At 53.4% G+C, this 138,795-nt stretch overlaps 7 protein-coding genes across 8 annotated transcripts; all 7 read right to left on the bottom strand.

Moving 5' to 3' along the window:
- Positions 1-6,889: 6,889 nt before the first annotated feature.
- Positions 6,890-12,003, bottom strand: KRT1 (keratin 1). The gene is made up of 9 exons (XM_004583295.3): positions 11,422-12,003; positions 10,376-10,590; positions 9,747-9,807; positions 9,317-9,412; positions 9,033-9,197; positions 8,781-8,906; positions 8,229-8,449; positions 7,769-7,803; positions 6,890-7,630 (listed from the first exon to the last, which is right to left on the bottom strand). Exons 1-9 carry the CDS (start codon positions 12,001-12,003, stop codon positions 7,275-7,277), a joined length of 1,857 nt encoding a protein of 618 aa, XP_004583352.3. The 3' UTR covers positions 6,890-7,274.
- Positions 12,004-19,958: 7,955 nt separating this feature from the next.
- KRT77 (keratin 77) lies at positions 19,959-31,235 on the bottom strand. Its single transcript, XM_004583294.2, has 10 exons — positions 30,983-31,235; positions 30,684-30,919; positions 26,275-26,489; positions 25,133-25,193; positions 24,605-24,700; positions 23,266-23,430; positions 21,600-21,725; positions 21,220-21,440; positions 20,765-20,799; positions 19,959-20,266 (listed from the first exon to the last, which is right to left on the bottom strand). The coding sequence occupies exons 1-10, from the start codon at positions 31,233-31,235 to the stop codon at positions 19,959-19,961; spliced, it is 1,716 nt and encodes a 571-aa protein (XP_004583351.2).
- Positions 31,236-50,244: 19,009 nt separating this feature from the next.
- Positions 50,245-59,109, bottom strand: LOC101523923 (keratin, type II cytoskeletal 2 oral). The gene is made up of 9 exons (XM_058673799.1): positions 58,567-59,109; positions 57,353-57,573; positions 55,726-55,786; positions 54,999-55,094; positions 54,239-54,385; positions 54,005-54,130; positions 53,066-53,286; positions 51,086-51,120; positions 50,245-50,669 (listed from the first exon to the last, which is right to left on the bottom strand). The coding sequence occupies exons 1-9, from the start codon at positions 59,107-59,109 to the stop codon at positions 50,245-50,247; spliced, it is 1,875 nt and encodes a 624-aa protein (XP_058529782.1).
- A 12,113-nt stretch (positions 59,110-71,222) lies between these two features.
- KRT3 (keratin 3) lies at positions 71,223-76,494 on the bottom strand. Of its 2 annotated transcripts, none has more exons than XM_004583193.2 (9): positions 75,895-76,494; positions 74,852-75,072; positions 74,274-74,334; positions 73,863-73,958; positions 73,466-73,630; positions 72,982-73,107; positions 72,484-72,704; positions 72,179-72,213; positions 71,223-71,796 (listed from the first exon to the last, which is right to left on the bottom strand). In XM_004583193.2, the coding sequence occupies exons 1-9, from the start codon at positions 76,492-76,494 to the stop codon at positions 71,507-71,509; spliced, it is 1,815 nt and encodes a 604-aa protein (XP_004583250.2). In that variant the 3' UTR covers positions 71,223-71,506. The 2 variants fall into 2 exon arrangements, with proteins under 2 accessions (XP_004583250.2, XP_036348363.2); XM_036492470.2 differs by lacking the exons at positions 71,223-71,796; positions 72,179-72,213 and having other exon boundaries at positions 72,480-72,704; positions 75,895-76,106; positions 76,179-76,355; positions 76,404-76,494.
- Positions 76,495-84,764: 8,270 nt separating this feature from the next.
- Positions 84,765-91,258, bottom strand: KRT4 (keratin 4). Its single transcript, XM_004583292.3, has 9 exons — positions 90,462-91,258; positions 88,569-88,783; positions 87,728-87,788; positions 87,317-87,412; positions 86,647-86,811; positions 86,286-86,411; positions 85,756-85,976; positions 85,529-85,563; positions 84,765-85,414 (listed from the first exon to the last, which is right to left on the bottom strand). The coding sequence occupies exons 1-9, from the start codon at positions 90,957-90,959 to the stop codon at positions 85,227-85,229; spliced, it is 1,605 nt and encodes a 534-aa protein (XP_004583349.1). The 5' UTR covers positions 90,960-91,258; the 3' UTR covers positions 84,765-85,226.
- Positions 91,259-96,992: 5,734 nt separating this feature from the next.
- Positions 96,993-104,906, bottom strand: KRT79 (keratin 79). The gene is made up of 9 exons (XM_058673808.1): positions 104,368-104,906; positions 102,463-102,683; positions 101,345-101,405; positions 101,132-101,227; positions 99,215-99,379; positions 98,904-99,029; positions 98,161-98,381; positions 97,766-97,800; positions 96,993-97,494 (listed from the first exon to the last, which is right to left on the bottom strand). Exons 1-9 carry the CDS (start codon positions 104,851-104,853, stop codon positions 97,289-97,291), a joined length of 1,617 nt encoding a protein of 538 aa, XP_058529791.1. The 5' UTR covers positions 104,854-104,906; the 3' UTR covers positions 96,993-97,288.
- A 4,403-nt stretch (positions 104,907-109,309) lies between these two features.
- Positions 109,310-116,617, bottom strand: KRT78 (keratin 78). Its single transcript, XM_058673807.1, has 10 exons — positions 116,208-116,617; positions 115,040-115,254; positions 114,114-114,174; positions 113,587-113,682; positions 113,177-113,341; positions 112,855-112,980; positions 110,153-110,373; positions 109,935-109,969; positions 109,756-109,839; positions 109,310-109,539 (listed from the first exon to the last, which is right to left on the bottom strand). The coding sequence occupies exons 1-10, from the start codon at positions 116,574-116,576 to the stop codon at positions 109,337-109,339; spliced, it is 1,575 nt and encodes a 524-aa protein (XP_058529790.1). The 5' UTR covers positions 116,577-116,617; the 3' UTR covers positions 109,310-109,336.
- Between the last annotated feature and the right edge of the window lie 22,178 nt (positions 116,618-138,795).

Below are 138,795 nucleotides of genomic sequence, written 5' to 3'. Positions count from 1 at the left end.
CAATTCAGTGAACCAGGACTTCCTGCTGGTTCGCAGTGAGATACATGCGTGGCTTAATCCTTGGGATGAAAACGCAAAGAAGATGCAGTCCTTGCTTTCCTGAGACTCATTGTCAGGCAGATGAGAGGGACTTCCAAGCAAGTATATGCACAACAACACACAGGTGCTGATGGCTCTGTGGCAGGGCAAGTCCTGACCCTGAGTATTTGCCAGTTCCTGTGATGCAAACACACAGACACCTACCAGGATTGAGTCCAAGCTACCACAGTGGACCCTCTCCCCCCTCATCTGACTAGGTACCCATGCCCCCTCAGGATGGTCACTAAGAACCTGCTCCCGGCAAGGTGAACTCACCTATTTAGGGGCTGCCCCATACCCCAGCCCTAGCCCTACTGTGGCAAACAGTGTCCTGGCAGGTAACAGGGAACCTAGGAAAGCTGACAGATGCACGTTCTGCACCCTGCAGTATGCTCTGCTGGGACAAGATGGAGGGAACCCAGCTGAGAACCCCATCTGTTTTAGGGAGGGATTTGGGACACATTTTTGAACAAACTAGGTAGAACTAATATATGTATCTCCCACCTATCTAACCATTTAGGATATCAGAAATCAGAGGACACATGATAACTATACGATATGATAGTACCAATGCTGGGGTATCAGCAGGTGATGAGGGAAGGGACCATAAGAGAATACTGTTTTATTTAGGAAGTGGTGCAAGAGGATGTCACAGGCATCTGGTCTTTAGCTGGCCGTTGAAAAACACGTGGTGATCAGCATTAAAAACATGTGTTGGGCCCAGCGTTGAGCTGTTATGGGTTAGGCCACTTCTCCCAACACCAGCATCTCCTATCTGTTTGCCAGAAATGCAGCTTCCCTTCCAGCCTCTTGTTGAAGCACCTGGAAGGCAGCAGAACATGGTGCAAGTACTTGCGCTCCCGCCACCCACGCAAGACCCTAATGGAGCCTGGTCCAGGTCAGGCTTCTTTCAATCTTTTGGGCACTGAGCCAGCAGATGGAAGCTTGCTCACATGGTCTCTCTCTCTCTCTCCACTCTCATTCTCTCTGCAACTTTTTTTTTTTTTTTGGTGGATGGCTAGCCCATGCCTTCATTAAATGTCCCATAAGGTGACTGGAAGACAAGTTTCCATCGCAGCCTGAAGATATCCTTGGCCAAAGGAGAGGCAACAGCAAGCTGGTGTCCCACCCTCACCCCACCATTACAGACCCCACCTGCCGGCAGTAGGTACACAGCAAGAAGTGAAGCAAAGGTAAACCAAGTCCAGGCTCAAGAACCGCACTCCAACATTGTTTAACTGAACAAAAAATGTTCTCCAAAATATCTATAAGGTCAGCTTACACTTCGACACTTGTTCAAATAGAGTCAACATATCCCTGAGGCCAAATCTGGGAATCTTGGGAATGGAAAGGAGAGGAAGAGAATCTGGAGGACTTGGGAAGAGAATGTCAGTGGAGGCAGCCATGCAGAGCTCATGCTTGGAACTGACCCTAGCTTCCTGAGTTCCTGAGGCTCTGCTCTATGGCACCCCTGCTTGGAGTGAGGCCGGTCTGGCAGAATATCCACAGTACAGAGGAAGGCAACATAGCATCTCCCAGGACAGGTAGCTGGAGCTCTCCAGAGCGACCCCACTGTACCATCCAAAAAAGAGGTTTCACCTTCTTCCACCCACCATTGGTGTGGTTCATCTTGAGTAAAAGTGAGCATTCCCCTCCACCTGCAGTCATGCTCTCTGAGCCTGTTAAAGCCCCCCTGCCTGTTACAGTTCTTACTCTGAACTCAAAGGAGCTTTCCTGAACTTTCAGAATGTTGGGGACTGAGCTGCTTATCCAGAGGATTCCGGTCTCCCACTGCCAGAGCCCCTGGCCCATGAATGCTGCAGCAGCTTCCTTGCATTTATACAATTGATGAACAGAACCTGGAGAAGGCCTCTCTTTGTCTATTACTCCCCTAAAGTTTCCTGAAACACCATCATCCCTTTCTCACTGTCCTCGAGTGCAGCTACCTTGCTGTGACCAGTCCGTTTCGTCGCTGAGTGTAAAGGAATATTTGTACCAGCAGAGGCCACCACACTGCCAGACAGAACAAGCAGGGCTCATTGACAGATTGGAAATGGGGCGTGGGCACTAGTTAGGGCGGGGAGCAGCCCAACGTGAACCTAGAGAGGTCACAAGTTGACTAAGACGGGTGCCATGTTTCCCACAGTGGATTGGCAGGAGTGCCACATCCCCTCCAGCAGGTAAGAGGAGGAGCGAACATGGTGACACAGAGTGGCACCCTGGGAATCCGTTTGTTCAACAAGCAGCTAAAAATCACTGGCACTTCTCATAGGCATCTTGACTCTCCTTTCTTCCCCTGGCAGCCAGTGGCAGCTCCAGGAAGCCACTCATCATAGACAGAGTTTCTGGTCTTCCATGGGGCTGTCCCCTGTTGGCCACACCCTCTTCAGAGGGTGTATGCCCCTGGCGCTCACTCCATCCCTTTTACTTGCTAAATGTTGACCATGATTCTAGAAGCTTCTCGGCTTGCAGTTCCCCTGCTCCTACCTCAAGTGTTCACCTCCCAACATCTCTCCAACCTCAAGTACTGCTTCCTCATGCCCTCCATGGATCTCTCTCTCTCTCTCTCTCTCTGGCAGAGTAGTCTCTGGGCTCCCCTATTGGTGGCCTTCCTGTTTTTAGAAGACTGTTCCTTAGGCAGCAAATCCAACAGAAAGCCAGGGAGACAGCCACCCAGCATGGGAGTCCACATATCACCCTCTCAAGTAGACACAGGGTTTTTCACAAGACTTTTCCCCAACACCCTCCGACACACCACACACAGAGCAAAACACAGTAGAAAATATATAATTCTTTTTCTCTCCCCGAATGTTCTAAGGAAGTCTCCAGCCACAAAATGCCCTAAAGAAGCCATACTGAGGTTGTTGCTGTGACATTAAGGGTTATTTAAGTCAACAACACATGTGGGCACCAGTTCAAGTCCCAACCTCCACTGTCTGCCAATGCACCTGAGAGAGCAGCAGAGAATGGACCCAGGTATTCTGACCCTTATACCCATGTGGACAACCTGAAAAAATCTCCTGACTCCTAGCTTCCACCTGACTGAGCCCCAGCCTTGCAATCATTTGGGGAGTGAACCGATGGGTGTGAGATCTCTCCCTCTCTTCCTCTGTGTAACTTTGCTTGTCAAATAAATAAAATAAATATTATTTAAAGGAGAGAAGTCATACTGTGTCAGTGCTTTTCAAAAGCCTGCAAGTTTTGTTTGTCAGCATGAGAAGAGGGTCTGTCTCTGACATCTAGATCAGACCTACATGGGGTTGGCCTTCCTGCTCATGCTGATGACCAAACACAGAACCCAGCTCCTTATTGCATGCAGACACAAAGCGTTTTTGCAGATTCCAGATCTGCTGAGTTACCAAGGAACATGTCGATTGTGCAAAGAGAAGATGGCACGCTCTTTTCATCAGGGGTTTTGACCTTTTCATGAAAGTGTATCCTTGGCAGCCAGGTTACTTAGCTGTAGACATCCACACTTTAGTGCACATTTGTAGGTGGCTGGACACATGATGATCCTACCTCTGAAAGCAAAACCATAGCTCACCCATCCTAACAAGCCCAATGTCTGATCCAGTCACTGATACTCAGTGCTGGTGGTGGAGCTGTGTTTGTACCAGAACGGAACCCATGCTTTTCCTTTCTTGGCTTTTTAATACAGCTGCATTGGGGTACTTGACCTTCCATGGTCCAGTTCTCTGTTGCATGCTGATTCACACAGGCTTCTCCACTTCACCCCAATGATCCTGGTGTCTACTTCACATCTGACCTGACCAAGGAAACCCCAGTCCAACAAGATGAACAGGAATGGCCCTGACACAGAGGTGAGACTCAACCAACTTGTAACCTGAGACATGATTTGGAAAATATGAGCCAGAATACGAGAATACATCACTGAGTATCCAACCATGCTCTCCTGACAATGGTGCTGCACCTGTTGGCCCTAGAGGTCAGTCCTTCTACAACGGGGGAGAGAGAAAACCACCTCCCTCCAGGTCAGCTAACTGCCATTGCTTTAAACACACTAGTACCCAGCTGCCTTCTGTCACCTGTGTCCTTCATTGTCTGTGACAGCAATACACAGAGCACATCGAGCTTTTGTCCTCCTGATGTCCTACAAGCAAATGTCTTCATCCTCATCTTACCTGTTAGACAACAACTTAAGGCTTTTCCAAGGACCTGCACATCCCATAAGCTGTGGACCATTGTTCACTGCCTGCCGTTTCACTAACACAGCCAAATGGAACCAGATTCTCTGAGTCCATCTTTCTGTTCTTTTCTAGTCCACCACAACACTTTGCAAGTGTTCACATCAGTCCAGGTGGGAGTAGATCAGTGAAAAGGTTTTGTCTGGCTGGAACCCATGGCTGGAGTCACCTGAAAGTGGTAGCAATGGAGGGCCCCAAACTGTCCAGAGAGGGAGGCCAGTTGGAAGTCCAAGCAAGAAAGTACTACGGGCCAAGGTGATCAGTAACAGCCAGTACTAGGGACAGTTGGGTGCAGAGCTAATGCTCCCTAGGGAAGGACCCCAAGACAAAGGTGTCCTATCTGGGTGTACCCACAAGGAGGGGTTGAGTAAGGAGTTAGTTCAAGACAGAGGTTCATTTCCTGGGTTTGGTTAACTTCGCAAGGTTTTGAGGCAATGACCTAAACAGCTTTCTCAGTAGTTGGGAAAGTTCAAGGACCCGGCCCAGTTTCAACCTGCAGGAACAAAGGTGTAATTGATCATAGAGCTTTGTGGTACCCTGTATTCTCCAACTGCATGCAGAAAAAAAATGGAGTAGGAGGTTCTGGGGCCCTAATCAAGGGGGAGAGGACAGAGTGCACCCAGGGGTGCTTACACAAGACTCTTGTCTGATAATCCTGCTTGATCCTTAAGCCAACAAGCCTTTTCCTCACTAGAAGCCAAGAATATTGATCCTCAGAGAAGCTTCCAATAGAGAACATGCTGAAGTCTACCTCTTCCTTTGTCTTCTTCATTTCCTGTCTTTACATTTATAATTACAAAATTTTGTTTGAGGAAACGGTGCTGTGGCATATTGGATAAATCTGCCACCTGTGGCACTGGTATCTCATATAGACACTGATTTGAGTCCTGGCTGCTCTACTTTTGATGCAATTTTTTGCTTATGACCTGGGAAAGCAACAGAGGATGGCCCAAGCCCTTGGATGCCGGCACTTACATGCTGCCGGTAGAAGCTGCTGATTCCTGGTTTCAGACAGGCCCAGCTCTGGCTGTTGTATCCACTTGCGGAGTGAACCAGAGGATGGAAGTGTAACTCTCTCTTTTAAATAAACAAATCCTTTTTTTAAAAGATGCCTTTGAAAGTCAAAGGGAGACTTTCAGAACTCTCATCCATTGGTTCATTCCTCAAATGCTCCCAAACAGCTGGAGTTTGGCCAAAGATAATTCCTGAACTCAATCCCAACTCTCACATGAGTGTCAGGGATCCAACCACTCAAACCCTCATCACTTGCTGCCTATCAGGGTGTGGACTGAATTATCAACAAGCTGGAATTGGTAGAAAATTGGAACTCCAGTGCCGACATTCGCTATGGGATGTGTCATCCCAACAGATGGTCAATGGCCTGCCCCACCTACTCTTTCGCACAGACACATACTGAGCCGACTGCAACACAGAATGACAACAGCCCGATGATCATGATCCTCACCATCACTTTTGAAGAGGTGTTTACTGAATGCCTACTGTGTGCTCAGCCTTGCTCCCTACTGTGTGACACACAGGAATCCCCATGAAGAAAGCATCGCTGTGATGTTATTGTGCCATTTGGAAGATGTGAAAACTGAGGTGCGTGGGGTATGCATTAGGTTCAGCCATTGAGCAGCACTTGGCACTCCTGCACCCCACATTGGCAGGCTGGGTTCAAGGCTTGGCTCTATTCACGATCCAGCTTCCTGCTGTGGAAGATGGGAGGCAACAGGTGATGGCTCAAGGACTTGGGGTCCTGCCACCCTTGGTGGAGAACTGGAGTGAGCTCCAGGAGCTGATTGCTGCAGGTATTTAGGGAATGAACCAATGGATAAAAGATTCTCTCTCGCTTGCACCTGCTCCCTCCTTCTCTCTAGTTCTCTCAATGCTTTTGAATGTGAAGAACTCTAAGGACTGTAATTTGCATGTTATCACATCACTAGGAAAACAGCGAAGGTACAATTCGGGTCCAAGCACAGCAGAGTCCACGCATCCATGCATCCACGCATCTGACCCTCCGCTGCCATCCTGTGTGCCACTTGACAGGTCTTAGAATCAGCGTTGCTCTTGATGGTGGCCTACAGACAGAGGCAAGTGGCATATCCTATCGTCTGCTCCGTCCCTTGGGTCTTACACTGCCCAAGCCTGGCTCTGCCTTCCAGCTGCTGTAGTAGCTGCTGATCCCATGTAACCTGAGTCCCTCCTCATCACCAGCTCATCCACAGTGGCTTTTGACTTTGCCATGCAATACTTTCCCTGCTTCTCGCCTTCCTGCTCACTGCTCTGGTGAGCACAGCCTTGTCCAAAGAATACAGTCTACCACCCGTATTTCTCCCTTCCTCCTGGGACCTGCCCCTTGTCTACCCACTTCGGCTCCACCCTTACTCAGTGTGTCCTGAGCAGCCTCCAGTCTCGCTTTTGCCTTCTTGTACCCCAAATCTCCCATATGCCACGTGGCTCAGGCATCCGCGTTCACTCCCACCCAGTACCTACCCCGGTTAGAAGCACCAGCCACCGACAAAGCAGACAGACTCAGGGTGTAATTTCAAATGCAGTTTATTGCAACGATACGGGGGACGGGGGCGGGGGCGGGCTTGGGGACCTCTCCGCAGAACGCAAACAATTCGCTAGCACCTGATGAAGGGAACCAAAGTAGCGCCGAGGTAGCTGAAGAAGCCAGGAAGCCACGGGGCTCAGGCCGTGCTAAGCAGCCTGGTGCTGGACTTCGCAGTTGCTGAACGCAGGCTCGAGCTGAGAACGAAGTGGGGTGGGCAGGTGCTGCAGCTGGGCCCTGAGACTACCACGGATGGGGGAACCACGTGGGGAAGCGTGCGGGGATTCAGTGAGCTGCGGGGACAGCACGAGAGGCTGGAGCGAGACAAACTCCTTCCTCCAATCAGGCTGGAGCAATCGGCCTGGGTTCCGCCCAGCGAGAGACTGGGGTGGTGGCGGAGAGGGACAGCGGAGAGGGTTGCTGCCCCGGGTTCCTTAGGAGTAACTGGCAGACACGAACTTCACGCTGGAGCTGCCTCCGGAGGTCTTGGTCCCCCCAGAGCTGGACCCCCGGCCTCCAGATGAGCCGAAGCTGCCCCCAGAGCTCCCTCCTCCAGAAACCCGGCCGCCTGAGCTGCCGCCACCGCCTCCAGAGCCGCCTCTGCGGCCTCCACTGCTGCCCCCGGAGCCGGAGCCGTAGCCACCACCGCTGCCGCCTCTGGAGCCGTAGCTGCCACCGCCGCCGCCGGAGCCATAGCCGCCGCCGGAGCCATAGCCGCCACCTCCAGAACTGTAGCTGCCTCCTCCCCGGCTGCTACTTCCGCTGATGCTGGTGTGGCTGGTGCTCACAGCTGCCAAAGAGAGCGGCAGGTGTCTTCAATCCTGCCCCCTCCCCAATACCCGCGCGCAAGCGCACACACACACACACACACCCCAGCACGCGGCGCCCCCCCCCCCCCCGCCCTTCCCCAGGCAACTGCAGTACTTACATACGCTCACGTTGGGCGCGCATTCGCCAGACATCCTGCAAAAGAAGAAAGCAAATCCCGCTGACACCCTGCCTCCACAGAGCTCCCTCTTCTCCCATGCCCTTATGAGCTGTGGGGCGTCCCATGTGCAAACTCCTCCAGTACTCCCCCCACCCCCCGCCACCTCCAGCGTCAGCAGGCGTCCCAGGAGAGAGGAGGGGTCACCATATCGACATTGGCTTTGGGCCAAGTGACACCTGAGCCAGCCTAGGTGAAGTTTCAATTGCTCTATTGCAAATCCCAAACAAGGAAAAATAAATAAATAAATATGAGGAACTTGAATCTCTACCTCATCCTGCTCCAGTTCCTTCCATGCCCCACCCCCAGGACAGGAAGCAACAGAGGGTTGCGTCTCCTGCCATAGCATGCAGAGAAGGAAGCCCCTAAGAGGCAGTCACACTGCCCCAGCCCCTTTCTGCACCTGCTCTCCTCGCCCTCCAGGAGGGTCCTATAGGTGGCGATCTCCATGTCCAGGGCCAGCTTGGTGTTCATGAGGTCCTGGTAGTCACGCAGTAGGCGTGCCAAGTCTTCCTTAGCCTGCTGCAGGGCGTCCTCCAGCTCATTGAGCTTTTTCTGGGCATCCTTGAGGGCATTCTCCCCTCGCTGTTCAGCGTCGGCGATGGACTGTTGCAGGCTGGCGATCTGAGCCAGGAGAATCCAGTACATTGAGCCCTCATGTTTCACCCAGTTCACCTCCTCAGCCCGGTGAGGCTGACCACACACCAGCCCACACACACTCAACCCCCTGTGGACTCCATTAGAGGACCTTGGGGACACTGCGACAGTCCCTTGTGGCTCTTAACCCAGGTTCCTCCAAGTCTGACTCAGGATATCCCAGTAGCTATAGGAAGGAATGCAATCTTGGGCATGTATGGCAAGGTGCAACCGGGAAAGCCCCCTGCCTGCCATTGCCTGAACCTCACCCCACCTGGACACAGAGGGACCCTAGAAGGGAGGAGGCATGGACAGGCACCTGCTTCTTGACGCTGTCGATTTCAGATCGGAGTCTCTGAATCATGCGATTCAGCTCAGCTATCTCCATCTTGGAGTTTTTCACGCTGTCGCCGTGTCTACCAGCCGTCACCTGTAGCTCTTCGTACTAGAGATGGTACATCGTGGCAGTCAGAGGTGGGCACAGCACAGGCACACCAAATATAAAGAGGCATCTCAAAGTAACAGGATACAACACCCCAGGGAAGCTGGCTGGGCACTCAGTCCAGCTCACCTTGGTCTGGTACAGTGCCTCGGCCTCAGTCTTGCTTCTCTGGGCAATGTCCTCATACTGGGCCTTGACCTCGGCGATGATGCTGCCCAGGTCCAGCGAGCGGTTGTTGTCCATGGACAGCACCACATTGGTTTCACTAATGTGGGTCTGCATCTGGGACAGCTCCTGCAAGCGCATGACAGGTGAGCATGTCTCACAGGGCTAGAGCAAGACCCGGCTTAGAGGGAGGCGCATCCATTTAGATTAAAAAGAAAAAGGAAATCAGGGAAAATGGAAAGGATTACCATTTGGTAGAGAGTCGTGAGGAACTCAATCTCCTGCTGTAAGTTGTCAACTTTGGCCTGGAGGTCTACCTTGGCCAGGTAAGCAGCATCCACATCCTAGAGGGGGACCAAGGACATCGGGCAGTTGCCTCTGGCTGGCCATAGGCCAGGTGGAATGTATGATCCCCTCTATACCTTCCCACCCCAAGGAGAGTTCCGCTCCTCTGGCCTGCCCATTGAGAACCCACCTCTTCCCTGTGGAGGGTGCCAAGGCAATGAAGAAGCCCGGTACCCCAAGAGGGAGTGCAGGTCTGTGAGGCTGTCCTCAGCAATCCCACCTCCCCCCAGCCTGGCTCTCCACATCAGGGCCTCTTTTCATTCCATCTCTGTACACATCCCTTCCTTCCTTCCTTATCCCAGAGGTGAGCCCCAGCCTGCAGAATCCACTCACCTTTTTGAGGGTCACAAACTCATTCTCTGCGCTCGTGCGCTTGTTGATCTCATCCTCATACCTGCAGAAAAGCAGACACGGGTAAGAGATGCCTCGAGTCCAGCATTCTAGTCTGAAGGCCACATGGCCTGGCCTGACCTGGTCTCCTTGGGAAAGTATGGCATAGCTCAGGCACCCCTCAACTTCTGAGCCACAAAACCTTCGAAACTATTTCCAACTCTAAGAACATGAAGAGCTCTGAACATGGCTCCTGGATTTGCCTCTAGCCTAAGAAAAGACACAGGTGCACCCTTCTTTGTAGGCTCTGCTCCTTGCTTTCCAGAAATCTCTAAAAGCATGAGTCAGGACAGGAAGTGACAGGAGGGGAAAACAGGGAGGGAGAAAAGGGAGGAATCCCTATACCCACAAGACTGTCGTGGAAAATAAGTTTTAAAAATGGAAATAAGAGGGGGAAGGGAGTGGGCATTATTGGTCATTCTGTTATGTCCTCATAAAATAGATAGTTTGGGATTTTAAAAAAAAAACTAACTCTGCACACCCCCAAATTCTGGATTTGATCACATGTAACCCCGTATTGTCAAGGAAGCGCGGTTTGCTCCCCCTCCCCAATCACCACTAGGCTCCCTTACTTATTCCGATAATCTTCCACTAGGTCCTGCATGTTCTTCATCTCAGAGTCCATCCGAGACTGGTCGCTCTTCAGCTGGTCCACCCTGTTTCGGAGGCTGCTGATGTATGCTTCAAATAGGGGTTCCAAGTTCTGGGATCTGGTGGTGGTATCCACCTGCTGTAGCAGCTCCCACTTTGTTTGCAGCACCTGGTTCTGCTGCTCCAGGAAGCGCACCTAAGAACACGAGACCCCCTCATTCTTGCTGCAGAAATCTAGCCCCATGGCCACTGGACACCAAAGACCACCTTGCAGCCAGGCCACACCTCACCAACGGCCAAGCACATTATTGCAACTATGCTTTGAAATACACATATAGATAGTGAAGAGATGTGCTCCCAATTGGGGGCACAGGGTGTAGGGTACCATCAATATTGGTTTGCATTCCCTCACATGATTTGAAAATATGTGGGGGAAATCCAAAACTTAGATTGGAAATTTGTTGTGGAGAAATCTGGGTTGAGATTGTTAAAGATCTCGTTTTTTAAAAAATGAGATGATTTTGTGTTTTCCCAGAGCTTGGAAATATTCATCTAAGGAAAAAAAAACATGTATAAACTGTAGCCAATGCTAACATGAAGGGCTCCCTTCTGCAAACCCGCAGCATCTGACCCTGCCTCACTGCATCTTGTCTACCACCAAACCCCAGGTCACATTTCACGGGCGATCGTTCCAGGATTCTCCATAGGGAGATCTTTCCAGGATTGTCATGGACTCTCTACAAAGTTCAGAGAGCTCCAGTTCTTTGAGCTTCATTCAGCAACCATGATTCACAATGCAACTCAAGCAGGGACTGAAACGGACTTGAAGGTCAATGGTCCATGCTGACAGACCAGAGAAACCCGGGTTCAGGCCAGGGTGGTCGCTGGCACCACTCCCAAATGCATTTCTGAGTCAGCTCCTGGAAAGCCAGGAGCTGTTACTCATGCAGACACTGAGAACCTGAGCTCGAAGCCACACCTGCTGTGGCTGCCCGGGATGCCAAGAGGCCAGGTGATATTCACTCACCTTGTCGATGAAGGAGGCAAATTGGTTGTTGAGGGTCTTGATTTGCTCCCTCTCACGAGACTTGACTTTTTGGATTTCGGGGTCAATCTCCACATTGAGGGGTTGCAGGAGGCTCTGGTTGATGGTGACTTCCTGGATGCCACCAGGGGGGCAGACGGGCCCAAAGCCACCCCCATAACCACCACCCCCAAAACCACCCCCGCCAAAACCACCACCCCCAAAACCACCTCCACTGCCAAAACCGCCACCACCAAAACCACCACCGCTACCAAAACTGCCACCAAAGCCGCCGCCACCAAAGCCACCGCCACCAAAGCGTCCACCTCCTCTGGCCACACTCATGGAGATGCTTTTACTGCCCCCGAGGCTGACCAGGCTGCGACTCCCGAAGCCACCACTGCCACCCCCGCTGCTACAGAACCCTCCCGTGAATCTTCCACCTCCTCCACCGCCGCCGCCACTGCGGCGCACAGAGCTGCTGGTGGAGGTGGTCCTGCGCTGGCAGCTGAGGACCCCAGCCGAGCCGGAGCTGAAGCCCCCTTTGCTGCGGTACCCAGACCTGCAACTGAACTGCCGGTTCATGGTGCCTGAGAGAGGAGCAGAAGCAAAGCAGACAGAGAACAAGAAGGAGCTCAAGCCCTCCTCTAAGCCCCAAGTGCTGAGGCTCGCCCTTATATAGCGGAGGGCGGCTGGGCTTGGTCCCTCACAGTCAGCACCAACGCGATGCCCGTGCAGGGTTTGGCTCGCCTGCAGCCATACAAGATCTTTACGAGCCTCAGCAATACGATAAACACTACACACCTAGCTCCAGGAGGGGCGCTCAGAATTGCTGTGGCTGCAAGATTGGTAATCGTCTTATCAGAAAGAGATCTCTCCCAAAGCGCTGGTGACTCGTGGAAGGCAGGACCCCACCGTCTGCCACCCCGGCAGAGGATTTCACCACACAAGGATATGTAAATGTTCCTTTCGCCTTGCCCTTTTCAAGCTCCTCAACACGCTCTTTCACGCGGGTAGCAGGTGCAATTCTCCATGCCTTGGATTTCACGTCTCAGGTAAGAGATGACTCCAGGCCAGTTTCTGAGATTTGCCCTCCAAACCCAGAGTTCCCTGAGCTCTAACTTCCAACATAGAGCTGAGAGTTTTTAACAACTGGAAAGTGAAAAGATGTGGCTGCCAATGAAAGTATCAGTGTATGTTGCTGGTATGTACCAGGGACACGGCGCACAGCACCCCAGCAGCAGGAGCAGGTGCCCATGGGCAAAATTGTAACACATGGAGAAGTGAGCTGAGCAGACAGGAGGACATGCAGGTCAGCTGCTAGCTGACATACTGGACTCTAGAGGGAGGCTAGTGTTGGAGTTCTAGAAAGCTCGATCAGAGAGCTCCCATGGTCACTGGAGGCCATGGGAACAATGATACTAGCTCATCTGAGTCAGAGATGGACCGTGGACCTGGCAATGGTCTGCAGAGTTGACCAAGAACCTTGAGCTGCAGACTCATTCTATTTGAGAGAAGGGGAAACTGAGGCCCAGAGCATGAGCAACCTGCCTGAGGCTGCAGAGACAGAAGAGTGGCAGGACTGGGGTTGGATGAGAGCCCTCGCTACACCTTGCCCTGTCCTCCCCCACATGGCGTGAGACACCACGGTCCTCCTGCCTGCCATGTGTAACACCAGGCAGCATGGGAAGCCGAAAGTGCCAAGGCCAGGAGGTTTATCTCCATCCTTGGAGTTGGTGGCTCCTGGCATGTGCTACTGCTAGGGAAGTGTCTCCCACTCATGCAGAGAGGGAAAACTGGAGATGCAGAGTTCAGAGAGGAATGCTTACATCTAGCCACACATATGCCCAGCCAGGACATCTTCAGCTGGTCTTCCTGGAGAGTAGCACTCAATCAGTATTAACGGAGGTAGTGGCATAGCATGGAGATCTGGAAAGACCCAAACTTCACACATGTGCACATACACTCTCACACACACACACACACACATGCCTGACATGTATACAGAAGCCTGACACGCTCTGTGTGCAAAGCCACAAAGGGCCAGAAAGGTGGGGACAAGCCAACTCCCAGTGTAGCCACTTCACTAAGCAGCTCAGCATGGGAGACCAGACACTTGCCCCAAAAGTCTCTGGTGCAGATGGGACATCTGCACTGAAAGGGGGTTAATGAAGAGCGTTTGGGCCCATTGTCTGAATCTGCAGCAAGATGCTATGCCAACACTCCCACCAAGTCTCATCCCTCCTCCCCTCCCACTATGTTAGCCTTCCATCCTCTTCTCAGAGGTGTCCCTACCTCCCCACTGCCCATCTTCCTCCTGTGTGTGTGTGTGTGTGTGTGTGTGTCCTGGCACCACCATCCCCAGACTACTGAACCAATCATCTCTTTAGGGAATGAGTAAGCTGGGACTTGGGAACAATGGGGCCTGGGATGGTCTTGGCGTGGTGATGGCTGTTGCCTCATTCCCTTCTGACAGGCAATCAAAATTCTTTCAGTTCAGCACACTCCCTGTGAGACATTCAGTTGCAAACAATCAATTCCTTCTAGCATTTTGGAGGGGCGTGCATATGTGTTTGAGTGTGTGCATGTGTCCGTGCTGTCCAAACCAGGTGTCACAGAGAAAAAACAGAGACGGATGGTCAGCACAGGTCCCAGAGGCATGACAAGGTGCAGGAAGCAGCCGCAATAGGCACCTGCACAGCTCACCTCCCCCCTCGCCCCCAACACACACGCACCAGAACTTGAGAACCAAGCAGCCGAGCCACTTTCACCTACTTCCCACAAACCGAAAGCTGGAGCTCAGAGAGATCTAGCGACGGGCCTCCTCTGTGCCCTCCAGCAAGGAAAAATGCACACACAGGGCTAAAGCCACCCTGATCTTTCGTGTTTTCAATTCAAGTACACAAGGGAAACCCAGAACATCCCCCTCCCCACCCCATCTACAGGGACTAAGCCCCCCTCCCTCTAACATGTCTGGCAGAAGCAGAAGAGCAGGGGCCTGGAGAAGCGAGACAGCTTTGCCGAGCCCCACAACCCATCCCTGGGAACCCTCCGATTCCGGAATCAAACTCCGCTTCTCTCAGTGCAAGTTCCCTTCGGGGCAATCCAACAGGCTTGGAATGGCAATGGGACTGGCTGACCAAGTTCCACCCATGGATGTTGTGGGATGGCCCCAGCAGTGTTGTGGTGCAAATATGGGCAGGAGGGGCCACTGGTAGGCTGCCCTTGTCTGACCTTCAAACCTCTCCCTCACTGCACACCTTCCCCTGCACACCTCCACCCTAGCCTCACCCCCACGCCCTGCCCTTGTCCGCTCTGCCCCTCTCCATCTCTCCTCTCTCCTCTCTTCTCCAAAAGGCCTTCCAGCTGCCTCCCCCACTCGCTAAAAACATCTGCCCTGCAGGTCAAGCTCAGGGCATGTGAGGTCTCCTCTGAATATGTTCTCAGTCCATCCGACCTTGGGAGCAATTGCTTCCATCTCTGGTTGGTGATTAGAAAGGCCCAGCTCATACCTCTTCCAGGGGCCTTCCTTGACAATCACCACCCAGCTGTCCTATTGATGTATTTTCCTAAGCTCAGTTGCCACTAGATTCAAGTGCATATGGATGGGTTCAAATGGCTCGTGTGTGTGTGTGTGTGTAATGCATAGTTGAATGCCTCCCCAGTTACTTTATGTAAGCCAAGATCTTCTCAGCGGAAAGAAAAGCTAAGCACCCCCTCCATGTCTTTAGGAGTTTGTCCAGTTTTCCACAGGGTCCCAAGTCCCCCATGGGGTATCCCCAGAAGTACTAGAGAGCCAGAACACCTGCCACTCTCACACACATATACACATGCCAGAGCTAATCATGGAAAGAAGGCTGCCACAGGTGAGCCACAAGGCATGGGCAGGGGCAGGTGTGGCGATGTTCTGAGAGATTTTTGAGGGATGGGACTGTGAAAAGAATCAAAGGAAGACATGCAATGACAAGTCACCCAGCCCTGGGGGACTCTCCCGAGACGTGGGAGAAGGAAATTCCAGGAGAGTGGGGGAGATTGAAGCCCGGGAGGAGTGGAGGAGGAGGAGAGAGGCTGCTGTGGAGAGGCAGGCGGGGCAAGGTGTCGAAAGCCCACAGCCCCGCGGAGGAGGCGACAGAGAAGCTTCTCACGGAAGGCACAGGTGCAGGGTGTGGGGCGGCGCCTATTTAAGACACTCAGCTAAAGACAAGACCCCCAGGAGTCCCTTAGTAGCCATGCTGCGAAGAGCAGAGGCTGCGAGTGTGAGGAAGCTATAGATCAAGGCAGGTGGCAGACAGGCTTGCCCTGTACCAGGAGTCCCCAGGCCTGGGGACCATTCCTGCCTCTGTATATGTCTGGCTGTGAGACCTTAGGCAGATTACTGACCCTCTCTGGGCAGGTCCCTTCCTCTGTACAATAGGGGTGGGGGCTGAGTTTATCACTGATAAAGAGGGAGCTGTCCTCCTGACTTTGGTGAGACCAAGAGATTGTAAACTGATCAGGGTACAACTTGGATCAAGCCCGTGGTTTTCTGGGCACAAGGCCAAGTTCAGCAAAGGAAGTTCAAGGTGAAGAGAGAAAAGAGGCAGGTGTAGTGGGGGCTGGAAGGAACTGGTGCTTGGTTTCATTGCTCCCTCCAGCAACAGGGACCAACACCACTCACTGTGAACAGGGACCAGCCCTGAGGACTCACACACGGAGGGGGGTACCTGTGGAAACCAAGAGTGCCCTGAGTTCTCCAGGAGGGTCTTTAGACCCACAGGTTGGGTCCCATGGGCACATCAAACGAGCTGAAGGCATGCAGCTTCCTAGCCCCATTGGCAGGCCACTCCCCACCAGGGCAGCAAGTCCAACAGTATTCTGGGAGTCACCCTGAGCTCACTCAGCTTGTTAATATGAAGCAGCATCCTGGGCCAGAGGGCTGGGTAACTGAGGAGGTGACAGACTCTTTCCTGGACTGGAAAGTTGTCTAGCCCAGAAACACATGCCTCTTCCAAGGTCAAAGTTAGAAGGTACCCAGCCAATGGGTGCTCCTCCTATTCTCCGCAGCCTGAGATTGGAATCTCGGCTGATGAGAAACTGATGGAATTAAATTTAGATTTCTTGTAGCGCCCCGCCCTGCCACAGTCTCTCCAGGGAGAGGAGCAGATGGCAAGCCTACCATGGGACTTTCCAGCTCCTCTTGAATATTATCTACCTTGTGGCAGGTGTGGCAGGGCCAGGATGTGAGCTCCAGGGACCCTGAAAGGACCAGATAACCCCCTCCCCATAGAGTTTCCCCAGCTCCCTCCCAGGGACAGCAAGGACAGACAGGATCATGTGTGGACAGCCATTTGCTGGTGGTTTTAAGAGTTGCTTGTCAATTGTATTGGGATGAGTGGGGGGCAAGAGGCCCTAACTCCCAGAGGGGCCTCCCAGCATCTCTACTAGGCTCACTAGCTACACAGAGAAGTGTCTCCCCAGTGGCTTGGAGCACCAGGCCCCATGGCTTGGGTCTCCAGAGTCATCTGTCCTTATCAGAGCATCAAGCTGGGACTTCCCATGTACACTTCATGAGATCTACACCCAACTCACTCCTCTCCTCTCTGGCATTCAGTTCTCAGTGCCCTTGTCCTGTAGCATCCTGGTGCCTTCCTAGGATTCAGGCCATGGTGCCCTCCTTTCAGCACTATCCCAAGAAGTCCTACGTGCTAGAGATAGTCAAAACTTCCAAAGAGATAAGACAAGGCCAGAGACTGTTTTCTGGGCAATCTCAATTTCCACCTTGGAGAGTGACGAGAAAGAGTACTTTGGCCCAGAACCCAGCTGGCCTGCTTAGAAGCACAACCCATGTGTGTCTGGTCCCAAGAGCACCAGGCGTCATGCTGCACAAGACAGCTGGTGGTGCCAGAACACTGGGCTACAGTGTAGGAGCCCCAGGCTTCTGCACAATGTTCTCCTTCCTGGCTTTTGTCTTTGCCATTTTACACAGAGAACAGCATCCCCTGTAGGTCTCAGCCTCGGCCATCTGAATTCTCAGAGTAGCGTAAAACATGATGTCTACCCACCCTTCACTCCTTCCTCTCTGCCTCCTGCCAAGGGCTCAGCCAAACTCTGCTTAAAAGCTGGTACACCTCCCCAGGAATCCTCTCCCATGACAAGATCACTGCAAAGGGGCAGCTCATCTGGGATCCTCTCTGCTGTAGTTCCCACTTGTGCATCTGGCCTGTTGGCCAGGGTCTACCCCAACCATCCCTCTCATCTCCCCTTGGTGGTAGCTTCCCCACCTTCCCACCTCCTGCCAGGATTCCCAGTTGTCATCTCAGTCACTCTCCTCTGACCAGGCTCCTTAGGTACCCCAGCCCTGAGTGCTCCAGACCCCCAGAGAGACCTGGGTTTCACAGGAGCCTAAACAAGCTGCCTCCCTCGCTCTCCTCTCTTGCAGGTTCCCAGGACCAATTCCAACAGCCGCCGCACCCCACTGACTCACACCTTCTCACTTCATTGTACCTGTGTCCTTGCTACCAGCCTGCCCTTGCCTTTCCTGCCTCCTCCCAATGCCCTTGACTGTCACCTTCCCACGTAGCATGTGGCATCTCTCTTCCCAAGCCCTTTTGTCCACCTTTCCTCTCTTTGGGTCCACTGCTGGGCCAGGGATGACAGAGGCACACCTCTAGCCAAAAGCATAAATAATAGCCATGTGGGCTATGCTTGCATGAGTCCCACATCCAAATTCCACCGTGTTCCTGCTCCCCCATCCCCACCTCTGGGAAATGAGAAAACAGGTCACACTTTTTCTGTGAACCCAGAAACACACGTACAATGGGTGATGGCTCACCACTGCCCATTCTTGCATTTCTGTACCTTTGCTTCACTCGAGACATCAACTACATATGCAGTTGTTCACAAGGCCCACCTGACAGTGAGCTGTGGCCCCTGGGCGCCTCTGCTCAGTTTCTGGGGCCCACCTGCTCCTCCTCACTTACTCATTTCCTCTCATCTCTCTGAGTCCCTAAGCAGACCCTCTCCCTGTCTCAAGGGCCTTCCTTGACCCCAGCACCCACCTGCACCCACTCCCTTTCCTTCCCCTGTCCTATGTTCCAGCTCCACACTGGTTCCAGGGGTATGCTGGCACCAAACTTCCCTTCCGTGCCTCTGGTCCCAGCTCTAGTTCTAGTGGGTGGATGGATGGGTGGGTCTGCCTGTGTCTTCAGAATACATCTTGCCTCCTCCCTCGGGGTAGGCACCCACAGAAGGACACCCTGGGATTCTTCCTCCTTCTGAACCCCTGCTTCCCTGTTAAAGACTAGCCACTTTTAAGATTAACCCATGAGATCCCTCATGTCAAGGCATTGTGTGTGCAATAAAAATCCTTCACCTCCCAAACACAGATAATGACAGAGACCTGCTGAGGCTAAAGAAGTGACACGTTGTGGCCAAGCAGCCATTTGAGATCACAGGAAGCTTTTATTGTAGAAAGACCAGAAAATGCCAAGCCCTTCAGAATAAAGCTTTCGACCAGGAAGCAAGCTCTCCCTACGGGACCCAGATGGAGCCCATCAGACATCCCAAGAAAATTGTGGATTGGAGAGTGGAGGGGCTGCATTGGAACCCAGTCACCACCGGCAGTGACTCCGGGTTTCAGAGCAAAGCCACAGTCCTTCTCTTAAGGCCCGGCAGCTGGGTGACACTTCCTGCCCACTCCAGCCCAGCTCACGTATCTTACACAAAACCCAAAACCAGGTGGCAGTTCTCCTCAGGGTGCTCAAACCATGAGAACAGGAAGAAGCTAGAAGGACTGGAGGGGCCTGGGAAAGGGTGTTCAACCACCTTGCCAAACAGGTAGCCTCCAGACCAGCTCAGGATGGGAGCCATCCCAAGCCAGATCCCAGCCTCGAGCCTTGGACCCCAGGGTCCAAAAACCTGCAGGTGCACACAGCAGGCGGGGCCTAGGAAAGTCAGGCTTCCTAGAAGAGAACTGTCAGGAGTGGCCAGGACAGATCCAGGGCTTGCTGCTTGTCCAGCAACCTCTGTGCCCACTCCTAAGTGCTACCTCCCTTTGAACAAGGACTGGAATCCCATGCTCTCTGACACACTCCCACTTTGGGCTGCTAACCCACGGATCACTGTTTCTTTGAGACAGAGATTCCATATTGGGACACACCTGACTCATGGCAAAGCCGTACTCCTCCCCTTTGCTCAGAGGATCCCCTGACCCAGCCAGCTGGCTTTGTGATCAAAGGGATTATTGGTGAGCCTCTTGGGAGTGGTTCACGGTTCACGGAACACGGGCCTGGTTTGAAGATAACAGCTCTGGGTTATCCACCTTTTTCTCCAGGGAGACAACAGGCTCCAGGCACCCCAGTTTGGGTGAGCAGTTATCTGCCTGCAATTTGGAAGGCCAGCCCGAGCCCCTATGAAAGAGCTGCTGTGTAACAGGGGGCTTACCTGCCCTGCTTCCACACTTCAAATGCAATGCAAAGCTGCCCAGAGCCATCCAGAAAAGCTAGGTGAGGAGGGATCAGAAAGGCACCTGGGAAGGGGTCTGCGGCCGGGAGCAGCGGCCCCTAGCCCACCACCCTCCTGTGTGAGGTGCTGGTGGAGGTCTGAATGATCTGCGTGCGCGAGGAGCCACCGCTGCCACCGCCGCTGCTGAACTTGCTGCTGCTCCGGCTGCTTGCTCCGTAGCTTCCTCCACTGCCCCCTCGGGAGCCTCCGTAACTTCTCCCGCTGCCACCACCGCCGCCTCCACCACCACTGTAACCTCCGGATCCTCTGCCACTGCCGCTGTAGCCTCCTCCACTGCTGTAGCCTCCGCCTCCACCGCTGTAACCTCCACCACTAGCGCCCACGGTCACATGGCTGCTCTGCACCGCTAGAGGCAAGAGAGAAAAAGGGTGGGAGGGAGACTCAGAAGGGCTGAACGGGAGGGTACCCAACTGCACCCAGTCCCGCACCTACAGCCTGCCCCTTCCCCTGGATCGCTGGCAGCGCCTGGCTTGCAAAACATCAGATGCCTTCGATACTCAAAGGGTTCCTTGCCAAAGTTCCTTTTTAAGTGGCCTAGGTGTCAGCGCTCCCTTAAGTGACACATTTTCCTCGTTCATAGAACACAGATTCTACAGAATTCTAGCCACTGCTGTTAGGAGGCCCAGAATTCAGGAAAGCAGGCCCAAACTCTTAACTGCTAATGTCAATGAACTCTTCTGGGCTATGTGGAGGAGATGCGCATTTGCTCAGGCATTTGTGACACAGGACCGGAAGTTACAATGTCACATGTCTGTTTCCAGTTGGCCACCAGGCAGCCAGCCCCCTGCACAACCCTTTCATGCCCAGCACCACCTGGTTTCAGTCCCTGAATTCTGCTACTCACCAATGCTCACTTGGCTCTGCAGCTCTCCGGACATCCTGTAAAACCAAGGCATGTGTGTCAGCCAGACCCAAGCAGCTGGGAGATGTGGCGAAAAGAGTTTCCCCACCCCACCCCAGCCGTAACCCTAAGCTTGGGCAGAAGTGTGGACCTGAGGGTGGGGGAGCCACTAGCATTTCCAGGAAGGCTTGAGCATTGGGGAGTCTCCGCCCGGCTGCAATGGCTTGGGTTGTGGTGTGGTGTGGGGACCTTCTGCTTAGAATTATGCGAGTGCCTGCCCATGTACACACCCTCTGCTTCTAGCTCAAGTACACCTGCTGTCTGGGCTTCCAATATTCCCAGAAACACTGGGATTGTCTTGTCTCTAGAGTCAGTCCAGCTGGTCTCTGGGTGTCTGACAGCTCTGCTTCTCATCCACCTACCCCCCCAGGGATTACAGGTACCACTGCCACACCCACCTGCTCTCCTCGCCTTCCAGCAGCTTGCGGTAGGTGGCGATCTCCACATCCAGGGACAGCTTGACCCCCAGCATGGCCTGGTAGTCTCGCATCAGCCGGGCCAGCTCTTCCCTGGACTGCTGCAGGGCATCATCCAGGTCCTGCAGTTTCTGCTTTGCGTCCTGGAGGGCACGCTCCCCTCGCTCCTCCGCGTCCGCGATGGCCGAGTGCATCTGCTCTATCTGCTTCCCGGAGATGGGGTGGGGGGTGAGGAGGGTTGGGGAAAACAGTTGCAAGAGCATGTAGGTGAGGGGTAGGTTCAGGGAGCCCCATCTGGCTAGGACATGGTGGGAGGTGGCCACAGCACGCAGTCAGCCCACCCCCTAGGGCAGCGGTCCCACCTGCTTCTTGACATTGCTGATCTCAGCCTGCAGCCGCTGGATGGTGCGGTTAAGCTCAGAAATCTCCATCTTGGTGTTCTTCAGGTCATCTCCGTGTCTTCCCGCTGTGATCTGGAGCTCCTGGTACTAAAGATTGGGATGGCACCTGCATCAGTACCTGCTGCCCGCCACCTGCTACCCTCCAAGTGGAAGTGAATCTGGGCAGCCCACCTGGAGGTGACATCCCCCTCTCATCCACAGCCACAGCTACCCCAAACCAGCCCCATCTGTGCAGCAAACACAGGCACAGACACCCCAAAGCAAGCCTCTCTCCTTGCTGCCTATCTGTCTCTGGGCAGGCTCACACCCTGGCCAGACTGACCAGATTCCTGGCACCCTTTCTACCTCCTCTGTCACACATCTAAGCCTTCATACTGGGACCTCTTCACTTTCCCATCGTCCTTCCAAGCCTCTCCCAGGATGATCACCTAGCAGCAAGAACTTCATTTCTCAGAGGCCCTCCGCACACTCCACATTCACTTGCTATTTCTTGCCTAGCTCCCAGTCCATGTCTGCACCAGCCCATCAGCGTAAGGTCACACACCGTCGTGAAGGGGAGGGAAGGGGACAGGAGAAACTGCCTTCTGAGGTTTGCAGAGATGCTCAGCTCCTCTGCATCCCAGAGAAAATCACCTGCAAACTGGCTGAGACTGGAGCTGGCCAGGTGATCCACAAGGCATAGCAGTAGATGCCAGCTGTTGGAAACTTAGTGCCTGGGCTGTCAATCTTTGCCTCTTCAGTTACAGAATCTTAACCCTCTGAAAAGCCTGGATTTATGTATGTTAAAGAAGCAACCAAAGATTTATCTACTGTCTCCTTAGTGAGAGTCTAATCTTATAATGGAATCCTAGGTTATCAAAAATAATAATAATGCAGAGGAGTCAACAAGCCGAGGGTTGGGATGCCTACAATCTGTATCAAAGTGCTTGGGTTCAAGTTCTGGCTCCATTCCTGGTACCAGCTTCCTGCTAATGCATATCCTGAAAGGCAGCAGGTGATGGCTCCAGCAGTTACATCCTTGCCACCCATGTGAGAGATCTTCATCGGGCTCCCTACTTCCAATTCAGCCTGGTCCAACCTTGGCCATTACTAACACTTAAGGCATAAACCGGTGGATAGATTTCTCTGCCTCTGCCTAGCAAATAGTTCATAAAAGTTGCACAAAATTTAGTGTCACAAAAAGGCAATCAACACAAGGGAAAAAGAAAAACACAAAAATATGTTTTATGGGAAAAACATCTAGTGGCCAAAATGGTAGGTTTATAGACCACACCTGAGTTGAATGAAGTTCTTAGGCCACCTGCTAGCTCACAAGACTTGTGCGACTCAGATCGTCTCACACTGCAATATCTATAACCTTTGCCTCATGGGATTGTTGCAAGGATCAAACAGGCAATCCTCCACACAAAGCACTTCCTGTGGGGCCTGGCATGCCTGAGCTAGCAAGAAGTGCCATCTACAAAGAGCTGGCAGAGAATGCACTGACAGTGGAAACAAGATGGGATGAGCTTTACCATCATCTTTCTACTTTCTACAACAGGGTCTGGCTTGAGGAAGATGAGAAAGACAATATAGGTCCTGAAAGCAGTCTTTGCTTTGGCATGTGGGGGCCAGAGGCAGTGCCCACCTTGGTCTGGTACAGCGCCTCGGCCTCATCCTTGCTCTTCTGCGCGATCAACTCGTACTGCATCCGCACAGCATCAATGATGCTATCCAGGTCCAGCGAGCGGTTGTTGTCCATGGACAGGATGACATTGGTGTCGCTGATGTCAGTCTGCATCTGCGACAGCTCCTGGGGGACACATGGATCAGGGGATGACTCCTTCCCTGTGCTTCCTGGGGCCTCCGTTTCCCTCTACTGAACCCTGAGTGCCCATTAGAGGCAACCAGAAGCCAGAGGGTAGCCAGGAGAACGGTTGCAAGAAACAAGAGGTCACACAGCAGAGAGTTCTAATTGCCCCTGCCAGAAGATGACCTGGCTCAAACTTAGCCCCTAGCTGGGAACCTGACACTGCCTCCCCGCCAGGCTCTTCCACACCTCCCACCATGCTGACTGCAGTTTGACATCATCAGGAGCCAAAAGTACTCCCACCTCTTGAAGCCACCTGATTCCCCAATGGGATAGAAAGGATATCCCCTCAGATTTACTCTTGTTCCCAAATTCTGCCGCTGACTCACTGGGTGACTGGGCACAGGGACTACTGCTGGCCAGGTTGGACCTGGGCAACAGGAGGAGTCCATGTAACTTTCAGTCTGCCATCTATCTGTGCTCCCTGTAACAATACACGGGGGGGGGGGGTGGTCTTGCAGTGCAGCAAGTTAAGCTGCCACCTGCAGAGTCAATATCCCTTTAAACATGCTGGAGTTGCCAGTCCCAGCTGCTCCACTTCCGATTCAGTTCCCTGTTAGTGTCCCCGTAAAAACAGTGGACAACAGCCCAAATACTTAGACCCTTGCCAACTCCATGGGAGACCCAGATGGTGTTCAAGGCTCCAGGCTTCAGCCTGACCCAACCCTGGGACCCTTGTGGCCTTTTGGAGAGTGACCCAGCAGATGCAAGATCTCTCTGCTTCTCCTTGCCTCTGTAACTCTGCCTTGCAAATAAATAAAGAAATCTTAAAAACAACAACAAAATCCACATAGATACCTCCTACAGAATTCTCCAGAATTCTCTAGAACCCTGTTGACTCCCAGAATTCAAGAGGATTTCTGTTCCTCCATGGTCTGACACTAACCTCCCTTCTCAATTAGGTCTGAAGCCAACTCCACTGTCTCCCACCTTAGTACTCTCCCCTCTTCCTGATGGCCCCCATCCAGGACCCCAAGGACTGGGGGTTCAGAGGATGGCTGGGGAGAGCAGAACTGAGTCCCTAAGTGGACAGTGCTAGGTCCAGTCCCCTCCTCTTCCTTCAGCCCATGTTGAGATCACACAAGATGGAGGGATTGCTCATATGAGGTAAACTCACCGTTTCAAACAAATATTTCAGGAAGCTGGTCTCCCCTAGCAGGGCGTCCACCTTGGACTGCAGGTCCACTTTGCCCATGTAAGCAGCATCCACATCCTGTACACCAGGCAAGGAAGATCAGTGTGGCCCCCCACTGCCCTGGCATTGCCTGCTCCCAGCTCACCGGGAGCCCATGTGACAGCAATGTCTGAAAATGCCACCCCTAGCTCCCACAGCAGACCCACCAGCACCAGCTCTCCTGGCCTTAAAAGCAGGTGTGACATTAGCCTGCACACTTGACTTACTCACACATAGCAGCCCAGGTCCCCAGGCCAGGAGTACCTGGCACCCAGAAGCCACCTACTCTTTTAATTCCACTGTTAGAACCCTGGAGAGTGGGGTCAGTGTAGGCTCCCACAGCCAGTGTAAGGCCCCCGCCTTTGGACAGCACACATACACACACAAGCTGGCCCGAAGGACATGCCACACAGCCAGTGCCACCCACCCCACCACAGACTCCCACAGCCCCTCAGGACCATTCCCCCTCACCTTCTTCAGAACCACAAAATCATTCTCGGAGTTGGTCCTCTTGTTGATTTCATCCTCGTATCTGGCAAAGAGGCAAGAAACACAGATAGGCTGGAGAGATGGATGGGGAAGGGGACTCCCAGGGGTCACTCCTTGAAGCACGAAGCTGGGCCCCACCCACAGGAAGTGTTGTCCTGGACATGCAACTGGCTCTCTCCAGCCACGTCGGGTAATGGTTCCTGCTGAGCAACAGGAGCTGGCTCCTGGCTCTCCGGGCCAACGGCGGTGACCATGTCCCAAGGACATGGTACAGACAGAGCCAGTGGCTAGCCCTGAGAATGTCCCTGTTGATTTTGAGATTTCACCTTTGCACATGTGGCCAGTCCCACCTGTTTCTTTCTCCATTGGGAACGTAAGTGAACTACTGCTGTTACTAAATGGTTCTTAGCAGGAAAATATTCCACCTGCAATTCCTGCCAGAGCATCTTCTCTGGGATGTCCACTTCTCCCCTGTGAACTGACACACTCAGCTCTCCATGGACACTGCTCAGGGGTGTTCAGCAGAGCACCCTGAACCACAGCCTGGAACGGAGAGGGCGCCAGAGGCAGCCCAACTGCCTGCACAGCCTCTGCCAGCCCTCGCCTGCTCAGCTGTCACAGCTCTGTGAGCCCTGAGTATGTGCAGGCATGGTACTAACAACTTCGCGAAATTGCAGCTACACCAAGCAGCTTTCAAAGTGCACCCCTCCACCTTGCCAGCATTCCCATCTCCTCCTCAAAACTCGTTAGAACCGAAGATATTCTGACCCCACCCCAGCCAGACCCATTACATCGTGAACTCCGGAAGTAGGGACTCAGTGGGTATGCACAGGAGTTGTAGAACCACATCCCCAATCCGATTAGGAAGGGCCTCACTCCTTCCTCATCGCTAATGTGCAAAACTAAAGACTCAGGGAGATGAACCTGTAGGCATTTGGCCAATGGCCAAGCCCACAATGGGTCTCTGGCTACCCTGGCTCCAGTGTGTGCAAAGTGCAACTCGGCACAGCTGACAGTCATCCCCGGGGTGCAGGGCAAGCCCCGCTCCTCACCCTCCAAACACTGAAACAGGAAGCCCAGGGCCCCGCCCCTTCACAGTCGCCATTTCCCACTGGGCGCCTCACTTCTTCTTGAAGTCCTCCACGACATCTTCCATGTTCTTGGCCTCCGTGTTCTGGCGCATGCGCTCGGCATTGAGCGAGTCCACCTGCCTCCGCAGCTCACTGATGTACGTCTCCAGGATGGGCTCCAGGTTGTTGGTCCGGGTGGTGGTGTTCACCTGCTGCAGCAGCTCCCATTTCGTCTGCAGCACCTGATTCTGCTGCTCCAAGAAGCGCACCTGCATGGATGGAGGCCGGTCAGTTCCAGGGAGGGAGCCATTGGTTAGAGCAGCTCTCCCATGGTGAACCCGACATATCCCAGCCTCTGGAGCTGGGCTAGTCCAAAGCCAGGAGCCAAGAGTTTCTTTCGGGTCTCCCAAATGGGTGCAAAGGCCCAAGCACTTGGATCATCATCTACTGACTTCCCTGGCAGGGAGCTGGATGAGAAGCGGCACAGCCAGGAATGGGACCAGTTTTCATGATGGCAGTGCAGGCAGCAGCTTAACTCACTATACCACCACAGTGCCACTCCCTTTGGCTTGGAATATTCCAGTCACTTCCAGAGCAAACATGAGTGCCCCCACCCACCCACCCACCCTCCCACACAGCCACCAGCCCATGTGGTTTCCAAAAGAAAAATTCTGAGATATCTTTGTCATCAGACAGATCTCATTTCTTCAAATGTGCAGGGATGCGTATTTGGGACAGCAGTTCAGACTTCACTTGTAACACCTAACTCCCATATCAGACTGCCTGGGTTCAAGCCCCTACTCTACTTCTCTCCCATCTTCCTGCGCATAGCAGGTGATAGAGCAAGTGCTGGAGTCCCCACCACACACACAGTAGGCCTGGATTAAGCTCTGGCCTGATTCCAGTCATTGTGGGTAATTGGAGAGTGAATTAACAGATCTCTCTGCCTCCCAAATACATAAAATAATGAACATAAAATAGATCAATGTGTAATACATTCAAATGGCCCAAAGCAAAGATCTGGGTTTCTCCAGATGTTTGAGAACCATTGAATGACTGTGGTTTGCACCATGATGCCACGGTGTGGCTGCCCATGCATACCTAGTGTGGTCACTGAGACCTTTACCTGAGAATGACAGACTCTCCCCTCCCCCCGCCCAGCCCCTTACCCACAGATGCGTGCTGGAGTCAACACTATCCTTCCTGCCCTTTGCTCAGACATGCAAATAGGCACACATGCACACAATGTGTGCGCCCACACACCCAGCCCTTGCACTCTGACACCACACATCCCCCTGAAGACACCACCTTGCAGAGCAGCCCAAAGAGGCTGTGCCGCCACCCCCACTCTTTCTGGTATGCAGCCACACAAAACTCTGCTGCTTCCCACGGCTTTATCAGAGCGAAAAGTTAAGCAAGCAGCTCTCTCACAGGCCTGCCAGTACAGCTGGGGACGCCCTGCGGGAGATGCCTGCTGCTGCCTGCTAGCTCTGGGTGCCACTCCCAGGGAGGGCCAAGTTGGTGCTCCAGGCTGGTGGTGGTGGTGCAGGGGCAGCAAACAAGAAACCTGGATGAGGCTAACCCCCTCCACTGGGGGCTGCAGGACCTCCACCTGCAGACTTTCAAGAGAAGACCCCTGTGGCTCTCACCTTGCCACCCACACAGCAAAGACTGGGGCTGCCTTGGGCAGGAAAAGTAGAAGGGATGTGCCAGGCAGTTTGCCTGTGGTCTAACCACTAGGAAAACCATTGAACCCCACTGTATCTTTGTTCCAGTTCTCCCAAAGACACTCCTCAGATGTGTCCACCAGCCAAGCTCAAAGAGCACAGGTGGAATTTAGCATCCTGCAGAGCTTAACTTCTCATTGCAGGGGGTGGGGCATGGGAGGGAGGGTCAAGCACATTCCACTCCCACCGCCCTCCTGCTCAGCCCTCTCCCACCACAGCCCACCTCCAGGTGCACCCCAGCTACCAGACCTCCCCAACCCTTTGCCTGATGAACCCCTGTTCCCATTCAGACCTTTGCTCATCTGGCACCTTCACCTGTCACCCCAGGGAGGGAAGCCTCTCTCAAGGCTGACAGTGTTGGGAGTATTTGACTGTGTCTTTCCTGAAGCAGGCCCATACACCTGCTGTGGCTTCCAAGGGATGAACAGAGACCAGCACAGAGAAGACGACAGATCTCATGGATTCACTAGAAACATAGTGTTTGGGATGGCCTGGACATGTATGCGGGCTGCCCAGCACCCTGACCCAGGTGACTGAAGGCCAATAGAGCAAAACCAGGCCAGAATTCTAGTGGGAAGAACTTAAGTGTGATGCTGAAGTTTGCATTCACTGCCTACTTTATCGAGCATTTATTACGTGCCAGGTGGTATGGTGGGTACTAGGAATCAGTAAAAGACTAAACCACTGCTTGAATGAGGGTGGGGCAACTGAGATGGAGTGAAGGAGGTGATGGAGACGGCTTGGCCTCTCTGTGGGGACACAGCTCCACACCGAGGAAAAGGCAAGTGCAAGGACTCGGATGCTGCAGACTGGCAGGTGTTGGTGCCCCAGGAGCCAATTTCCAACCCTCCCTGCACTCGCTGAGTCTTGCATGTCAAGAGCTGTTCCACCAGGAAGGATGAGGCCGCCCTGGTCTCAACAGGGACAACAAGAGCCTTCCAAGGACCAGCTTACAACCTTTGGAGAACTACATTGGAGAGGCAATGTGACATGTTTTGAAGCTGAGCTCTGGCTGCACAGGGTTAAAGAAGAAGGAAGGGGAAAAAGTCACAGCAAATGAAGCCTCCTCCCCTCCCTGCAAGGAAGCCACAGTCATCATCTCAGGCTTTTGCTTGGAGAAGCACGGGGAGCCAAGGTCTCCTGTACCTTGATTTCTATCCCCAGCCCAGGCCACACAACCAGCAGGCAGGTGCCCAGCTGTTACAGGAAGCAGGAACCAGCCAGAGCCTTGGAGGATAACTCAATAGTAGCCTGCAGCTGTTGGCCAACCCCTCTCCTCCCTGCTCCCCAGGCCCTAAATCCGGGCCTTGTACTCCCAGTGGCATTCCCTGCATCTCCACCTCACTGCTCCAAGCCGGCCTGTGTCCAAGGTGTGGCGATCCAGCTAATCATCCATCCATGGCAGGAAGAAGCACCTGGCCCTGTGAAATCTTTGGGGGGGGGGCCCTTTCCCTGCCTCCACACACCTGCCTCCCTGTCTCTCGCCCCATCCTATCCCTTACATTTAGCCGGGTCTCAGGGGCAAGCCTTGCAGCTGGGTGGCAGCCTCCAGCCTGCTCACCTGCCAGACAGACCACAGGTCCGACCCTGGCTTTGATCATGAGCTCACACTTGAGGACTGAGGAAAAGTCATTGAATGCTCTGGGACACTCCCTCTGTACCCCTAAAGGCAGTCCACTTTCAGGGGAGCCTCCAGAGGCCACTGTGCCTCCACCATTAGACCAAGAAGAGGTTGAGGGGAGCCCTTCCTATGGCTAGTCCACAGCTCCTGTCTGAGAACTTGGACTTGAACCAGACTCAGTCAGGGAGCCAGAGACAGGGGCTTCCACGTCTCCTTTTGTCCCCTTCTTGACCCTACAAGAGCTGAAAGAAGGAACACAGACAGATTCTAACTCCTACAGTACTGAGATCTTCCCTGCTGCTATCCCTCCATCCTGACTCTGCCAGGCTAGTCCTGTCTGCTTTTCCACCCTGCCCCCCATGCCTGGCTCCAGCCCCACACCTCTCCTCTTCCCTGCCCTGCAACTTTCTCCAGGAATCATCAACCCTTTCAAATTCCATGAAGATGTCCCCATGCCCTGCCTCCTGATGGTCTTGCCTAGATAGCCCCTGTCCCCGGAGAGCCGTTCGACTTGTCCTCCATCCTCTGGACTCCGGTCAGTCCTTGAGGATGTCCTCCCAGAACCCAGCCAGAAGAGCTCAGGCTGCTTCCCAAACCTGCCTTGAGGGCTCCATGGCCTAGTGGGTACCACTCTTATCAACACACTTCCCATGCACTGGCAGCTCTTTCTCCCTCTGTAGAAGACACGATCCTTGAGGGCAGAGCCTGTGACTGCATCACCCCCTAGTGCACCTGGCATGGTGTGTGGCTTACAGTAGGTGCCTGGTAGACATTTGCAGGTTGGATGGGTGGAGAGAGGGATGAGTGGGAATGGAGTGGAACGGACACATGTGTGTCAATGGCTATCTGGATGGATGATGGAAAGAGGGTGAACTGATGGGGCATGAAGCGACTGTACCATGTGTCTTCACATCTTCTGGAAGATGGATGATCCATAGAAGGCAGACAGAACTTGAGGAGTGGTCGATGCTCCCTGAGGCTCCAAGACACACACACACACAGCTGGAGGTTACCATCAGCAAGCACCACGTGGTGGGAGGCAACAGAGTGCTCACCTGCTCGGTTGTTTGCTCAGAGACCCAGGGCTCTCCTCTACCTGCACCTAAGAGACTCACCTTGTCAATGAAGGAGGCAAACTTATTGTTGAGGACCATAATCTGCTCCCGCTCCTTGGTCTTCACCCGCTGGATCTCGGGGTCCACCTCCAGATGCAGGGGTTCCAGGAGGCTCGAGTTGATAGTCACCTCTTGGATACCCCCAGGAGGACAAACAGGCCCAAAGCCCCCAAATCCCAAATTTCCAGCACCCCCAAAACCACCTCCTCCATAGCTGCTACCCCCAAAGCCCAAGCCTGTAAAACGGCCAGATAGGAATCGCAAGCCCCCTCCAGAGCCCCCGCCTCCCCAACCCTGACGGAACCCACTGGCGTTCCTGCCTGCTACACTCAAGGAGATGCTTTTACTGCCCCCCAGATTGTAGAGACTCCTTGAGCCAAACCCCCCTCCATGGCTCCAATAGCCACTGCCACCACCACCACACCTCCCTAGGCCTTGGCACACAGACCCCACGACCCGACTCCCACCACCAGAGCCTGCAGAAGACCTAGAGCTGTAGACCCGCCGGCTCCTTGAGCTGAATGCAGACTGAGAACTGAACTGGCGGCTCATGGTTGCTAGAGCAACCAGAGGCACGGCCAATAGCAAGGGCCTGGAGAGCAGGTGGCTGAGAGCAGAGAGGGAAGGAGCTGGGACTCCTTTGAAGGGAAGCTGGCTCTGTCCCTAGATATATACACACACACCTGGCATGAGCCCAGCTCCTAAAGATTCCTGGGAGGGGAGCAGTGGTGTTGCGTCTGATTGCCAGCTACACATGTTTAGAGCTTCACACCTATGTGTTGCCAAAAATGTCACTGCAGAGAAACTTCCCCGACTCGATCAGTTATCTCCCATCTCTTGCCATGGTGAGATGGGCATGCAATCATCTCGCAGAAAGCTCCTAGACAGGGTCGCCTCGAAATTCTGAGTCAATTGCTCACTAGGAAACTCCACTGTTGAGTTGTTTGTTTTGGGGACGTGTCTGGGAGATTTGGGGCAAAGCTCTGGTGTGTCCTGTGACCTCAGGACCACAGCGGGCCGGTGTGAGGGGGAGGGCGGGGAGGGCAGGTGAAGACTCCCCTTGGCACAGTTCCACCGGCTGGGCTGAGTTATTTCTACCGTTTCCATGAAGCTTTGTCGACTGAGCACCTGGCACACTTAAGACAGTCTTTCAGACCAAGAAGCAGATGATCCCGAGCCATCCCTTGTTCTGTTTGCCATCTGCAACTCAGCACAAACAACACCTCCTGTGAAGCCGCATAAGATCAATTAGCTTTAACAGGAGGTTAAACAGCAAAATGTACAAAGCAAGTTCTCGTTTCTTTTCTGTTGAAATTTAGCAAAGGTCGGGCCCGGCGGCATGGCCTAGCGGCTAAAGTCCTTGCCTTGAACACGCCGGGATCCCATATGGGCACCGGTTCTAGTCCTGGCAGCTCCACTTCCCATCCAGCTCCCTGCTTGTGGCCTGGGAAAGCAGTCCAGGATGGCCCAAGGCTTTGGGACCCTGCACCCGCGTGGGAGACCTGGAAGAGGTTCCAGGTTCCGGTTCCTGGCTTCGGATTGGCACAGCACCAGCCATTGCTCTCACTTGGGGAGTGAATCATCGGACAGAAGGTCTTTCTCTCTGTCTCTCCTCCTCTCTGTATATCTGACTTTGTAATAAAAATAAATAAAGCTTAAAAAAAAAGAAAAAGAAATTTAGCAAAGGTCAAATGATCCTCCCACTAAAAAATAACGATTAGATAACAGTAAACAATGACACTCCAATTCTGCTCTTCCACAGTCAGTAGTCAAGCGTTCTTGAACTTGAGCTTTGAGATGCCCTGTCCCAGGCATAGTTCTAGGGGGTATCCCTCGCCAATGTCTGCCTACAAAAATGTGCTTGCCCTCTGGAATTGGATAGCTGGTGGCTCTCATGCAACATGCAATCATAATGATTTTTTTTTTTTTACAAAGAGAAAACTTGGGGAAAAACTAAATGTCTAGCACCGGATAAAGGGCAAAGAATGGCTTGCTTACTCTGACACTATTTGAAGTGGAAAATGCTTATGATGCAATGGTTAATACAGGGAGCAAAAGACACAATGGGGTCAGTGCTGTGAGTGTATGAAAATTAAGAATGCAGTTATGCGAGCTTTAAAAGAGATACAGGAAGCAAGGCGGTACAGTGGGTTAAGTTGCTACCTGCAACACTGGCATCCCATCTGGGAGCAGGAGTTTGAGTCCAGGCTGCTCTGCTTCTTATCCAGTTCCCTGTTAATGCACCTGGCAAGGCAGCAGAGATAGTCCAAGTACCTGGGCCCCTGCCACCCACATAGGGTACCCAGGTGGAGCTCTGGATCCCTGGCTTCCACCTGACCCAGCCGGAGCCTTTGCAGCCATTTGGAGCATAAATCAGAAGATGGAAGATTCTCTCTCTCTCTTTCTCCTTCTTTGTCTCTTTCTCTCTCCCCCCTTTTGATCACTCTATCTTTTAAACAAAGAAAATACTTTTTTCTAACAGTGACACAGAAAATGAATGAAGGAATGTGGGAAGTTCTTTTCCGGGTATTCTAAATGTGCCAAGTGTTCATGCTATGAATATACGTTGGTCCTGAATTTCCAAGAGAGATGAGAAAGCCCAGGAGTCAGGACTAACGAGCAAGGTGTCGAGAGCAATAATGTTCGGGGGGCGCCCTGGGGCTGGAAGGCGGAAGGCGCAGCTGCACACCTGCAAGCCTTCTCCTCACTGGCTTCTGCTTCCTGGACCGGTAGCTGGTGCATGGACCATCCCCAGAGGATGCTGGGGAGAGCAGAGGGTAGGTCTACCTAAACTGTAGAAACTTAAGAACCCATTTCAGCTCCCAGCCCCATTTCTGGCTGGCTCTGTGACTTGGGCCCAACAGCCCAAGCCCAGGTTTCAACTGCCTCACAAGTCAGTTTCTCCATAGGATATGTCCCAAAGGCATGAAGTGCTGTCACTAAGCAAACACACTAAGCCGATAGGATGCCCACTGTCCCACTGTGCGCAGGAGTTTCCTGCCACTTATACTGGAACCCTCTTGGACTGGTCACCTGCCTGTGGGCACTTTCTGTCTGCATAGCCCTGTTCCCAAATCCAGTACTTTTGGTGTGGAGGGGAGGTGTTCTTGGGAGGAGAGGAGAGCCAGGGCTTGGTCCCCTAGACACAGAATTAGCAGAAGGAAAGGGCAGCTGATCTGGGAACGCAGTGGTTGACATGAGAAAAGTCACCTGAAGCCAAGGATTTTCGGTCAGGCAAAGGTGAAAAAGAGGCAGAGAGAACAAGCTGGGGAGACAAGGCAGGGTCCCGTGGAAGCAAACAGGCCCCCCTGTTGCAGAGAAGGGACAATGAGGCCTGACAGGAAGAGGCAGAAAAATCCTGGAGTCTTCCTTCCAACTTAGCTTTGCATCTGACTTTCTCCTTTTCTAGCCTCCTGACTTGGCCACTCAACTCCTTGAACTTTCATTTCCTGGTCTTTGAAATCAACTACCTTCCCAGGTTGACAGAAATGCGCAGTTGAGCTTAAATGCAAAAGGGGCACCTAGTTGGTCCCATGGAGTCAGGCAGGTGGGGCTCCTTCTCTAACTTTGCACAGCCCACTTCTCCCTCACCCACTGCACCTGCCATTCCAACCCTAGGTGTGACCAAGCAGCATAATCAACCTATCCACCCCAGCCACTAAAATAAAGAAATAAAAGTCCTTTGATGTTGAGATTAAACTCCACAGGGCAGGCCAAAGTCAGGGACCAGGAATTCAATCTGGACCTCCCATGTGGGTTGCAGAGACCCAAGGTCCTGCGTCATTGCCTGCTCCCTCCCAGGATACACGTTAGCAGGAAGCTGGAGTCAGCAGCAGGGCAGGGATTGAAATGCAGGGTCTCTGATATGGGATGAGCACAGCCCAGGCAGCAGCTTAGCTCCTGCGCCAAATGCCTGCCCCAGGAGGCCTGTGGATCCCTGGCTGTGACCAGCTGCCAGCACCCTCTCTCGCCTGAATGATCCTGAGAGCTGATGTCACTCCCTGCAAGCTCTACGTGGGGAAGAGGGACACCCAGCAGACCCTGGTATTGCGAGTCCTTTAATGGAGGGGCACAGCTATTCTCTGCAGCCTTGAAACCAGAGAACAAAAATGACTTAACGTGAGGCAAGGGAAGAGTTTAATTATCCCAAGGGAGATATTCAACCTGAGGTCTCCATTAGAGGGTGGGTAATGTTCCTTGGGGAAACTACCATCCCTAAAGGGAACCCAGCAATGGCTGAACAACCCTTTGGCACCATGTAGGGAGCTACAAGTCACTGGTGTAGAGATGAGTGGACTGACTTAATCTGGGCAGGTGGTTTGGATTCGGAGCATTTTGGTTAAAGTCCCAGGTGGTTCCTTCCGACAGACAGACAAGTTTGGGAAACCACTGAGCAGGAAGAAAGAGAAAGACAAGTGGCCACTGGAGATTGCATCCATTCTGAGGACAAGATGCTAATACAGATGCCTTAGTTGTAATAATCCTTTGTAGAATGCCAAGTCCTCATTACAGATGGTCTCATTATAGCTAAGCATCAGAGTGGGCATTTAGCCTGGCAGTTAAGATGCCTGAGTGCCCTAGATCAGAGTGCCTGAGTTCAACACCTGACTCCAGCTCCCTGCTAATGCGGGTTCTGGGAGGCAACAGGTGATGGCTCAGGTCTTTGGGTTCCTGCCACCCACATGGGAGACCTGGAATGAGTTCCTGGTTCCTGGCTGTTGTGGGCATTAATAGAGTAAATCAGTGGACAGAAGCTTGCTCTTGTACACACACACTCTCTCTCTCACCAGCGCCTCTCCAAGATATGAGTAAATAAACAAATAATTGTTTAAAACCTAAATACCAGCAGAGAAGTAAGACATCTCCTTGCTCTTTTGGCTTTGCTGATGGGGAAATGAGACTGGGGAGGTGAGAAACCGAAGTTGTAGAACGGAGGCTTGGACCAGGCATCAGCCCCTCTGGGACCCACACACATGGCAAAAAGATGAAGTGCCCCTTCTTCCTCTTTCCATCTCTTTGTACTTGTCCCCAGTGGGGACAAGTAGGAGAAAGTGGTTTGAAAGGTACCAGCTTGTTCCACCTGTCTCCCAGGAACTGAAACCCAGGGTTGCCAAGAGGGTGAGGCCCAGAGGCATTATCAGCTTCCCAGATCACAGACCCAGAAAGCTGGAGGCCGCACACAAGAGCAGCAGCTGGTGTGACTGGCAAAGGCAGCCCCCACAGATGCACTCCCCGCCTCACCCTGTAGCTCCCAGGACCTGGGACAGATATCACAGAGGTGTGCCAGGGGTGGGGGCCAGAGAAAGCGAGGGAGCAAGGAAACTCTCTCACCAGCACTTGCCCAGATAGAATGGGAGCCATTGTCCTGGACTAGGTGTGGGGGACCTTCACCCTCTGTTACCATCCTCCTCGTTTACAACCCACCATCAGCAGGCGTGAAGCAGTGATGTAAGAGGGCCCAAGAACAGTCACCTCCTGGACAGAGTAAATGGCCTTTGCTCCCCTCCCTGCAGCAGAGTTCAGAAGGTGCAGTGGAGATCATCAGGCCAAAGAGAAGGACTTGGTCAAAGTTACGGAAAAAGTTGATGGTGAGGAGAGAAACTTGAACTTGAAAGACTCCTTCCTAACACACAGAAGAACAGGGAAACCAGTGAGAAACTTCCAGGTCGTTTCTTTGCTACAGGACAACATCGGCCACGCTGCCGATCTCGAGCAGGCCATCAGGCACACAGGGACAGCCCCGATCAAGGTTTCTGCTGAGTTCAGAGTGTCTGGGGCCTCGAGTGCCTCCCTAAACAGCTCCCCAAATCAGCATTGATGAGAATTAATCCCAGCACCTGCCTGGAAATGAAGGATCAGGCCGTGTTCTTTCCTCTCGACACACCTCACAGGTGCTCTTGAACTTGGGTGCTGTCTGGAAGGCCCCACAAGGTCTGTGAGCAGTGCTGTGAGTTCCCATGGCAAAGGCCCAGAGATAATATTGTTCCAGACTCACTGAGATGCTTACAACCAGCATGCCGGAAGTCAATTAGCCATTTGCAAAGCTGGCAGCTCCATCACTCATCCTTAGGGCAAAGCAAGCAGCCGGGGAGGTGTGAACACCTAGGAAAGTAAGGCTGCACGTTAGACTGGGCTGGAGTTCCAAGAGAAACAGGGAGGGTCTGGCAGAGGGAGAGAGGTTGTTCAGAACCCTCTGGACTTCAGGGCAAACAGTGAGTTAGGACAGACGCGTGCTTACCACGGTGGGGTAGGGACTAGCATCTTAAGTCTGTAGGTTAAAGAAGAGACTCACGTTAAGTTCCCAGTTCATCCCTCACCTTGTCCATGGTAGGAGATATGGAACAGCACACATAAGAAATGGACCATTCATCAGTCTTCCCTCCATTTAAACTTGATCATCAATAAGAATGACTTGGTGACAACACACTGGCAGCCAAACATTTGAGCCACACAGTCGTGTTTTATTGACAAACATGGCAGGGAGCAGTTAGGGCATCAAGCAGCCCACCCCATTTGCAGAATTTGTAAATGACAAGCCCAGGACAGGCCCACATAGTCCTTGGCCCCATGCATCTTTACCCTTATGCTGCTCCTCTCCTCTGGGCTACTCAACCTTTATTGGTAGGTTCTTACATCCCTGGAGGCTTTAGACTCCTCATCTGTACAATGAGGTAACTGCACAAAGCTCTTACCACAAGGCCAGGCACACAACAGGAGAGCCTCACTTTCAGCAATTACGCTATTGCCACACAAGGCTAACTTCTATTCACCATAGTACACCTGTCACCCGCCTGACCTCAGCCAACTACAGGCAGGAAAACATGGCTCTGTGATACATTATCAATTACACAAAATAACTTTGCCTTGATGACCTACCTAAAAGAAGATGGTAATTACATGATAGGTTTGGGAAAACTCAAATTCTCTGTCATCAGCCACAGACACCTGGTGGCACTGTGATGGCCACCCAACTTTGACATGTAATTATTAGAGGCTAGTTATTTTCTTCCTTATTTAGAAACTTACATCATGGGCCTGGCACAATAGCCTTGTGGCTAAATCGTCCCCTTGCATGTGCCAGGATCCTATATGGTTCATGTCCTATCTGCTCCCACTTCCCATCCAGCTCGCTGCTTGTGGCCTGGGAAGGCAGTAGAGGATGGCTCAAAACCTTGGAACCCTGCACCCATGTAAGAGACCCATAAGAGGCTCCTGGCTTCAGATTGGCTCAGCTCTGGCCATTGTGGCTACTTGGGGAGTGAACCAGCAGACAATCTTTCTCTGTCTCTCCTTCTCTCTGTATATCTGCCTTTCCAATATAAATAAATAAATCTTAGGAAAAAAAAAAAAAAACACCTCCCCACCCTCCTAGAACCTGACCCTGGCAATCACAATTCCTGGCAACAAACTTTCCCTCTGTATCTGAGAGTTTGACTTTTTTAGATGTCACACAGAGGAACAACCTAACACTCTCCAGGATCGCCCACGTTGTCACAAATGGCAGGTGTCACCTCTTCTGAATGGTTGCATACCTTTCCATCATATAGCCTATTTAGTCCTTTCTCTTTGCCACTCAGCATCAATGGACGCCTGGGTGGATTCCATTGTGCTGCAACGAATGTGAGGGTCCAGCAAATCTCTTCAAGATAGTGGCTCTGTTTCCTCTGGGTTTGAACACAGCAGAAGGGTTGCTGGGTGAGCCAGTACTTCTGTTCCTAAGTGTGTTTTGGGATCCTTCATCCTCTCTACAATGGTTGCCCTGTACCCATCCACATTTTCACAGAATACAAGCGCTCAACATCAATCAGTGTCAACAAAATGCAAATGGAAGACAGGCTGAGTGTTCATGTCACACCTGTTAGAGTAGCAATCATCAAGAAGATAAGAGATAAGCAGCATTGGTGAGAGGGCGGGGACAAAAGGGAAGCCTTGTGCACTGGGCTTGTTTCCAAGGGGTGGGGGTCCATGAAGCATGCTCTGCCTTCCTTCCCAGGATGGAAGTGTGCGCTGTCAGAGCCGTGGTTGTGTTGCTGGTGCAGTCCCAAAGCTCTCTCGCAGCTGTGGGTTGACTTAGTTTTGTCATTGCCATCAGGCGTGTCCCCACACCTCCTGCCAGTCAGTGCCAATCCTAGAGAAGGTAGTCCTGCACATCCTCCTTTGCCTCTGTTATTTTGCCTCCCCCACCTGCCTGCCTGGGGCCTCACTAGCCCAGCACTCATCCTGTGTCCCACCCACTCCCCACACAATAATACTTCTGTTAAAGCTGGACCACATACCCTGCTTGGGTCCATGGGATGGTTGATGAGCTGAAGCTTTCCTATCGAGTGTGAAATCAGAACCAGCATAATGTCATCATGCAATGTATTACTCATCTGTTTATGGTGATGCTGCTGTAAATAAGCCCACTGCCCCGGCAGCTATGTGAAAGTGCAACACATATAATTAACACATGATATACAGTGTGTGTTAGAAAAGATAATAAACTATGATGGGGCCAGTTTACGAATGTTCCATACTTCATCATTGTTTTAGCATAGACACCTGTTTCTTCAAAAACATTTACAGAGAGTGACCATTTGGCACAGGGGATTAAGTCACCTCTTGGAGTCCTTTCATCCCACAAGTCCATGGGATGCAACCAGTGCCTGGTTCGAGACCCAGCTCTGGTGCTTCTGACCCAACTTCCTGCTATTATGTGCCCTGAGAAGCAGCAGATGAGGCCCGTTCAAGTAGCTGGGTCCCAGCCAACTACTGGACTAAGTTCTGGGCTCCTGCCTCCATCAGCCTGGTTCAGCCCCAGCTAACACAGGCATTTGGGGAATGAACCAACAGATTAAAAATTTTTCTATGTGCTTGTGTGTCTCCCTGTGTCTTGCAATTAAGACTAAGAACTTTTTTTTTAAGGTTAAGCATGCCCCATTGGCTGACAGCAGCCTCCTTTGTCCTGTGTTCACTGAAGCCCTCATTCACATCATTTTCTCCTGGGCTTGGTCTGACTCGGGTTGCTTCGTATACAGTGGCCCTCGCAGCTATATACTCTGTGTGCACTGTGCAGCCTAGACCAGCAGTGGGTTATACCAAGTAGGCTTCCACAGGCGCACACTCGGATGTTCACCTAACAGACTCACCTGACAAAGTGCTTTGCAGAATGCATCCCTGGACCGTGATTATACTACGCTTGCCCTGATTGCAAACTCAGCTCTGGGGCGGCATGGGGCCTCCCTGGTACCCAGGTCCTCTGAAGTCCTTCATAGACACTCTCTGTGTTGGAAGGTCCACAGCATATCCCATCAAACAACGCTGACACCACCCTCTGCAGGTGTCTGCTCCTTTGCTCTCAAATATGTGACCTGGAGCCAGTGCATTGGTTCAACTGGCTAACCCTCTACTTACATGCACTGACATCCTATATGGGCACCAGCTTATGTCCCGGCTGCTCCACTGCCCCTCCAGCTCCCTGTTTGTGGTCTGGGAAAAATAGTAGAGGATGGCCCAAAGCCTTGGAACCCTGCACCCACTTGAGAAAAAGCTCCTGGTTCTAAATCAGCTCAGCTCTGGTCATTGTGACCATTTGGGGAGTGAGCCAGCAGATAGAAAATCTTTCTTTATGTCTTTCCTCTACGTAAATTTGCTTTTCCAATAAAAATAATGAAAATAAAACACATGTAACCTCTTATAATTGCCCTTGAAGCTACTTGTCTGCCAGTAGCTAATTCAATTATTATGACCACCTATGTAGCTCTGGAACAATTTTAGGCATATTTGCAATTCTTGGAGAAGCAGGGAAATGTAACCCACAACTTCTTTTAAAGATTTATATATTTTCGTAGAAGGTCAGGTATACAGAGAGAAGGAGAGACAGAGAGGAAGATCTTCGGTCAGATGATGTACTCCCCAAGTGGCCACAATGGCAGAAGTTGTGTTGATCCAAAGCCATGAGTTTCTTTCAGGCCTCCCACATGGGTACAGGGTCCCAAGGCTTTGGGTCATCCTCAACTGCTTTCCCAGGCCACAAGCAGGGAGTTGGATGGGAAGCAGGGCTGCTAGGACTAGAACCGGCAGCCATATGGGCTCCCAGTGTGTGCAAGGGGAGGACTTTAGCTACTAGATTACAGCACCAGGCCCAACCTACAACATAAATTTTTAAAAACGTAAACTTTTTAAATATTTATTTATTTTTATTGGAAAGTCAGATTTTACTGAGAGGAGAGACAGACAGAAGGATCTTCTGTTTGCTGCTTCGCTCCCCAAATGGCCACAATGGCCAGAGCTGAGCCAATCCAAAGCCAAGAGCTTCTTCCGAGTCTCCCATGTGGTTGCAGAGACCCACAACTTAGGAACAACCTCCGCTGCTTTCCCAGGTCATAAGCAGGAAGCTAGATTAAAGTGGAGCAGCAGGGACACAGAATAGTGCCCATATGGGATTCCAGTACTTGAAGGTGGATGGTTAGGCAGTTGAGCCTTCACAGCAGCCCCTGTAACCAGGTTTTCACAAACTCCTCATCTGACCTATCAAGAAGGTACCATGGCTTCCTCTCCCAGGAGGATCTGTGTGGGAATGGGGCCCTGTGAGCATAGAACCTATGGCCACCAGAAGGACACAATGGCTGCAGAAGGGCCACCCCACACCATGTCTGGACCACAAGGCTTTTTAGTGAAGATATGGGACACAGAGTCCAAAAAGAAGAAGAAGAAGAAAGACACAGACAAGAACGGCTCACTGGAAGCTGGAGCAGCAGCAGGAAGGGGAGACAGGGGTCAGATGGGGGATTACAGGGGGTTGCTTGGCACAGCCAGCCCCTGACCACAGGATAACAAAAGACCAGCTAGGGCCTGTTCCTTAGACAGCGGCTAGGGCTCGGCCCCTGATGGATGGAGACACCAACAAAGCCAGCCAAGTCCTGGGCACTGCCTCCTGAGCCTCAGAAGGGATGAGTGGCTTCCAACCCTGGCAACTTGGCAGGTCCTGGGCACAGGTACGAAGCTAAGAGAGAGAGGGCTCTGGCAGAGGGCACTGGAGAGCGCAGAGCTGGGGTATCCAGGTGCCAGGCCAGCTATGATGGGCATGGGACCCTTCCGGTGCCACATTCCCAACGTGCCCTGGTGCTACTGACTTATAGAGGAGCAGCTGACCAGGACCAGGGCGTGGCTGGAGCTGTGGTTGTGAACTACCCGCACCTGGAGCATGTGGGGTCAGCAGTCCTCTGAGAAGGCAGCACCTTGCAGATTCCGCCTAGGGTAGGGAGCACAGACTTCTGGAAGGGGCTACAGGCTGGCACAGCATGACCCACAGTATGAGAAACATTCCAAATCATCCGGTCACTTCCCAAGAAAAAGCCAACACCCGCAGCCAACCTCTGATGACGTTTGGTCCCACCCACCTCCCTTTGTCTAAAACGCGCCTTACTCTGCTGCAAAGCCAGGATTGACCCTGGGTGGAAGATGTAGGTAGACAGCTGCTCAGGGTAGCACCATTGCGTTGAGACCTCAAGTATTAGCCTTGCTACCTTCAATGCTCCCTGAGAGGAATACCCAGGTCTCTTTCCTGGGCTTCCTTTATTATTTCAGGATGCTCTTTTAAAAAAAAAATGAGTTTTCATTTGAAAGGTAGAGCACAATGGCTGGAGCTGGGCTTGTCTGAAACCAGGAGCTTCTTCTGTGCTTCCCTTATGGGTGCAAGGGCTGTTAGCAGAGAGCTGGATCAGAAATGGAACAACTGGGACTCAAACCAGCGTCCATATGAGAGCACTGCAGACAGAGGTTTAACCTACTACACCATGGTGTCAGTCTCCAGGATGCTCTTTGGTCAATATTCTCTGGGCCAGCGCTTAGGCTCCCTCTCTGCAAGCACCTGCAATCCAGGTACCGCTGGAGAAATGTCCTGGATGTTCATTTCCTAGCTAGAGCTTGGACGTGAGGTTGGGGAAGCATGCCCCAGCCAAGGCTCTGTCAGGGTTCAGTGCTGCACAGGAAACACAGCGCCCTGGATGGAAGAAGGCTGCACCAGCCAAGGGCCCCCACCACCTCCAACAGCAAGCACATCCAGTGCTTCACAGCAGGCTCAGGCAGGAAGCCCCACCACCACCACCACCACCACCACCACCACCACCACCACCACTGCCACCCACCCTGGGCCTGTGCTTGCGGAGAAGGGGGCAGACTCATACCTGCACTCTCACCCTCCAGGGGGGTCTCTTGCAGGCAGCAACCTCCAAGTCTAAGCCCAGTTGGACATTCACGAGCTCCTGGCATCCGTGTTCTTGATGGCCACCTTCCCTTGCTGCTCCGTATCAGCCATGGTGGGCTGCAGGTTGCCTGGCATTCTGAATGTGCAGGAACCAGAAGCACTATTCAGGTGGTTCGAAACAAATCTGGTGTGTTTAATGTTTGCACCTGCTTTTTTTGACATGGGCAAATGATGGCACCGAAATGTTACTCTGCTGATCAGTAGGGTAGCAGCCAGGTCCTACTAGCACACCATGAAGTGAGACCAGCTCTGCCTGGCCTCAGCCCAGAGAAGCCTAGCCCTGAACCTCTCACTATTAAACACTGGCCTCCTCCAGGAAGTTCTCCTGATTTGCCCCCACCCACCTAGATGAAGGCTTCTGTCTCCCAGTTCAATCTTCACACACCCTATCCTCCCTAATCACATCTATACTCAGTGCTTCTAGTCCACACCAGCTTTCAGGTCCACATGGGGGCAGGAACCCCCACAACATCCTTTGTTCACAGCCTAGCCTAGAACTGCACCTTGTAAATTTTAGTCTGCATGGGTCTAGGACACAAGGTCTCTTTGAACAGCTGGTAAGCCTGAGGTTGGTTTGGAAGCACGAACCGAGTGACTCAGACCTGGGCCTTTCCTCCTCATCCCATCCTCCACAGCTCTACACCTGTGGTCTTTGCAATGTCCTGGGGAACTGAGATTCAGCTCTTAGCGCCCCTCAGGCCATTCCTGTGCCCACCAGCCAGGGTCTTGCAGCTCCCCAACCGTGTCCAGAAAAGGGTTGTACCTTCAGAGAGCTCTTGAGAGCTTTATGGGTCACCTAGTCCAACCCCATTGGTACCACAAGTTGGGGAAACCAAACCATGGACTCGTACAAGGTACCCCACAGGGAGGGACCCAGGACTGCAGCTCTGCACTAGGGGAGCTGTGTGTGGCACCGTAACTGCTGTTCACTGGCAGCCCCTTTGCTCCAAGCCCTCTGCTTCATCGTGTTGGTCCTCTCGTCTCCTTGATGAGAATGGCATAATCATCATCCTCATTGTGAGTATGACCAGCCAAGTCACCCAGTCGCAGAGCCTGGTGCTGGAACTTGGATACTGATGGCTCAGCTGCGGCAGCTGCCCCTGCAACCAGCAGACTGGACACTGGATGAAGAGGGCTATGGAAGGGCCCAGTGCAGTAACCTAGTGGCTAAAGTCCTCGCCATAAGGGTGCTGGGTAGCCCTGCTTCCCATCTAGCTCCCTATTTGTGACCTGGGAAAGCAGTCGAGGATGGCCCAAACTGTTGGGACCCTGCACCTGCATGGGAGAATCTGAGTGGGATCAGAGCTCTGGCTTCGAATTGATGCAGCTCTGGTCTGGTGAACCTACTGAACCCTAGAACTCAAAGGAAGTACACCTAGGTCTCCCCGATCCAACCAGCCTTGTGCCTCTCTGGGAGTTTGGCTCCCCCAAAACAGCCAAACTGCATCCCCATGAGCATGCTTACACGCGCCAACACTTGGCAATCACCAGTATCCACAGGGTGTCTTCAACTTTTCAAAGCCCTTTTTCTTATTTAACTTGACAGGCAAATGGACAAACACACACTCTTTCATGACTCACACAGAAAGCTCGTACACACCCCATGACCCCCAAATGGAAATGACAAAAGCATTAAACACAAACTAGTTTTGGAGACTATGCAGTCAGAAAGTAGATTGCCATCCCAACTTACCCAAGAGGCCAAAGGCATGAAGATTAAAGCAGGGAGTGAAGCTAAGGCGCAAAGTGCATCCACACCCTGATGAAGGAATGCAGGCCAGAGCACCCAGCCCTCGTTTCCCCAGGACTTCACTCCTTCCAACAGATCTGACTCTGGCTAATATGCACCAGGCATCTCTCCAAACCCTCATTGATTCACTCAGTGCTCACACATCAACCATCTGCTACATCAGGTACCAGGCTTCTCAACAGAGCACAATGACAGATGACAAGATCCATGATCTGGACGATCCTTCAGGTTTTTTAAAAGAGGTGCCAGGTCTCTAAACAGCTCCAACCGGCAAGCTGGGACCAATGGCATGGACAGCAGATCAAAGTGCAATGGGCATGCAAGGAAGAGAAGCTGCAGAAGGTATCTTAGAGGGCATTTGGAGGGAGCTTATGGCGATGAAGTAAGTCCAGTAGGTGGGGGAGGGGATCCAGAAAGGCACCTATGTTGGAAAGCGGTATGTTTTTCAAATATGGTGGGGGAAGCATGCTGGCGAGGGATGTCGTGTGTATTCAGAGCAGGGAAGGAGAGGAGGGGCAGGGATGCTAAGGAGGAAGTAGACAGTACAGGTTGTGAGGCTGCCTCTCGGCCATGTGGGGGCCAGGGGTGTCACTCTGCACAGGCAGTAGCCTTCAGCACTAACTATACATCACAATCACCGGGCATAGAGGCCAGCATTGTGTCACAGTGAGTTAGGCTGCTGCTTATAATGCCAGCATCCTATATTGGGGAGCTGCTTTGAGTCTTGGCTGCTCCACTTCCAGTTCAGCTCCCTGGACAGGATGGTGAATGATGATGGGCCAAACCCTTGGGCCCCTGTCACCTACATGGTCTACATGGAGCTCCGGACTATTGGCTTTGGCCTGGCCCAGTCCCATCTTGCTTTCTTGCTCATTCTCTCACTATCTCCCTCCCTTCTTTTCCAACAAATGAAAATAAATCTTAGGAAAAGCAATATTATAGGGCAGGGAAGAAGGGATACTAATTCGGTAGCATACTAACTATGCAAGACTAATGACCAACTTTCTCCAAAAAATACAAGGAACAAAGACAAGAGGTAGGTGGCTACTTAGGTTAACCATCTACCAGGGCATGGATGTTTGCTGATGAGAACAAGCAATTTACATAAAACATCCAAAAGACACGGGGGAAATATGAGCACTGAGTCAGCATGTAAATAACTAATGCTGGTGGGGGAGGTGTTACCATCATGGTTACACTATTTAAAGAGCCAAACCCTTCTAGAGAAACTTGCAAGAACCCTATGAGTGAAGTGACATGAAATCTTGAATTTGTTCCAGTGTATCCTGGAAGGGGAGAGGAGTAGAGGGGAAACAGAGCTAGAAGGAGACTGTTGACCAAGGAGATGATTACAGAGGTACAGTTCTTACTGCTCTCTCCACTTTCATGTTTTATCTGACAATTTCCATGCTAAGAATGTTTTTAGAGGGCCACTTGCACTGAAATGATTGGTGACACCTTTCCTCCTCATTATGCATAAATGGACTTTGCTTTTAATGCAGTTCCTCTCTCCAGGACACCCAAGCAAGAGCATTCTATGCCAAGGTCAAGTGGGTTACTGGCCAGAACCTAGTGATGAGTAAGCTGGATGGCAGAATCAGCTTCTGAACATATTTTGACAGTTTGTATCTTGAGCCACAGCTGACAAGAAAGATTTAACAGAGATTAACATGAAAACCCTACACGTGTGTTCAAACAAAGCTGCCATATAAATGACTTGACATGAAGAGACACATTTCACAATGGCTCACGAGAAATGGCGCCAGCTCAGCATGAGTCAGCAGCAAGGAGAAGCCATGGAAAGCACCTTGCAAGGTCAGGGAGTGCTCAGAGAGAAGCCCTGTGTCCCCTCTTTCCTAGGCTAGTGTAGGGTTGGGTTCTAGAAACCCAGGCCAGTAAGGCCACACCTGTACATTCTGCTTAAAGTAGAGGGAACATGGAGGCATTCGAACAGAAAGAATCTGGTCAAGAAAAGTCACCCTCAAACCCTGAAGACATTCAGGTACAAGGGGATTCAGAGTTGTCGTCCCCTGTGGTCACAGAGCAGAAAGCCTGAGCCAATGCATGGCATTCACAAGGTAGGACTCAGTGGAGGAGTGGAGCTTAAGGGCTCCCAGAGGGTAGCTTGCCACTGTGGATCATGCCTTAGATAGAGGCCATGAATGTCAAACCAGGAGCTCTTCTCGAGGGCCTCTGAAGGTATATCTAGTCTTAAGGATCTGATTTTCCCCAGAAATACTTGAACAATGGTATCGAAAAAAAATAGGGACTGTGTCTCCCTTGCATGACATTTTTATTAGGAGCTTTGCCAAGCTCCAACATAGGTTATGTCACTGAATGAGTCCATCCATGAACAGGTGCTGATTGAGGGCACTATGGCATGACTTACAACACCACATGCCATAGTCTGTTTCTTTTAAGACTTCATGTTAGAGTTACTCATCAAAATCAGCATACAGAAAGTACAATATTGTGAACATCGTTCATTTTAGAAAATGCTTTGTTTTTTACATTCACTACCCAGATACTCCTTGAAAACACCCCTGAAAGGAAGGTACTATGTTTCTTACAATAATCATGAATACTAAGTAGCGCTAATATTTTAAGTCTCTATCTCCTTCTAGAACTGCCCAGTTTCTCATGTCACTCACATGAACTTACTCTCAATCAAGAGGAGACTAACTTTCTAATTTTCGGTTCCCTTCATCCTAGTAAACTAAAAATAACCATCCATATTAAAAGAAGAAAATATTCTAATCACATAAGTCAAATACTCTCCAGAAAGAGAAATATAAAGAACATTCTTGAGGCTGGTGTAATGGCTTAATTGACTAAATCCTCCCTTTGCATGGGTGGGGATCCCATATGGGTGTGAGTTCCTGTCCTGGCTTCTTCACTTCCCATCCAGTTCCATTCTTGTGGCCTGGAAAAGTGGCGGAGGATGACCCAAAGACTTGGGACCCTGCATTCAGGTAGGAGAACCCTGGAGAGGACTCCTGACTCCAAATCGGCTCAGCTCCAGGCATTGCAACCATTTGGGGAGTGAACCAGCGGATAGAAGATCCTTCTCGCTGTCTCTCCTTCTTTCTGTAAGTCTGCCTTTCCAATAAAATTAAACCTTTTTTAAGAAAAAGAAAACATCTACAAGTCAATGCATTTTATTAGCCATAAAGACTCTGAGAAAGAAAATCTTACAGTTTTAGTTTTACAGAGAACACAACAAAGTGAACCAAATATTTACTTGACCTTGGACAGGAAGAGTACAATCAAATGCAAGTAATCGGCACAAAAGAGGGACTGGGAGAAGTTGAGTTGAGAGGGAATGATGGTGGTGCAGCCTCCTGAAAGCACTATAGGCATAAAACCAGTTTCAGCACCAAGGACAGGGCAGAGCTCCTCAACCTGGGGTCTAAATACCCAAAGGCCTGAGTCAAGTGGCTTCTGCCTTCAAAGATAGGAGACTACCCTCCTCTCCAGCACACCAGAGTGATAGCTTAGCTTGGAAGTCCCAGACATGGGTGCTGTAGCCCTACTACCCATGCTCAATGCCCTGGCTCTCCCTGTGACAAAATGTGACCTTGGTGAATCAAGATGGCAGAATGGGTAAGGACACATTGAAACAGACAGAGAAACATTACCAAGTGTGAAGCAAAGAGGGCACATTTCAGGAAATAGAAGACAGAACAATAGCAGAGGGGCACCTGAAGACTGACAGATACAGGAAAGCACCGGACACAACGGTGTGGCAATGCGGTGACCAACAATGTGACCTTGACCTCTCTGGACTTGCTTTCCCCCACATGGGTAAAATGACAATAATGTTGATTTAAATAATCATTTACGTTTCACCATGATTCCAGAAGACCCTTGTGAAATGAGAATAAGCCGCATGCAAAGTTTTCAAGACAACTGCATATTCATCTTTGATTATATTTGCTGGTTTTTCCATAACCTTAGATCTCAAGTCGTGGCAGGATATGGATAGGAGTGTGGAGTGTTGTAGTCAAAACCTTGCTGGGCTCACAGGTAACTACTCTTGAGTTGGCAGGAAGGAAGTCACACTGGCAGCTTTGCCCACATTCCCTCACCATCCCAGCCCAAAAGTACCACCCAAGAGGAGAGGTGAGGAAGGTTCAAGGGTAACCCAGGCTGGGCACTGCAGCTGTCCAGTTGGAATAGTTCAAGATCAAGGTGCCATCTTTCCCTCTCCTAGCTTGGAGGATGAGCCCTTGTGGGTGGGGAGGCCTATCACACGGCTGTCACCTGTGGCCCAGCTGCTACGAATTCCACCCTCAGGTGGGTGCCAATCTCTCCCTTGACCAGTCAACTTCTCATACATGTCCCAAACTTCCACCTCTCTCCTCCAGCCTCTTCTCAGATATCAGCCCCTTGTATCGAAAGAGGACATGGTTTTCTACTTCCACAGGAACATGGAAGCTGTTGGAATGGGTCTTGCCTCAGTATCCTCTCCATGTCTCCATTTTTACCTGCTTCCACCGCTTACTTCTGTTTCTTCTTGGACAAAGCTGAAGATGTCCACCCCTATGTCATCCCATCTAATTCTCTGCTCCATCAGTTCACCCTCCTCCTTCTGCCATTCCCAACCCCTCCTCCCTTTAATCCTTGTCTCTTCTGCTTTTCAACTAGATATATTAAAAGGGTAATGCACATGCATCTTGTCCATACACTCATTTCCCACAAACTCATAAAAGCCACAAAATCTAGAACTGAGGATCTGGTGTACAGAGGGAAAATTTGTTCTGTGTCTGGCAGTGCAGGGATGAAACAAATGAGCCTAAGTAGCCATGGATCTGCTTCATGGAGAATGGTACCACCGTCCCTCCAGAGATAGGTCAGGGAGGTCTGCGCAGAGGCTGCAGGATGGGTGGGAGATAACTTGGGGCTTAGAATAACAAAAACACCCTGGGACAGCCTTGACACCAGGGCCCAATCAAGTGGGCTAATGGCCTTTATATCCACTACTGAGTTTTGAGGAGGCCATCCCTCACACACCAGACTCCTCTCCATGCTTGATGTATGTTGTGATCCCATACATGAAAATCAAACACCAGGATGTGCAATACAATGCAGTTTATTGAGAGACTAAAAATGTGACACACCCATCACCAGAGGAGCCACAGCTCAGGGAATTAAGGGGACAGAAGTAAACTAGGCTAGAAGGTCAGAGGGCACTCTAGGAACCAAGAGTCCAGAGATATTGACCTTCCACATTCACCTACCAGCCCTAAGCCCATGACATTGACTTCCTTGAGCGGTGTTGGGATATGCTCATGACAGACCATTGCACCACAGGGACAGAGAGGGGTCAGCTAGATCAGGAATAAGAGACAGATGTGGGCTCAGGTGTAGCCATCCAGAGTCAGGGCATCTTCATTCCAGACTGGCAGCTGGACCTCAGTGGCCTAGGAGAGGGCTTGGAGGCAGAGAGGATAGGGGCTCAGGCTGGAAAGCATGGCTGATACATCACTCAGTGCCAGGCAGAGACGTGTTGGTTACAGGCTGAGAGGGCAGCAGGTACATGTTTGGAGCCTTGGACCATAGCATCACTTGGAGCATTGCTGCCTTGAGCTGGAGGTCTGGGAGAAGCGGATGCTGGTGCTGCCTTCACCAGCAGGCCTGTAGCCACTGCCACCAGAGGTCTGCACACTGCCAGAGCCAGAGCCCCTTCCACTCTGGCTCTCAGAGTGGCTGCCACTCAGATAGCCCTCGCTGCTGTCCATGCGCCCGCTGCTGCTGCCGCCACCGCTGACTCCTCTGTAACCACTGCTGTTGGTGGTGCTGCTGCTGCTGCCCCCGTAGCCACCACTGCTGTTACTGCTGACTCCTCTGTAGCCGCTGCTGCTGCTGTTGCTGCTGCCACTGCCGCTACCGCCCCTGTAGCCGCCACTGCTGCTGTCACCAGCCCCTCTGAAACCTCCACGGCTTCCACCAGAGCCACTGCTTACGCTGGTGACATGGTTGACCACTGCTGCAGGAGAACAGCAGGGGTTCAATTTGAGCAAAAGGCTTAGAAGGACAGCGGCCCGGTTCTACGTCACTACCCCAGCCCTTGTCGCACCAGCCACGGGCCTCAAAGAAAGATGCTCAACTGCTCTTGGACTTCAGCCTGCAGAGTAAGAGTGAATCTGACCCTTAGGTGGCCTTTCCTGAGTACAGGAACTAGAAGCAAACTCAAGGTCATTTCCCAACAAGCAAGGGCACTCCTTAAGACCACAGGGATGGCTGACACCAGAGATAGAGTGTGTAGAAATGGTCTGACAGCCTCCTACTCTCATCTGAGCTCTTTGGCCAGGCCAGACCCTCTTGTCTGAAGATCAGGCAGAGGGGACATTCCTAGTGGACTTTAGGACAACACAGAGGGAAGGTGTTGAATGTGCTACTTACAGATGCTCACTGCGTCCTGGCACTCTCCAGACATTCTGAAAGGGGTGAAAAGGAGGTGAAATCATTTCTCTGATGAGCCCATGGCTGAGGAGCTAAGGGCAAAGGGTGCCTAAGACTCCACCTGAGATGCCCCCACCCAACATCAGAGTGCCTGGGCCCAAGTCCTGGCTCTGCTTCGGATTCCAGCTCCCTGCTGATTCGCACCTGGGAGAGAGTAGAGGATGGTTCAAGTACTTGGATCTCTGTCACCTATGTAGGAGAATCAGATGGAGTTCCAGGCTATTGCCTTGGGCCTAACCAAGTCCCACTTGTTACAGGTATTTTGGTAGTGAACCACTAGGTATAACATATCTCTCTCTCTCTCTCTTTCTCTCTCTCTCTCTCTCTCTCTCTCTGTTGCATAATTTTTTTTTAGAAAAAGAACTAAGGGTTCATAACCTTGGGAGCCACACTTTCCAAATGATGCTACAAAACGTCAAACTCCTAGAACAGATAAGACTTTCCAAGCCTATTACAAGGCCAGCCACATCTCTCTAGAAAAAGAGAGCTGCTTTGAGGATGAAACTTCTGGGCTCTCCACCCACCACACTCTGTCTCGTCCACAACCCTAAATATTGTGTGCTCTGGACAAACCACCAGCCTCCACTTGCCAACCTGCTTAGCCAGTCCTCAAGGATCATCCCCCACAGATACCCTCACCCATGTGGGCCTATCTTTCTTCTCCACCAGTCCTGAAGTGTTTATTATAAACTTCCTATTCCAGGGAGCCTGCCTCAGTGAGCCTTCTCACAGTGTTGGTGGTTCAAGGTTAAAAAAAAAAGTATGGGGAGAAGAGGGAAACCAGTACTGTGGCATAGTAGGTTTTTGGTCTATAGAGCTGACACACCATCTGAGTGCCAGCTCAAGTTCCAGCTACTCCACTTCCCATCCAACTCCATATTAATGGAATGGGAAAGCTGTGGAGACTAGCCCAAGTCCTTGGGCCTCTACACCCACATGGGAGATCCTGAAGATGCTCCTGGCTCCTGGTTTCAGACTGGCCCAGCTCTAGCTATTGTAGCCATTTGGGGAGTGAACCAGTGGATGGAAGATCTCTTTCTGTCTCTCCTTTTCCATGTAAATCTTTCAGAAAACACAAGAGGAACATAATGATGGTTTTGAGAAAACCCTATTCCCGCCGTCCACCTACTTCACTCCTGTCCACAAAGGCATCTTTCCATGTCTGGACCCCTTGCCCACATGTGCCCTCTGACCTCACCACATAACTATCAACACACTTAACTCCATCTTAACCCTTTCCCTTTTCAACATCTCCTTTCCCTCTCGTGCATGGGTTCAGCTTCCTCCCTCAGATTGGGAGCCTTCTGGAGACAGAGGCTCAGAGCACAGGTTGCACAGGGCAGGGTAGAAGAGAGATGGCTTGATACTGCACACTCTGAGCAACAGGGAGTCACTTGCTAAGCGCTAAGCCCTTATATGACACTTGTTCAAGCACCTCCTGAGATAGACAGCCTCAGCAGTTGGGAGTTACAAGACTGGTACTCAGCAAGCAAGTATGGGAACCTCTAGCCATACGGGGTTATTTGAGTTAATGGAATTAAATGCAAAAACTGGCTTTTCAGTGGCTCTCAAGATCCACACTACAAATGTCTATTGGCTCCTGCACTGCATAGCACCCATGTAGGTCACTTTGTCATCCCCAAGAGTTCCAGAGCACAACACTGGGCTATAACTGCTATTGTAACTGCCCAGGGACTTTTCCTGGTGCCTCGCTCACGTGGAAATAGATGCATGCAGTGTAATGCTGACCTTCCCAAAGAATCAGAGATGTGAATGAGCTTGACTGAAAAAACATAGAAGGACTTCAATCCTTCACTCAGGAAACTCCTGGTCCATTATCTGGAGTGCCCCCTCTTTGTCTTTATGCCTGCTTTCTTCATAACCAAAGGTCAATCTAAAATCCCACCCATGGCCCCGCACCTGCTCTCCTCGCCCTCCAGCAGCTTGCAGTAGGTGGCGATCTCTACGTCCAGGGCCAGCTTCACAGTCATGAGCTCCTGGTAGTCGCGTAGCAGCCGGGCCAGGTCATCCTTGGCCTTCTGCAGTGCGGCCTGCAGCTCGGCCAGCTTGGCATTAGCATCCTGGAGGGCCAGCTCCCCACGCTGCTCGGCGTCAGTGATGGCTGATTGCAGGCTGGCATTCTGGGGGCAGGGGATGGTAGAAAATCTGTTAGCATGGGCAACAGGAAACAGACACTCTGCTAACCAGAGAGGAGATCTCCATGTGCCATCTCACAACCCTCCCTGTCCTCCATAGAAAGCTCAGTAGGCCGCCTAGTAAAAAAGAGAGAAAGAGAGAAAGAGAGAAAAAAGAAAGAAAGAAAGAAAGAAAGAAAGAAAGAAAGAAAGAAAGAAAGAAAGAAAGAAAGAAAGAAAGAAAGAAAGAGAAAAGAAGTTAATTTTACAACATGTTGATGTGCTCTTATGTCCGCAAGTAGAGCAACATGGTGTGTTTTCCTGAGCTGGTATGTATAGAATTCCTGACATTTATCTGGGCTTTTTTGCAAAGTCTGAAAACCTCCCTCGCCTGAGCATGTCCCGCCAGAGAGGCATGGCAGCCATGAAGGTCCTGAGAAGAACATGCTAGACATCTCCTCTGGGGCCGCCATCCTGGTGTGGGCTGTGTCCCACAGGCCAGCCCTGTGGCTGGGAGATTTGCTGGGCAAACCAGACCAGGTAGTCTCTTCCCTGAGAGATGGCTGTGAGAAGCCCAGCCTGCAAGAGGAGCATCTGGGAGAACAGGAGTTCCAGGAGAGGATGCCCTCCCATACTGAACACCCCAAAGGGACAGGGAGGCACACCCTTCTCCCTGGGAAGGGCCAGGAGAGCTCCACAGGGCCCTGGGTGAAGTGGAACCCACCTGCTTCTTGATGCTCTCAATCTCGGCCCGCAACCTCTGGATCAGCCTGTTGAGCTCCGTGATCTCGCTCTTGGTGCTCTTCAGGTCATCGCCTTGCCTGCCAGCCGTGGTCTGCAGCTCCCCAAGCTGGCAGATGAGAAATCAACCCCCAGAGCTTGGCAAAGTGAGAGCAGCCACCTGAGGAAGGCCCTTAGGACTCAACACTCGAGCTACAGGACAAGGCAAAGCTCCTACCTTGGTCTGGTACAGTGCCTCGGCCTCCGCCTTACTCCTTTGGGCGATCTCCTCATACTGGGCCTTGACCTCGGCGATGATGCTATCCAGGTCCAGCGAGCGGTTGTTGTCCATGGACAGCACCACAGATGTGTCGGAGACATGGCTCTGCATCTGGGACAGCTCCTGCGATAAATACAGACATTTCTCTCCCCAGCTCCTCATCCTAGGGCACGCTGAGGATCCTGTACCAGGAAAGATACCCCAAAGCCAAGGCTAGGAGTGGGACAGTTAGAAAAAAGAAATTTGCAGGGCAGGCAGGTGTTGTGTTGCAGTAGCTTGAGCTACAGCCTGCATTGCTGGCATCCCACATGGGTACCAGTTCATGTCCTGGCTGCTCCACTTCCAATTCAGTTCCCTACTAATGGCCTTGGAAAAGCAGCTGACGGTGACGCAAATGTTTGGGTCCCTACCACTCATGTGGAAAACCTGATAGAAGGTCCTGGCTCCTGGCTTTGCCCCGACCCAGCCCCAGCCATCACAGACATCTGGGAAGCAAACCAGTGGAGAGAAGATCTCTTTCCCTCTTTCTCTTTAACTATGGCTTTCAAATAATTAAATTAATTATTCTGCAAAACAAAGGAAGGAATGAAAAGCCAGCTTACACTTCAGGCCTGGCTCCAGCCTGAAGAATACTAGACCTTGAGGCTGCACCCAGAACCTAGCCTATGGAAGCAGACTTGGAAGGAGGCAGGCAGTGAGGCTGGAGCCTGAAAGTTACCATGTTGAAGAGGGTCCTCAGGAAGCCGATCTCATCTGTCAGGCTGTGCGCCTTGGCCTGTAGCTCTGCCGTGCTCGCGTGAGCCGTGTCCACATCCTGCAGCAGGGCGGGGGAGGGAGAAAGGGGCAGAAGACCAAGAGTCACCCCCTGCTCCCCAGCCCTTTCTTACCCCTCAACTCTCCTCATTGGCCCTCCCCAGCTCCCTTTTCCAATGGCAATTTCTCACCTTTCCTTTTAGAGCAAAAAAAGAAATGATCATCTAAGTAGTTCTCCTCTTTCCATTATTTTGACCAAGCAAACCTCACAGCTTTAGCAAAATGAAAGCCATGTTAGCCAGGAGTGGCTGTCTTATCGACACACAAGTCACTCCAGCTACGCGAGTGAGACACCAAAAACGCCACCTCGCAACTAGATGCAAGGCCGCCTCTCTACCTGTTTTTGATAAAAGTTGGTTCCAATAAGCTACCACTGTGGGCCGAAGGTCTCCACGGACACCACACATACAACACTCACCACCTTATGAATCTCTTCACCCACCATGTTTGCACTGGAAGATCCCTTCCCCACTAACCCTCCCTTAAGACACTCACTTCCAAAGGAGTAAGGGAACCATGAGCCCCCACCCACAGCCTGCGCCTCAGCCAGCTCTGCGCTCATGCTCACTTGCTCTCTCTCACACACACTCTCTCTCTCCCCGCACCAGTAGAGGCTCAATCTGCTGCCCCACCTTCTTGAGCGCCACGAACTCATTCTCAGCTGTCGTGCGTTTGTTGATCTCATCCTCGTACCTGGGACACAAGGGGACGTACCTTAGGACAATGTCATTGCAGGAGTGAAGGAATACTAGGAGGCTTACAAACCCTGGCGCTGCATCTCCAACAGGTAGACAGGACAAGCTGCCTGGGCGTGCGACCTGAGCCACAGCTGCAAGAATCCTGAGCTCACTTGGAAAGGCTTCGGAGCCACTGGATGCTTGACCACAGGCACAAGCTAGCTTGACATTCCCAGTGACTTTCTAACAGGGTCCTGCATTGTCATGTTGCCTTGAACCCTGAAAATCCCATGGCCCTTGTGCCCCAGACCTCTCCCAGCTTGGCTGCAGTGAGGAGCAGAGGTGCTGGGGGGGAGATCTCAAGGACCCCAACTCCTTGTCCAGGATCTTGGATCCGCTTCACAAAGTGCAAGGTGCCCAAAGCAGGGAGCCAGAGATTAGTGCTCTCATAAGGCATTTCTGCTTTCCTGGATGACTTGCAGGAATTGGAATCAGAATGAACTTGGACCAAGGCTGTGGGATCCCTGCCTGTGAAGGACTAAACTCTCCTACCAAGAATTTGGATTTGGAGGCCAATGTTGTGGTATAGTGAGTCAAGTGCCGACTGCAGCACCAGCATCCCTTATAGGCGCTGGTTAGAGTCCCAGCTGCTCCACCTCTGATCCTGCTAATAGCCTGGGAAAGCAGCAGAAGACAGCCCAAACCCTTGGACCCTGATGCCCATGTGGGAGACCTGAAAGAAGCTCCTGTCTCGCAGCTTCAGATGGGTCCAGCTCTAGCCACGGTGGTCATTTAGGAAGTTAACCAACAGATGGAAGAGCTCTCTGTCCCTCTCTATGTAACTCTTTTGGGCAAAATAAACAGATCTTTTAAAATTCTTAAAAAGAGTTTGGCTTTTACAAAGATGGAATACTGGATAATTCAGGAGCAAAGTTTCTGAGCAAGGTGACCCAAAATTGCCACTGAACACCCAATGCCCAGTGTGGAACCAGCCAGAGTGGGTACTGGCAGGGCCTGGGCAGCTGAATGGGAATGGGACCTCTTTAGAGCAGGTACAACTTGCCCTGTAGTCTGAGTCCTGGGAACATGTGGATCTCCTCCACTCTGAGCAGCCCAGGGCCCCAGAAGAAGTGGGAACTACAGCTTAGAAGACTCAGGAGGAAGATGGCTAAAGGTACAGAAAAGGGGGCTCAATGGGGCCCACTGAGAGAGTATGAAGTGCAGCCTCGGTCCATCTGCTTAGGACCCCAGGGGTGGGGAACACCCAGACTGACTCAGGACCTCAGAGACTGGAATAGAGAGCAGTGCACACCCGGACAAGTTCCCAAGGTGATTCCCATGGACTGGAAAGCGTGGAGGTCTCCCTGTCCTGGAGAGCTTTAACTCAGCACAGAATAAGCTCAGACGAGCTTTGGTCCTATTACCAGAGCCGTTCTGCTTGGCCTTGCTTCTCTCATGTAATCCCCCACAGCACTGACTAAAGGCAGCATCAGGAGCAATGGAAATCCCAGGTGAGAAGCTTGCACCACCCGCCTCCATGGATGCCCCCAAGAGGGGTGACTGCCCCGGGAGGGGCCCTCACTTCTTCTTGAAGTCCTCCAGCATGCCCTGCACACTTCTCAGCTCCCCTTCTCGGCCCCCCTTCTCTCCGAGGAGTGAATCTAGCTGCTGGCGCAGAAAACTGATGTAGGACTCAAACAGGGGCTCCAGGTTGGAGGGGCTGGCACCAGAGCTCGTGGTCTGCTGCTGCAACAGCGCCCACTTGGTCTCCAGGACTTTGTTCTGCTGCTCCAAGAAGCGCACCTGCAAGGGAGAGAGAGATAAGGAGTGGGTCTCCTGGTGGGACAGGTAAGGCCACCCACCCCAAAGGTGGAGATGCAGGAAGGGAACCCAGGTCTTCCATCTCTGCTCTGTGTTTTGGGACTTGGAAAGGATGCAGATTCAGAAAAGGGAGAACACATTGCTGACACTGTGGCAGAGCAGGCAAAGCCACCTCTTGCTGTACCAGCATCCCATTCGGGTCCCAGTTCAAGTCCCACCTGCTCCACTTTGGATCCAACCTCCTGCTAATGACCTGAGATGCACTGAAAGGTGACCAGCAAGGCATTGGGCCCCTGCACCCACGTGGGAGATTTAGAAGAGGCTCCTGGCTCCTGGCTCCTGGCTTCATATCTTCTCAGTTGTGGCCATTGTGGCCATTTGGGGAATGAATCAGCAGTTGGAAAATCTCCCTGTCAGATGCAAGCTTGACCCACTCCCATGAAGTCAACACAAAGCGAGCACGAGGCCCAACCCTCCTCAGACGTGGCACACTTGGAGAGCTCTTGGTTGAGAGCATGGGGTGCAGGGGGTTTCTTGGCTTACAGCTGCCGGGACTTCCCAGCCCCAAAAGGCCTGTCTCTATACCATGCATTCAGAGGCTCTGCCACTGGCTAGCAGTCCCAGGGCTTGCACTAACGCAAGCTTGCAGTGCCCTGAGCAGGTGTCTCTCAAGAGGAGTGGAAAGGCAGTTGTGCAAATACCGTGGTTCCAGCCCATTCTTCCACAAAGCTGATGGCACATTGGGGTTCCCACCCTACTGGTCCTCACCTTACCACTAGAAGGAAATCAGGACCCAGGAATTCTTCCCCCATTTCCCAACTGGAGAAAAACAGATCAAGAGAATCCAGCTCCTGTGCTGGATGAACCTGAGCAGGCCAGGACAAGAGCAGGGTCTCTCCCCATTCCCCACAGAGCCTGGCCAGGCCCCACCAGCATCCTCCCACCCCGCCCAGCGCCTAAGAGTTTGATCCTCACCTTGTCAATGAAAGAAGCAAACTTGTTGTTGAGGGTCTTGATCTGCTCCCGCTCCTGGGCCCTCACTTGCCCAATCTGCGGGTCAATCTCCACATTGAGGGGCTGCAGCAGGCTTTGATTGACAGTCACTTCCTGGATGCCTCTGCAAGGACTACCAAAGCCACCTGCTCCCCCAAAACCACCTGCTCCCCCAAAATCACCTCCCATTCCACTGCCACCACCAAAGCCACCTCCATAGCCTCCACCAAAACCACTGCCACAGATGCTCCGCCCTCCACCAAAGCCAACAGCCCGGGAGCCACCAGCTGCCACACTCATGGAGATGCTCTTGTGGCCACCCAGGTTATAGAGGCTGCGACTGCCAAAGCCACCTGCTACCCCTCGGATCCCAGAGGTCCCTGAGCCAGCTGCTGCCGAACGGGCCACACAGCTCATCCTGGTGCTGCTGCTGCTGCTGCTGCTTCGGCCAGGAACCACGGCGGAACAGCCAGAGAAGCTGCGGCTCCCACTGCTGAAAGACTTCTTGCAGACTTGGCTGGCCATGGTGAGATGCTTGAAAGTGAGTAGGTGGTCCCTTAAGCAAGAGCTGAGTGGGGTGAAGGCAGAGGCTGGGAACAGCAGAGGACACCAGCCTTTATATTCTGAAAGTCTGGCTTGGCAGAGGAGAGGCAGGCAATTAGCTGGGAGGCGCCTTGGGCTTGGTTTGCCTCGCAGGCGGTAAGTTGCTTCTTGGTTCCCAACACACCTCAAAGCTAATCCTCTGGGCCCAAATGGTTTTTTTGCTCTCTTGACTTAATCACCCAAATTTGCCCCAGCTGATGAAAGAGGGCTCTCTGTTCCCTCCCTTCCTCGTGTGGTTCTCCCAAGGGTCTTAGGGAAACAGCAGGAGGACTTGACTTTAAACACAGTGTGGGGGCTTAGCCTATCTCTCCCACTACCACCTCTGCTCCACACCATGGGGTGTGGTCCTCTGTTTACCTGTGCCCATCTCTTCCAAGAGGCCAAGTCGTGGGGGCCGGAAGGAGAAGCATTCTGACCCTGTGGGTACCACTTAGCCAACACCCCAGCTAGGAGAAGGCCGCCATCCACACAGGTCTGGAGTGTGGGCTACCAGAGTGGGAAGGAAATAAATCCCTGGGGAAGGAGAGGCTCATGAGACCGCAGTGCCTGCACATGCAAAGCTTGGGGAGAGGAGAGGAGAGGACCACACAGGGGTCAGGTTCACCCCAATATTGCACCCACCATCCTTAACCTGGATCCAAAAGGAAACAGAGTCAGCATGAGAATCCTATTCGTCCTGGAAGAAGACAGTGTGCTCTGTCGGACATCCAGTTCACACCCAGGACCTCTCCCCACACTGCCCCCACTGCCTGGTCTAACTTCGTACCCTCCCACCACTCTCTGCTCCCCAGCCTCCCACTCCTGCCTATCCTCCCACTCCCCTGACCTATCCCACACTTCCCTGCTGACTTCTCAGTGCCCCCCACCAAGGGAGGGGCAGGTAACTTGCTCTGCAAGTTCAGCTCCTAACATCAGACAGACATCACACAAATGGACTCCTGATCCAGGAGTATAGTCTGAGGACAGAAACATCTAGACCTGACTCTTACCTCAGGCCTATGAAGGCAAATCTTCAGGGAGAAAACATGAGGGTCTGTGTTTTCAGCAAGCCTCTCCAGGTAAGCCTTGGGCATCTGCCCGGACAGGTAGGCCTTGTCAGGTCGAGAGCTCTCCCTCCAAGCCAACACAGGATGAGTGAAGGACCCTTGCTGGCCAGTGGGTCATTGTTCTCAAGCACTCAGCCATTTCCACACCAGCCACAGCACCCATGGGAGAGAGACTCTTCAGGATGTGACCGACCCATGAGACTCACGTGGAATGACAGGGACAAGAGAGACAACTGCTAGACTCAGCAAGAAGTGATAGTTGATATATTTCATTGGCATTGAATTCTCTCTCTCTCTCTCTTTCTCTCTAGACAAGCTAGTCTAGGGAAGGGGAATTACCTGAGGTGAGCAATTGCCAGGCTATACCACGCATTTTCAATCCTTTCCTCTGTAGCTAGCCTGCATGCAGCCAGTGCACCTGCTTGGGCCCCAGCTCCCACCACTCACTGGCTCTTTGACTTTGCACACATGGCTTTTGTGTGCCTGGTTATCAACTGTCAAGTGGGGCTAATAACAATAGGTACTCCATTGGGTTGCTGTGAATACTCAACGACTAAATAAATACGGAATGCTTAGTGCAGTGCAACATGATAAACACAGCTACAGCTAGGACTGGATCTGATAGGGAAAAGGAATAACTTGTGTGTTGGGCAATGAACATCCTCAATGATTTTGTGCCCCCAAAGAATGGTAAGTGACGGAATCAGAATAGAAATGATGGGTAAGAAAGCCAAGCTGGATGGTAGCGAGCAAGATTCACCCGAGGCTGGAGTTGGATGGGGTGAACTTGGCCCACAGTTTAGTACACAAGCCTGCATTCCCATTTGTCTCCAGGGTCAATAGTGAACCTTGGGAGGTCTGCTGCCCTCAGGAGTATTTTTCAAACACAGAAAGATGGCCATGGGGCCCAGCAGCGTGGCCTAGCAGCTAAAGTCCTCGCCTTGAATGCCCTGGGATCCCATATGGGCGCCGGTTCTAATCCCGGCAGCTCCACTTCCCATCCAGCTCTCTGCTTGTGGCCTGGGAAAGCAGTCGAGGACGGCCCAAAGCCTTGGGACCCTGCACCCGCGTGGGAGACCCGGAAGAGGTTCCTGGTTCCCGGCATCGGATCTGCGCAGCACCGGCCCGTTGCGGCTCACTTGGGGAGTGAATCATCGGACGGAGGATCTTCCTCTCTGTCTCTCCTCCTCTCTGTATATCTGGCTTTCCAATAATAATAAAAATCTCAAAAAAAAAAAAAGAAAAGAAAAGAAAAGAAAGAAAGGTGGCCATGGAATTTTGGAGACCTGGGTTCAAATCCCACTCCAAATGATGCCCCTAGTGAGATCCTCAACTTCTTCTCCTTCTCCTTTTTGATGGAAGGAACATCCAACCTACTGGCATGGCCACACAGACATGATGTTTGGACACTTGGGTCAACATTACTATCATGAAGGGGCATTGGTGAGAGTTCTTCGAGATACCTGCCCTACTCATTCCCTAAACACCAGTCCCTCCTGGGGAACCCTGGAAGTAAACTGAGGCAGATCCTACCCACCCACCCCCAAAGTCTCAGTGAGAGAGCCCAAAGCACACCTGTGTCTCTGGTGGCCCTTCCCCCACCCCCTGGCCATGCTGAGGCAACAGGAGGTGACCTCCAAAGTGAGGCTCCTCTCTGCATCCCAGAAGCATGATATGTGAGAGGTAAGAGGTCATGGGGGCACACTGAGCTCTGTTCCCTGTTGCCAGAGCCTGCCCACATGTCACCTTTGACCCTGGCCATTGCTGTCTCAGCAGGTAAATGAGGTCACCGGGAACACCCAGGAGCGCCCAGCTCAGCCTCCCAGCATCTGCCCAGCTACCTGGCTACCCGTTGTCTACCCGGCTGTCTGTTGCCAGCAGTCTGGGCTCTCTAATCCCCCCTGCTCCACAAAGACGGCCAGGTGAGCTGAACCCTCCAGGCTCTGCCCTCCCCACCCAAAATTCAGGTGCCTGAGTTTGTCACCAGGTGGAATGACTTCCTCTACCCAAATTGCCGGCTGATATTCAACTGCAGCCAGAGGGATTAAGAGGTGCCCGAAATAATTGTGGGTGCCGGAGTGACTCATGACCCCTAGGTCAAAGGGAGTCACTACCCTCTCCCCAAGGGCAGAGTTACTCCCTTCCCAGGCCTCCACATGGAGACGCACAACCCCTACCATCACACAGCCATGGAACTGTTCCCAAAAAACAACATCCTTTTGTTACTGAGCCTTAATTGTTAACCATCATAATTTATCCTGCTCTGTTCTGATGGCTACACTGGATCAGAATACACACTTCAAATCACTTCCAAATCTTCATTTCATGGTGGCTGCTGAGCAAAGCAGTTAAGACGCTGTTGGGATAGCCACATTCCAGATCTCTCGGTGCTGGGTTCGAATCCCGGCTCTGCTGCCTTCATACTACCTTCACTCTGCACACTCCAGGAAGCAGCCAAGGATGACTCAAGTGGCTGGGTCCCTGTCACCCACATGGGGTCACAGATGGAGTGTAGAGTTCCTGGTCCCCGTCACCCACACGGGGTCACAGATGGAGTGTAGAGTTCCTGGTCCCCGTCACCCACATGGGGTCACAGATGGAGTGTAGAGTTCCTGGTCCCCATCACCCACATGGGGTCATGGATGGAGTGTAGAGTTCCTGGTCCCCATCACCCACATGGGTCACAGATGGAGTGTAGAGTTCCTGGTCCCCATCACCCACATGGGGTCATGGATGGAGTGTAGAGTTCCTGGTCCCCGTCACCCACATGGGGTCATGGATAGAGAATAGAGTTCCTGGTTTGGGTGATTGCAGGAAAAATTTTGTAGGCCCAGCCTTGGTTATTGGCTATTGTAGGTATTTGGGGAAAGAACCAGCAAATGGAATTTCTCTCTCTCTCCTTGACTCTGTAAATCTGCCCTTCAAATAAAAGCAAATAAGTCCATCAATAAATAAAGGCCACTTGGGATACCTGCATCTCATATTGTAGTGCCTTGGTCCTGGATCAGTTCCCAGTTTCAGCTTCCTATTAATGTGGACTCTGGGGAGGCAGCAAATGATGGTTCAAATACTTGGGTCCCTACCGTCCATGTGCAAGACCTAGATAGAACTCCCAGCTGATGCTCCAGCCTGGCTCCGCTCTGGGGAATAAACCAGCACATGGGAGATTCATTCTCTCCCTCCCTTTCAAATAAATTAAATAACATTTCAGAAAAAAAAAACTGTATCTGGCACTTGGATGTACCTCAGGGCTAGTCTAGGAATCCTATCCTATCCCCTCAAGAGGACCTTAATTAAAAGGTTCTAAATCAAGTGCTTCCACAGCTCTTTCTCACAACTCAGTAAACCTCATTGGTATATCAAAAAGCCTTACAAAACCTTACAGAAATCACCCTCTTACCTATTTTTAACCAGGGCTTCCCAAGCACACTTGACCACATACTGCCTGTATCTTAATAAGCCCTATTCACATGCTGTTGAATGCAACTTGGGGACACAGCGGGAAGACCACTATAGGGATTTCGGAGGTCAAGGGCACTTGTCCATCTTTGGAGAGAGAGCACCTGCCCCAAGCAAGAGTGCAGGAGGCTGGGAGTCAATGGAGGCCGGGGCTTGAAGACACAGCAAGATGGGCACTGGAGACTGGTAGAAAATGGGCAGGGTCTCCGAGAATCTTCCCTCCTGTCCGCATGCATTTCTCACTGACCATGGGTCTTGCTGGAAGCAATGCTGGATTTTTCTGGAACACCCAGGCTGTGTCTCCTCCCTCTCCTCCCTTGCAGATTGAAGGAATGGAACACAAAGGGGTCCTTGAGTTGGTCCAAGCCTCCTGATTATCCAATTGTACATCACTGCACCCTGCAGTCCTCCGTTTCCGTGCTACAGACTGGAGCCAACACAGCCTCCTGATCGAATTGCAGTGAGCATTGAAGGTGGGTCCTGGCAGCTCCGGGTGATAACCAAAAGCCCTCCTGGAAGGTGTCAGGTTGCAGGCCAAAGGAGGAGGGCTGATGCCACCTTTAGATCTGTGATAGCTCCTGTGAGAGTGGCAGGGGATCGCAGCGTCCGTACTGTGGGTTCCGTAGAGCCCTCCTGTCCCTGCCTCACCGAGCCAGCTTCCCACTGCAGCACTCATCATCAACACATGCAGTGAGTCATCCAACACTTGGTGAGCTGCTTCATCCTGCCCACAAGTGTGAAAGTAGCTCCTTCCTCAAACACACCCTCCAGATCACTGTTGGTAGAAAGATTAGAAATAGCTGATGTCAAACTACTTGTTTTTATAAGATAAAACTTGTCAAGGATATTTTGCTTCTTATTATATGCTATTTTTTGAACAAGAAAAATAAAGAAGAAGAAAAAAATAGAAACAGTTGGCATGAGGCCAGTGCAGTGGCCAGTTCAAGTCCTGGCTGCTCCACTTCCCATCCAGCTCCCTGCTTGTGGCCTGGGAAAGCAATGAAGGACAGCCCAAAGCCTTGGGACCCTGCACCCATGTGGGAGACCTAGAAGAAGATCCTGGCTCTTGGCTTCAGATCAGCTAAATTCTGGCCATTGCGGCCATTTAGGGAGTGAACCAGCAGGTGGAAAATCTTTCTCTCTGTATCTCCTCCTTTATAAATCTAATAAATGCTTTAAAAAGAAAAAGCTGGTGAGCAGACACTGATTCCAGCTCCGTTCTCGCATGGCATTAAAACTCTGTAAGAGCAGAATCTTCATTCACATGTACAGAGCTCCATTAACTTGCCCAAATCAGTTTGCTCATCAGGCAGGGATCTATTTAAGTTTTTTTTTTTTTATTATTTAAAGGAAGATCTACAGAGAAAAGGAGAAACAAAGATCTTCCTTCTGCTGGTTCTCTCTCCAAGTGGCCACAGCAGCCGTAGTTGAGCCAGTCCAAAGCCAGAAGCCTGGAGCTTCTTCCAGGTGTCTCACATGGGTACAGGATCCCAAGGGCTTGAGCCATCCTTTGCCACTTTCCCAGGGCACAGGCAGAGAACTGGATCAAAAGTGGAGTTGCCAGGACTCAAACTGGGCCCCTATGGGATGCCAGTGCCACAGGGAGATTAGCATACTATGCCATCAAACTGGCCTCCATGCAGGGATTTTTTTTTAATTAATTTATTTTTATTACAAAGTCAGATATACAGAGAGGAGGAGAGACAGAGAGGAAGATCCTCCGTCCGATGATTCACTCCCCAAGTGACCGCAACAGCCGGTGCTGCGGCAATCCAAAGTCGGGAACCTGGAGCCTCTTCCGCGGTCTCCCAAGCGGGTGCAGGGTCCCAAGGCTTTTGGCCATCCTCCACTGCTTTCCCAGGCCACAGGCAGGGAGCTGGGTGGAAAGTGGAGCTGCCGGGATTAGAACCGGCGCCCACATGGGATCCTGGCGCGTTCTAGGTGCGCCAGGCCACGCCCTGGGCCCATGCAGGGATCTTAATCAGAAAACCCAACTCCAGAGCTGGGTGCACACTCACGGGAGCTTCCAACTTCTGAGTGACAAAACCCAGCTTTGTCATCCCAGAGTGGGCAGTGCCCTTTCACACTGAAAGAGCCCATTCATGCCCGTGGGGTCCAGCACCTGCTCTCCCTTTCAGAGTGCCTGGGCCCCATGCCCAGCACAGGCTCCTGACTGCAGCTTCCTGCTAATGCGCACTGTAGGAGACAGTAGGGATGGCTCAAGGCATCAGGTTCCTGCCGCCCAGGTAGCTCCCAGATGGAGTTCCTGGTTTCCAGTTCTGGCTGTGGCAAGCATTTGGGCAGTGAAGCAGTGCAAGGAACTCTGTCTCTCTGTCTCTCTCTCACACACACACAAAAACATTTTTGGAAGTGCATAAAAGAGAATGTGATGGATGGATCTGTCTCAAAGCCTCAACATGTGTGAATGAGGGCAGTTTTCCACCTTCTGAATTCCTCTCTGGCTGCAAAGAGAAACACCTGCCATAACTACAGTGCTCCCTGCCATAAGCCTCTCCGGCTGCTCCAGGGGGAGAGCAGACCCTCCAGAGTGGGAGCTAGATCCAGCCACATGGGCCTCCATGTGGGAGGAGGGGGACATCTCTTCTGCTGCTGGGAGGACTTCTGGTTGGTTTCTGGAACCCCAAGGCTCCACAGAAGGAATTAGTACCACACACCAGAGCCAGAAAATCCACATGAAAGGATGTTCAAGGGACAGAAAGAGACCAGCCGGCTCTGCTAGAGAGCACAGCAGAGTTATTAGTGTCCTGGGTTTCATCCCAGGCAGATCCAAATCTGCCCCTCCCCAGAAGGGATGGCATGTGTCTCTGCAAGTACCCACATACTCCTACTCCAGGGACCTGCCTGACAGCACCAGGATTAAGCAAATGACATGTGCAGAATGCCCATAGTCACTGGCACCAGGAACAAGAGCTGTGTTGGACCTTGTTGCCTTTGTCAGGTATTCAGGACAGTGACTGCGTTCGGAGCCCATGCCACCCTCCTCCAGTGCGCATTGCTCATTAGCTCAGTGGCACCCATGTGGCCTGCTGTGTGCCAGGCATCATGCTGGCCACAGAAGGCAGGTGAGGGGAGCAAGACATGCCCAGCCATTCAATGGGAGATCCTCTCTCTGGCACGGAGAGCCACCCCTGGAAGAAATCATTGTAGGGGGAAGAAATTAATTTGTTGCTGGGTGCAAAAGCAATCCAAGGAAGAGAGAGAGAGAGAGAGAGAGCTCTTCTATCTATTGGTCCACTTCTCCAAACACCCACAACAGACGGCTGGCCCAGACCAAAGACCAGAGCCAGGAGCTTCCTCTCCATCTTTCACATGAGTGGCAGGGACCGAGACACTTGGGCCATCTTCCTCTGCTCTCCCAGGCATGTTACCAGGGAGCTGGAGCCAAAAGTCCAGCCCAGTATTTCACTTTTTTTTAAGAAGTTTCTTTGAAAGAAAATGACAGATTTAATGAGAGAAGAGAGATTTTTCCATCCACTGACTCACTCTCCAAATAGCCATAATGGTCAGACCTGCTCCAGTCCAAAGCCAGCAGCCTGCTCTGGATCTCCTACGTGGGTACATGTTCCCAAGCACTTGAGCTATCTTCTGCCGCTCTTCCAAGCTACCAGCAGAGAGCTGGGTTGGAAGTGGAACAGCCAAGACTCGAATCAGTGCCTGTATGGGATATCAGCCCAAAAGGCAGAGGCCTAATCTACTATGCCACAATGCTGGCCCCGGAATGTGGTCCTCTGAACTGCCTGACCAAACGCCTGCCCCACGACACTGGCCATGACTGGATGCTTGGTACTGTTCCAGGTCTCTCTATACCTTCCAGGTACAAGTAGCCCTGCTCTAGTTGCGACAACCACAAATGTCACCAGAAATGTCCATCTGTTCCCTGAGAACCACGCCATTCCTTCTGGTCCCCTGTCCTCTCCCAGAGTTGGGATACTGATGGAGTTGTCAGCACCATGTGGTAATGCTGCCTTAGATGCCAGCAATACTGGATTACTCCCACTGCATCTCCCTTGGTTTTCTGGGGAAACTGCTCCCTGCCCCATTCAACCTTCAACCTGGGCTGCAAGTGTTGGGGTGGTTAGCAGAGCGGAGACATGCATTGAACAGCTGGCAAGCCAAAGGGCCTATGCTAGGGTGGGGGCCAAGGATGAGCAGTGTTTCCAAAACACCCATGTAATTTCTCAGTGACCCCAGCATGACTGCTAGCAGCCATTCTCCTTGACTGTCAGCAGTAAGAATGCACATGGGCTAAAGTGCTGAGAAGGCAGGGAAATGATCAGCCCAGACCCCAGATTGTCTGAGATTTCTGGCAATGGGCTGATCCAAAAAAAAAAAAAAAAATCCCACCGACTTCAGGAATAACAGACAAGAATCTTGCAGAGAATTTATTGAGAGACGATCTGACACTTGGCACTCCGAATGTCTTCCAAAGTAGTCACGACTGGATAATCCACTGACGGGGGCTGAACTGATTCTTGCAAGGAAACAATACCAATTTCCATAGCTGAGTCTTGGGTGGATGTGTCACCATCACTGTTGATGCTTGCTCTGGCCTGTAGCTTTTGTATCCCAGAAGAAAATCTACCAGCACATCTTGTTTTCCTTTAAGGTCAAGGGCAGTGTGATCCCATGAGTCAACACACTCTTGAAATAGGACAGAGCTCTCCTGAGCATTCCAGGGAGGGGAGCAGGACAGGGCGGGAGAGGGCAGAATTTGGTTCCCCTGTATGTACCATGCATGCTACACCCAAGGAAGAGAGGTGTGGTCTGAAGCAGAGCAAGCAAAAGAAAATTCTTCAGTCCATTAGAGACCCAGAAGAAGCTCCTGGCTCCTGGCTTCAATCTGCTCAGCTTTGGCAGTTGCAGCCATTTGAGGAGTGAACCAGCAAATGGAAGATCTTTCTATCTCTCCTTCTCTCTGTAAATCTACCTTTCCAATGAAAATAATAAAAATCCCATTTATTTGAAAAGTAGGGCTACAGAGATAAAATGACACAAACTTCCCAAATGAAAACAATGGAAGGCAAAGCCAGGCTCCTGGAATGTCTTCTGGGTCTTCCACATGGGTGTCAGGAGTCCAAGCACTCAAGCCATTCTGCACAGCTTTCCCAGGTCCATAGCAGGAACTGCACTGGAAATGCAGCAGCCAGGACTCAAACCAGTGCCCCTAGGCTGGGACACTTGCATTGCAGGCGGTGACTTAACCCAAAGCACCACAACATCAGGTCCAAAACATTCTTGACCATTAACCAAGGACCCCCCAAATCCCATTCCAGCATCCAAGTATTCAACAATCACTGTAAATTCTCCCTGTGCCTTAGAGGACAGAAAGAACATGAACAACACAGCGAACACTGACTCCAGACTCCAGCAATAGAAGGTCTCACCAAGGGCCTGGCACAATAGTTCAATGGTTCAATGGTTAAACCCTCACCTTTCAAGCACTGGGATCCCACATGAGCACCAGTTCATGTCCTGAATGTTCCACTTCCCAACCAGCTCCCTACTAATGGCCTAGGAAAGCAGTGGAGGATGGCCCAGGTGCTTGGGACCCTGCATGTGAAGACCCAGAAGAAGCTCTGGGCTCCTGGCTCCTGGCTATGGTCTGGCCTAGCCATAGCCATTGTGATCATTTGGGGAATGAACTAGCAGATGGAAGATCTTTCTCTCTCTCCCTTTGTCGTGTGTGTGTGTGTGTGTGCGTGTGTGTCCCTCTGTCTCTCTCTGTCACTGTGCTCTCCAAATAAATAAAAAAAGAAATCTTGAAATAAAAAGAAAAGAAAAATCAGCATAGAATTGCACAAGGGAATTATGTAAATGCCAAGGGGGAAGGAAGAGAAGGAGTACTTGGGATTGAATCAGGTAATGTGTTGGTGTCTTCAGTCTCAGGCCCTGCCTGCCACAAGGCCCCCTGTTATGGCCACACCTCTGGGACAACATATCTGCAAGAAATAGTCCTCTCCACCTCTGCATGCCTCCCAGGTCAAGCTCCCTCTAAGAAGTTGCCAGGATCCCCTCCCACCATTTGGGGGCTACTCAGGTCACAGGGTCTCCCATAAACCCATGCTGAGCAAGGGCAGCAGGCACAGAGTTGAGCAGCAGGCACAGAGTTGGGCAGCAGGCACAGAGTTGGGCAGCAGGCACAGAGTTGAGCAGCAGGCACAGAGTTGGGCAGCAGGCACAGAGTTGAGCAGCAGGCACAGAGTTGGGCAGCAGGCACAGAGTTGGGCAGCAGGCACAGAGTTGAGCAGCAGGCACAGAGTTGGGCAGCAGGCACAGAGTTGGGCAGAAGCAGAGGCTGCTATTCGAGTGTCACTTGAGGTCTGTGGATAGTGGAACTAACTGAGAAGCCCTCTGACTTCTGTGACACACACCAGCTGGAAAACGTGGACCAAGCTCTCCTGGCTGGCTAGCTAGTTGGCTGGTTGGCTGCCTCTAAATGCCCAGCTCTCCCCAGATCCATGCCCATGACTTTCAAACCATCCTAACTACCTGCATCCTGGTGCTGGGTGCCGCAAATGCTCAGCCCTGCTGGAAACCCACTCCCACATTCCCAGTTACAGTCAGGCCAGCTTCCTCAGGGTCTCGAGTGCAGCTCCCACAAGGTCTCCCTGCAGATCTCCCCATCTCCACAAATGACACCACCTGTGTAAATGGTGCCAGTCACACGCTGGGCCATGACGCCATAGCAGAATTCCTGATCCCTGTTCCCACCCAACCCATTCACGGCCTTGTTTCTTCTCAGTCTGACATCACCTGTATTTCTCCACATGCCTTCTCCATCACAAATTGTTCCATTCATTCCTTCATGCAACTACTATTCTATTTTAAATAGATGCATTTGCTTGTTTGAAAGGCAGAAGTAACACAAAGAGAGAGGCCTTCCATCTGCTGGTTTAGTCCCCAAAAGGCCGTGACAGCCAAGTCCTGGCCAGACTGACGCCAAGAACCCCATCCGGGTCTCCCATGTCAGCAGCAGGGGCCCAAGGACCTGGCTCTTCCTCTATCGCTTTTCCAGGTGCATTAGCAAGGAGCTGGATAGGAAGCAGAGGAGCTGGGATTCAAACCAGCTCTCCAATATTGCCCGAGCAGCAGCTTAACAGGATGTGCCACAACAGTAGCCCGAATGTCTGACTTTGGCACTGCAGTTCACCTCAGCGAAAGCTTACGGGCTGTAGTAGAAACCAGCACCTCTGTTCCTGAGGCCTTGTGGGTTGCCCCAAGCCAGAGAAGACAGGAGGTGAGGGGGCCCTGCCCTCAAGAACCACAAAGTCACACAGTCCCCAGTGTGGCCCTCATCCAGGCCACAGTGCTCAAGGTACAAGAGCTGGATCTTAGCTATTTCAATGTCATCCACTAGAGGCGTCATTCTGTGGGTTGGATGGCAGAGCCCACACAAGAGAGGACAGAGGCAGAGGGACGGGGAAGTGGCTGGAGAGGCCAGTACAATGAGAAAACATGCTAAAAACACTCACAGAATGAAGGACAATGCAATTTATTAGCAACAGAACAGGTAGGAGGAGAGGACAGTGCGTTATATACATCACAACCGGGGTGCATCCCACCCCAGTGCAGGAGAAGGAGACCCCACTTGGATAGCTGTGGGCACAGGCTGCAGCCAGAGAGACAAGGCCCAGGTGGGTCAGGCCAGGGATCTGAACGTGCCTTGCAGCTACTCCCCCACGCGCAGCTCGCTGGGGGTGGGAGGGATGGTGCTGGAGGGCTCACTGATGCTGGGAGAGGAGGAGGAGCTGTTGGGAAAGGGACGCTGGGGTGGCTGCACAGCTGGGTTTTCTTCATCTGGAGTAGCGCTGGGAGGACTGGGAGAATTTGACACTGCTGCCCCGGGTGCTGCCCGAGCTGAAGCCTCCTCCACTGACGGCGCTGCGACCCCCAGAGCTGGAGCCGAAACCGCCGCCGCTGCCCACCCTGAATCCGCTGCTGCTGCTGCTGCTGCCGCCACCGAATCCACTGCTAAATCCGCTGCCACCTCCGCGGCCTAAGCCACCTGCACCACCTCCCATGCCGAAGCCGCCTCCATAGCCACCTGCTGCGGCTGAGGTGGTGGTGCTGCTGTTGACCACCGCTGGAAAGGGAGAGAAAGGATGGCCATGAGCACCCAGCACCCACATCGCTACGTGAGAATTAGCTGATGATCCACCCTCGGAGGCCAGAGTGTGACTGAGAGGGGTCACAGCCAGCTGCCCTCATGTCACACACTCAGCCCACCACCGTTGTTTTCTGGATGACCTCCGAGGAGTTTCTCTGCCCTATTCTCAGGGCTCCCGCTGGATACACCCCTTTCCAGCAGCCAGCCACACTCATCTTGGAAGTGTCAATCACAGGTGCCAATCAGCCCCTCCACTCCCAGAAAGTCCTCCCTCCACCTCCCTGGGAAACAGGGTTCACAATCAGCATGAACATTTGAGAAGCAGCTTCCGGCTGCCCCGGTCGCTGGGAAAACTTACAGATGCTGACAGCACTCTGGCACTCTCCGGACATTCTGTTTGAAAAAGCAAGCAGACAACCCCATCACCAAGAGGCCACGGGCCAAGGTGACCAGCATCCAGAACGGAACTTGGAAGCTTTCTCCCACCCTCCTATAGGCACAGAAAGTTGCATCCATGCTTTTATTAACTGTTGGGCTCATGAAAGCAAGTGCTCCTCTACAAGGCCCAGGGAAGGTGGGGCCTGTCTGCACATGCCTCCATGCCAGGCACCTGGCTGGCACAGTGTGCCTTGGGGCAGGGAGCTAAGATGCCTGCACATTCACCTGCACTCCTCGCCCTCCAGCAGCTTGCGGTAGGTGGCGATCTCTACGTCCAGGGCCAGCTTCACGTTCATCAGCTCCTGGTAGTCGCGCAGCAGCCGGGCCAGGTCATCCTTGGCCTTCTGCAGTGCGGCCTCCAGACCGTCCAGCTTGGCCCGAGCATCCTTGAGGGCCAGCTCCCCGCGCTGCTCAGCATCAGCGATGGCTGATTGCAGGCTGGCATTCTGAGGGCAGGGGCAGGGGATGGTACACAGAGTGAGCCCAGGAAGAAGGCCACAGAACCTCTGCTTTGTCCGGTGTGAAAATCAGTGAACATCGCTCCTTTGGCACCTCCATCCACGGAGATGGTTCCCTGCAGCTTAGCCAGCACATCTAGATCAGCCTGGCTTTTTAACTCCATGAAGGTCAGTGCTGCCCAGGCTGCCCTCTGGAGCCTATTCCAAGCCAGGAGTCCTGAGTTCCTGAGTCCCACACCCAAAGTACCCACACCCACCACCACACCTGCTTCTTGACGTTCTCAATCTCGGCCCGCAGCCTCTGGATCAGCCTGTTGAGCTCTGCGATCTCACTCTTGGTGCTCCTCAGGTCATCGCCGTGCCTGCCAGCCGTGGTCTGCAGCTCCCCAAGCTGGAGGACAAAGGGGAAGACAAGGGAGTGTTCATGTAGCTTCGCCTAACTTGTTTCAGGACCCCCCCACCAAATATATATATCTTGAGATACTTCGTAAGTACTGGTGGACTGTGTTGCAGCAGGGGTACCTCAAAGGGAGCTGGGGAGGTAGGATTGAAAGTTCTACCTCCCTCTAGTTCCTAAGCAAGCTGAAGTGGACTCCACATGGCCCAACAGTGCAGGGCACAGCCACTACCCCCAAAAGGTGAGAAGTTCTGCAAGGGAGTGTCCATCACAGGGATGCCTCCTCCACTCAGCAGGGCCACAGCTTCCTGGAGACCCCCAAGGGATCCTCCGAGAAGTGCCTGGCCCCCACCTTGGTCTGGTACAGCGCCTCGGCCTCCGCCTTGCTTCTCTGGGCGATGTCCTCGTACTGGGCGCGGACCTCGGCGATGATGCTGTCCAGGTCCAGGTTGCGGTTGTTGTCCATGGACAGCACCACAGATGTGTCAGAGACATGGCTCTGCATCTGGGACAGCTCCTGCCAATGCGGAGGGAGCCTGTTCACTTTCAGAGTCTGTGTTACAGGCACACTGAGGCAGATGGAGACCCCAACAGACAGTTCAGTGCTGGGCTAAGAATGTGCATCAGCCCCACCCTGCTCGGAGAAGCTAAGGTCCGAAGTCCATCCTGCAGACCCCCATGGTCTTTGGGCCTCACCTCTGACAGCCTCAGCCCTGACACCACCTCACCCTCCCCCTCCACATTCTTACAGCATCGTACAGGGTCCTCAGGAAATTGATCTCATCCATCAAGGCATCCACCTTGGCCTGGAGCTCCACCTTGTTCATGTAGGAGGCATCCACGTCCTAGGGAAGACAAAAACTTAAGGGATTTGTGCCCCACCCCCCATTTACCCCAAGGAGAGTCAGGCAATCACCAGCAAGTGTCATAAGTTAGGACACGGACAGATGTTCCTGGCTACCATCAGCCTCTATATGAGGGGAAGTTCTCATCTTGGTGGCAGCATCCATTCTGTTCCATCCCACCCTAACACAAAGGTGTACCTGGCTTCCTTTTGAATTTGGCAGCTCAGTGGCTATGAAGGGAAAAGGCTCCTCCACTTCTTTCCCACTCAAACACCTGCAATTCTGCAGCTCCCACATCCTTCAAGCAGCCCTCACCTTTTTCAGGGTCACAAATTCGTTCTCGGCAGCTGTGCGCTTGTTGATTTCATCCTCATATCTGCAGGAAACAGAAGGGGCTTGGCAGTCATCCTCCACCCTACCGTTCTAGAAAAACCTGACAGCTCCCCTCCCAGAGCCCCTCAGTCCCTCTCCTGCCCCTGTGGGGACCACATCCTCCCTACCAGCTCCATATTGGTTAGGGACACCAACCAGACCAAACAACCCAAATAACTCCTGCTTTGGAGGACAGCCCTTGGTCTCATAAAATATTGAGGGAACATCTGGTCACCCTCAATTCTGTGAGTCCCAGGATCTCTTCAGACCCAGCTCATAGACAAAGTGCTTGTTCGACTCCACACTCATCCCTTGCCACACAGTCTCCTTTGAAAAAGCCTCTGCTTGAAGCAGGAAAGTAAAGGGAGCCCTGTGATCCAAGCTACACCCCCTCCCCACACCGTGAAATTAAGGAGAGACTGAGCACCGGCTCAGTCAGGCAGGGGTCAGGAGGACTCGGAGCAGGGTGGCCCACAATGATGTCTTCCCATCCCTGCTCCTCCTCCCCCCTGGTCACTCACTTCTTCTTGAAGTCCTCCACCAGGTCCTGCATGTTTCTTAGCTCTGAGTCCAGGCGGCCTCTCTCACTGATGATGCCATCCAAGTAACTGCGCAGGTAATTGATGTGGTTCTCAAAGAGGGGCTCAAGGTTGTTGGTGCCTGTGATGGAGTTGGTGCCCTGCTGCTGCAGCAGTGTCCACTTGGTCTCCAGGACCTTGTTCTGCTGCTCCAGGAAGCGCACCTGCAGCACATGGAGCCAAGCATCTCAGGCAGCCAGCAGTGAGAGCCGGAGGGCCGGGAAGCAGGTTAGGGGAACACTTTAACTCAACTAGGAGCAGGTGTCTCTGCTGGTCTCCCAGGGCACAAAGGCTACTACTGCGGCTGGAAAGAATGCTGAGAGAGGTGCTGGGTCGGAATGGTGCATTTGGAAAAAATTAGATGGAAGATGCCCCTCCCCATGGCCAAACCTGTAGCAGGAAAAATTTAACAATGACTCTTTGGTCAGGGAGACTTTGTGTCTCCATCTCAACTTCAATACAATGCACAAAAACCTTCAGCAGGGTTGGCAGAGCTGGGAAGCACTGGGAACTGATGCTGGCTGCCCTGTGCTTGAGTCTGAAGTGGACACAGCACTGTGAAGTTTGGCCTGGACTGGAGAAGGTCTTTCACAGTCCCTTGGAACCAAGGCTCCACTGCCAGCCTCCTTCACCCCTTCCCCAGGCATTGGCTCTACTCCCTGGCACAGAGACGGGAGGGAAAGAGCCAGAAAGCATCCTTGTGAAGAGCCCACAGCTCTAAATTGAACCCAACCCTACCAGTGGCTTTGGGCTGCCAGCTCTGCCAGCCCAGGCCTAGAGAAGGCAAAGGTGGAACACTTGAGTAGAGGCTCAAACAGGCAGTGGCCATGTTGGGGTCCAAACAGGGTCCGTTGTCTTTCTACATCTCCTCCTCAACTGACCATGGCCAGTTCATCATTTATCCCCTTTGACCAAGCCCACCCAGCCCACCCAGGACCCATTGAAACACCATGTCAAATACAAAATCCCCGCCTAAGTTCCATCACCTTGTCAATGAAAGAAGCAAACTTGTTGTTGAGGGTCTTGATCTGCTCCCGCTCCTGGGCCCTCACTTGCCCAATCTGCGGGTCAATCTCCACATTGAGGGGCTGCAGCAGGCTTTGATTGACAGTCACTTCCTGGATGCCTCCAGGGAAACCACCAGGGCCACCAAAACCACCAGGACCACCAAAGCCACCAGCTCCCCCAAAGCCACCAGCTCCCCCAAAGGCACCTGCTCCCCCAAAGGCACCTGCTCCCCCAAAACCACCTCCCATTCCACTGCCACCACCAAAGCCACCTCCATAGCCTCCCCCAAAGCCACTGCCACAAATGCTCCGCCCTCCACCAAAGCCACCGGCCTGGGAGCCACCAGCTGCCACACTCATGGAGATGCTCTTGTGGCCACCCAAGTTGTAGAGGCTGCGACTGCCAAAGCCACCTGCTACCCCTCGGATCCCAGAGGTCCCTGAGCCAGCTGCTGCTGAACGGGCCACACAGCTCATCCTGGTGCTGCTGCTGCTGCTGCTTCGGCCAGGAACCACGGCAGAACGGCCAGAGAAGCTGCGGCTCCCGCCGCCGGATGTCTTATACACTTGTCTGCTCATGGTGAGGATCTTGGCAAAGAGGCGAGCAGGGAGACTGGACGTCTGGTGAAGAGGAAGGCGACTGAATGCCTGGGCAGAGAGCAGTTCTTTATATACATCTGGGGAGGCTGCAAGCACAAATGAGGGAGACATAATCCCAGCTCCTCATGGGCTGGGCTTGCCTCCAGGGCAGTAAGTTTGTTCCAGGCGACCAAACACACCTGGAAAATAAGCTGAAATGGTAAAAGTGCTAAGGTGGCAGGCTTATCCTGCTGGGGTGGGGGGGGGTGGTGCCTGGCGTGGCCCCATTGCTGGGATACAGCCACCTCCCAGCTTTGTCTGGGAGGCCCCAGGAGGCATACAGACCCATGTCAGGGGATTACGCAGGTCTGTCTACCCATCAGCTGCCCATAGACCCTGCTAGAAGGAGACTCTAGCAGGGGAATTGGAGGGGGCTCTGTATGTGAATGACATCTCTCCTTCCACTGAACTGTGAGCAGAGACCCCCAATCAAGGAGTGATGCCCGTTTTCCCACGGTCAGGACCAGTGTGTTCATCATGTGCCAGCCAGACTCCATGCTGGGCTCAATGACAAAGCAATGGCCTGTCTTGCTCTCCACCCAAAAACCATGCCTCCCCAGCGTCAGTTCTGATGGTGGTGGCTCTTTGGCTTCTGCCTGTCCTGAGCCAAGGTAGACTCGCCAGTGAGGTGCAATGCTGAGACACCAGCAGAATCTGTAACTGAGCATCAGCTCAGAAAATCTGCAGCACCATCACACATCTGAAGGTTTCTCTTCCTACCATTTGTCTGACCCCAGCCCAAGTCCCAAGGGGCAGGAAGGTCAAGTGTCAGCCCAGCCATGAAAGCAACCAGCATTCAGGCTGGTGGCCCCATGCGGCGTGTTGAAGCCTCAGGCAAAAAACAAGGCACCCTCCTTTCAAGATCCCCTCACTGTGGTGAGACCCATGCTCTGGCTAAGGGGTCTGAACCTGGCACCCCGCACCCCTCATCCCCGGGAGGCCGGATACAGCAAAGCACATGACATCACTGGACACGTCTAACTCTAGAGCGCGGTTAGGTTGAGGGAGGAAAGGCGTCCTGAACAGTGCTGGAACGGCCACATGCACTGGCTCTCTCTCCAAACGAGATCTCACAGGGCTCTGCCTGGGGTGAGGCTCAGCAGCCCAGGGGGAATCCACCCCAGCCTCAAAGGAAAGGAGATGGGACAGTACATGCTAGGGAGGTCCAGGTCCAAAGAGCCAGTGCAAATGGTCTCCCCTATCTGGCTGTCCCATTTCTGTCCCTCTCCCCTCCCCCCAAGGGCTGTAGCATTTGCAGGCGCTCACTGGTTAGAACTGGTAACCAGGATCCCTAAGTTCCTAGCCCAGTGCTTTGTCAATAACAGAGACTCACAAAGTTTGGCTGAATTCTTAACGAGGCAGTCATTCAACGGAGAATGAATTAATGGATTAATTATGCTCAAAACTGGTTAAATGATGATTCAGCTCCCATGTTCACTGAGTGCATCTCAACTTGAAGAGGAGGCGAACTACAGATTTCGATGAGCCGATTTAGGGAAATACACATGTTAAATTTCCTCTCCAGCAAAAAATCACAAGAATCCCGTGTCAGTCGGGAGGCGCTGGTGTTGTAGTCCGTGCAGATAAACTGCCACTTCGGACACCAGCACCCTAGATGCAAGGGCCTGCCTCCACTCCCCACCCAGCTTCCTGCAACTGAAACTGGGAGACAGCAGGGAATGGCCCAAGTAGTTGGAGCCATGCCACTCACCTGGGAGACCCAGAGGAAGTTTCAGTCTGGCTGAGCCCTGACTATTGCAGCCACTGGGAAGAGTGAACCAGTAAATGGAAGATTTATCTCTCCCTCCCTCACTCTCTCATCCCAACCCTGGTCCGGTTGCCTTTCAAACAAATAAACACATAAAATGTTTTTAAAAATCAATCAGGGAGAGAGGGGGAAAAAAGTCAAGTTCAGCAAAATTATGCTTTAACGCTATATAATGCTAAATACTATAATGAAAATAGGCACGAGACAGCTGAATAGTAATCTATAGCCATGTTAAGGTGTCTAGAACCCGGTCGTGAATAAACTAAAATTGAAATGTCGACGAAAGAGTCACAGGATGTGGTAAAGAACTTGCATTTTTTTAACATGTTGGTCACTCAATACTGTGTCAATTAATTCCATAACATTGTAAATTGTTGCTGATGTTATGTCAGGGCTTTTAATTGATTGGGATGATACTCTGCCGCCTCTACCTTCAGACCAGAGATGGTCTCCCCAACAAGCGTTGAATTTGTCTGGACAATAAGATGCTGGACTCTCTGCTTGGTATATGCTCACAATGAAAGAATCTCAACTGACCTTGAACTGTGGTAATACAACAAGGTAGAGGAATCCGCCATGAGGGGAGGGTTTGGGGAGGAGTGGGGGGAATCCAGTACCTATAAAACTGTGTCACATAATGCAATGTAATTAATTAAAAAAAAACATTAAAAAATCAATCAGGGCACTGACAGTGTGACATAGCAAGCTAAGCCTCTGCCATCCCACAGGAGTGCTGGTTTAAACCCCGGCTGCTCCACTTCTCATCCAGCTCCCTGGGAAAGAAGAAGATGACCTAAGTGCTTAGAGCCCCTGTACCCACATGGCAAACCCAGAAAATAAATAAATCCAGAAGGAGAAGATGCTTGGCCTACCTAACATGCTCGCTAACATCTGTACCACTTTCTGAGTCTCTAGTTCAAACTTTAGCCCTGACCCTGATGCCCCTTTTTGCTAACACACACCCTGGGAGACAGCAGCTGATGGCCTGCAGACATGGCACTGACAAGACTCAAATTCACAGTGAATCAGAGTCCACAGGTTCTGAGCCAGGATTGTCACTGCTTTAATTGTTTTTCTTTGAAAGAAAAAGACAAGAGATTTTCTCTCCAGATGCCCACAACAGCCAGGCCTCAGCCAGGCACAAGCAGGAGGTGGGCACACCCAGAGGTGAGCCACTGCCTGTTGCCTCCCAGGAAGGGGAACCAGGAGTGCAGCTGGGACTTGAACCCAGGCACTCAGAGATGCAATATAGGCAACCAAGCAGCATCTTCTTTTTTTTTTTTTTTTTTTTAGATTTTTTTGTTGGAAAGTCAGATATACAGAGAGGAGGAGAGACTGAGAGGAAGATCTTCCGTCTGATGGTTCACTCCCCAAGCGGCCGCAAAGGCTGGAGCTGAGCCAATCCAAAGCCAGGAGCCAGGAGCTTCATCCGGATCTCCCACGTGGGTGCAGGATCCCAAGGTTTTGGGCTGACCTTGACTGCTTTCTCAGGTCACAGGCAGGGAGCTGGATGGGAAGTGGGGCTGCTGGGATTAGAACCGGCGCCCATATGGGATCCCAGTGTGTTCAAGGCGAGGACTTTAGCCACTACACCATCATGCCGGGTCCCCAAGCAGCATCTTAACCATTATACCAGATGCCTGCCCTGCTGTTTCTTAGGAGGAAATTAACCTGAAGAAGACTATTGGAGAAACATGATCAATGCCAACATGGTAGCTGGCCAGTCCCAGCAGGTGAGGAAGAAGTGACAGGAGTATTAACAGTACTGTGCCTGAGAACCAGGGTAGCAGAGAAGACATGGCCTTGGCCATGGCCTGGGGATGCAGAGAGAACTAAGACAAAGCTTGGTGGGGCTGGGGGGTGGTGGTACGCATTCACAGGGTTGGGGTGTGTAGAAGGGGAGGAGGCCAGCTGGAGTCGAAACTGCGAGGGCTAGGGCCCAGCCCTCTAAACAGGAGCCACCTGAGAAAAGCAGAGTTGGCTTATTTGCCCTCACCCAACGCCCGGATTATCTGAGGGTATTAACCGGGTGCTTCTCTGCTTTCCTTCTGCAGAAAGGCCTGAGTCAGAGCTTGCATGGCCTCAAATCAGAGATGCACACACAGTCATGGCCAGCGGGCCAGTACAGCCGCCCTCCTTCTCCTCCTCCTCACCACCTACAGGCAGCCCACACACCTAAGCTGTCCTCACCTCCAAGCTCTACGGGGATAGCAATTCATCTCATCTCCTGGCATGCCCGGGCCAGCCAGGCACCACCCTGGCCCCGAAAAGTGTTCTGGCCTGAGCATCCTCCCGTTCCCCCAAGCCCGGCTCTGCCCATCAAGTGATTGGTTGACTTCTCTCTCCTGGGATCAGGGAAGTTGGGGTGCTAGGGGCCTCCCAGGCCTGTGTACCACCCCCAACTCTGAGTCTGAAGTTTTTTCCCTTAAGGATTCATTATTTTAAAGTCAAAGAGAGAAAGGGAGAGACAGAGAGAAAGCGATCTTCCATCCACTGGTTCATTCCCCAAATAGCCACAATGGCCAGGGTAGGGCCAGGCCAGAGTCCGGAGCCAGGAGCTTTGTCTAGGTCTCATGTGGCTGCAGGGGCCCAAGCACTTGGGCCATCCTTTGCTGCTTTCCCAGGTGCATTTGCAAGCATCTGAATCAGAAGAAGAGCAGGTGGGACTCAAACCCGTGACATATGGGACGCTGGCACCACCACCACTCCCTGAAGTCTTTTAACTCATACAAAACTGCATTGACCTTCACACATGTCAGAACTCATGTCTTTGGGGATCCTCCCATATCCTTTCAGATCATAGCCATTTACTGTGAATTCAGCAAAACTTTTAAATAACACTGCATTTTAAAATCACCCACATTTGGAAATGATTATACCCGTGTGGACAGAGAGAGGTCCTCTGAAAGTTCATAGATACTGTATATTTTAGGAAAAAAAAACTATGAATTTCAAATATATTTGGCCCCAAAGTAAGTTCATCTTTTAATTCCATTTTTCTGTGGACTTTTTGTTGAAATCCCACCCTACCCACACCTTGTGCTATTGGATTGGGAGTGAAACAGCTGCAACTCGAACTGGTATCCATATGGAATGCCATCCACTGACATGGCGTGCCCCAGCAGGAACACAGTGGCTATCCTAATTTCGGGCCTCCATTCCCCAACTGCTGTCAGCTGGCCTCTGCCAAGCCTGCAAGTTCCCGAAGGCCTCTGACGCAGCAGAGACGCCCAACGGGCTGTGCCCTCCAAGTGTTGTCACCGCCTGCCTCCCTCACCTCGCTGCCCGGAGGACACGAACCAAATCTGTTCCTGCCTGGCCTCCCATAGGATCCCTTGGGAACTTCTCTGCCTTCTCCATGGCAACCTCCCAGTATGAAACAATGCAACTAGGACAGGTGCTTGCACAGCACCTTGTTATCTGTCGGGATGCCCGCATCCCATACATATAAGAATGGTCGGGCCCGGCGGCATGGCCTAGTGGCTAAAGTCCTCGCCTTGAAAGCCCCGGGGTCCCATATGGGCGCCGGTTCTAATCCCGGCAGCTCCACTTCCCATCCAGCTCCCTGCTTGTGGCCTGGGGAAAGCGGTCGAGGACGACCCAATGCATTGGGACCCTGCACCCGCGTGGGAGACCCGGAAGAGGTTCCAGGTTCCCGGAATCGGATCGGCGCGCATCGGCCCGTTGCGGCTCACTTGGGGAGTGAATCATCGGACGGAGGATCTTCCTCTCTGTCTCTCCTCCTCTGTGTATATCTGGCTGTAATAAAATGAATAAATCTTTAAAAAAAAAAAAAAAAAAGAAGGGTCAGAGTTCTAGTCCCAGCTCCCTTCTCAATTCCACACTTCATATGTCCGTTTCCCAGGCAGTTCCCATTGTTGGGTCCACGCTGACATGAAACTAAGCCCTCCTCATACTACAATGCAGAATGATTTTATCTGCCCTCAAGGTCACCCAGGAAGCATCAGACAGCAATGAGCCCAGGGCCCAGGGCTCCCACCGTCCCTAAGATCTTTCTCGGCCACAACTCTGCGTCTTCACGCTTCTCTTCAGGGGACAAAGAGACAAGCTATCAATCCTGACCTCCAACATGGAGGAGGAGGACAGAACCGGAACAGGTGTACAAATGACTCAATCCACTCTGTCCGTACCTCTCCTTTGTCCCTGGGCTAGTAACAGAAAGGCACAGTGACTGGTGTCCCTGAGTGACTACCACTCTATACCCTGAACATCACCCCATACCTGGTCTTAATCATCCATGCCTTCCTCTGAGGTCCCCCACAGTTACACCCCAAAACCTGTGTCAACCATGAGATAAGCCAAACTCCCATCATGGTGTGGAGCAGGGGCTCCAGAGAGACCAGCAGTATTGGCAAGAGTCTTCTGGGACCAAGTGGGTTGGATCAGAGTGGGGAGGAGGGCTGTGCAAAAGTGGCCAGTGTTTGGGAGCTGGGGAGCCCCTGAGCGTACCTAACAGTGTGACTGTATCCAGGTCCTGCCAGCACCCACAACCCTAGATCTTGCTGGAAATAAACCAACAAATACAGTTGCCTCCTCTATGGTAAACAAGCATCTCCTTAAAAAAACACACAATTGCAGTCATTCTGAGATGCACGTATTTGTATGTCACCTGTGGTCCATCTGTCGCTGGTTAAACGCACCTGCTGCAGCGCCTAGCCGTGCTCCAGGGGCATGAGCAAGGGACCCTCACCCCCGGCCTTGAGGTGTGGCATCTGGTGGACGGCCCAAGGGGAAGCCGCACTTCTGCTTCCAACTCAAAAAAACTCACTGAGGAGGCAAGTCAGCATTTTCCCAGGGGAGGGGTGCAGCAATGGGAAGCCATCAAAACCTAACTTGGCTGCACCTGCTGCAAAGACTTCCTGTTCTCACACCCGGGGGGCATTGGGGCAGCAAGCCCAGTCAGACAATAAGGAGATCAGGGCTGGGCTTGTTCAGGACAAGGACAAAGCCACCAGACCCAAGGCAAGGCTGCTCCCTGCAAGAGAAGGTCCCTGCCCAGGGAGCCTGAGCCTTAGGGATTAACCCTTTGCTGCTCTGCCCCTGCTCCCCTGCTCCCCCTCCTCCCACCTCTCCAAGATAGGGGAGCCCTGGGTTTGGCCTCAAGGTCACTGTGGGCAGGCGCTGGCCTCCAGCAAGCCAGGCACCTTCTGTGTCTACTCCCAGGGAGGCCCTTGCAGATGCTGTCATAGACAGATTAAAATCTCCCTGAACTCCCTGGCAGTCAAAGAGTCAGAGACAAGGGTGGGGGGAGAAAAGAGGGGGTGGGTCAAGAGCCACAATGGCTTCTGCATCTACCTTGGAGAGTTCCCAGGTCAGACTACAGCCAGCCAGCCAGCTGTGGAGTCTGTTTCCAGGAAAGAGATGGCACCGCTCTGAGCGTCTTGGAATCGGTTTAGTGTGTGTAGGAATAAAGCGTCTCTGCGCAGCAGCCAGCATGCCCAGATGCACACAGGGAACACGACAGCCAGCTCATGGAGGCCAGCAGAGGACATCAAGTACCAAATCAGAGGGCAGAGGGCAGAACAAATTGAACAGCTCTCCTGGCTAAGTTTTGACAAGTATCTAGGTGGGTGGAAACTCTAAGGCAGACTATAGTGACCTTGGAAAGATTTACTTGACCTTGGAGCAACAAAACCAACAGCACCTCAGAACTATCAAAACCACTTAAGCAGTACCCTCGGAACATTGGAAATCCTAGGATGAATGCAAATGGCCATCCCCCATTCCCAGGGACTGATATGGTTTGGCTACTGGGAGCGGCTTCCTCCCTTTTCTCCCCTGACCCTCCCAGATACAGGAGGGGAAAAGTTGGGGGAAAAGGAGAGAAAAAAGAAAATTCACTCTCTAATCACGATAAAAAGAATGCAAGCATCCTCAACAGTTACAGTAGATCCTGACTCTCACTACCCTCGCCCCTTCCACATGGTGCCAACCACCACCTCCAGCGCTGGCCCCAACCAGGTAGCACCTCCATCAATGCCCCCCATAAAGCCTGGCTCACCTCCACCATTCCTCCCACCCCAGATTAGCAACAGTCACAACAGGCACCTCAGGAGGTGAGGAAGGGAGTCGAATGCAAAGCCACTGGGGAACAGCCAGTGGCCATGGCTCTTCCCAACAGCCAGCACCAAGCTAAAACCTGGGTTTCATGTCAGTAAGAAGGCTCTGGGCAGCCCTAGAGTCCTTCCTCCAAGGCCACTCCTCAACTGTGACTTCGTGTGATTGTGGAGGGTCTGGCGAATCCACACACCCACCTTGGAAGCAGACTCCATGTTCCTACTCTGCGCTTAGCCCACCACCCAGGAACCTAAGCAATGAGACCTGAAAAATCAGGAGATGACCTTGACCTGCATAGGTCAACCATCTGATCTTCTGGGATAGGAAATATGGCTCCAAAGAAAACAAATACAGTGGCTCAAAATGAATGACAAAAGCTTTTTATTGCAGATTTGCCTGGAGGTAGGGAGAGAGGAGAAGAGCTGCAGAAGTGGGGACACCAAGTGGTTCTGGTCCCAACCTTGCCTGGGCCCAGGGCCAGCTGCACCAGATGATGGAGAAGGAATTCGGCTCTGATGTAGATGGGAGACAGGCGTCTGCAGTGGGAAGGGCCATACAGGACCCTGACAGTTCTGGAGATGTTCATCTTCCATGGGAGGTCAAAGGTCAGCCAACACCCTGCACATTGCAGGTGGGCGGGGCTCCAAGAGGGACAGAGTCCATGGTGCAGCAGCAAAGGTCAAGATTGTGGTGGAGAAGACAGAGCCAGGTTGGGGAGAGAGGATGGGAAAGCCTCCTGCCAACCCCAAGGGGCAGGGGGAGGCCAGATGAAGGAAGCACGGATACCCCAGGGGCCGGCTCTGGGGCTGCAGGGCCCTCATCAACCCTATCGCTGGGACCTCTTGGTCAGGGTGGTCGTTGAGATGATCTTGCTGCTGGAACCACCGCCAATGCCGCCACTGATGCCACCACTGATGCCACCTCCGACGCCAAACCCAAAGCCAGAACCAAAGCCACTGCCCAGGCCGAATCCTCCGCCAATGGCTCCAGAGCTGGCGCCACCACCAACCACGGCTGCAGGAGAAAGGCAGGAAACACAGTCAGTTATCCCAACGGCACCAGCACCCAAGAGCCCTGCCCAGACACACAGGAAGGAAACAGCCAATGGCAGGGTTAGGGACTACTTACAGATGCTCACGGTGTTCTGGTATTCTCCAGACATTCTGTGTGGGAGAGAACAAAAGCCATGAGCCAGTAGCTCAGGGCCACACTTCATCTCCCACATCCACCCCATGCAATAGCAGTCAGATTTGGCTGAGGGTTCAAGGCTGAGCCCATTATCTACACCAGCCCTGAAGGGCAGCCTTGAAGCCAGCAGCTCACAGAGACCATGCCCATCGCACCCCACCCCGCACCTGCACTCCTCGCCCTCCAGCAGCTTGCGGTAGGTGGCAATCTCGATATCCAGGGCCAACTTCACGCTCATGAGTTCCTGGTATTCACGCAGCATGCGGGCCAGCTCCTCCTTGGCCTTCTGCAGGGCAGTCTCCAGTTCCGTGCGCTTGTTGTAGGCGTCTGTGAGGGCCAGCTCCCCTCGCTGCTCTGCATCAGCCACAGATGCCTGCAGAGTCTGGCACTGTGGATCAAGGGCATGGGACACAGGGACATCAGAGCCTGGAAAGTAAGGTCTCTACACCTGTGCCCTCTCCTGCTTCAGTCCCCCAGCAACACTGATGAGTGAACATAAACACCATGCAGGAAGCCTGCCTCCTGGGATGCCATGCCGGGCTACCCAGCATGTGCCTTAGAGACACCCTAGGACAAAGACAACCATGTGAGCTCTGCGGACAGGGCCAGGCTTTCCCAGCCAGAGGCGGCTCTCTCTTGCTTGTTCACAGTTGGAAGCATCTTTCTCAGGACCTTGCACTTGTGCCTTGGTACACACCTGCTTCTTGACGTTCTCAATCTCGGCCCGCAGCCTCTGGATCATCCTGTTGAGCTCTGCAATCTCGCTCTTGGTGCTCTTCAAGTTGTCACCATACTGGTCAACTGAAGTCTGGAGCTGCTGGACCTGACACCAGGAGCCACAGGGAAGCAAGGGTCAAAGGGGGTGTGGGGGCCAGATCCCCAATTAGCCCTGGTGACAGGGGATGACACAAAATAGCAGCGCATCCTCAATCAAACTGGGACCCACTGCATCTGGGAGAATCCCAGTCATCTCCAATCACACGCAACCCCCCAAGCTGATGAGAACAATGTCAAGAGCGGAGCCACCCTCGTCTCTTGAGAGAGTCCTCATCCCCCACCTTGGTCTGGTACAGCGCCTCGGCCTCAGCCTTGCTCTTCTGGGCGATGTCCTCATACTGGGCACGGACCTCGGCGATGATGCTGTCCAGGTCCAGGTTGCGGTTGTTGTCCATGGACAGCACCACGGATGTGTCGGAAACATGGGTCTGCATCTGGGACAGCTCCTGTCAGGGAAAATATCTCACATCAGCCTCCTCATCCCTAGAGAGTCTTCCCTGACCTCTGATCCCAGGTCTCCATTGTCATGGACACAGCCATGATGGCAGACTCCAAGGGAAGCTAGAACAGCAATCCCAAACATACAGAGGAGGATAAGGTGAAAGTTCCAGTGGAAAGCTCGGGAGAGAAAAGGCAGATGCTTCTGGTCTTGCTGCTCCCCAAAAACCATGAATTCTTCCACATCAACAAAGGAGGTGCATGAGATGTTGGGTGAAGGCACTGGAATACATCCTGACTCCTGGTCACTTCTTCTAAGACAACACCTGGCTTTGGAACATTGCCAGTTGACCCTTGCTCACTGCAACCCTTTCTTGTCCAGGACCTGGTTGAGCTCTCCCTGCCCAGAATTAATGGAACACAAGTCCTTTGCGAGAGCTGTATGTTCCAACCAGCTTCAAAGAAACTGGTTTTCCCAGAATGGGGAGTGATGGGGGCAGAGGGAGTCCTCACCGCTTCGTACAGGACCCTCAGGAAGTTGATCTCATCATTGAGGGCATCCACCTTGGCCTCCAGCTCCACCTTGGTCATGTAGGCGGCATCCACATCCTATAGGAAAGGGAGGGGGATAAGGGCCATGCATTACAACAGGACCCAGATGCAGGGTGAGGACAGACCCTTAAAGGCATTCTCAGCAACATCTAGAAGACCTCACAGCACCAGGGGAGATGATGAGGGACGAGCCACCAGAATACATGACAGGCTTTTCCAGATCACGTTCTTCTCCCACCATGTTGATGTGGCCACCCACTGCCTGGGACAGCAGCAGGTAGGATGGAGGTAACGCTGAGCTGGACTAAACTATGACCAAGGCCAAGGCCAGGGTCAACAGGAAGCACCACCTTCCCGCCCTTCGCTTCTCACCTTCTTGAGGACAACAAAGTCGTTCTCAGCCGTCGTGCGCTTGTTGATCTCTTCCTCATACCTGGAGCAAGGAGCAGAGGCCAAGGCCCACGGGTCAGCGAGCCAGCATTCCCCAGGGCTCTGCTGCTTCTTTTCAAACAGCCCACGATTTGGAAACTTCAGGGCAATTAACAACCTTTCCCCTGCTCATGCAATTCAACCCTGCCACTGTGTTTCTTAGTGGCCATGTGGGCAGCCAGAGGCTAGACTCTGAGGGACAGAGGCTTGCATTTTCAAAAGCCCAAGGGTGACCAGCAGCACCAGCCAGGGCTTGGCTGATTTTTTAATTTCCACAGAAGTGTATCCTCTTGATCATGTCGGCAGATGGAATTTTCTAGAAAGTTGTTGCTCTCCTCTGGCTGCCTTTGGTTTTGAGTGCACTGAGAGTGACAGTTGGTATTCACTCAGTGCCATCCCTGCACTTAGCTACATGCTTTTTTCCTGCCTCATTCAAATTCCTTTTATTCCCACAACCTGAAAGGTAGAATATTACCGTCATCTTACTGGATTCCACTGAACCTCAGAGACATGCAACAACTTGGCAGGCAGCTGGTAGGTGACAGTTCAGCATTCCATCTAACTCTCCACCACCTTCATTCTTCCAAACACACACTACCCTGCTTTTCATCTGTCTACCTTCTGATCTTATCTGCCAATGGCAATCCCAGCCCCCCTGAATCTGTCACTGACTCCCCTTTTGAAAACATAAAAAAACAGAGGAAAGGAGCTGCCTGGACCCTCGGTATGTCCCAGAGCCGAGTCACAGGTGCCAGGCCACTGCCCCTTCCTTTCTCCCACGTACTTGGTCTTGAAGTCCTCCACGCTGTCCTGCATGGCCTTCAGCTCAGACTGCAGGCGGCCCTTGTCATTGCCCAAGGTGTCCAGCTGCTTCCTGAGGGCACTGAGGTAGGTCTCAAAGAAGGGCTCGAGGTTCTTAGGGGATGTGGTGGTGGTCTGCTGCTGCAGGAGGTTCCACTTGGTCTCCAAGACTTTGTTCTGCTGTTCCAGGAAGCGCACCTGTGTTCATAGAGACACAGCCGAGAACTGAGTGCTGGGAGTGTCAGCAGGCAGGCCAGCCACAGCTGCTACCAAGCCAATCTACCTCAGAGCAACCAGGAAGCCCCCCGATGGACACGCAAGGAGGGCCACCAAGTTACAAACTCCCTGGCACTATTCCCTGAGGTCAGTCAGGTGACCCTGTGCCTGAACCCATCCAAGAGAACTAGCCACATGGGTGGTAATGGACAAAGCACACAGTAGGACGCACCTGGCAATGCAGCAACACAATCAAACCACAGCAAACCAAAGCCCTGAGTTCCTAGAGAATAATATTGAACTTCCCCAGACTAGCAAACAAGAGAGACCCAAGCATCGTCTGGAGGCTTTTCCATTCAAAGTGAATCCGATCCAAAGCAAAGGAAAGATGAATTCACCAAGGAGGTTTTTGTTATGATGATGATGATTATTATTATTATTACTATTTAAAAGGCAAAGAGACAGAGAGTTTTTCTTCCACTCATTTGCTTCTCCCTCAAGTGTCTGCAAGAGCCAGGATTGGGCCAGGCCAAAACCAGGAGCCAGGAACTCCATCCAGGTTTCCCATGTGGATGGCACTTGAGCCATCAGCTCTGCCTCCCAGGATACACCTTGGCAGGCACCTGGAACCCCAGGCCTTCACATGTGGGATATAGGTGTCCCAAGCAGTGTCTTAAATGCTTTGTCCAAGGCCTTTTTTTTTTTCAAAATAAGATTCCTACTGGGCAGGCCTGGTGAGTCCCTGTAGATCTGGGCACCCCTGAAGACAGCCATGTAGGACCAAGGCCCCATTCACTAGACCTCATTCTACTCCAGGTTTTCCCTGAATTTGCCCTTCTCTACGAACAAGAAGCCGAGGTAGCGGCTTCATACACCTGTGCACCTGCATGCACCTGTGCACCTGCCATCCCAGCTTGGATGCTGAGAGCTGAAAGCCAAGCCAGGGAAGGGAGACAGGGTAAGACAAGGATGAACTTTTAGTCCTGCTGTCAACCCTATGTATCCTGGTGTCACAGGTGAGCCTCCCTAAGCTCTGGTGACTTAGGCAAACCAGCAAGAAGAGCAGATCCACTCAGGGTGGGTCCCCCTGATCTCAAGAGATCCAAGAAATAGAGGATCAGTGATCCTGGCCGGCCTGGACCACAAAGTGCTGTACTAGTCCGCCCGGTTATCAGTCTCTACATGAATCAGCTCTCTGGAACCAGACAAGCTTGCTGTCATTCCTCCCTCTTGGCTGTGTGTCAGCTCAAACCCAAGTCAGCTCTAAAGCTAGGAGGAAGTCAAGCTAGCAGCAGGATCAGGGCCCAGTTCATGGGCAAAACCCATGAAATTTGCTGCTGCTGTCCGTTCGCAAGTGCCTACCCCGAGTTTACCCCCTGAGTGAACTGTGCCATGGCCCAAACCAAAACCTGAGAACAAAGCAAGGAAAGAATCTGTTTGACAGCTGGAAAGATGAAGGCCAGAGAAGCCAGTGAGAGACCCGGGGTCACACAGCGTCCCCTGGGAACTGCTGATGCTTAACCAATCACTCCAGGAAGAGGAAGAATTGGAGCAATGTCTCTCCTCCGGCAGCCGGGAACTAAACAGGGGTTTTTGTGGTTTCCTGGCGCCTGAGGTAGTCTCCAGTCAGAGATCCCCAGTGACCATCAGCCCAGCTCACCTTGTCAATGAAGGAGGCGAACTTGTTGTTGAGGGTCTTGATCTGCTCGCGCTCCTCCGTCCGGACCTTCTGGATCTCAGGGTCGATCTCCACATTCAGGGGGGTCAGCAGGCTCTGGTTGATGGTGACCTCCTGGATCCCCCCAGCAGGGCACACAGGAAAGCCAGAACCACCTCGGCCGCCGAAGGAGCTCCCGAATCCACTGCTAAAGCCGCCAGCGCTAAAGCCACCGCCAGCGCCAAAGCCACCAGCACCAAAGCCGCCAGCACCTCCAAAGCCAGCGCCCTGGCGGGACCCAGCGACACTCATGGAGATGCTCTTGTTGCCCCCGAGATTGTAGAGGCTCCTGCTGCCGAAGCCCCCAGAGGAGGAGCAGCGCCCTGCACCCCCGGCCACGGAGACTGAGCTGAAGGCGGCCCTCTTGCCCCCGCCTACGATGGCAGAGGCACCGCTGAAGCCCCGGGACCCGCCTCGGACACACTGCTGTCTGGCAATCATGGTTGGAGAGAGGAGTACAAGCTGGGAGCTGTCAGACCAGAGGCTCGAGGGACCAGGTGAGTGAATGCTGAAACCCTGAACCTGGGTCTCTTATATGTACTGGAGCGGCAGGGCTTGGTGGCAGGGGCATCAAGAGAAAAATCTGAAAAATCTCTGGGCTTGGCCTTTGGCACCGGCCCATCCTTCTTGCACCCGCTGAGCGTGTCACTAAACACACCTACCAGGAGTCATTCGGAGGGCACAGGTGACTGGCTCCCGTCCCACTCCCCTCCAGAAGCTGAGCCAATTGCCCCAGGGCCTCCGAGATCAGAGGCCCAAACTCCCACCCGGCTACACCAGCCTCCCTGCAGCTCCTTGCCCAGCACACAGGATGTTCCATCCCTGAGCCACAGGGCTGAGGTTCAAGTGCACACAGCCTGCCACCCACCAGCTGAAACAAGTCCTCTCCTGAGATTCAGTCATTTTGCCTATAACTCAGGAATCATGCAAGCAGGTTTCATCCCCAACCCCTCAATGAGGGCAGTGGTGAGCAGCCTGCCTTAGACTCAGCCTTTGCTGTTCTGATTTTCATTCCTGTATGTGCCCTGGACCCCAGGGAGACACACACAAGGGGAAGTCTGTCCTATCGCAGCCTTGATGCCCTTCCAAAGCCAACTCCAGTCTCCCTGAGACCTAAGCTGCTGAGAACCTGCCAGCCCTGGAGCAAGGTGTGGAATAGGGGGAGATGAGGGGGAAGCAAAATGCTTTGCAAAAGTTAACACGTTTGTGTCCCATGTGGAAGGCTTCCTGGGCTTAATTCCTTGCTCCCGCTCATAGCTCCAGCTTCCTGCTAATGCAGACCCTGCAATGCTGGGGACAGCTCAAAGTGTTGGGTCCCTGTGGCCCACGTGGGGGCCCTGGATTGCATGTGGCCCTTGGGAAGGATGAACCAGCACACCAAGTTCTCTCTCTCATCTTCCCCCCCATCCCATTTTTCTTCCTCATTGTCAATTTTTTTAAAACCTTCCCTCTAGATCCCTGACCTCAGGCTCTTGAGAGCCCTGTCATTCCAGAAGCCTCCACTCATGTCTGCATTTGCGCAGTTCGGCACCTGCTGCTCCTGCTGTTTGCTGCCCAGCTGTTTGCGTGGCTCCACAGAGTCCCTTCCACTTCTCTGTAATGGTCCCAGTGCCTGTGGAAGGTCTCATCATGTTCCTCGTGCCAGATATCCCTATTGGTGAACCTGAACTTTAATGCTTCCCCCAAGCTAAGTGCGGCACATCTGTGTTCAACCCCACCACCAGTTGCCATGAACCAGCTGTACAAGCTGGAGCATGTGACCTAACCTCTCTGAACCCCATCCAACCCCTCTTCCCTTGTATGACTGAAACACCTGCTAGTAGATACACACAAGAGGTGTATCTTGCCCAGGTGCACTTGCCCAGCACGCCCCCCACCACCACCAGACTGCCACCAGGCAGTCTCATTGTCCCTGACCAGGAGAAATTCCACAAATCTGTGTTCCTTGTCTCGACTTGGTCCCAGGGAAGGAATGGCCCCAAATCTCAGGCAGAACTCTGTCCAGTGCCTCGATGATCTCCCAGGCCCCAAACTGAATGGAAACTGGAACCCTTAGCCATCAGTGCTCAAGTGATCCACACTCACTCATGGTCTCTGCCTGTACCATAGGCCTGGTATGAGGTCAGATACTCAGTCTTGGGAAAAAGCCAGGCAGAAACAGGTGTGTAGCCCATTGAAGCCTCAGCTCAGGACAGAGGGGACTCAGAGGGAACTGGTACCCTACAATACACTAGTTTCCACCCTAGCCCCTGGGATGATGGGTGTGGAGGCACTGGGGTGGAAAGGAGGCAGGGCACTCCAGGATCCCGGGGGCTTCAGGGGCAGCCACAGAGGAAACACTTGTGCCACTGCCATGGGGCGCTCGGATCTCCCAGTCAGGCTTCAAGCCCTCAGCGGAGGCCTGGGTAGATGGCCAAGATCTCGGCACGGTGCGGTCTGGAGCTCAGAGCCCCTGCATGCCTCTTTCAGCTTTGTCTATGCACCTGCCTGCACACAGCTGTTTCCCACGGGCTGGGATGGAGAGATCAGGTTAGCAGAGCTGCATTCCCCAAGGCAACTGGTGGCAATAAGGTGGGTTAGAACTGCGTGACAAAGTGGGATAAGGCAGGTGCCTTGTGCCTAGAGCCATGTGCAGTGCCCAAAGCACAGAGCGCTGGTGGTAGGTGGAGTTCAGGAAAGCTGTTTATGCCCTATGTGCTTCTCGGGGAGAGAGCAGGAAGTACCTCCCAGCCCTCAGATCCAAAGGAATCCCAGGGGCAGTTGCTTCTCAGGAACAGGGAAATGGACTCTCACCTAGCATTGGCACTGTGCGCTGACTGCCACACGTTTCTTTTAGGCAACAGTTCCAATCCTCATCACAACCCTGTTAGGTGCAGTTTAGGGGTGCAGACTTTGGGGTTCAGAGAGATTAAGTCAGTTGTCTGAGATCACACAGCAAGGATGTGGTGGAGGTAGGAAGCCAGTTCTATCTATCTGGCTTCAAAGCTCATAACCTTAACCTCTACACCACAATGTTTCCCGTGGGTTACTCTGCCCACCCAGAACCTGTAGGGGAGAAAGACACGTCCAGTCACTGAGGACCCCAGAACTGTGTGCCCTGTAGATATAGGTCAGAAACTTCACATCCTTCCTCTGTCCACATCATCCTTCTGGGATTTCTTTGACCCTGTCCTTAAAGGCACTTGTTGAACGTATGACACTATCCCAAGGGGCCACTTCTCTGCCCTCCAATTAACTAAATCCAAATTAATTTCACGGGAAATCCTCTGCTAAACCCAAACCAAACAGGAAGAAAGTTGTAATCGAGAGCCATTCCTGTGCACCTGCTATTAAATCGGAAGTTCACAAAATTCTACGAATGCAGCATGCATGACCTAGGGTGAGGGCTGAAGGTGGGGAAGAGCTTTCTAGACAAGAGACTCTTACCTCTCCAGAGAGACACAGGTAAGAGAGGAAACCCAGGGGGCAGAGGCAGCAAGCAGACGGACCAGGTGGCTCTCCTGGGCTGGGCCCACCCCCTCCCAGGCCCCACGGGGTTTCTCTCCCTAATGCCCTTGTGACCTCTGCATGTCCCAGGGAGAGAAGGGCAGCTTGACAGGGGCGTGGCTCGGGTGGCAGGGTGTGTCTGCTCGGGGCTTTCTGGGCGAGGGAGGCGGGCCAGCCTTGGTTCAGCCCTGGGATTAGCATCCTGAGGAGTTCTGTCACTGGCAGCCCCAGAGCTGGTGTGCATGGTGTGGGAAAGCACCCTTACCTGCCCATGCCTTGGTCACCCAACCTTGACCGCCCCAGTGTGGGCTTGAGTCACTCTCGGGGAGCGAGAGCCAAGCAGGAGTTTGGCTCTGCCGTGAAGGGGTGTCAGCACTTCAGGAAGGGACTGGAGAACCCCCAGGCTGGGGGGAGTGGCAGAGCAAGGGGGAGTGGGGAAAGGGACAGCTGTCTGTGTTCAGGGAACCTCCCGGCTCCCAGAGGTCAAGAGCAAGCAGGGGCTTCCCAACACATCCTAGCAGCACAACCATTCTTGCAGTTAAAGGCAAGTGCATGGCCCCATGTGTAGAATAAAGCAAGGGAGAGATTTCCCCCAGTGGAGAACACCTGTACATCTGCTGACCTCCCACTTGGGCCCCTGGACATAGCGTCCTACCCTACCCCACCCCACGCCCCGGACCAGCCCTTTCCCAGCCTTCAGCAAGCCTAAGTCAGGCCTCCTGGGCTGTACTGTGAGCTCCGAGTTGTGCTCCTCCACGGTCATTGAAATGGAATGTGCTTGTCAGTTGCTAAGCCCTGCAGATAATGTTCATAAAGCCAGGTGTTGCTGGAATCCTACAGTCGCTTTTAGACCACTCCCTCCCCTCTCTCAGCCCATCTTCTTACTTGCAAAGTGACAGGTTGGGGCTAATACAGCCAACCTCCCTTTTAGCTCCACTTTTTCCTGTTTCTCTAATACTTTTAAAAAATTTTTTTTTAATTCTTCTTATTTATTTCAGAGAGAACAAGAGCTTGTGCATGCATTCCCATCAGCTGGTTCACACTGCAAATGCCTGAAACTTGGGGGTTGAAATTGAGACCCAAATTGTAATCCGGATCTCCCAGGCAGGTGTGCTGAAGCCAAGTACTTGAGGCATCACTCTCGCCTCCCAGGGAAGGTAGGAAGCTGGGGTCAGGAGTGGAACTGGGTAGCAAACCCAGGCTCACTGATATGGGTTAGTTTATAAATTCATGAGTAAGGAAGAACTTGATCTTCCATCTGCTGATTCACTCCCCAAATGCCTTCCACAGCCAGGGCATGATCAGGCCAAGCCAGGAGCCCCCAGAATGCCTCCCAGGTCACACAGCAACAGAAAACTGGGTGTGAAGTGGAGGAGACCAGGCTGCAGCCAGCCCCCCGCTCCCCAAAGTGCGGCGGGCATGTCCCAAGTGCTGCTCCCAGGGATGTAGGCTTCTCAACCGCTGAGCCATCTTCGATTCTTTTCCACTCCGACAGCTGAACATGACCTCTGGAACTAGAGTGCTTGGATCCCACGTCCAGCTATCCTACCTACTAGCAAGTTATGAAGCCACTCTGTGCTTCATCTTTCTGACAACGAGAAGGAGCCCAAGATGGGGAGGGGAAGCAGGGTGGGCGGAGTTGGAAGGGCTCCCATCCAGGGCAGAGCAGCCTGGTTCTGGCACCCCAGGCCGCAGCAGCCACCCAGGCTGGGCAGAGCTGGTATTGCTAAGAACTAACCCTTTGTTTCCCTAAGCTGTGGTTCAGGGTTTGGCTACCAGCATCCCTGAAGGGCCCTGGGAGGAGCTTTCCTGGGCTTTTCTGAGTGACAAAGCAGGAAGAGGCAGGTCAAGTGCCAGCCAGGCCAGGATCCCTCAGGAGCTGGCACAGTGGCAGAGGCATGTACATTTGCGGGTAGGTGGAACTGGCAGCGGGGCTGGGGCCAAGTCACGTGGGTGGGGATGGCATGGGCGTCAGTGGAGACAAGAGCTCCCGGCTCAGGGCAGAGAACCTTGGGGATGGATAGGAAAGGAGGTGATTCTGCATGTCACGATGTAGACACGTAGGACACACACAGGCGAGGGTGCAGGGAGCTTCCACAGAGAAAGGACGGGGTTCAGAATGGCACCTCTGGACCTCACCAGCCCAGTAGGACCAGCGGGGCAGCCCCATGCACAGCAGTTGACTGGCATCCTGGAGCCTCAATGGCCTCACCTGTGAAATGGGCTGTCCTCTGCCTTTGCTTGCACTCTGAAGACCACAGGTGAAATCATGTGCTTGTAAGACCACAGAATCCAATCTGTGTGTGGGTTGGAGGTGAGGGGTAATGTACAGAGCCCGAAGTCGGTGGGGAGGAAGGAAAGGGATCTACTCCTGGTGACGGTCCCCTGACCCTCCCCCTCCCAACCCCCCAGCCATGAGCTCGAGGCTTTACACATGTTCTCACACAGCTCTGTGTATGCAGAGCAGGCAGTACCTAGGACTCAGAGAAGTGGAGCAACTTTCCCAAGGTCACACAGTGAGTAAGCGGGCCGAATGGTGGAGGGGGTTCAACCCAGGTCTGCCCAGTTCTGAAACCCAAAATCTCACCCCAAGTCAGGGAAAGACTAGTGAGGCTCTGGGGCTGGGCTGGATCACAGGTCTTCAGCAAGGTGCCAGATCCCCGTGTCCCCCTCCTCCTCCCTGTTTTTGCCTAGACTCTGTATACAAGTCCTGGCAAGGGTGCTCTCCTGCGTTGGCACAGTGCCTGGGACGCAGTGAGTGTGTGATTGTCACTGCCCCTGTCCCCAGTGTTCATTAGACAGCCCAGTGCAGTTTCCCGGGGCCCAAACAGAGAGCTATGGCCAGATTGCTGTAGATGTAATTTATTAAGTCACAGGCACAGGGAGGGAATGGGGTCTAGAGAGACTCATGGTGGGGGGCACCTACTGGGAGGTGGAAGGGTCTTGGGGGACCACTCTGGACTTCCCTCTCTGCTCCCCATCCCCATCACCCCACAGAGCAGATGAGCAGGAGGTGGAAGTAGTAGTGATGGCCTGAGCAACGAACGAGTAGTCACAAGGAAACCCTACATGCAGGCATGCACAGTTCAAGCTAGAGACTCTAATGGTCCCTCCCTTCCCATCAGGAAACCCTGGGTGGATCTGAGCCCTTCCCCAGCTGCCAACCACATGGTTCTGTCATCCTCCAACGGTCGTTCCTGCTCCTAAGAAGTTGGGAGAGTGGATGGGGGTGTGCAGCCAGAGGGTGGGGGAGAGCAGGGGCCCCAGCCTGCATAGCTCAGGAGCTAATACCTCCGGCTGGATGTCTTCACCGTGGTGGTCCTGCGCAGGATGGAGGAGCCCCCCGAGGCAGGCCCCCCCTTGACAGTGCTGAAGCCACCCTTGTTGGCCCCTCCACCCCCACAACCACCACCCAGGGAGAAGCCGCCTCCAAAGCCAGCTGCGCCACTGCTTCCGCCACCGCATGTGGTGGTAGAGGTGCCAGTCACAGCTGTAAGGCAAGGAAGGGGCTGGGTCAGGCAAGGGCAGCCCAGCCAAGGGATGGGGGTGGGAAGAGGGTGGAATCAGGCAGCAGAGGAGTGGGAACTGCGTAGACATACCCAGGATCACCCACACCCCTGTTCACTGGGCCCCCTGCACATATCTCCAGGTCAAAGGAGCATGGCTGAAGCCAAGGACAGGTGGAAAGAGCTTTGGGGTGGAGCCAGGGGTGAGGCAGGGCCCAGGGCACAGGAGGGCAGGTCCTGGGAGTGTATACTTACAAATGCTGACTGCACTGGGACATTCTCCAGACATCCTGAGGGGAACACAGAGAGAGGGTTCAGGGGTACTCCATAGCCCAGGTGAAACCCTCTCCCTCCCTGCAGCCTTGGCATTGAACCAGCCTTGGATGCCAGGGCCCAGAGGACAAGCCCAGTAGATGTAGTGGGAGGAACCAGCAGGTGTCCGTACCCAACCCACAGCCCTACCCCAAATCCTCAAGGCAGCCTTTGACAGGGTCAGTGCAGCCAGCGCTGAACCACGCTCCCTCCCTCTCCCTGCACTGGTCCTGGGAACAGCATCCCTGCTACCATGGAAACACAGGCCCCAAGACTGCACAGGCTTCTCCCATCTGCCAGGACCCCTCTCAGGGCGGACCCCTCCACAGTGGCTGCACCTGCTCTCCTCGCTCTCCAGCAACTTGCGGTAGGTAGCGATCTCCACATCCAGGGCCAGCTTCACATTCAAGAGGGCCTGGTAGTCGCGCAGCAGCCGGGCCAGGTCCTCCTTGGCCTGGTGCAGGGCCACGTCCAGATCTCCCAGCTTCTTCTGCGCATCCTTGAGGGCCAGCTCCCCACGCTGCTCGGCCTCCGCAATGGCCGTCTGCAGCTGCTGGCACTACCCCAGGGAGATATGGGAAAGAGAGGAGAGAGATGATCGGCAGGCTCCACTGGGAAAGTCCTTGCTCAAGTCTAACCCAGCCACTCCTGCTGCCACTCAACACAGTGCTTCAGAAGAGATGCAGTAATACTACAATCTCGCTAGTTACCAAATGCTGACTCTGGAGCTGGAGGCCAAGCCATGGTTTTTCATTGCTGCTTGGAAGAAGTCAGCATTTACAACCTGGAACCCTTGAGCCCTCAGCCTCCTGCTCTGACCTCCTGGATCCAGCTCCAGCTCCCCAAAGGAGGCTGCCCCTGCCCCTGCTGCCCCTGCCCCTGACCCTCTCTGAGCCTCCCCTGCCCCTCTCTGAGCCTCATCTCTATCCCTATAAAGGCAGCATGCTGCTCATGACGATCAAGCATTTGAGTTTGGTCCACCGGAAACAAAGCAGGTGCCACACACACACACACACACACACACATACCCAAGGAGGACCCCCAGCCCTGCTGACACCCAGGCCCTGGGCCCCAGTCATACCTGTTTCTTGGCTGCATCCGCCTCACCCTGCAGCCTCTGGATGGTGCGCGTGAGCTCAGCAATCTCATTCTTGGTGTCCCTCAGGCTGTCCCCATGCTTGCCAGCCGTCACCTGCAGCTCCTCGTACTGTAAGCCAAAGAAGTGGCTACAAGCTGGGACCCAGTCCTGGAAGATCCCCTCTGGCCCCAAGCCAAGCATATTTGGTCCCTGAGAGGCTTCAAGGCACCCCCTCTCTCTCCCCAAGGCATGGGGAGATCTGTGGACAAGCCCAGCCCAGCCCACCCACCAGAGCCAGCAGAATCCCTTCCCACCTTGGTCTGGTACCAGGCCTCGGCCTCAGCACGGCTCCTCTGGGCGATCAGCTCATACTGGGCCTTGACCTCAGCAATGATGCTGTCCAGGTCCAGGTGTCGATTGTTGTCCATGGACAGCACCACGGATGTGTCAGAGACATGGGTCTGCACCTGGGACAGCTCCTGAGGAAGCAGAAAGAGCTGTCACCAGTGCCCTCCCCTGCAAGGGGACAAGGGCCTCCCCCTACTCCCAGGAGCAAGGAGAGGCCTCAGGTTTCCCAGCTGTATAATGGACTGCTATCTTTAGACATCCTGGTTCCTTGTAGATTTGCAGACTTCCAAGAAATTAAAGGGGAAAAGGGAGTGTGTTCCATGCGGATGCTGCAGCCTGAAGTTCCCCTTGCACACCCACCAACACTCTAATAGTGCTCAGAGCACCCCTGAGACAGCAGGCAGGCCACCAGCTGCTTCGTTACATGTTGTGAAAGGCCAGCTCCAGGAGGAAGCAGCCTGCCCTGGGGCCAGCCAGTTAACATCGCAGGACACTGTCTTCTCTTTAAAAACACTGCACAGCCTGGGAACCATAAGGACAGGCATTAAGTTATAAGCTACGATGCCTGTGTCTATACCAGAATGTGTGCATTGGTGCTCTGGCTCCATTCTTGATGCCAGCCAACACATACCCCCTGGGAGCCACCAGTGACAGTTCAAGGGCTTGGGCCCCTGCCACCCATGTGGGAAGCCCAGATGCAATCCCAGGCTCCTGGCTTCAGCCTGGCCTAGCCCCAGCTGTTATGGCCATTTGGACAGTGAATCCACGGGTGCAATTTCTCTCTCTCCTCTAGCTCTCTCTTTCAGATATATAAATTAACTTTTTTTAAAACATATTTCAGGGTCCAGCATGGTAGCCTAATAGCTAAACTCTTTGCCTTGCAACTGCCGGGATCCCATATAGGCGCCAGATCATGTCCCAGCTGCTCCATTTCCCTTCCAAGTTCCTGCCTGTGGCCTGGGAAAGCAGTAGAGGATGGTCCAATGCCTTGGGGTCCTGTACCCGTGTGGGAGATCCAGAAGAAGCTCCTGGCTTCAGATCAGCTCAGCTGCGGCCATTATGGCCACTTGAGGAGCGAACCAGCGGATGGAAGATCTTTCTGTCTCTCCTTCAGTCTAAATCTGACTTTCCAATAAAAATAAATAAATTACTAAAAAAAAGTAGATTTTATCAAATGAGCCTCTCAAACACTAAAAAATTACTACATTCAGTCCTAGTCTGGCATTCACCAAGGGACCTGAGGCTGCCACAAACCCCGCATCACCTATGTGCCTTCCCATGCGTTAGGCTCTCGTAACGCCTGTCTCAGGCCACTGTTGTAAGGCTCTGGCCCACACGGGGGTGGGGGCACAGGAAAATAACAGGGTCCACAGTGGCCTGGAACATCCTTCATAACAGCACTGCCAACACCGCCAGCATGGCTGGCCACCACCTGCCTGCCCTAGTCAGGTCCCTCTACAGCCAGCCCCAAGCCAGGTGTGGCCCTGAGGAAAATCCACCCAGGTCTTCAAACTGAAATGAAATGAGTTCCCCAACAGCACCGAGAGCAGGTGACGTGAAGGGCTCACTAGCACCAGGGGTCTCTCAAAAAAATTATTTTAAGATGTTAATACATGAAAGGCAGTACTAATAGAAGAACCACAGGCCTGTCTCCAACCAGTCAGGAATTCAGATCCCAGTACTGTATGTACCGTATATGTATATAGTACTGGCAATTCCAGCACTACATGTAAATGCATGCAGATGTCTCTGCCTATTGGCCAACAGAGTGACAGCCTCAGTGTTTTATGTATGCAGATTATAGCCACCCATTGATCATGGTGTAGCCATCCCAGTACTGTGTGTAAATGCTTGTATATTGTCCCCACGTGTCTCCATCTCACCATGTCATAGAGGTGCCGCAGGAAGTCTGTCTCCTGGGTCAAGGTGCTCACTTGGCCATGCAGGTCCATCTGCCCCATGTAGGCAGCATCCACATCCTATATGTGAAGGAGCAAGCAAAGTGGTTGACTCAGCACCCCCCCAAAGGGTCTCACCTCTTCATGAGCATGTCAGCAAGCCCAGGACCACCTGCTCCCCCACTCGCCCCGCCTTACCTTCTTGAGCACGACAAACTCGTTCTCTGCAGCCGTGCGCTTGTTGATCTCCTCCTCGTACCTGTCCCACAGGGAAGGTGCCAGGCCAGGCTCAGTCCAGTTCTGCCTCTAGAAACTTGGACCCACTCTACTTTACGGAAGCCCCCAAGCATCTCCCATTGGCCAGCAACATCTTTGGGGAACAGTTCTTTCATGCAGCTAGCCGCTGCAAAAACCTGGGGTCCTGCCTCCATTTAAACATCCTCTCCTGTGCATACAGAGGAGCTGAGGAACATTCGAGAAAGGGGCGTAGAACATTCGAGAAAGGGGCGTAGAACATTCGAGAAAGGGGCATAGAACATTCGAGAAAGGGGCGTAGAACATTCGAGAAAGGGGCATAGAATTTGGGCAGCCACCTGTTTGGATCACAGCCCTTAGGCAGCTTTGTGGGAACAGGTGCAGATGTGCAGATGTGTCAATGGTGGCCAACCTTTGCCCACACTTTCAGCAACAGGTCACTGCTGAAAACAACCACCTCCTCCCTGAGCAGTCTGGCTGAGGTGTTAAGGTTTTGCAATTGCCCAGAATCGAGTCATGAGAAAGTTACCCCCCAAAAAAAGTGTGCTGCCAAGAAATAGATGTGCATATCCACCCAGCCTAATGTGTGAATCTTACTTAGAGCTTCAAATCAAACAGGCTGTATTTCTGAAACATCTGACATTTGTGCCCTCACAAATGGAGCTGGATATTTGGCGAGATGGAGGAATTTCTGTTTTCAATTTTGTGGGTGTGATTGTGGCGTGATGTGGTCTGATGGAATGTGAATGAAGTGGCCTAGTGGCTGGGACTTGCTTCAAATCCATAAGGAGATGAAGGGAGATTGGCGGGAATTGCAGCTGGGGGATGAGAGCACAGGGCTCATTACAACCACCCTTCTTCCCACCTGGAAGCATTGATATCCTTACATGATAACCAGTGTATGAGTAATTATGCCAAGGCTCCAGGTAGCAGCAGACCCACATCTGAGCATCCCGCAGGTGGGTCCCAGGACCCTGGGAAGGGGCAGGCCCTCCCCGGTGAGATGTCCCATGCCACTCAATCCCCTTTCCTTATGACCCAGCCTGCCTGGTTTCCCTCACTTGTTCTTGAAGTCTTCCACTAGGTCTTGCACATTCCTCAGCTCTGAATCCAGACGGCCTCGTTCTCCCTGGAGGGTGTCCAGCTGCCTGCGCAGGTTGCACACATAGGCCTCGAAGACAGGCTCCAGGCTGTTCTTGCCAGCGCCTGAGTTCTGGCCCTGCTCCTGCAGCAGTGCCCACTTGGTCTCCAACACCTTATTCTGTTGCTCCAGGAAGCGCACCTGAGCCAGAACAAGAAGCAAGGAGAGGCTGGTGTCATTCCTCAGCCACAGCAAGGACCAAGGACGCCAGCCCTCCTGTCCCCAGCCAGGCTCCTAGACACCAGAAATCCCCGGGCCCCAAGCTATGAACCTGAGCAATGTGTTTGCCTGTCTGGGATCATGCCACAGATGAGCCATAAGTCACCAGGGGAGAGGCCAAGGAGGTTGTAGAATGGCTTGCTTCACCAAGCCACTCAGCCTCTCCAGGTCCCACTTCTGCTTCACCCTGAGCCTCAGGCATGCAGTCAGGCAGTGCCACACAGCAAGTATATCCCCATCAGGTGACAAGGTGCTCTTGTCCCAAGTGACACCTCTTGTGCCAGGATCCATAGGAGTCAAGGAACCTGGTCAACCCCAGTCCTGAACAATCCTGAACAATCCTGGACAAACACTTAACTTCCCTCAGTCTCCATGTCTCGTTTCAAAAAAGGACACAGGGTCGACAGTGTTGTGGCATAGTAGGTAAAGCTCTGCCTGTCGCACTGGTATCCCATATGGGTCCCGGTTCAAATCCCAGCTGCTCCACTTTCGATCCAGTTTCCCATTAATGTATATGCGAAAATAGCTCCTGGCTTTGGCCTGGTCTAACCTTGGCTACAGAGGCCAATTTGGAATAAAGCAGTGGATGGAAGAGCTCTCTGTCACTTCCTCTCTGTAACTCTACCTTTCAAATAAATCTTTTTATTGTTTGTTTAAAGATTTACTTGTTTTTATTGGAAAGGCAGGTTTACAGAGAAAAGAAGAGACAGAAGGATCTTCCATCTGCTGGTTCACTCCCCAAGAGGCCACAACATCCAGAGCTGGACCCAATTAAAGCCAGGAGCTCCCACACAGGTGCAGGGTCCCAAGGCTTTGGGCCATCCTCTACTACTTTCCTAGGCCATAAACAGGGAACTGGAAAGGAAATGGAGAGCTGGGGGGATCAGTGCCCATATGGGATCCTGGCACTTGAAGAACGAGGATTAACCCATTGAGCAATCGCTCCAGGCCCTAAATTAAAAAAAAAAAAAAAAAATTTAAATGAACACAATATCACTTATTCTAACTCCTCCTAAAACACTACAGTATCACATGAGAAAAAAAGCACGCGTGCACTTGGGCAAATGGACTGGGCCGCAGGGTAGCTGCCTGCTCCATCCTCTGCCTCTGTGCATGGTAGAGGTGGACCATGCCAGCCAAGGAGACCACAGCAGGCCAGACAGCAGTGCTGAACCGCCCCAGGGGAGCCCACAAAAGGAGTCAGGGCACTCCCAGTCTTCTGCAGGGCAAATTAACTGTGCATCCCTTGAGGGGTGCAGTACCACCCTCATCATCCTCCCCAAGCTGAATGACTTGGCCGAAAGAGGAAAATGACAAGAAGCTGCAGGGCCATGTCCCTAACAGGAGCCTTGAGGACAGCCCCCTTTGGAGTAGCAAGCTAAGACTGCTGTGTAAGTGTGTCACCAACAGCCATAGCAAGAGGCTCCAAGCAAGTGGGCTTGGCCAAGAGGCCTTGTGAGCAGGCCGAAGGTGACCTGAGCCAATCCAAGAAAGACCCTGAATGCCATCTGTGGCCACTAAGGGGGACCAGCTTACCCCCACCCTTGGGGCAACTCAGCAGTTACCCAGCCCACCCTCTCCAGGGGACCCTGCTCCAATGACCCACCTTGTCAATGAAGGAGGCGAACTTGTTGTTGAGACACTTGATCTGCTCCTTCTCCTGGGTGCGTACCCGCTGGATCTCGGGGTCAATTTCCACATGCAGGGGGGTCAGCAGACTCTGGTTGACCGTGACCTCCTGGATCCCCCCTGGAGGACAGGCAGGCCCAAACGTCTGCCGGCTTGCCCCCAGACCCCCATAGATCCCACTGCCAAGGCCAAAACCTCCCAGGGTCCGGCCTGAGCAGGCACCCCCAGCCATGCTGACCGAGATGCCTTTGCTGCCCCCCAAATTGTAAAGGCTCCGGCTGCCAAAACTGCCCCTGCTGGGGCCACAGCGGGGCACCCCGCTTCCAACGCCACCACTGCTACTCCGGGACATGGTCATGGAGCTAAAGCTGGTGCGGGCCCGGGCCCCGGCCCCTCCGCTGGCCGAGCAGGAGCTGAAGCCCCCCTTGGTGGAGGACATATGTCGAGACATGGAAGACCGCATGGCTGGGTGGGGTGCAGAGCAGGCTGAGAGAAAGCTGAGAGAAAGGGCACGGAGATGCTCCCAGGCCACGGATGGCCAGGCTTCTTATCTTTCTCAGACAGGGCTGGCTCCTAGACACCACGCAAGAGGGAGGGGCCTCGTGGGCCGGTGGTGGGGAGGCCCCCTTCCCCAGCGGAAGGGAACGAGGGAGGGAGGGGCCTCTCCCTGCCACCCCTCCCCCAGTCACCTGCATTGTGAGACTGGCGGGGGCAGCAGGCCACCTTCTGCCCCCTCAGGCACTGCTCACTTGGAACAGGATGACACCAGCTCCCACAACCACCTCCCTCTCCTCTCCAAAAGGCTGACTTGCTCCCCGCCCACCCAGCCCCAATGGTCTGGTCCTAGTCAATGGGGCTCTGTTCTGTGGGGTTTCTCCCAAGCCCCTGTTGTAAGCCAAGGCCCCGGGGGCCCCAGGCACGCTATGCAGGTGTAAGCGAAGAAGAAGGAGCATTGGGCAATGGGGCTGCTGGGGAGGTTGCCCAGGCCCACAGCCTCCTGGAGGGGTGGGGCAGCCGGGCTGAGGGGCACAGAAGAAGGCCAGGAGTGGGAGCAACCTAGCTGGTCCTCAGTCATACCCTGAACAGATGCAGCTGGGAGATGGCTGGGGGATCTCTGTGCACTTAAGGAAGAAGTCAGATGGCTGGGGTCTTCCCGACAGGTGGTGGGCTTTCAAGCATCACCTGGGACTCTTGACCTTCGACCCACAAACAGCCACCTTGGAGGAAGCTGGGGATGGGTAGGAGACCCCCCCACTCTGGCTGGAGATCCTGTAACAGCCCTGAGCGCCCTGTATGCCACAACCCTCATCCCCAGCTCCACTCCCCTCTTGGACCCCAAATCCAGGACTCCAAAGCAGGCAGGAGGATGGGGGCTCCCTTCACACCCCATTCCCTACCCACCTCAGGCTGCTGGGAGCAAATGTGGGGGACTCAGAATGTTAGGCCAAGGGTGACAGACAGATGGATACAGTGACTTCAGATACCAGCCCCCCTTCCCCCTTTGCATCCTGGCCGGGAAGAGTGTGGGAAAGACGGAGGCCTGCTCTAGGAGAAAAAGCTGAGGTGTCCTAAGGAACCCCGAGAAGAGGATATGGCTGCATGGCAACGGGGGAAGAGGAGGGGAGCACCAGCATCATTCCAGTCCCCACAAACTCCTGCAGGCCCCAAGAGGGTCACACATCTCTCCCTTGGGATGCCGGAGGCGGCTTAGGGCTCTAAAACCTTTGGAGAAGATGAGCCCAGCTTCCCTGGGGCGGGGGTGGGGAGCACACCCATGACCCCTTAGAGCCAGAGAAAAGGGCAAGCTTTCTTCCCTCTCAGCATTTAGGATTGTCAGTCACCTATGCAGTGAGTCAGAGTGATGAAGCTCCACCATGTTGTGTGTCCTTGGGCAACCTTCAGCCTCTTGGGAGTCACCTCCAGGGAGGCCTCAGGCAAAAGCGAGGGCTGCCATCCCCACACTGAGCCATCACGCGTCCCTGACCTTGGCCTTCTTTCCCCAGGCTGGGATCACTTTCTCAGCAGTCCTTATCTCTCCCTGTGAGCGCGGGAGGGGGTGATGTCACCAAGTGACTGGGGAGGTGGGAGCAAGAGGCCAGCTGTAAACACACACTTCACCCCAGCCCCGGGGCTAGCCCCACGCACACGCTCATTGGCATATTTGCCAAGTGTCAGGCCTGGTGCCAGAAATCAGCGGCAGGTGCACAGGCAGTCCGGGGGTGGGCGTTGGGGGCAGTGATGGAGACACCACTTGTAAAATCTGGCTCCCACATGGATTGAGTGTCTACGCTTAAGTCCAAGCTTACTTCCAATCCCAGCTTCCTGTTAAGGCACATCCTGGGAGTCAGCAGGCGATGGCTCACGTGATAGGGTCCCTGCTACTCACATGGGAAACTCTCATATAGTGCCGGTTCTAATCCCAGCAGCCCTGCTTCCCATCCAACTCCCTGCTTGTGGCCTGGGAAAGCAATCAAAGACAGCCCAAAGCTTTGGGACCCTGCACCCGCGTGGGAGACCTAGAAGAAGCTCCTGGTTCCTGGCTTCAGATTGGCTCAGCTCCAATCATTGTGGCCACTTGGGGAGCAAATCAGTAGATGGAAGATCTTTCTCTCTTTCTCTCCTCTATAAATCTGAGTTTCCAATAAAAATAAATAACTCTTTTTTGGAAAGAAAGAAAGAGAGAAGGAGGGAGGAAGGGAGGAAGAAAGGAAGGAAGGAAGGAAGGAAAATATTAAAAGAGGCGCAGTGGATTAAGTCATCGCCTGTAATGTCACATCCCATATAAACACTGGTTCACGTCCCATCCAAGTCCTGCAACCCCCTGCCCTGACTAGCAAGCCTGTATCAGGCAGTCCCCAGACCAAAGCAAGCCCAGAGAACTCCAACCAATGACATTATTTGACAGTGTTTGTAGGAAACAGGAGTGAGGCGTGGATAACTTCATGGGTTAACTGGTTGTAGAGCTTCCTGCAATCTATTGGAGCGCAGCTGCTTGAGTTAAACCAGGGATTGCTCTCGGTTCTTGGCACTTTGTGGCTTTTTTACGGGAGCCTCACCCAAGGCAATAGCCCTGCACAGATGTAGCTCAAGACACTCCAGCACTGCAGTTCCCTCCAGTAGGAGACAGTCAGCTGCCCCCTGCCGCTGCTCCCTGACCCAAAGGCTGGGCTCCAAACCCGCCTCACAGGCTCCGCAACTGGAGCTGAGGAGGATTGCATGGCAATGCCAGGAAGGGATGGGGTGAGATGGCTGATGAGCAGGGAGGGTGAGCCAAGTCAGTGCTGACCAGGGAGAAGCAGGGCTTCTTAACCCAACAGCGACTATTTATTGAGCACTTACTATATGACAATTCTGCAGAATTACACATTAAATCTGCTGCCCTACACAGCCACATTCCACATGCCCACCCTAGCCCTGTGAATGCCCCCGCCTTGATCTCTGGCCTCCAGCTGGGTGGGCTGAAGCAGGAGGAGAACAAGAAACTAGAGGGAGGGAGGGAGGGAGGGAGGTGAGGTGTCTTCTGCCGGCTCCTTCCCTTCTGCAGACCCTGTCCCTGTGGAATGTCACCTCCCCAGTTGGGCAACTACTGTGAGCTCACTCGACTTCTTTCTTTCTGTATTTTCACCTCCACACAGGGCAACCGACTCCTCCTTCTCTTCCCAGGCCTGTCCCAGGTCCAATGCTGGAAGTTCCCTCAGCCTTGCGTGACCGCCTTGGCTCTGGCTGCCAGGATCTGGCCAGCTCCTTCTTGTTGGTTCAATCCCTTGGCCCACCCCCACTCTTTCCAGCTCTCTTGGGCGGTTCTCACTGCCAAGATGTCAAAGAATGAAGGTCCACAGGGCTGTGGCCACATGCCATCTGTGTGTTGCACAAACTGCTCCAGATGTGTGGTCAAGGTCAGAGCCATTAAGAAGTCCATCATTCAGGGAGCTGACATTTAGCCTAGCAGTCAGGACACCCACACCTCACATCGGAATGTCTGGGTTTGCTTCCCAATGCCAGCTCCTGACTCCAGCTTCAAGCTTCTGTGGCCTTGAGCAGGCAGCCATGGTGACTCAAGCAACAGGGTCCTGCCAGCCACGCAGAAGACCTAAATTGAGTTATCAGTTTCCGGTTTTTACTCAGGTGTGTGTGTGTATGTGTGTATGAATTATGTATATAAGTCCATCATTCAAGCAACTCCAGTATCCTATATGGGCACTGGTTTGAGTCCCAGCTGCTCTACTTCCTACCCAGTTCTCTGTTTATGGCCTGGGTAAACAGCAAAGAATGGCCCAAGTTTTTGGGACCCTGCACCCATGTGGGAGACCCAGAGGAAGCTCTTGGCTTCTGGTTTCAAACTGGCCCAGCTCCAGCCATTGTGGCCTTGTGGGAAATGAACCAGCAGGTGGAAGATTCTCTGTGTCTCCTTCGCTCTGTATACTTCTGTCTTTCAAATAAAAACGAACATATCTCTTTTTTTAAAAAAGCCATTTCTTAAAAGCATGTCAGAGACATTTCCAAAGCAAGTGTCTCCATTGGCACTGGGCTTTCCACCCTCCAAAGCTGCTGGACCAGCGTAAACCATGCAATTAACAGCAGAGTGATCAGGAATCCACCCACAGCCCAGTTCGGACTGTGAGGCTCCCCCTCAGCCCCCAGCAAATCCCTTACAAGGAGCTGAGCCCTGAAAAAGCCAACCCCTAGCAGGAAAAAAACAAAACTTTTTGGAAAATGCACATGCTTAAAATGACTTTAATAGAACTGCTGGCTGCTTTCTGCAGAGCAAGGACCAATGGGAGAGCAGTCAGAACAGTGGGTGGGTGGAGTTTTAATGACTGATAGAATCGGCTGCTGGCTGACTTGGGCCATGGGCAGGAGATACAGAGCTAGTGTGACACAGAGCCAGGTAGGGAATAAGAAGTGCAGTGCCGAGGGACTCGGGGAGGAGGTGGCTGCCAGGTCATTCAGTAAGTGACAGATGTCTTCAGACTTGACTCGACCGTCTTCTTTATGATGGTATGGCTGCCAGAGCCGGAGCTGAAGCCAGAGCCGGAGCTGAAGCCAGAGCCAGACACAGAACAGGAACCCACTGCAGGGCTCTGCCCGGAGCCCAAGGTGACACTGGAGCCTCCTGTCACAACGCTTGAGCATCCAGCCCCGGAGCTGCCTTGTCTGCCTCCGAATCCACACGTGCCTGTCAGGCTTCTGTCAACTCCTCCAGGAACCACCATGGAGCTGCCCTGTCCACCTGCAAATCCACACGTGCCTGCCAGGCCTCCACCAACTCCTCCAGGAACCACCATGGAGCTGCCCTGTCCACCTGCAAATCCACACGTGCCGGCCAGGCCTCCGCCAACTCCTCCAGGAACCACCATGGAGCTGCCCTGTCCACCTGCAAATCCACACGTGCCGGCCAGGCCTCCGCCAATTCCTCCAGGCACTGCCACAGCGCTGCCTTCCACCACGGCTGCCAAGGGAGAGATCTCAGGGTCACAGCAGTGCTCTTGGCTGTCTGTGGGGGTCCCCACTGTCAAAGTCCCCGCCCCAAGCCTCGATACTCACAAACTGTGACCTGGCTGGTGCACTCCCCTGACAACCTGAGGAAGAAAGCACAAAAGAATGTGACCCAAACTCCACAGCCCCAATTCCAATCCCACCCCGACCAACCAGCACAGTTGGGCACCCTTAGTGACTGGCAGGTGTGGTAAACTCTCAGCATCCCCTTGGGCACTGCAGGCCTACACCATTCTGCCCCACTCATCCCTCCAAGCTCCCTGCACCTGCTCTCCTCGCCCTCCAGCAGCCTGCGGTAGGTGGCGATCTCCACGTCCAGGGCCAGCTTCACGCTCATCAGTTCCTGGTAGTCACGCAGCAGCCGGGCCAACTCCTGCTTGGTCGACCTCAGAGCCCCTTCCAGCCCGTCCAGCTTGGCCTGGGCATCCTTAAGGGCCAGCTCACCACGCTGCTCCGCGTCAGCAATGGCCGTTTGCAGGTTGTTATTCTGGAAGGGAAGCAGGTGGAAATGAGTGAGAAGAGGGCTGTAGGTATGGTACCCCCTCTCCCAAGGCACTCGTGTCGGTATAGCTTGGAGCACTACCCCCCTGCACCTAAAGGATAACCCCCCACTGTTCCCTGCCTTCCTGTGGTGGACCCCAGAATCTTCACACCCGCTCCCAGAAATTCAGAATGCTACCTCATAGGGAAGGGTATTACAGATGCCATTCATCAGGTGTCTGCTGTGACAGCCTGCGGTATTTAGGGGCAGCCCTAATGCCAGTGACTGCTGGCCTTGCAGGAAGTGGAGGGGTCACAGAGAGAAACCCCCTCCCCCAGCTGCAGGTGGAAGTGGAGAGGAGAGTGACTGAGTCATAGACAAGGCACCCCTGGAGCCACCAGAAGCCAGGGAGAAGAAAGGGAGGGGACCCCAGCACCTTCCAGACACCTCCGTTACAGACTGGGAGAGAACACATGTGGTCAGCTATGGGCGCCGTGCATGCTTGGGATGTCATGCTGGGAAGCCACCTCCCCCCACACACACAACCTAATCACTGATCTTTTTTTTTTTTCCATTTCATTTAAAAGTCAGAGAGATGCACAACAGACTGAGAGGGAGTTCCCACCTGCAGTTTACTCCTGAAATGCCCACAAAGAGCCAGGGCTGGGCTGGGTTACAACCAGGAGCCAGGAGCTCAATCTAGGTCTCTCTTATGGGTAGCAGACACACCAAGGACTTGAACCCTCACTGCTGCTTCTCAGGGTGCTCATGGGCAGGCAGTTGGATCAGAAGCAGAGGAGCCAAGGCACAAGCCAAGTAACTGGATATGGGGCATGGGCGTCCAGAGGAGTGATCTCACCATTGTGCTAAATGCCTGTCTCCATCGAGTAATTCTACCCAATCGCTTTGTAAGCCCAACACTCAGCCCTACCCTACCCTCTTCCCTAAGATGCTTAAAGCTCTTGCTGTCCCATATCAAATAGTATGTGCAAGTCTTTCTGGAGGACCACCATGGTCCTTGCACTTTTCAAGACAATTCCATTACAAATGCTTTGTACTGGGGAAAGCCTGGGTTGAGTCCCGGTTCTGACTCCAGCTTCCTGCAGAGGTGAGGGCTCAGGAGCCTGGGTGCCTGCCACCTTCCAAGGAGACCTGAATGGAGTTCTGGGCTTCTTGCTTCTTCCTGGCCCAGTTCTGGTGGTTAGGGAATTTGGGGAGTGAACGAGCAGACAGCCACTCGTCTGTTTTCTGGACCTGCCCCTTATAGATTCTCATTCTGGAGAGATGGGCCTGTAACCTACATCTTAACAGACACCCTGCAGGCTAATCCTCCACCTGTGATGTCAGCATCCCACATGGACACTGGTTCATTGGCTGCTCCACTTCAGGTCCAGTTGCCTGCTAATGGACTGGGAAGGCCACAAAGGATCTCACAAATGCTTGAGCCCCTGCACCCACATGGGAGACCCAGAAGAAGCTTCTGGCTCCCAGCTTTAGATTGGTCCAGCTTTGGCCATTGCAGCCACTTGGGGAGTAAGCAAGAGGATATATCTCTGTGTGTGTGTGTGTGTGTGTGTGTGTGTGTGTGTGTGTGTGTGTAAAACTCTGCCTTTCAAGCAAAATAAATAAATCTTTTTAAAAGACACCCTTATAGATTCCACAGCAAGGGTCTAAATTGATGGAGGACACATTGGCCGCAATTGAGTGACAGTACAAGGTCACACCCACACAGGTTCCGCATCTCACCCCTAAGGCCAGCCACTGAAGATGGTTTAGGAGGAAGCATGGGATCCTGGAGTGGTCCCACAGCCTGTCATGTAGGGTTCCATAGGAGCAGGTGGGTGGAACTGCCCTTGGCACCACACACCTTCCGTGACCCCAAGATCCACTCTTCAGGACTGGGGAACAGGAGTGCAGATTTGATCATCTAAAAGGTCATAACCGCTCACAGATGGTGGTCCAGGAAAAGCAGGAAACTACCTCCCTCTCCTACTATACCCTCTCGCCTGCACAGCCATGCACCCTCAGAAGGCACCTGGCTAAGGATTGCCCTGCCTGCACCCACCACCCCTCTTGCCAGCTGTCTGAGGTCCTAGCTTTCACATTTCCCACCAGGGGACGACCTTACTCAGTGCTGGGCTTAGAAGACAGCATGGAGAGAGGAAACAAGGAAAGAAGAGGCTTTGCCCGGTCCCCAAGGAGCCACAGATAAGATGCACACCGGACATGGATTGGAAGGTGACCAGAGCTCCCCACCACAGGAGGGGTTGATGACAAGCCAACAAGCAGGTGCAAATAGACAGGCGATGGCTCAAGCCACCATGCCTGAGGTGGTCCAAAGCTCCAGCCAGTTTCCAAGGCTTTTAACAAAAGGTCACCTGCAGCAAGGAAGCTCAGGGAGTGAATTTGAGACTGGAGCAGGGAAGGGAGTAGGAGGAGCAGACAGAGAGGATGGGGAGGGCTGGGCAGAGCCCAAGGCCCCCTCACCTGCTTTTTGAGGTTCTCGATCTGACTCTGCAGCCCCTGAATGGCACGATGCAGCTGCGAGATCTGGGCCTTGACCGCCTTCATGTCATCCCCACGAAGCTGGACGGATGTCTGGAGCTCCTGGTACTGAGGGTGAGCCAGGGGACATCATGAGCTGAAGGACCTTGGATCCCAACACCAGGGCAGCTGGTGATGCCACCACCCACTCTCACGGGGAGGACCACCCTGGGGCATGGGCTTGGAGACCACCCACCCTGCTTTCCCAAACAGCACAGCGCGCTGCTCGCTGCCTACCCCACCCCACCCCGCTGACCCCCAGCACCTTGCTCTGGTACAGGGCCTGGGCCTCAGCTTTGCTGGTCTGGGCGATGTCCTCGTAGCGGGCACGGACCTCAGCAATGACACCGCTCAAGTCCAGGCTGCGACTGTTGTCCATGGACAGCACCACGGACATGTCATTGCCCTGCGTCTGGAGCTGGCCCAGCTCCTGCAGGGAGTACAAAGGATGGAGTGACCATCCATGTGACATAACCCGATTGCCTGCCCTCTCCCCACACAGTCACTTCCTTCTAATACACCATGAGTTTTGATTGTCATCTATCCATGCATCCCTAGGGCCTGATTACTTACACAGTGGGTTTTCAGGGGCCAATCACCAAAAAGACAGAACCCCCAGGCACCCCAGCAGCCCTGTCTCTCCCTCTGTTCCCACTGCCCCTGGCCAAATCTCACCTGTTCATACAAACGCTTCAGGAAGGAGACATGCACACGCAGAGCCTCCACTTGGCCATCCAGTTCCATCTTGCTTAGGAAAACCCCATCCACATCCTGCAAACAAGGACACAGAAGCTAGGCACCCCCTACCTCCTCCTGATGGGCCCTTCGGCCACCTACTCCTCTACCCGCCCCTTCCCCTCCAAGGCCTTCTCCTTCCTCCAGCAGACCAACCCTGCCCTGCTCCTTTCCCTTCCCTTTGACTTTGACCCACACACACCACCTTCAGAAAGCCTTCCTTGATTGATCTCAACCAGTTCTGCTTCCTGCCCACTCTCTCTCCTGCAGAGACACCCTGCAATGGCTCAGCTGGGTTTTGACTCAGGGTTACTCTGTTCAAGTAGCTGTCCTAGATGTCCCCCAACTCCCTAGCACCACAGTGACAAGTGTTCTGGATCCAGATCTGCCTCCCACTTTACCCTCCTAATCTAGGACGAGGCTCCCTGCCCTGTGAGATTGGCCTCCATGTGCAGTCCCCACCTCACCTTCTTGAGGAGCACAAAGTCGTTCTCGGCCGTGGCGTGCAGGCGGGCCTCCTCCTGGTACCTACCCAGAGGAAGGATAGACTCTGGGTGCCAGGGAAGGGCTGATCCTGCCTCTGAGCTCCACCCACCCGGAAAGAGACCCTCGCCCTTGGGTGCCCCAGAGCCAGCATATGGCTCCCTGCCACTTCCCCTCTCTCTTAGCATCCCAATTATGACCCTGACCCACTCTCTCAGCCCTCCCCCAACTCTCCTCTGTGACTATCACTGCCTCACTTTCCAGATGATATGTACATTCAGCCCCCTCCCCTGCTCTACCTCCTGCTTCCTTCAGGTTTTCTAGAAGATTCCCAGACTTGGTCAAGGTACCAAACCCAAGTGTCCTGACCCCATTCCTGGGCTCCTTCAGGGCCTCCCCCTATAGCCATGGGAGTGTTGAATGGCTGTCCCCATGTCTCTCCTTGGACAAATGGGGACAATGAGGCAATGAGACATGCCCAGGGCCACCCAGCTCCTCCTTGCTAACTGCCACCCCAACCCAAGGACCTGGTGACCAACGTGGGGAACCCAAAAACCTCAGGACTGTGAATCATGCCACAGGCTTGTAGGTAGCCCCATGACATTGACAGCCTTCCACCCCTGTGACCGGAGAGCAACTGAGTCACTTTAACCCAAAGCTTGAAGAGCAGGTTATTTCTCAAGAAAAAAAAAAAAAAAGCCCGCTGGGGCTTGGTTAAAATGAGCCCTTCCCAGCACTGGCCAGAAGCATGGACCTTCGCAGGAAATGAGCCACAACCCATGAGCAGAGACAGGTGCCTCAGGGGGTGGTCAGTCTTGCCTGGGCCCTTGGCAGGTGCAGACCCTCTGATAGCCTACCCCCATCCACACCCATTCAAGCCACTTCCGTGGGGAAAGCTAAGTTTGCCTACTTGGCCTTGTACTCCTCCTCCTGATCCTGGCAGTTCTTCAGTTCAGCATCCAGGGCACCTCGCTCTCTCTGCACCTGCTCCAGCTGCCTTCTGAGCTGGGCCAGGTAGGCCTCAAAGACGGGCCCCAGGTCCCGGGGACCATCACTCTCCCCAAGCTGCTGCAGCAGGTCCCACTTGGTCTCCAGCACCTGGTTCTGTTGCTCCAAGAAGCACACCTACAACCACAAGCACAGATCCCTGAACCCACCGTGGGAGCCCCCTGGCAAGCCTCAGAGACCACCCTCAGTCACCCAACCTTTCCCCTACCTCCCAACCTAGTCTGGACTCTGAGAGCCTCGAATGTTGTGGGTACTCAAAGGGAAGAGTCATCCCATTCCTGAGCCCCAATCTCAGCACTACAAGCCTTGACAGAACAAGAGGCTCTCCAGTTAGACTACAGGAGGGACAGCCTCACTACAAAAATGATTAGAAAAATGGCAGCTGGGGGCCTAGTGGCTAAAGCCCTCACCTTGCATGCCACAGGATCCCATATGGGTACTGGTTCCAACCCCAGTGGCCCTGCTTCCCATCTAGCTCCCTGCTTGTGGTCTGGGAAAGCAGTCGAGGACAGCCCAAAGCCTTGGGATCCTGAACCCATATGGGAGACCTAGAAGTTCATGGCTTCGGATCAGCTCAGCTCTGGCCATTGCAGCCACTTGGGGAGTAAATAATCGGATTGAAGATGTTTCTTTCTCTCTTCTTCTCTGTATATCTGCCTTTCCAATAAAATAAATAAATCATAAAAAAAAATGGTAGCTGGAGCTGGCATTGTGGCACGTCAGGTGAAACTAATGCTTTCAATGCTGGCATCCCATAGGAACACAAGTCCCAGCTGCTCCACTTCCAATCCAGCTCCCTGCTACTGCGTCTGGAAAGGCAGAGGAAGACGGCCTGAATGTTTGGGCCCCTGTCACCCATGAAAAAGACCTAGATGGACTCTAGGCTCCTGGCTTCTGCCTAGCCCAACCGCAGACATTATGGCTATTTGGAGTGTGAACCAGTGAATGAAAGATTCCCTCTGCACTGTCTCCTTCTGTAACTGTCTTTCAAATAAATCTTAAAGAAAAAAAAAGTGGGAGCCAGAGGGCCAACCTCCAGGGATACAGACATGGCGTGGCTCCGCCCTCACCTTGTCAATGAAGGAAGCGAACTGATTGTTGAGGGCTCGGATCTCCTGCGTTTCCTGCGTTCGCACAGCCTGGAACTGGGGGTCAATGTCCACTTTCACGGGAGCCAGCAGATTCTGGTTGACGGTCACTTCTCGGATGCCCCCCGGAGGGCACGGGGAAAGCCCAGCTCCACCGTTCCCCTGGCCAAACCGCAGCCCCAGCCTCGCTCGTGACGCCCAGGCCCTGCCACGGGAGCCTCCTCTGCACCCCCCAAAGGAGCCGACGCTCCTGCTGCTGAAGCCGCTGCCCCTGCCATAGCCCCGGGAAGGGGCAGGAGAGACTGAGCGCGTGCTGAAGCCCCTCGGGGGCCTACACAGCGAGAGAGACATGGTGGGGACGAATGGATGGATGGGCAGCTGTAAACAGGCAGGCCGCTGGCAGATGTGTGTGACTTCCTGCCCTGGGGCCCCAGCACGAGACTTTTATCCCCTCCCGGACCTGGGCTGGGCCTTGGAGAGCACATGCCCTTGGTCTGACTGTGTTTGTCACTCTGCTCCAACTGACTTCCTCTGACGCACTTGCAGCAGAGGTGTTCCGGCACATGCAAGGGCACAGGAAAAGGGGACCCAGGGAAGCTGCCCAGCTAGTCGGGGGAGACGGCCTGCAGTCAGGTGCAGCGGATGGGACAGCCCTGAGTGGGTCCTGGGGGCTGGTCAAGGAGGGCTTCCCAGAGGTGGAGAGAGGCAAGGAGGAGAAAGAGGAGCGCAGAGGACACATCAGAGCACCCCGGATAGTGGGAACAAAGGACAGGAGGCTTTTCCAAGAGAGCTAAGGAGCTGGTGGTGCCCGGCTAAAAGACACTCCAGGATTTGGAAATGCAATACAAAACAGGATAGCCAAGTCCCTCCTCTTGCCCAACCCAACAATCAACCACAAGGCACCACCCGCTGGAAGCAAGCATCACCCCCCTCCCCGCCCCGACCAAGGCTGGCTGGCTGGCAGGCAACAGAGCCCAGCCCCTGGCCCTGTGCCTCTGCCAAAGCCAGGCTGACCCACAGGGTCAAGTTCTCTGAGCATCAAGTGGGCAATCAGAGGCTCCCTGCTCCAAAGTGAAATGTCCCTGGCCATAGGGATTGGGGAAGGAAGGGACAGGATTGGCAGTGTGGCTTCCTCCTGGGCCACATGCTGACTGTGGCCCAGAAGTCATACTAGGGGAAGATCCCTCTAGGGTTCACCTGCTAATGGCCTTGGTGCAACCGCACACCGCAGGCAGGATTCCTGGCAGGAAGTCTTCCAGAAGCTTCCATGGATGTCCCTGCACTGCCAGTCAGATGTAAGAATTTCTAGCACTCTCTGGAACATTCTTTTTTTTCCCATAGCAGGAGGGCTATCCCTTCCTCACCACCCCTCTGACTTCCTTAGAGTCTGCTACAGTTGGAATCTGGGGTACTGGGGCTCCAGAGCTGTGGAAAACACTTGTTGGTGCCTGGTAAACACTCAACAGAGATGCTATGAGGAAGTCAGTCTTGGTAGCTGGGACAGTCCCAAAAATACTCCACCCAGGACCAGACCTCAAAGAGCTGGGGCATCCCCCTCTCTCCAGGGGATTCAAACCCCTCCTCCCCGGGCCCCACATGCCAGCACCCTCCAGGGCCTTCCTTCCTCAGAAAAGGAGGGGATAGGTGGGGAAAAGTGAAAGGAGAGCAGGTGCGGCAGGGATACGGGGGTGAAGGGAGGAGCTTATATCCATTAAGGCCACACACCCCTAGCCCTGCTCCCTTCCCCATCGTTGGTAGAGACCATCCTGTAGAGACCAGTTTCTATGCCTTCCTTGTGGACCCCTGGGACATGCTTGACAAAGGTCTCCATGGTCCATTGTCTCAGCACCCTTGAAGTGAGCCAGCTCCACCTCCGTGAACTTCCCCATAGCTGTAATGTTACAGCCACAAGGAGTTTCATGGTCAGCAACACTTCTGATTAACAAGGGAGGACTCGGGGGCCCGGCGGCATGGCCTAGCGACTAAAGTCCTCGCCTTGAACGCCCCGGGATCCCATATGGGCGCCGGTTCTAGTCCCAGCAGCTCCACTTCCCATCCAGCTCCCTGCTTGTGGTCTGGGAAAGCAGTCGAGGATGGCCCAATGCATTGGGACCCTGCACCCGCGTGGGAGACCTGGAAGAGGTTCCTGGTTCCCGGCATCGGATTGGCGCGCACCGGCCCGTTGCGGCTCACTTGGGGAGTGAATCATTGGACGGAAGATCTTCCTGTCTGTCTCTCCTCCTCTCTCTGTATATCTGACTTTGTAATAATAATAAATAAATCTTTATTAAAAAAAAAAAAAAAACAAGGGAGGACTCGAGGAAGTATAGAGCCAGTGTGCAGCCTTGGGTAACCCAAGAGGTGGCTGCAAGCAGCCCCCACATCTCTGCCCTATCACTCTGGGGCCTGAGAGACCTGCTCAAGGCCACCCACGTAGCTGCTCAGCCCCGTCCCACCCAACTCAGACCACCATCCTTCAGAGTAGCCCACAACGAGCCCACCAGGTATACCCTCCAAACTGCTCAGCCAACTGCCACCAAGCACTTGATCATGACTTATAGCGCCGATCTCACCCACTGTTCTGTCCAGCTCTGCATCTGGCAGAGGTTAGACCTCAGGAAGTATCTATTTTAAGAGACAATTTTTTTTTTATCCAGGACAATGGCAATCCCCAAATTCGTAAATGCTGCTGTAAAAGGTGCTAGTCCTACTTACAATGTTTAAAAGACCACTGCGGTGCTGTTGGTATGCCACTGCTTGGGATGTCGACATCCTAGATCCAAGTGCTGGTTCGAGTCCTGGCTGTGCAGCTTCCACCCAGCTCCCTGTTAACATAGAGGGAGGTCTGAGTGCTTGGGCACCTTCCAGCCACATGGGAGACCTGGCTCCCCACTGTGGTCATTTGGTAAGTGAAGAAGAAGATGAAAGAGGTGAGTGTGTGTTTCTCTCGCTCGCTCTTTCAAATAAATTAATACATCTCTTTTTTAAAAACATACTGGTTCGTATGCCTGTCTCGTCTTCTTGTACCTGGTTTCTATTTTCAGCTCCAGCTTCCTGCTAATGTGGACCCTGGAAGGTGGCAATGATGTCACAGACATGGATGGGACATCTGGATTGAGTTTCTGGCTCCTGGCTCTGGCCCCAGCCCAGGCCTGGCCATCATGGACATTTGGAGAAGGAGCAAGAAGGTTAGTTCTCTCTCTCTCTCTCTCTCTCTCTCTCTCTCTCTCTCTCTCTCTCTCATGTTAAGTCAATCAGTCAATTCCCAAAAACACATATTGATTGAGGAAAACTTTGCTGGGTCGCATCTCCCTGGCTCTCCCCAGCTCCAGGTCAACCACCCCACTCCCAGCCCTGGTCCCACCCCTGAGGAAGCTGTGGCCAGCATGACTCCCCCGGGGCTGTCTCTCCAGCAGGCCCAAAAACTCGAGAGTCTAATGACACAACAGACAGCAGGCAGGTCATCAGATAGATCTTCAATGGCAATTATTACCAGGGGAAATAAGTTCAAGGCATGAAAGAGCCTTAACCTACTTTAGCCTTAATTTGTTCGGGAACACACCAGGGACACACCTGCCTTAGGCCCTTGCACTCAATGCCTCTTCTTCCAGGAACACCCCACCTCCCAACCTCCTCCCAGCCTTCATCCCACAGCCACCTCTCCTGTATGCCCTGGACTCCATGGCTGGTCAGGCAGCACCCTTCCCTCCCTGCTAGCCTGCTGTGCACTTAGCACGAGCCCGTGTCACGCCCCAGGGTGGCCTCACTGTGCGCCACACCAGGTCTAAGATGACAGAGACTTTGTCCCCTTGGTCCTATGCCTGGAAGGAGGCCTGGTCCCCAGCAGGGGCTGGGGGCTGAAGGCGAGAGCCCTCTGGCTTCCTTCCATCTTGCAGCCTCCAGAAAGATCCTCTGCTCTAATGTATGAGGCTACCCCTCCATCCTCGCACGCTAGGGGCTGCCATGCCTTTGAGAACTGTGGTTCAATTACTGAGTCTGTGTGTGTGTGTGCACGCACACGCACGTGCGTGCCCCTGTGTGTGTCTGTGTTTGTGTATATATACGTGTTAATGTGCATATCCACGTGTGTGCACCTAACATGTGTATTACCTGTGTGTGCCTGTGTTCCTGTATGTGTCTTCATGTGGTTCTGTATGTACCTGTGACTGTGGATGCTGGTGTATTTGTTGTGTCTCCGTGTGTATCTATATAGGTGTCAGTGACCATCAATGTGTCTCTATATTTCTAAATGTGCTCATGTATGTTAACGTGTGTCAATGTGCTTGCCCATATGTCTGTGTGTGTTTGTGTAACTATGTGTGTATCCATGTGCGTGTATGACTATGTGTGATTGTATGTCTTCGTGTGTTTGTGTGTGTGTCCACGTGTTTGTGTGTGCCTGTGTGTGTTTGTGTATGTATCTATCTGTGTATCCATGTGTGTCTGTCTGTATGACTATGTGTGATTGTGTCTCTATGTGTGTTTGTGTGTGTCTGTGAGTCCACGTGTTTGTCCGTGTGTGCTTGTGTGTGTTTGTGTGTGTATCCCTGAGTGTATGTCTGTATGACTGTGTGTGATTGTGTGTTTGTGTGCATGTCTGCGCGTTTGTATGACGTAGATGTGTCCGTGTGTGTCTACATGCTGTGTGCATCTGTGTGGTTCATGTGTGAGTGCCTGTGTGTTTCTCTGTGCAGCCACGTCCGTGTATGTTACTGAGCATCTACAATTGGCAGAACCCTGGGCTAAATGACACAGGAAATACCAGGTGGATGAGACCCCCAACACTAAAAGAGAATCTAGCCCCTTGAAGGAAACACACAAGAACAGTGACCATCAATCACAGGGAGAGCTGAGCACCTCACAGGTTGGCATGCCAGGGCGACGCTGTGCGGGGGTGTCCCGCTTCACGCTGGCCCAAGGACATGGACATGCAGGAAGGCAAGTATGGAGCCCTACGGCTCTGGCAATCTACCCAGATGCCATTTCACACTGGTCCCATCTCCAAGCCCACCTGCTGCAGGGGACCGTGCAGTAGGTGTAGATGGCATGAAGGTGTGAAGAGAACAGCTCCCCTGCTTGGCAGGGCCCAGGGGAGCTTCCAGCTGTTTGGCAGGGCCCAGCGGATTTCTCTCTGACCACCTTGATGCAGTCTCACCACCCTTTTGCATGGACACTCAAGCACCCCACTAAGAATCCTGTAATCTATTGAGGCATTGTTTGCCCCTGTGAGATGGCTTTGGCAAGTAATATGAGCTTGAGAGTTAATGTTACTGATAATGTCTTGGTGAGTGGGCCTTTAACTGCGCACAGGAGTACAATTAAACCCATGCCATTTCTGGACATCTTGTTGTGTACCTACCCATTGTCCTGAAATCTGGCCCAGACATATAGCATGCCTTCTGGGAAATGGCTTAATAAGAATTTTACAAACTAACAGAATTGATGGGAGTATGAGTGGAAACTGCTATGGCAAAAAATATATAGTTACTGTGACCTTAAAGGTTAGCCTGTCTTTGCAACTTTTAGAGCATAGAAAATGCAGCTGTTTTAGCCGTTTTTATAATTTTTTAACTAGAGGAAATATAGGGCAATTCTACTAGCATCACAGAGATATACTTTTGATTATTGTTTAATTGTTTATGGGGTTGTAGGGTTTGCAGTTGTAGGGGGATTTAATGTTTGAAATTTTTTGCCTTAGATCCTTATGTTCTTTTTCTTTTGATGTATTTTTCCCATTATGTGATAGATAAGTTGTGAAAATAAAATGTAGTAGGTAGGAATGTTTTACCGATTAGTAGGTAACCATCTGTGCCTCGGCCTTGGACTTCTGGCTGTCACCTAATGGCTACTTCTGAAGAATGAATAATGGTTTGCTTTAAAGAAACTGATTATAGTAACTTACAGAATTATCTTTAAGAGCACCTGGTTGACCATGAAGTAAAAATGAATTGAACATCTGTGTATGCTGTCTTAGTTCTAAAGTTAAAGATAAAAAATCAAACGTTTGTGCAGAGGCTAGTGATGTGTCTAAGTAAATAAAAAGGACAGCTTCTTTTGGAGAATAAAGCATATAGCAAGAACGCACCAAGTGTCAGTGTCTGTGTCTTTCTTTATCGTCAACTCCACGCACCCTTCCCGAGCTCTGAACTCTCGGCTGGAGCTGGACTCCGGCAACCTGCCACAGCAGCACCCAGCCAAAGAAGTGTGTCCTAGAGTCCCAGATCCACAGTAGTAATTAAACAAGCCATTGTGCCGTTGTCCCCAGCAACGAGTTCTTAGGCAATGGGACAGGCCCTGTCTTAAGAACACCATGTATCTGAGAATATCACGAATGCTAGGCATGGAAGACCTGGGTTGCACACACCCTCACAGATACTAAGCATGACATCTGAATGACCCCTTGGGGCCCAGCACGGTAGCCTAGTGGGTAAAGTCCTCTCCTTACACACACCAGGATCTCATATGGGTACCAGTTCTAATCCCAGCTCCACTTCCCATCCAGCTCCCTGCCTGTGGCCTGGAAAAGCAGTAGAGGATGGCTCAAGTCCCTGGGACCCTGCACTTGGGACTCCTGACTCTTGGCTCCTGGCTCTTGGCTTCAATCGGCCATTGCAGTCACTTGGGGAGTGAACCAGCGGATGGAAGATCTTCCTCTCTGTATCCCTTCTCTTTGTATATCTGAATATTCCCATGACATGGGAGTGGGGGGGACTCGTGCTATGACTCTGCTATCACAAAGTCCCCCACCACAACAGGGAGCACTCACAGAAAAGAGCCACAGAGAGTCAAGCAGTCCAAGGTCCTCCCAGCTGCTGGGCAGCAGAGCCAGGATTCCAGGACAGGTGTGTGGGCTCCTGAGCCTGTGCACTTAACACCCTCACAGACCTGGCCACATCCATACTGAGGGACACCTTAGCCAACATCCAGAGAGGTGGAGCAACGTATCCGAGGCCACGTAGCAGACCCAGAGCCAAAACTCACTCCTCGGCAGTCACCCATCCACTCAACTTGTACTGAATCCTGCAGAACACCAGCATCATGCCAACCCTGGGTCAAAGTAAAACCTTGAGGGATTGCCAAGGGGTGGGAGGGGGCACAGAATCTACCAGAAAACCAGTAAGAGCAAGTACTGAGGGCACCTCAGCAGAGGTGTTTATTTACAAGGCATTAGGGAGAACATGGGGGCCTCCCAGAAGCAACAGGTGTTCAGTAAAACGAGTCTGGAGGGAGTAAACAGAAGGTTGGGGTGGGGCCAGACCTGCCAGGAAGAGGCTGGCTACTGTGCTGGTGTTTGAAGGAGGCTGGGCTGGGAGCAAAACAGCTCCCGGAACCTCCCCTGCCTTCAGCCACCAGGGACAGCGATGACATCCCCTGACCCAGGTGCCCCAGGAACCTACCCTTGGTCTGGCTCATACAACTGAAAAATACATGCCAAAGCTTAATCCAGAACATTCTCATTCTCCCAAACATCAGTCATGGGCATTGAACCTTTGCTGCCGTGTCATGGGGCCTTATAGACCTTGGATTGTCTCTTCCTCCTGTTTTAACCTGGTGAGCAAGTAGCAAAGCTCGGTGAAGGACACGTGACAGACCAGCTGGGCATCTTAGCAAAGGGACCAGCACACTGTCCACTTCAGGCTGGAGGTTTTCAAGGTTTCGTTTTGTTTGTTTATGGCTGTGAGTACAGGTTTCCTCTGGAAACATTTCTGCCAACAGAATTCGCTTTTTTTTCTGGTTCTGACCCTAAACAAAAACCATGGCTTCTGTGGCTACCTCTAAGGTCCCTAACTCCTAGTCACCTAAAACAAGATTAGGAAAATGCACCATAGCTGTCTACACCACTCAAGTCTATCACCTGTCCCCTCCCGCCACTATGGTCTACCCAGCACCTGCAGGCTAACACCATGTACCCCACTCAAACCCCAGGCCCAGAGCTGCCCCCAAAGCCACCCAGAGGCTCCTGTTTGCCTTGTTTCCAGTGGGTCCCATAGTCACACTTCTCTTGGCCTGTAGGGCAGGGGGCAGCAGGCAGCCACTCTGCCCACTGGGCCAGGGGCAGGCAACCCCTGCCCTCCTCACCACACTGGCAAGAAAGGAAGGTGCACCACCCAGAAAGTAGACTAATTGCAACAAGGAAGCTGTGCCCCACGGGTGACTCATGCTGCTGCCTTCCTCAGCTCTTCTATGCCCAGGGAGCGAGGCCCCAGAATCCACACGCTAGCCACTCTAACCACCAAGACCTAGAGAAGTAAGGATCTGAAAAATTTTGCCTCAGGGTGCTGAATTGTGTTCCAGCTGCTCTATTTCCCATCCTGCTCCCTGCTTGTGGTCTGGGAAAGCAGTGGGGGATGAGACCCTGCACCTGTGTATGGGAGACCAGGACAAAAATCCTGGCTTCCTACTTTGGCCTAACCTAAGCTGGTTGTTGCGGTCATCGGGGGAGTGAACCAGGGGATGGAAGATCTTTCTATCCTCTCTCTCTTAGTGACTCTTCCAAGTAAATAAATAAATGTTTAAGAGAAGAGTTTTCAGACCCGGCGTGGAAGCCTAACAGCCAAAGTCCTCGCTTTGCACAAGCCAGAATCCCATATAGGAGCCAGTTCGTTTCCCAGTGGCCCCACTTCCCATCCAGCCCCCTGCTTGTGGCCTGGGAAAGCAGTAGAGGACGGCCCAAAGCCTTGGGATCCTGCACCAGCATGGCAGACCCAGAGGAGGCTCCTGGCTTCAACTCAGCTCCTGCCATTGCAGCCACTTGGGGAGTGAATCATCGGACAGAAGATCTTCCTCTCTGTCTCTCTACCTCTCTGTATATCTGACTTTCCAATTAAAAAATAAATAAATCTTTTTTTTAAACAAGAAGAATTTTCCCCCAAAGAGTTCAGAGTTCAAGTGTCAACAAGTTCCAAATGTGCATGCTTGAATGATGCTTGACAAAGCACTCTTAAAAATTCTTCTCCAGGAATAGCAAGGCATAGTAGGCCATGTGGGCATCAGTTTGAATCCTGTCGCTCCACTTCGGATCCACTGCCTTGAGGATGACCCAAGGTCTCTGCACCCTCATAGGAAACCCACAAGAGGCTTCTGGTTTCAAAGTGAGCCAGCGGATACAAGATTCTGTTTCTCTTTCTTTTTGGAAAGAGGGTGAGGGGGTCTTTCAGCACAGCAATAAGACACCAGTTAGGGCGCCCACATCCTGGGTTCGAGTTCTGGTTCTGTTCCTGATCCCAGCTTCCTGCTAATGAGCACCCTGACAGGCAGCAGGTGTCGGGTCCCTGCCATCCGCCTGGGAAACTTGGATTGAGTTCTGCACCCCTGGCTTCAACCTGGCCCAGTCCCAGCTCTTGGGGGGAGCGGCATTTGGGGAAAGTTACAGCAGATGAAAGCTCATTCCTTGCTTTGTGTGTGTGTGCGCACACGCGTGCGTGTATATCTGCTTTCCTAACAAACAGATGCCACCGTGAGTTCAGCCAGGTGGGACTGGCGAGAGAGGGGAGAGTGTGGAGGTACAGACCCCGGCACCCCTGAGTTGAGAGCATAGACGTGCTGCCCCAGGCTCAGGCCCAGCCACTATCAGCAGAAAGGATCAGGCCAGCCAGCTGGGCATGCTGTGGCTAGCAACGGCTCCCAACCCAGCAAATATTATGGGGCCAGTTGCCAAGAACAATCTCTCACTCTCAGCACCCCAGGGCGAAAGACGGCATCTAGGGGCAAGTCCCCAGCATCCCTGCACCCTGAGAATGTGCTTGTGTCAAGGCTCTGGCAGGACCTCCTAGATGGGGAGCTGGAATGGGGGTGCTACACACAGGCTCTGCAACACGCCCCATCCCCAGCCACCAGCTACAAGACCAGCTTCTGTCCCAAGGTCATCTGGAGACCAGAGTGTGAGATCTGTTCCCAGTTCCAGGGAATTGAATCAGGAAGAAGAACAGGGTTTTCAAAACTGCAAGTCACAGCTCACGGGGGGCATTGTGAACTCTGTGCAATGGGTCCCAATGAGCACATGACAAAGGTGGTACTGCGCATGGTAATTCGGGGTGTGTGTGTGTGTGTGTGTGTGTGTGTGTGTCTGTGTGTGTGAACAAATGTGGTATAAGGTCCCAACATGCTGGCATACTGACTCAATTTTCTAATCCTCCCCCTTCAAGTGCCAGCATCCTCTAGAGGTGCTGGTTTGAGTACCAGCTGCTCCACTATCAAAATCAGCTCCCTGCTTGTGGTCTGGGAAAGCAGCATAGGATAGCGCAAAGCCTTGGGACTTCGCACCTGCATGGGAGACGTGGAAGAGGCTCCTGGCTCCTGGCTTCAGATCAGCTCAGATCTGGCAGTTGCAGCTATTCAGGAAATGAACCAGCAGATGAAAGATCTTTCTCTCTGCCTCACCTTCTCTGTGTAAATCTGCCTTTCCAATAAACATAAAGAATCTTTTTTGTAAGATTTTTTTATTTTTATTGGAAAGTCAGATATACAGAGAGGAGGAAAGACAGAGAGGAAGATGTTCCATCTGATGATTCACTCCCCAAGTGAGCTGCAACAGGCCGGTGCTGCGCTGATCCGAAACTGGGAACCTGGAACCTCTTCCAGGTCTCCCACGCGGGTGCAGGGCCCCAAGGCTTTGGGACGTCCTCCACTGCTTTCCCAGGCCACAAGCAGGGATCTGGATGAGAAGTGGAGCAGCCAGGATTAGAACCGGCGCCCATATGGGATCCCGGGACGTTCAAAGCGAGGACCCTAGCCGCTAGGCCACGCCGCCGGGCCCAACATAAAGAATCTTTAAAAAAAAAAAAATGAATGCTTTACCGGGGACAACTGTCCAAAAGCAGTTTAGGAAACTCTAATGAGTTTCCTACATACAAATACAGAAAAAATATGCACCAGGGCCAGCCACAGGGTAAGCAGTCACCTGTGCCACTGGTCCCCTGTATCAAAGTGCACAAGCTTGAGTCCCAGCTGCCCTGCTTTGGCTGTAGCTCTCCCTGCTAACAGGCCTGGGAAAGCAGCAGCGGACAGCTCAGGTGCTTGGGCCTCCGCTGCCCATGTGAGAGGCCAGGCTCCAGCCTGGCCCAGCCCCAACTGTTGCAGCCATTTGGGAAGCAAACCAGCAGGTGGAAGATTTGGGAGCTGGCAGGGGGCCTGGGGTAGGGAATGTTATGCTTTTCAAAAAATAAAATAAATATTTTAAAAAGAAATTCTAGAAAGAATAGCATGGTAGCAACATTAGATGCTATGACAGCAGAGAGGGAAGGGCAGGCAGCGCGGGAGGCCCTGCCGGAGGAGAGGCGTGGAACCAATGTCAGAAAGGATTAGCACGAGCTGAGGAATCTCCCCTCATCGGTGTCACCTCTAAGATGACTCCAGACCCTGCTGTGTGCTCCATCTTGAGTCACCCACCCCCCCCAGTCCATCTCCAAAGGAAAGCCCAGCCCCGTCTTTCCTGGAACACAATGGCGCGAGCTCAAATGAGCGGCAGCCGGGTGGGCCCAGGGACCTGAAGTCTACTGTTTGAGTATGGATCAAACAGCAGCAAGTCAGGCAGGAGGGCCTGGCCCAGGGTGTGCCATAGGTCAGCCGGCTGTATGGTGGTGACACAGGCCAGGTGAGACCCCATGTCTGTTCTTGGGGAAGACAGACTCTAATCCAGGAAACGTAAGATGGCACACAAATGGAGATACCTGGGGAGAAAGGATATTAGGATGGACTTAACACTTGCAGTAGCAGAAGGCAGAACAGGGAGAACTAACAGCTGCCCACGCACTTGTTCCCCTACTGAGGCCCAGAGACAGACAGAAGCCTGCCAATGACACACAGCAAGCATGGGACTAACCCCCACCAAGCCAGGACTCATTCTGCCCTGTGACGCGGACAACCTGGCACAAATCCTGGACCTAGAACGAAGACACGCAGAAAGGGTGCCCAGTACCCACTTCCAATGAGCTCATGAATGCCATCCATGGATCCATCACCGAGGCAGTCCTCAGTGGTCCCTTGCCTAGGGAACCCCCTTAGGCAAGAACAAAGTGCACCTGCCACCCACCAGGGAAGGAGACAGCTCTGCAATCTCGCGGACCCCCAGCAGCCTCCTTGGCGGTCATGAAGCTATGGAAGCCTATCTCACTCCCTCCTGGACCAACAGCAGCCCTGACCCTCTTGGCCCAGAGGCACCTGCTGGCTGGCCTGGCCAGGCCTGGCCTGGCTTGGCAGATGGAAAGGGTGCTATACTCTCTCGCGGCCCCAGAGTCAGCCCAGCCCACTTCCCACAACTCTGCCTGCTAAGTGTCATGAGAGGCCAGGAAGTCAGGCCAGCTGCAGCTTGTGAATGAACAGGGACAGATAGAAGAGGAAGTTGGGCCAGGAGCATGTTGGGTGGGGAGAGGAAGGGGAGCCAGCAGTCAAATCCCACCCCTGGCCTACCTTCTTGTCTACACCTGTTGTCCCACAACTATGGAGGAAACAAGCCCCTAAGCCTGCTGGCACCTCCCGGTCTTTACAAAAACAACACAAAGTTGTTGTGGAAGACTTTAAAACAACGACAGATAATAAAAAATAAGATTGCAGGTGCCAGCACCATAGCTCGGCCTGCAGCCTGTGACACCACCATCCAGCTGATCATTGGTTCAAGTCCCAGCTGCTACACTACTGATCCAGCAGAAGGTGATCCGAGGGCTTAGGCCCCTGTCTCCATGTGGGAGACCCAGAAGAAGTTTTGATTTTGCCTTGTTTTGTTTTGTTAAGATCTATTTATTTTTATTGAAAAGACAAATTTATAGAAAGAAGGAGAGATAGAGAGAAAGATCTTCCATCCACTGGTTCAGTCCCCAAATGGAGGCAACAGCCTATCTGAAGCCAGGATCCAGGTACTTCCTTGGGGTCTCCCACAAGCGTGCAGGGTGCCAAGGCTCTGAGCCATACTCCGTTGCTTTTCTAGGCCACAAGCATGAAAATGGATGGGAAGTGAGACAGCAGGGACACAAACCAGCGCCCATATGCAATCCGGCACTTGCAAGGGGAAGATTATCCAATTGAACCATCTCACCAGGGCTCCCAGCCCCATCCCAGTTGGAGTTCCTGTCTTCAGACTGGCCCATCCCAGCCCAGACATTGTAGGCCATTTGGGAGGGAATTCGCAGATGGAAGATCCCTATTCCTCTCACTCTGTCTATCTCTCTGCACTCTCCTTCTCTCTGTAACCTGGTTTGTCCAATAAACAAATATCAATATTTTAAAAATAAATAGATAAAATCAGGAAAAGAATCAAGGGCTTGCCAAGTGGACAAACAGCTGCTGATATGCTGGCGGGCAGCCCCGCCAACTTTGGGACAGGAAGCTGTGTCTCCTGCTGTGTGCCAGGCAATGAATGTCTCAGCACCAGGAACAGGGCAGCAAACAAAATGGTGAAAACCCACATTCCCATGGGGTCGGCCTCTTGTGACCGCTGACATGCCTGCCCGGGCAGACACGCGCATCTCATCTGCCCTGTAGTGTACTACAGCATTGGCGTCCATTGTCCAGGGTGGTATGCGTTGCCCAGAAGTGGGATCCTTAGACACAGATGGATTTAAGCAGGTCCTCCTCGTCTGTCAATCACTTTACCTTGTGGTTTCTGAGAGTAGCTTTAGAATCGCCCTAGGAACAGAAGCTACAAGCCAGAGTGAACTTGGATGACCCTCAGCTTCCGAGGCAGAGTGCCCTGAGGCCAATCCTGAGCCGGGACACCTCCCCAGGAGTTCCCAGGACACACACCCACAGCCAAGAATTCCCTTGGGAGCCTAAGGAGCAGGAGCCGGGTTTTCCCACTCACGACTCCCCCTACAGGCGGCCCTGGTTCTTGCAGCCAGGTAGGAGCAGGTGTCTGCCAGTTCCCTGCCAGCCGGAAAGTAGCTCTCCTCTGCACCCAGCTTCCCTGGTGTCCCAGGTGGGATGAGCCCAGAGACTTCGCACAGCAGTCTCAGAGCCCCCCGGAACTCACCAGAAGAAGTCCCAGGAGACCCTGGGGAATTCCCAGCACACATGCCCCACCACCCTGGAAGCTGACTGCAGGGGTCCTGGATGTGCCTTGGGGAAAGCACAAAAGTGATGTTAAGCATGCTATGTTGGACCTGGCAGGTAGGACTCAAACTCGCATTCCAGCTGCTCTGCTTCCTGTCTAACCATTTGGAAAGTGAGGGTGGAAGATATCTCTCCCCACCCCCTTAACGCTTTCAAATAAATAAATAATTTTTTAGATGTGTTGATTTTTATTGAAAAGGCAGAAGTATAGAGAGAGGAGAGACAGAGAGATCTTCCATCCGTTGATTTACTCCACATATGGCCACAAGAGCCAGAACTGGGCTGGTCTGAAGCCAGGAGCTGGGAGCTTCTTCCAGGTCCCCCATGTGGGTGCGTAGATCCAAGCACCCAGGTCATCCTCCACTGATTTCCCAGGCACATTAGCAGGGAGCTAGATAGGAAGTAGAGCACTCGGGACTCAAACTGGTGCCCATCCCAGGGGCAGTTGGCAGAGGCTTAGCCTGGTACTCCACCACACCGATCCCAGTGACAAATCTTGATAAATAAATAAGCAGAACAAGGATGCCCAGCAGCAAAGAAGCTTTTCTTACTGTGTCCCCAACTCTCCCACCAGGCCTGGCCTGCTGGGAGCTGACTTTGCTGTCCCCATTCTCTGATGACAAAGATCCTTCTAGCCCCCTGAGGAGGGAGAGGCAGGGCAGGTGTGTGTCCGGGCAGGGACACTAACCAGTGGGAATGGACCGAGAGGCCCCTGGGATCTCGCAGGCCTGAGAGTGTCTTTGCGCATGTCAGAGGGCATGGCCCAGCATGAAGGTGTGGCATGCAAGGGCGGAGTGAGACTGCCCCAGTCCCCCCCATCCACCCACAGGGGGCACACGCAGCTCTGGGCTAGGACTTCCAGCCCAGGGGCCAAGGTCCCTAACTCCCATATTTCCCTTTCCAAGCCTTCAGGCTTCTGGAAAAGAAAGCTGCTGATTCAACCCAAGCCAGCCTTAGATCGAAGCTCCGGAAGGAAGCCAGGAGCCGCAGTCCCCGCCCGGTTCCCAGGCCACAAGACCCACAGTGCTCCTCCCACCACCTGCCCCCCACCGCAGGCACCCATGGCCAGTCCTGGGCTCTGCCCCAGCAGGCCCTATCCCCACCGCAGGTCCCTCCCTGCCACAGGGCACGGGGCTGGGGGCCAAGCCCTCCCACGCCCTCGGACATGGTGAGGACACAGAGGGGGCCTTTCATTTTGGGATTCCCTGATGGCCCTCTCCCCAGGAAGTCGTTCAAGGCTCTTACAAGTGCTAAGAATCATAATCCCTTTGTGCACACCTGCTGCGTGCCAGGTGCCGCACCTGTCTGACCGCTGATGAAAGCATTGATGGGTGGGGAAACCGAGGCACAGGTGAACCAACCTGTCCTGCTCACACAGCCAATGGCGGCAGAGCCAGAACTTGAACTCAGGTCTGGCTGCAAACCCTTCCATGCCCATGTCTGTCTGTCTGTCCCCCAGCTGGGCTGGCCCTCCTTGTTTTTCACTCTCCAGGAGGGGAGGAGGGAAACCCAGAAGGAGAAAGACTCAGGTCAGACGGAGCCACCGGAGAATGGGGAAGAAAAGACAGACTGCGAAGTGGGAGGAGGAGCTTGTGGGCACATGGCTACAGGCAGCATGGCCAAGGGGCTTCTGTTCCCACGTGGAGGTTGTGTCTGGGTCCCCAGCACTTGGCCCCAAGTGGCTCAGACTCTTGGCCTCATGGACTCCTCTGAGGGACCAAGTAGGGCTCTCAGACCCCAAGGAGCCCAAGTGCTGGGTAGCCTCCCAGGCCAAGCAGATGCCCCCAGACTTCAGAATGTACTCGGGCTACATTCCCTGGACTCAAGTCCTGAGGTTTCCAGAAGGGCTCAATGAGACACCAGGAGCCTCAGCCAACGTGCCCAGAGGAGCAGGCACTGCTGGCTGTACGGTCAGAGGAGATCAGAGGCAGGCTTGCCAAGGTGGGCACAGGACATGGGGAATAAGGTGCTAATTCTGGAGAGAGGGCCAGGCCAGGGACAACAAGGAATGGCAAAGCCAGCAAGCAGCCAGACTGGGGCGAGGTCAGGAGGCCTCTCCCAATGGGTGGCATCTCAGTGTCTTTTGTGCCAAACCACAGTCCTGAACGCCTTCTCAGGGACCCTCGGCAGAAATCCCTCCACTCCACAGGGCTGGGTAGGAAATCCTGGTGCATTATTTATAAACCCACGCAATCCCTGGCAATTTGTGGGGAGGGAAGTATTCACCCAACCCTCCTGGGACTACATGCCAGTGAGGGTGGTGGTCCCCACCTCTGGTTGATGGTGACTGCAGGAAGCAGGGGGTGCTGTCTTACCATTTAGCCATGGTCAGGGAGGGGTCTGATCCCCAGGGAGGGGGAGAAACGGGCATCCAGATCTCTCCCCCTCCCTAGGCCCAAACACCTGCTGGCACACTGGGCAGAACAAGCAGAAATGCAGGTTCACCTACACGTCATCTACATATACATTCTCTGGCCACCAACACTGTCACTTCAGGTGCTACAGGGCGTCTGGGACACAGGTTATCCCTGATCCCTTCCTCGTGGCCTTTTGGGGGCTCTTGGGGGACTGGTGGGACCCCGAGCAGGAAGCAGGAACCCCTAGGAATGAGGACTGAAAACGCAATTTGTAGAAAACCTGGATTTGGCTGTCAGGCAAGAAGCCTGGCTTAGGGCGACCCCTACAGGGCAACCTCAGAACGAAGGAACAGCCAGGGCGCACTCCAGGTTCCCACACAGCTGGCCGCAGCTCCCAGCCCGTCTGCCTCCCAAGCTCCCCAGTGCTGGCCCGCCGGGACCCAGGAATCTGGGGCAGTCGCCCTCCAGACTAAGGGGGCTGGACCCTGCACTCAAGTGGTACTATTTGTGAGCTCCCAGCTGTGAGCCGTAACCCTGGTTCAACACGGCCACCCAGCCAGCCCACCCTGGGCTGACTGTATTCTCTCTCCGGGTGGAGGGAGAATTCAGGGAGCAGGAAGGAGTGTGAAGAAACAGAGACTGCCACAGCCTGCACTAAGGGCCAACTCCAGCTGGGGCCCCCACCCCAAATGACACAGGGGGGCAGCAGCTAGTAGGTTGGAGGTCAGTCAGGGGAGGACTTCCCCAGCACAGCGAGGAGGAGACCGTAGGAGGCTCGCCCAGCTGCCCGTCCTCTCTGCCTATCCAGTTCAGCCAGAGGAAATGCAGCGACTGCAGTATTGGCCTGGGGGAGGGGAGAATGTGAAAAATGCCCTGAGCGTGCAGTCTTGCTGGTTGCCGTCCCCAGCTGGGCCCCCGCCTCCCCCTGCCTCGGCGTGTGAATGGGGGCAGGAGGGAGGGAGGGCAGGGCAGCAGGGTGTGTGTGTGAACAAGTGAAGTCATTCTCTCTGGGTGGCTCCTTTTAATTAGCACCCTGAAAAGCTCCCAGCCAGCAAAATTGAGCCTTGCCAAGCCGAGCCCCACCCTGCTGGCTCAATGGAGGTGGGGGAAGAGGGGGCAGGGAGCCTGAGAGCCAAGGGGGTCGGCTGGGGAGTCTTCTCTGCCCCTCCAGGACCCTCTAGCAGGACACAGCAGGGGGCCTGAGTATTTCAGGGTGTGCTGAGCAGGAAGTGGGAGGCTGGCGAGGTGTCTAGGTGTCCTTGCCTCCTCCAGGGTCCCCAGGGAGACCAGCCCTGAAAGTGTCCAGGGTCGGGCCTTGGAGGTGACACCACACAACACACCAGCAAAGCCCCAGCCTGGGCAAGGTCCCAGGCCTCCCTCGAGCCTTCAGACATTTCAGTTGTGCCAAAGGTTGGAAACAAAGTCATCTGTGTGGCGTCAAGGTCAACCCCAGAATCCGGGCCCCAGCGCTGGAAGCAGCACACGGAGGGGACACTGCCAGTCCTGTCCACCTGCCCTCAGGACCCCAGTCCCCAGGAACAGTGTTGTGGCACAGCATGTTAAGCCACGTCTTGCAACTCCAACATCCACGGGGTACACACACAGACACATATACACACAGAGGCACAGAAACACAGACATATGGACATGCACATACACACGCAGGAGACAAACACACATACACACATACATCCATAGATACATACACACATAGGAGACAGACATATACACACACAGACACACACCAAGACACATGACACACGCAGACAGACATAGTGCCGGCTGGAGTCCGGCTGCCCCATTTCCTGTCCGGCTTCCTCCGACGCACCTGGGAAAGCATGGCCCCTGGCCCCGACCTGAGCGATCCAGACAGAGGCCCAGGCTCCTGACCCAGATCTGGCGGTTGTAGCCATTTGGGAAGTGAACCAACAAATGAAAGATCTCTCTGGCTTGCCCTCTTGCCCTGCCTTTCAAAGACATAAATACATATTTTAAAAAGACCGAGATTCCAGCCCCCACAACCCAGAGGCCGGCCCTTTGACTTGTCTGCCCTCCTCATCTCCCTCAAAACTCTTGTCCAGGCCACTGTCTGTCAAGTCAACCAGAATCTTCCAGATGGGAGACTTGGCAGGGGAGGAACAGCCTTGAGCTGAATGCGACACCCCCCTGCCCTGTCAGACCAGGGGTTTCAAAGGACAGAGCCTGCCTCCCTCCTCGCTCTGATCTTCAACCCCAATCCTGAGCAGCAGGCAGTTACCATAAAATGGGCAGTTGGTGGAGGGGAGCAGCCCTGTGGCCCAGCATTTTCCTGGAAGGAAGGAGGAGCCCAGGGCTCACCCCCACTGTAGCAGGTGCACAACCCCAGAGCTCTCCATCAGGGGTCTCTGGGGGCCCCCTACAGCCCTGAGGCCTTTGGTACTGGCACAGTGTCAAACCCTAGAGGGTTGTCCCGGGCTAGTGGGCCAGGTGAAGTACAAGACCAGGATACCCACAACCAATGCCAACAGCGGGGAGGCCTTCTCCCTTCCCTGGCCAAAATCTTCCACTTTGAGGAGGTGTGAGGCTAGAACAGGAAGACCAGGCCATTACACCTGCCTTCTCCCCCCGCCGCCCATCCCACAACCCCAACTTTGAAACACATGGGGTCCAAACTCCTCAAGCGGCCCCACCCTAGGGCCCAGGCTGTTGGGAAAGGTTTCAGGTGATGGTGCAAAAAGGATGGGGTGACTTCTTTTGGGGTCAGAGAGGGGTGTGTTGGAAAAGCAAAGGCGTCCCGTCCCTGGGGCTGAATGGGAGCCCAGGCAGGGCAGGCACCGCCCGACGCGGGGGCCTCCACCCCCTCTCCAGGTTGCAAGCAGCTGGGCTGCAGGTTCCCATCACACCCTGGGCAGTAAAACTGGGATTTACAATTGCTGTGTAGGCTGCTGCTTTCCCTGGGCGGGGGCGGCAGATGGGAAAGGGGGATGTTTATCTTGGTGTGTCTTGGTGCACCTGAACACATGTTGGTGTCTGAGACTGTGTGTCCAAGAAGCTGTGTGAGCCTGGGAGCATGTGTGTGCATACCCCCGCAAGGAGCCTTCATCACGGTGTGTTGAATATTTCAGAGCACTGGGCACTTGGTGGGTTTCCTTGTTGACATTCATACCACCATCGTGTAAGTGTGTTTAAGCCACCATGATGATACCACCTCCTTCACTGTTGGACAGACTTGGGGAGATTCAGCCTGACTCCCTGTGGAGGGCTCCCGGCTGGGATGCTGGGCCCTACTGGAGCGGATGCTGGGCCCTGCTGGAGCAGGACACCAGCACACCCGCACAGCTGTGTCGGTGCCAGTATCTGCACAGCAGCGGGGGTAGCCATGGCAGCCTCATCTGCCCCTCCTGAATGTGGTGGCTGCTTTTCCGAAATAGAAAACCCAGCTCCAGCCGCGTGGCTGACTCTGGACAGAGCGATCAAGGACCAGCCAGATGCCCCAGTGTGCTGCCTGTGCGGTCCCCTAAGCCCAGCACCTCCCCTGGGGGACAAGGGGACACAGGGGAACACAGCCCACACTCAGTCCCTTGCAGGATCAGCATGGTGGAAAGTGCCCTGCACCGCTGGGTTACCCTATCAGCGAGAGCTGGCTGGGGTCCCGGGCAGGGAAGCGGGGTGGAGGAATGGGGTCCCTTGATGGGGGGGCCCTCCCTGGGAACCCAGGAGGGGCCAGGACGGCCTGCCCGGTGGCAGCCGCCGATTGGCTGCACCGAGCGCTCCCACGGCCGCGGGGGCCCAGGGCGGCGCCAGGGTCCGCGCCCGGGTGACTCACCCCGCCGCACCCCACCCTGCGCCCTGGAGCGGCGCTCTGCTTCTCCCCACCCCGGGCCCGCCCGCTAAGCCGGGCTGGGCTGCCTGAGTCAGCAGGGGAGCTGGGCCTGCCAGCCGCCGCCCTCCGCGTCCTCCTCCTCCTCCTCGCCGGCAGCGGGGGCGTAGTGCCCAGCCGTCTGGGAGCAATGGGCCCTCTGTGATGGGGGGACACCCTGGTGCCTGTCGGAGGGCTGGGAGAATGGGGTGCTTCTGACCCTCTGATTGGGGAAGCCGGGTGGCTTGAGGTGTGTGCAGGCCTAGCCCAGAGCTACCATCTGGGCGCGTGTGCTCACACACACACACACACACACACACACACACACACATCCAATGCCTGCTCTGCCCTTGTCTCCCGCAGGACAGAGCTGCCAGAGGCCCCTTGAAGAGATTTCTCCGGCTCCGCTGCCCCCTCCACAGCCACCAAAGCTCCACTCTACACACACACACACATACCACATTGCCTACAGCTGGCCCCACATGTGGCCAGGGGATCCTAAAGCCATCCCAAAGCCAGCCTAGCCAGTTGCTACCCACAGCCCCAGCAGCCTCTTGCCACTCCTCACAGCAACTCCAAGTCCCCAAGCCAATGGGGGAAACTGAGGCACAGGAGGCAAGCTTGTCTGAGTTCATGCTGGAACGGTGTGGCAGAGTCCAAACCAGCCGACCAGAAGTGTGTTCCTCTGTCCCCTGAATCTCAGCCCTGGAGCCTCCCTCCCCACCCCATTACTGTGAAGCCCACTGCAAGAAGGGAGGGTGGGGGTGCTCTATCAGCACCCCCCAGCCCCAGGGGGCCCAGAGCCCAGCCTTGCCCAGGGGAGGGCCCCATGGCTGTGAGTAGGGTGGGTGAGCCCACGGGTGTTAGGAGGAGTCAGCAGGACCTGTGGGGAAGGATACAGCCAGCTGGACCCGCACACCCGTCACAAGACACACACGCGTGTGCTGGGACTGCCACACAGGCGTGCACCCAGTGACAACGGAAGCATGACACAGGCACTTGCATGAGGGTTTCCCACAAGGCACTGCTGGGGCACAGACTGTCACACACGCACCCACGGCTGAGGGGAGCCATGGAGACATTACACAACACACACACAGACACGACTCTCAGAAACACAGAGACACACAAGCACGCACCACCACACACACAGAAACACAGTTACATACACAGACACACTCATGTATACACAGAGACACACACACACTGGCAGCCCAGCCAAGAGGAACAGGACAGGGGTGGGTCTGGGGCCCTGGCCAAGCCCTCTCCAGGACATACAAGGCCTGCATGGCCCACACCACCAGCTGGTCAGGACCCTGCCAGCCACAGCCCCTCTGCTGCCTGAGGCCCTGGCTACTCACAGGGCCATGCACAGACCCACACACAGGCCTTTCAGAAACATCTGTGTGAGCACTGGCTCACACAGGTGCCTGCCCCAACCATGTCACACAAAAGCCACTTGGCCTCCCCAGTAAGCACCCACTCGGGACCAACCCTCGGTGGCACCCCGTGCATCCAGATAACACCCTCACCCGCACAGGTCACAGGTCACATGCACACAGCCCCCTGTGTGTGGGGGCAATGCAGACACATCCACAAGTCACAGGCCACGAGTGTGACATACTGCCCACAGCTACCACTACACAAAGATGCCCCCTCTGCACAACGCGTGCCACGGGCACCCAGCTTCCATCTTGGCACAAACAAGGCCCAGGATCGCCCCGTCAGCCGCCTCCCCTCCCAGCCTGAGCTGAGCCCTGCTGTGCCTGCCCTGGCCTGCTCGGGTGGGGCCTGCCCACTCCCAGCGCCAGCTGTCAGTTCAGCAAAAGGCAGGCTGCCCGCTGCCCCGGCATGTCGCCGGCCCACCCCTCTTCCCTGACTGCCACCTCAGCAGCAAAGCACCAGCCCTGGCCCTTCCTGGTCCAATGGTGTAGGCAGCCGGGTGGGCCGAGTAGGGGAGAGATAGGAGGGGCAGGTCCAGCAGGTAAGACCCCAGGGGAGAGGGCAGCTGAGGGCCCACCACTCCCAGTTCCTTCTCCCATTCAGTCTGCCCCCTGCCCCTCCAGCCCTGGAGCCTCCAAGTCACCAGGTCCTATTCTGTCATGTGTGGCTCCCTGACCCTCAGCTGTCAGCATGAGCATGCACACACACACACGCATCACCCACCCCAAGCCCAGACAGGCGAGCAAGTAACCCCTGAGTCCCAGCAGGTGCACACACAGGGGTTCCTGCGCAGCCTCCGTGAAATGTGCACTGTGTTCCAATTGCACGTGCCGTCCCACTGTCACAAGTTGCTGAGGGCTGCCCCACGCACACTCGCACACCCGTTCTG

This window comes from Ochotona princeps, chromosome 15 (assembly GCF_030435755.1).
Source record: "Ochotona princeps isolate mOchPri1 chromosome 15, mOchPri1.hap1, whole genome shotgun sequence".
Classification (NCBI taxonomy): Eukaryota; Metazoa; Chordata; class Mammalia; order Lagomorpha; family Ochotonidae; genus Ochotona; species Ochotona princeps.
This window is presented reverse-complemented; position numbering and strand designations above follow the sequence as displayed.

Bases quoted from the DNA above. Each gene is read 5' to 3' on its own strand.
- KRT1 (XM_004583295.3), bottom strand. From the start codon at position 12,003: ATGAACCGGCAGTTCAGTTGCAGGTCTGGGTACCGCAGCAAAGGGGGC. The intron at 8,907-9,032 runs GTGAGCTGGACT...TACCATCTCTAG, and splicing joins AGGCACTGTACCAGACCAAG to TACGAAGAGCTACAGGTGAC. The intron at 7,804-8,228 runs GTGCAGAAAGGG...CTTCTTTTGCAG, and splicing joins CTGGAGGGCGAGGAGAGCAG to GATGTCTGGCGAATGCGCGC.
- KRT77 (XM_004583294.2), bottom strand. From the start codon at position 31,235: ATGAGCCGCCAGTTCAGTTCTCAGTCTGCATTCAGCTCAAGGAGCCGG. The intron at 25,194-26,274 runs GTGAGGCGCCCA...CCTCTTTGCCAG, and splicing joins GTGGAGGACTTCAAGAAGAA to ATACGAGGATGAAATCAACA. The intron at 20,267-20,764 runs GTGAGTAGCAGA...TCTTGCCTCTAG, and splicing joins GCAGAGCCAAGTGAGCATTG to CGGTGCAGAGCAGCCATGTG.
- LOC101523923 (XM_058673799.1), bottom strand. From the start codon at position 59,109: ATGGCCAGCCAAGTCTGCAAGAAGTCTTTCAGCAGTGGGAGCCGCAGC. The intron at 57,574-58,566 runs GTGAGGATCAAA...TCTCCCTTGCAG, and splicing joins TTGCTTCTTTCATTGACAAG to GTGCGCTTCTTGGAGCAGCA. The intron at 54,386-54,998 runs GTAACTTTCAGG...TCCCAGATGCAG, and splicing joins TGAGGACCCTCTTCAACATG to AGCCATGTCTCCGACACATC.
- KRT3 (XM_004583193.2), bottom strand. From the start codon at position 76,494: ATGAGCAGACAAGTGTATAAGACATCCGGCGGCGGGAGCCGCAGCTTC. The intron at 73,631-73,862 runs GTAAGAATGTGG...CCGCATTGGCAG, and splicing joins TGAGGACCCTGTACGATGCT to GAGCTGTCCCAGATGCAGAG. The intron at 72,214-72,483 runs GTGAATGTGCAG...TTTTTCAAACAG, and splicing joins CTGGAGGGCGAGGAGTGCAG to AATGTCCGGAGAGTGCCAGA.
- KRT4 (XM_004583292.3), bottom strand. From the start codon at position 90,959: ATGATTGCCAGACAGCAGTGTGTCCGAGGCGGGTCCCGGGGCTTCAGC. The intron at 85,564-85,755 runs GTGCGGGGTGGG...TCTCCCACACAG, and splicing joins CTGGAGGGCGAGGAGTGCAG to AATGTCTGGAGAATACCAGA. The intron at 85,415-85,528 runs GTAAGTAGTCCC...TTTCTCCTGCAG, and splicing joins CCAGAACACCGTGAGCATCT to CCGTGGTTGGTGGTGGCGCC.
- KRT79 (XM_058673808.1), bottom strand. From the start codon at position 104,853: ATGCGGTCTTCCATGTCTCGACATATGTCCTCCACCAAGGGGGGCTTC. The intron at 101,406-102,462 runs GTGAGGGAAACC...CCTGTGGGACAG, and splicing joins GTGGAAGACTTCAAGAACAA to GTACGAGGAGGAGATCAACA. The intron at 99,030-99,214 runs GTGGGAAGGGAT...TTTGGCTTACAG, and splicing joins AGGCCTGGTACCAGACCAAG to TACGAGGAGCTGCAGGTGAC.
- KRT78 (XM_058673807.1), bottom strand. From the start codon at position 116,576: ATGTCTCTCTCGCTGTGTAGGCCCCCGAGGGGCTTCAGCACGCGCTCA. The intron at 112,981-113,176 runs GTGCTGGGGGTC...GCTCACCCTCAG, and splicing joins AGGCCCTGTACCAGAGCAAG to TACCAGGAGCTCCAGACATC. The intron at 110,374-112,854 runs GTGAGGGGGCCT...CTTCCCTTCCAG, and splicing joins TCGAGAACCTCAAAAAGCAG to AATAACAACCTGCAAACGGC.